The sequence below is a fragment of the Ovis aries genome, chromosome 7, assembly GCF_016772045.2.
Source record: "Ovis aries strain OAR_USU_Benz2616 breed Rambouillet chromosome 7, ARS-UI_Ramb_v3.0, whole genome shotgun sequence".
Taxonomy (NCBI): Eukaryota; Metazoa; Chordata; class Mammalia; order Artiodactyla; family Bovidae; genus Ovis; species Ovis aries.
Genome location: NC_056060.1, coordinates 70,642,517 through 70,764,412, shown reverse-complemented (window position 1 = coordinate 70,764,412; position 121,896 = coordinate 70,642,517). Strand labels below are relative to the sequence as shown.

At 37.5% G+C, this 121,896-nt stretch overlaps 2 protein-coding genes and 1 non-coding gene across 5 annotated transcripts; 1 reads left to right on the top strand and 2 right to left on the bottom strand.

Annotated features, from left to right (window-relative positions):
- Window positions 1-1,197: 1,197 nt before the first annotated feature.
- SIX6 (SIX homeobox 6) lies at window positions 1,198-3,033 on the bottom strand. The gene is given in 2 exon segments (NM_001161858.1): window positions 1,198-1,366; window positions 2,462-3,033. Coding segments are annotated over 2 exon segments (741 nt in total).
- On the top strand, window positions 1,943-77,932 carry C7H14orf39 (chromosome 7 C14orf39 homolog). Of its 3 annotated transcripts, none has more exons than XM_060418132.1 (14): window positions 1,943-2,388; window positions 45,725-45,912; window positions 46,028-46,070; window positions 47,833-47,953; window positions 48,902-48,993; window positions 49,391-49,524; window positions 50,319-50,395; window positions 56,723-56,808; window positions 56,895-56,953; window positions 60,061-60,122; window positions 61,301-61,473; window positions 63,151-63,289; window positions 67,414-67,471; window positions 77,006-77,932. In XM_060418132.1, exons 2-14 carry the CDS (start codon window positions 45,729-45,731, stop codon window positions 77,203-77,205), a joined length of 1,428 nt encoding a protein of 475 aa, XP_060274115.1. In that variant the 5' UTR covers window positions 1,943-2,388; window positions 45,725-45,728; the 3' UTR covers window positions 77,206-77,932. The 3 variants fall into 3 exon arrangements, with proteins under 3 accessions (XP_060274115.1, XP_060274116.1, XP_060274117.1); XM_060418133.1 differs by lacking the exon at window positions 1,943-2,388 and adding an exon at window positions 3,795-3,869; XM_060418134.1 differs by lacking the exon at window positions 1,943-2,388 and adding an exon at window positions 3,795-5,943.
- A 2,685-nt stretch (window positions 77,933-80,617) lies between these two features.
- LOC114115973 (U6 spliceosomal RNA) lies at window positions 80,618-80,724 on the bottom strand. Its single transcript, XR_003590073.1, has one exon. It is a non-coding gene; the product is annotated as a U6 spliceosomal RNA (small nuclear RNA).
- Window positions 80,725-121,896: the final 41,172 nt, after the last annotated feature.

The window sequence follows — 121,896 nt, the reverse complement described above, 5'->3', positions numbered from 1 at the left end:
CATCTCAGTATGCCTTTTGTTGAAAATAATGCATTTGATTAAACCTGCTTCTGTGTTGAGAAGATGCTAGTCTAGTTATTACAACCTCTCCTGTCTTCTTTTTTTCCTGTCTTCTTTTGTCTTTATTTTAATGCAAGTTCAATCCCAAATACAGTAAATGCTCACTTGTATGATTATGGGTACCTACCATTTTTTGTATGGGTGGGGCCTCAAAGGAGATGGAAAACCTTTCTCATTGCAGAGCCTTTGCTGGAATAATCTTACTTCATAAAATAGAATTCACTTTTAAGCTGAGTTTGGCTTTCGAAATTGTTCCTGAAAGCTGAATGACTGTCAAGTGGACAAGCTATAGTTAGTTACTTGTTCTGGGAACATAGGGAGTTGCCTTACAGGAGGTAATTATGTTGCCAATTTCTAGGTTTAAATATATCACACATACATGCATATTTACATACATACATACACACATGCGTACAATTTGACAAGGAAGTGGTTATGGACCTACCTTGGACTGTTTTAAAAATAATATAGCAGGAAACATCAGAAAAGGCAAAAGACATAGAGAAGACTCTCCTGAGACCATTGCGCAAGGACCCCTGCCTGGTGAAGAGAACAGATCTCTCAGTTTTCTTTTTAGGAATCTGAGAGCAGCTCCCTTAAGGTTGCTCACCAGGCTTTTATTGTTTGGCTTTTTCACACAACCGATTGGCTCCACCCTGCACCCTTTGAAACAGCAAATTCTCTCCATACAGAGAAACCTACCACGCAGTCTCTTAAATAAGTAAATAAACAACATATATATGTTTTGTTTAAAAAAAAAAACTTTAAAGCAAAAGTTATACATATATAATAGCGTCCTTTCGAGGTGAAATACCCATGGGAGATTCAGGGGAGGCGCTCAGCGTGCAGTTCGGGTTCTGGAGGCATCTTTGCAGCAAAATCCTTGGGAAAAAGCAAAGCAAGGAGAACGTGTAACTGGGTCGGGCCTCACCGCGGGCCCCTGTGGTAGCGGCCGGATGGCGCCGGTGGAGCAGGTCAGGTGTAGGGCGGACATGGCAACCAAGCCCGCGGGTCCCTGGCCACCTGGATTCGCTGGGTTGCTTGGTCTCTCATTCTCTCTCTTTCATTTTATTTGTCTCGTTTTTTTTTTTTTTTTTAAACGCCGAATTCTGTTTCTTAGTGTAATTGGTGGGCAACTCAGATGTCGCACTCGCTGTCGCTGGAAGTGATGGAGATGGCCGAAGTGGCTGCCTTGCTGGACAGGCTGGCGGCTGGACTGGCAGCGGCACCCAGCACCTCGGGTGTGCCGTCTTCCTCAGCCCTTAGCGTCCTGCCGGACCCCTGCGACAGGACCTGCTGCTGAAGTCTACCGGGAAGGAAAAGAAACTGGTCACTGTGCAAAACTAGCCACCGACCTCCCGCCCACTCCCACCCCTTGGTGCACATCCTTTAAGCCTAGCAGTCAGCCCCTCTTTCTCTGACCGGGGCAGTTAAAGTGGGTAAGAGGATGCAACAGAGGCTGGGCAGGGGGCCTTTGGCCACGGCTCCGGGAGCCTTGTGGATGGAGCCTTGCTCCATCATCCTTCTTAGTCCTTTCTTGGCTCCTTGTCTCCCACTCTTTGGGATGCTGTGCTCACAAGGTCATTCCTGGTTGTTGGTCACCTTTGGGAGATTTGCAATACTGTCAGGATAAATGAGACGTCAGTGACAAGGACAGATGAGATTCTGGGCCAGGAGACCCCTTTCCCAGCTTGTGTCTGCCTTGGGCCCACCTCTATGCCAGTACCCTGGAGGCCAAGTCTGCCCCAAACTAGAGGCGGAAAGGGCAGCCTGAAGGTTCCCAGGAGGGTTTGGGCCTGAGAGAAGGTTGGGTTCTTGGCCAAAATATTTGAGATCCACACACCGGGGAATGAAAAACCTCTGCCAAGTACTTTGCTGTTTCAGACAGGGCTGCCCACCCATAGGAAGAGCAGAACTCGACTTTCCACTTCTTAAAACGTAAGTTAGAAATTTCAAAGCGTTAGAGAAGGATGCCTTTGGACTTTAAAATGACAACACTAAACTGCCTCACTGCTAACAAGCCAGGCTTCACCTAATAAATAACAGGAGCTTCGGCCCGGACTGACAAGAATTAACCTTGGGCCTTGCGGTCTTTAGTTGTTTCTGGGGTCTTAATTTTTATTTCTTTCTCTCTCTCATTGTAGCCTTGGTATGGTGACTGGAACCAGCTGCAGGAGTGACCCCCAGGCGGCGAAAACCAGACAGAAAGGGTGGGGAATCCAGAGCCCGGAAGGAAACCCCCACCCAGGATCCCAGAACGCAGTGAGCTCACACCGAAGACCTCCATCCCATCCCAATTCCTGCGGAATCCAAGTCTCCAGGCCTTCGGTAAGGGCGCCGGGGGTGCGGTCACCGGCTCCCTCCCCGGTGAGTTAGGGCTCGGAGGTCTATAGGTACCGACCTGTTTTTGGCTGCAGCTGCCCGATCCCTTTGCCGGCGGTTTTTGAACCAGTTGCCCACCTGCGTAGGGGTCAGTCCGGTTGCCTGGGCGAGCTCACGCTTTTTGCTTGGGTTGGGGTAGGGGTCCTGCAGGTACCATTCCCGCAGCAGGTGCCGCGTGCGCTCCTTGAAGCAGTGTGTCTTCTGTTCGCCGTCCCAGATGGTGCGCGGCAGCGGGAACTTCTTCCGCACGCGGTACTTATCCACCGGCCCCAAGGGCCGTCCACGCAGCTTCTCAGCCTCCTGGTAATGAGCTTCGAGCCACAGCGCCTGCAGTTTGGCGTGCGACTCCTTGGTGAACTTGTGGTTTTCCAGGATATGGTAGAGCTCGCGGTAGTTGCCACCGTGAAAGGCCACGATGGCTCGAGCGCGCAGCACAGATTCATTCTTGTTGAGCGCCTCGCAGGCCGCAGGGGCCACAGGCAGCGACCAGAGGAAGCGACCCAGGCGCTCCACGTCGCCGCTCTCCTCTAGAGTCTCGCATACCCCGGCCACTTGCTGGGGACTGAAATTCAAGATAGGCAGCTGGAACATCGAGGCAGCGCCGGCGACAGCGGAGGCGCTGAGTCCGGAGTGGGACACGCAGCAGATGCCCGCCGACCCGGCCGGATGCGCCAGGCTCTCCTTGGTGAAAGCGGCTCGGGGCAACCGGGATGCACGGCCAGGGCAGAGGCGCAACCGCCGGGAGCAAGCGAGCGGGAGGGATTGGAGGAGGTGCCGACTCCGGAGCTCGGGTTCGGCTCGGCTTCGTTGGGGCACGCAGGCCAGCTAGCCGGCGCCGCTACTGGGGTGGGCGGATTGGAGGCGCGGGCGCCATGGAGACCCCCTGTCAGTCACTGGCCGGCTCTGCCAATCAAGACTGCGACCGGAGTGCCCAGGCCATTTCAGCACCTCCCCGCTCTCGACAGCGCCCGCCGTTCTCCGGTGGACTTCTCAGTATTTTGCAGAATTTGGAGGAGGAAAAGACGTGCCAGTGGATGGGAGAGAAAGACAGGCTAGAGTCGAGCCGCAGCCTTTCGCTACCACCCCCAGCCCTGTTCCTCCTTCTTCCCTGCAACCCCCCACCCCCACCCCCCGCAAGAGGCGGCGATGTTGCAGAAATCCACTTTAGGGAGAGGCGCTGCCTGGGTCAAGAGGCCTCCAGAGGACAAAGACGACTGGGCCAAAACGAAATCCTCTGAGAGAACTCACTAAATTTAGTTGTAACGAAACAGAAAACCTTGAAGGGGAACACGAAAGGGGAGGGTGGGGAAGTGGATCATCCCTTTTTCTTGCCTGCACCCATCTCGGCATGCCTTTCCAGCTGCCAAAGCAGTCGAGTGGGAACCTAATCTGAAGCAGAACGAACCGACCTGGGACCTGTAGAAGAGGTCAGTTTGGACTTTACCCCCCATTACCTTCAAAAGCCTCCTAAAATCATGTAAAATCCGAGCTAGGACACTCTTCTGATAACCCAGGCGCTGACCATGAAGTGAAGCACTCGCAACAAAAGGGGCGCTGCACACCCCAAGTTTATACTTTTCAGTTTTTCTCCCCAGTTTAATGGACTTGAACAAATGTGGAGCATAGCCACATCTAGAGTGAGAAGTCACTGGTAGGTCAGGACAGCAACTTAAAAGCTTATTTCAAAGACCTTTTTAAAAAGTATTGATTTGCGCTTCTTGCAGGCTAATTTTGCCATACCCTCTGTTAGAATATTTAACTCTTGAGCTGGGGATAGAAAATCTAACCTTGGCCTTTGGGCCCAACAGTAACTCAGTAAAAGTAAAATAGAGAAGAGGGAACCACACTGATCGAGAAGGGGGTGCAGAAAGTGCTTCTTAAGCCGCTGAGCACTGATCCCTCCTCAAGAGAGGAAGGGCCTTCTTGGCGGCTTGGGACCAGCAGTTGAATTGATAACTTTATTGATTCCCAGTGGACATCTTCATCATACCGTTTTCTGAGAAGTAGGTCAAAAGTAACTACCATCTCACCTGGCTTTTAACAGGGGTTTGTTTAGTTTGAAGAAAATAATTGGGAGAGGGGAATCTGACAAAAACGCCAGGAAAAACCATCTTTGGAGGGCCATCCTTAGAAAGGTATCAGATGGGAATGTTCACTGCCGAACTGGACTGGGCCCGGCTGTCTTTTCTTTAGTATCAAGTACAATTTGTATGCGGCTTGTACAGCTTTGGTAAATCAGAAGGCAGATAGATAGCACAGATGGTTGGAGGTGTCGGGTCAGATCATGCTACGCCTGAGTGCAGGGCAAAGCTCATTCTGACGGAAAACCCTGATATTATTTTCACAGATCTTCACAGTTCACTCAAAAAAAAAAAAAAATTGCAAAGGGGAAGGAAAAAAGCCCTGCAACCATTTACATCATTTCTGTGAGATTGCCAGCCGCCTCAATGGAGAGACTTTCTTTTCTAAGAGCTTATTTTCATGGAATACGACAGGGCAGGGGCAAAATAGAGAGGGTGATGAGGATAATGTCAAAGCACAAATCTTCTCTAGCTTGAGGAGACTTCCGAATCCGCCGCAAGGACAGCTTTTAGTGAGAAATATTGTAAACAAGGGCCAACAGTGTGCCATGTAGAAAACCCGGCAGGCGGGGTAGCGGTGAAGCGGAACCCCAGGAGGGCTATTTTCCGGTACTCCTGGACTGGGAAGAAAAGCACTCCCTCGCTCCGATTTGCAGAGGTTTCCTAATTTTCGCTCTCGGGGTGTCTCCCCTCGAGGCTCTCCTTAGCCGATCGCTTTTAGATCGCCCTCGGCGTGCAGAAGCAGCAGAAGATGCGCGGGACCTTACACCTCTGGAGCCCAGAGGGGAGCCCCAACCTCTATACCTAGCCGCTGAAGGCGAGCAGAAGTTGTGGGTGCCCCAGGGGACCGCGCGTCCGCAAGCATTTTTGCTGCGTAATTTGAAAGTGGTGAATTCCGGCTTCTTACCCTAAGTCTTTGTGAGCAAGTCTTGTAATTTTCGGAGCCTGGGTGCCCTATCCAGAAAATGGGAACGTTTATTTCCAGATGTCCCCTCTGGCTTCTGCGCGTCTGGGGCTCTCTTGAGAATGGGACCGAAAGCCTAGGTTGGCCACGGTGGAGGGTCGGGAAAAGGGCGCTGGCTGCAGCCGCGGAGTCGGAACCCCGCCTGACGCGGCGTCTGGGCGCCGGGGCGCGCGAGTTCTCAGAAGTGTCTGGAGGTCCGGGTCTACGGTCTGGACATCCTATCTTCACCATCGCAGGGGACATCCCGCTTAATTTTATTAACTAAAGGGAAATAAACTTCTTTAGGGCACACTGCGATCGCGTATTCGTGCATCAGCTTCATTCTGGGAAGGGACAAACGGAAGGAATTTGTGAGCTCTCATCCCTGAAAATGAGAGAAGCTGCAAGGATTCCCTTAGAAATAACTCCGCTGTGAGGAGGATGACCCCACTCCACGTTTGAAGCGCACTTTCCCAGGTTTGTTAGGTGAAGACTGGATCTTAATTTTGCGGAGGGAAAGAGTTTTACCAATTTTGGGACTTAGCGCCAACCTTGCAGGCAACTTACTACCCATTTTTATTATGTGCTTGACCAGGAAACTTGGAAGGCGTAGCAGCAGCCTTTGGGCCCATCTGGGCAGGTTTGGAATTTTCTGTGGTTGGTTTGCAGTTAGTAGTAGATTCGAGAGGCCTTGGATTCTCCCCGGAAATCCCTAGATGGCTATTCTTTCTGCAAACTCAAGACTTACTTTATAGAGAAAAATTTGGAAAAAGCATGTAGAAGACAATGCCCTGCTCCCACCCGCGGGGAAAATTCTGTGTCTAATTGTTCAGTGCGGAGGCAATTGGGCAAAGCGACTGTAGGGAGCTGTGAGGTTCATACCAGAAATCTCCAGAATTCAGTCTGGGACTTTTTGCACATACCCGTCTCCCCTTGTTTTGCCTCTTCTATGACTTTGCTCTCTAGAGTAGAGGGACACTTGGAGTCCAGGTTACACTCTGCTGAAAGATTTACCAGTGGAGACCAGTGTGTAGAGGTCAATACATTCTTATGTCTAGTTTCTAGTCTCTTGTCTTGTTTTGTCTTTCTTTTTTTATTTTTGACTTTTCATAAATCAAGCTGTAAAATAAATGATGTCTTTGTTTTCTTTCCTATACAATTCACATAGTCAGGGATTTTACAGATATAGTAACTGAATGCATCTGGATTCCTTGATAAAGACTTTTGCGCTGCATGTTAGCCACAGAGTGGCTAACAATGAGGTCCCAGCCTTTTGTGTATGTCCATTTTGACTTTGGGGGGAGAGGTCTTTGTTTCTCTTTCCTGAGCCTCAAAGCCATGTGTTGCAGATAGATGAGAATAATGTAAAAAAAAAAAAAAATCTAAGAATAAAAAGGCAGTTTACTGTCTTTGAAGTTACAGTATTAAAATTTCACACATCTATTCATACACTTAGTATACTGATTTTCAGATGATACCATATACATAAATATGGATACATGTTTTTTTATGTATTTGGTGGTCCAGATCTCCAGATTATGAAATTAATTTAGTATCCTAGTTCTAAAGTACCAACTATCCTAATAAGTTCCCAAGAAAGATAGCAATCTATCTTTTATGCATTCCTATCCTTCCTGTTTACACCTGTAACAAAGAACAGAGATGCCTCTTTTTATTCCTAAGAAAAAACACCATTTGAGAAATGTTTTGTCGATTTCCTGGAGCTGTAAAATTAACTGACAAAAAAGTATTACAATAAAAAATGTTGATCTAATTTTAAGAGATTGAGATATTTTTGTTATTTGCATAATTATCCACCATCTATTTTTTAAATGATGTAAAATTTCTTGTGTTGTTAAGTGAAGGAAATGTTTATAAGTTTAAATGTGGGAAAATGCACCATTTAAAAGTATTGATTAATTATCAGTAATGGTTTTTTAAAATGTTAAGCTGACAGTGCAACTCTGTGTTGACCTCCAGTTTGTGATTGCTCCTAGGTGTTTGGATGGTAATTTGTATCTAAGACAGAGAGTATATTAGAAGCTATACCACTTATTTAAGCTATGGTTTTAAATTCACTTTTCTCACTTTTCTGCTCCTGTGAGGGTAAGTCTAAATCTTGGGGTTAACCACACCACAGCATAGCTTACTTAGGGCTATGTATCAATGGATTCTTATGTGAAGGACTGATTCTTAAAAATGTAACTAGCATGTCATTTATAAATACTTTATTATCAGTAATGGAACATTAGTTGAACGACTGAAAGAATAATTAATTTGTAATTCTCTACTAGAGCTTTCTATTTTATTTTTTTTACCAGCAGGTTATTTTTGGCCATTTTTGAATCCAAGATCAAAATACCTTTTTAAAATATGCATAGATACTTTACAATTCAATGAAGTGAAAGAGTGTAAATCAGTTTATGTCTTCTGGCATGAGTCAAACATTATTCACATTAAATTGTGTGTATTATATGTTATGTATATGTATTAATTACATGTATTATATGTGTGATAAATAATAATTTCCCTTTCAAACAGTGTAAAATCAAATAGGAGCATTAGCCTCCAATAAATACTTTGAATTCTCTGAGTTAATCCAGCTCATTAGCAGAAAATACTTTGAAAGAATTACATTAAAAATATAATTTTTATGGTATATAACTTGCATATTTTACTGCCCTTCAATGTAGCAAATCTCAGGAGGGCAATTATACTCCCTCCTTCCAGGGAACATTTGGCAATGTCTGAAGACATTTTCAGTTGTCACAAGTGGAATCTAATGTGTGGAGGCCAGAGATATTGTTAAACATCTTACAATGAATAGCATGGCCCTCTCCCACCAACAAAAAAATAGTGTCACTGTTAAGAAACCCTGCTTCAAAGGAACTCAAAATAATCAAGGCACTGACAAACAAAACCTGCTAAAATTCTGTTTATTCTGGAGTTGAAGCACTTTTAAAGGTGTTAGTGCCCTTTTTATTTCACCTTAAGTTTAAGCCACACCAATAAAATCTATTCCTAAAGACTTACTGTAACTTTGTTTCTTTTAAACATTTATAATAAATGATACGTATGGTGACTGAATACTTATAAATTTAGAAATATTTCTGGAGAAAGTGGGATTTTGTTTCTATCATGTTGGAATCTGTGTTCTTTTAGTAATTGGTGGGACAGACAGCAATGATTGAAGCTTTTGCTCAGTCCCTCTGCATTTTACAAGTGAATAAAATATGAAGTCGAAAGAGTTTAAATGATTACTTTCATTATACAGCTAGACAGTGACAGAAGTATGTTTAAAACACAGATTTAATCCTCTATTTATCACATACTTTGTTCTCCCTACCCAAGGAAGGTGGTCTAATTCCTGTTGAGTTTGAGGATGAGGACCTGAATCACATGAATATTTACTGGTGGCTGCCATGTGTCCGGTTCTATGCTATTTCCTCGTGCTGTGACTCTCAAAGTTTGATGCACTCTAGTTCATGGATCTCAGAGAGATTGAAACAATTCTGGGTCTTGTCAAATAGTGTACCCTTGCAAACCCTAAAAAGGCCTTGAATCTCAAATGTGATTCTGGGATTTCAATTATATTCCTTGTGGGACAGGAATGTTGGAGTCTGGGTTTATTGAAGACCTTTCTCTGAGTCATCACACTGTATACTAACAGGAAAATGGAACTGAATCCTGCCTCTTGGGGAGTAGAGATTGGACTTGAGGTGCTATAAGGCTTGGTTTAAGTAAAAAAAAAAAAAAAACCTCCAAACTCTTTTGTCAGGTCTTTCAAAAGAATAACAGTGATGCGCACTAGCATTTCTATAATTAACAAGCTGTCAACATTTCTATTACGACCACAGAAGTCTATTACAGACCACAGAATTGTGATAAATGTTTCTTTAGGTCTGAAATGTTAGCCTTCATCTTCTTTTCAGCCTAAGGCAATTTTTGAAACCAATTTTGTTTCAATCATTTTGGATCAGTTGTGTGGTAATTTTGGAAGTGCAGATGCTCTAGGCCCACCTATTGAAATAAAGATTTTTAAATGGAAACACAGAGAGGAGTCTGCTTAAGCCCCAGTGGGGACCAGCTGCAAAGCTCTGGCAGGGAATTATATGGGCAGATAGTGAGAGTAGATTTGGAAAAAATTAAGAGACAGAGAAATGTGTGCATATGTCCTTTAACAGTAGATTTAGTTCCTTCAAACTATGGAATTTTAGTCTTCTCTTTTTTTGTTTTGTATTTTATCTGTTTTTACTTTCCCTATTATTCCTAGGTTTTGGTGAAATTAATATAAGAGAATCTGTCTTTACAGCAATTAAAATTTGAGGCTGAACTGATTTTTTTGAATTTTAATATTTAATTTTAATCTTCATTTAGTTAAATTTTCTTTCTACCCATCTCCTTTCTGCTTGACCATCTTTTTATCCTTGTCTGTCCTTTTATGGACTCAGAAGGTTCATATTTCCCAATGATTATCATTCTCTGTATTTAATAATTCATGTTTATTTTCTCTTTTTCTGTTTGTTCTGACTCCACAACTCCTTCCTTCCATTCCCCAAGTCTCCATTGCCAAATACCTTTTCACTAAACTAAGCCTTGTTAAATTGTGAGGTTGACAAAGACAAAGTGTTCATTTCTAAAAGTTGATAGGGGATAGGAGTGGTTTTCTAAGAGAAAAGGGGCATAGTGTTACTATAATGATGTTTTAGGGAAGTGATGCTTCTTAAGCTAAACTTTATGAAAGATAAAATAGTAGAAACAACAAGGACTCTTGAAAATTTAAATCATTGAACTAACCACATGGTTTTAAGCCCCAGTTTCCTTACTGGATAAACTGTATAATACTTATCATAGAGAATAGTTGTAGGGATTAAATGAGATTATGAATAGCCATTCCTTGCATAGTGCTTGGCTCATAGTAAATTTCCACATGTTTCCCACTTGTGGAAAACCATCCATTTAATCTATTAGTTTGACCCTCTATATTGGTGATGTCTCATTTTCCATCTTGTCTTTGGTCTCTGCTTTGGTCATCCTTTGGTGTTCTGCTTAGGTCTCTTAAAACTTTCCAAACAATAGATTCCTTTGAAATATACCTTCCTGTTCTGTAGACCATTCACTGTTTCTTGCAGTAAATTAATCTAATGAAGTCAATAGATAGCTTACATGAAATTGCCCTGATATTAACCTTAACAGTTTCCTGTGGATGCCATAACAAGTTACCACAAACTGAGTGGCTTAAAACAACAGAAATTTATTCTCTCACAGTTCTGGAGGCCCCAAGTCTAAATCAAGTACAGTGCTTATTTCAGAGACTCTAGGGGAGAATCCATGTCTTGCCTCTTTCAGCTGCTGGTGGCTTCTGGCATTCCTCGGTTTGTGGCTGCATCTCTTTGATCTCTGCCTTTTGCACATCCTCTTCTCTTCCCATCCTTTCCCTTACCTCTCCTTTGCCCTTGTTCTCTCTGTAAAAATTCCCTCTGCTTATATTTTATATGTGCATGTGGCTGCATTTAGGGCCTACCTTATAATCCAGGATTATAAACTCCTCTGAAGATTCTCAACTTAATCACATATTTTGCCATAAAAGGTGATATTCACATATTCTAGGCATTAGGAGGTAAATATATCTTTGAGGGACTTTTTTTTTTCAGCCCACCACATCCCCTTATATGGCAAATATGCTAGTCTCAAATGTTTCTTGAAACTAAATTAAGAGAAGGGAACAAGTTTTAAGTAGTCAATCTGCAAGTAGAAAAATAAACCTTTTTGCCTTAAAAAAAATTATAGACTTTCACCTCAACATTATACAATGTCAAGATTGACAAAATAGTAAGCAAAGAATTTTTATTAATTTCATTTTTATATTGAACTTTGCTTTTAAACCTTCCCTTAAGCCATTAATTGAAATGAGCAACAGAAATAGTAGATTTATCTCATGGGATAAGATAAAAGAGAAGAGTCTAACCCTCTCTGCATGTGTTTAGTATAGCGTTAAAACATGTTATGGTACTACACTGAAGTATTATTCATAGATATAAGAAAAACTGCAGTTTAGTTTTCTTCGTTTCAGTGAGTTGAAATAATAATTTAGAAGTTCTACAGTATTTCCTGGCTCATCAGTTGTTATCTTTCCTTTTTCTTGCTCTCTTAATTGTTATGTATGACTCTATTATTGCCTATAAACAGGACACTTAATATCTTCTGCATCAAGGTGCACTGTTCTTCCTACCATGGCATTACTTTCCCCATCGTTCTCGCCATCCAGATAGGATTAGATTTTGAGAGTATTTTAACTTCCTTACTTTCTTTTTTCCCTGTTACCCCAACCTGAAAGTTTTTTTGAAATGGTATAGTACTTAAGAGTTTTCCTTGTAGTATGTCCCTTATATTTTAAGAATACTTATTTACCAATTATTACACACACATACAGACACATGTATTCCTCTTCACTCTATCCCTCTGTTATGGTTCATTTGTTGATATTTAGATGTTTTTCTCATGTATTTTCCTCATCTGGAGTGCTAATTTTTTCCCCTACTAGAAGTACCTTTTGTGTTTTTTTCCTCTTTATAAATCGGTATATGCTCATTGCAATAAATATCCATATACTTATACAGTCAAAAGTGAAAGATTTTTGTAATATCTTTATTCCATAGATAAATCTCTATTAGTGCTCAGTGCATATCCTTATAGACTTTTTTTTCCTATACATAGAGATACAGATTTTTTTCTTTTGATAGAAATACTGTCATATTATTCATTTGTTTTATAGCCTTCTTTTTTCATGATAACATTTTATGAATATTTTTCCTGATAATAAATATGTTATCATTTTGAATGGCTATATTGTATTCCACAGCATACATACTGTAACTTATTTAACCAGTTCTTAATGTTATTTGTTTAAATTGATTCTAGTTTTTCACCATTATAAACAGTGAAGCAATGACCATCTTTATGTATTGTCCATTTTTTCCTTCAAATTCTTGGAAGTAAGATGAATGAATTGAAGGTTTTACATATTTAAAAATTGTTGTTTCCAAATTGTCATGCAAAAGGATTTTTATCATTTTTTTTCTTCTATCCATATGGTGTGAGTACCATTTTCCCCTATACTCTGGCCATTAATCTTTTAAATCTTTGGCAGATTGATAGGTGAAAAATGGTTTCTCACTTTTTCAAAATAGCTGTTTCTTTTATTATTAATAAGATTATGCAGTTTTACATATTTATTGGTCATTTATATTTCTTCTTTTGAGAATTTCCCAATTATATCCTTGATTTGGGATGTTTGTTCTTTTTACTCATTTGTATAGTTCTTCCAACATTAAGGATACATTTTTTCCTGTCATATATATAAATATTTATTCCTGCTTTTTCATTTATTTTTTAACTTTATGGTGTTATTTGCCCTATAGTTTTTATAATTTTCACATAGTCAGATCTATTAAATCTGGTTCTGTCCCAGGTGTTATACTTAGTACAGTCTCCCTTCCAAGTTATAGAGATAACCTGTATTTTCTTCTCTACTCTTTCTAGATTAAAAAATTAAAAAAATTTAATCCATCTGGATTTGTTTTGTGATCTCATGTCAGTTTGGACTCTAACAGGATTTTCCCTCCCCCTTTCAAATCATTTTTTAATTCTTCCTTCTTCCTCCCTCCTTCCCTCCCTTCTTCCCTCCTTTCCTCCCTTTTTTCCATCCATCCATGCTCCCTTTCTTCCTTCCCTAGACCAAAAAAAGTAGAAATGCAACCCCTTTTATACCTGGCCCCATTATCTTTCTAGAATTTTCTTTCTTCAGTAAGAGTATAAATTTTTCTCTGTGACTTTTCTTTCTCCTTCTCTTGCTTCTCAGCTAATTCACTTCAGGCCTCAGAATGTCCTGGTAACCTCCTTCCATTCCAGACCTGAGTTTGTCTTTTGATAGCCAGGGTTCTCTTCTTTCTCTGGCAGTCTAGCTTGGCCTGGGTGTATCTAGACTATGCTTGTTTTCAGAATATTACAGGTGGGGTTGCCTAAGGTACCAAGAAGATTTGCAAGACTGGAAGAAGTTAGGAATGAATATATCATCATACAGGAAAGGAAGGCTCTTGACTTGGGCCTTAAAGAATGAGTAGAGATTTGAGTTGGAGATAATACAGTGATCTGGAGACTTTCTAGAGATTAAACCAGTGCTCTAAGAGAGTTCTTGGATTGAAAAGTGCCTCTGTTGTATATTTCCCAGAGTTTAGTTTTACCACCTCTGAATCCTGCTGTTATTTATCGATTGATAATTCTTTTCCCACAGATTTGAAATGCCACTTTTATCATGTATTAAATTTCTATATATACAGAAGTATTCTTTTGGGCTTTCTGTTCTCTTTCACTGATATGTCTATTTATTCTTGTGGTTCCACTATTATAGTTCAGATACATTTTAATATTTGATAAGGCAAGTTATTCTTCAGTATTTTTAAAGAAAAACTCTTAGGCCATTTGTGAATGTAAGGTCAGTTTTTTCAAGTCTTTATCACAACCTCAGCTTCCAGTGGAGTTTTCATGGAATTGTGTTGTTTTGCTAACTGGCCCCATATTTGGAGGCAGGGAGAGACTGAAGAAAGAGGTAGAGCACTGCAGACTGGTAGGTGGCAGGTTTAATAAGCAGGGAACTTGCTTATGTAAGACTTGTCTTGGTTGACCACAGGATGGGTAGATCTATGCATCTGCCTGCCAAATCTTAAAGTTTATATAGAGGTCTTAACTGGGTTCAGTCACATATTCAGTCCAGATGGTCTCAACAACACCTTACTCTCTTAAGGCTACATCCATGAAAACAGCTTCCACTGTGGAAATGGTGGGCAGAGCATTCATTCCAAAGACAGAAAGGAGGTGAGGAGCCTCTGATTGCCTGGATTTAGCTCCTGGGTCAGCTGATAGTCATGTCCTCTCAATGACCTCCTCCAACACTCCACCCCTGTGACTGGCTTTATGATCTTACACAGCTACTCTTTTCCAAAGAAAGAGTTCCCTGAGTGGCCAGCAAGGGGGTTCACTAGCATGGAGGTGGCTTGTTTGGTAACTATCTGGCCATCCAGGTGAGACATACCATTGCAAATTATAGTAGATGATGTCTTTCCCAGGCAAGAGAGGGGCTTTGGTATTTTCAGCAGGACAGTAGATTGATCCATGGTGAAAGTCAACCAATGTCTGTTTCCTGGAACTTCCATATCTTTATACTATTGAGTATCTCTGCAGGAGTACCTGGGACAACAGACCCTATTGGTTGATCATTCAAAAGTATTAAATTCAAGGTGGTTTTACCTGATACTGTTTTAATTTGCTTCTTTGATATCCTATCTTTCCATTCTATGAACCCAGCTGTTTGCTGGTTATAGGGGAGATTAAACTTCCATTCGATATCATGTTCTTTTGCCCAGTCTTGTATATCATAACCTTTGAAATGTGACCTCCAACTACTGTATATTTAGTGAAGGTATCTGTACATGGCACTCTGCTTCTCTAATCCCCTAATGGTAGCAGCCTGGTTTGAGCCATAGCAGGGGAAACCTTCAGTTAGGCCAGATGCAGTGTTCACACAAACCAAGTCATATTTAGAACCCTCACTTGGAGGGAGGGGGCAAATATAATCAATTGCCAATTCCTCACTGGTTGGGAACTTCAGTACATGGCCCTAGAGTCCTTTGGTAATTGCCTTGGGTGGTGTTTAGAACACAAAAGACATGTTACTGCATTAACCAAGTCACTGTATTTCAAGAGCTATCCAGCACACTTGACAGTATGCCATGCCACCCATATGCTATGGAAGGTGGTCACTCTTTCTGTGCAACCAATCTGCCATATATATTGAAGGGTCAGTTGCTAGGGCTTGTGCCTGAGCTAGGGCATCTTCTTGGTTGCCTGGATGTGTCAGTGTCTTGTGAACCAGCATGTGGAAGACAGAAATTATTGCCTGGAGCTTTTCCAGCTTAACCCAAAAGTCTTTCCATGTATCCTGACCCTACAAGGACTTTTACACGATCATCCACTCCTTAGCTTTCCATTGTCCAAGTCATAGGGATTAATGCTTTTATAACAGCCCAACTGTCGGTGCAAAGGATTAGTGATCAGAGTTGGTGAGTGATCACCAGCCAAACTGCTCTGAGTTTGTCTCACTGGCTGCTATGGTTTGTTTCTGTTTCCAGCCATCTGTATTTCAGATATCATCAGGAATTTCCTCCACTCCCTCTCTACAGACTGCAGGGGCTGCCACAGGAATAGGACTGGAGGCATTCAGAGCATCTTCATATTCTACAAGACTTAGTAGCACCTGTATTTCTAGAAATAGTGGGCTGGCAGACAGGGTGCTCTTCAGTTACATATAGGCATGCCACTTAGTCAAAGTGGGAGTCTGAGCCATAACAGAAGATAGTTGATGGAACATACTCTCCTTCTACCCTTTGATAGGGAGGGAAGTTCTTATCACAATATGCTGTTCTTTCATGGAAGATTCTACACTGAGGATAACTGTATACACTATCAGGAGCTGTTGCGCTATGTGTGTGTTGGGGGTGAGTGAGTGAGTGAGTGTTGGGGATGGGGTGGGTATATTGGGTTTCTGCCCACTTTCAGAGCTGCGGCCAAAATCCTAGGGATACTTTCTCATTCTGTTGTATCTGCTGCAGCACCCAACCCAAAGCTTCCGGGGTCGCAGATACATCTGACTCAAATGGCAACTCTGCATCGGAGATGCCCAGAGCTTTAATCTGCTTCACTAGTATTTTTGTCTTTTCAAAGGTAGATTGTTGCTCTCATTCCCAATCCCATACATGCCCTTTCTTACCAGACAGTACAAAGGATGGAGGCACTTTGCCAGGTAAGGAATAAAACCCAGACCTCCAAATTTCTATAAAGGCTTGTGCCTTTCATATTCTTAGGGGTTGGATAGGTTTTGACTTTATCAGTCACAGCTACTAGGATAATGCACATCTTACCCAAACAAATGACTCCCCCAAATGTTATGGCAGTGCCTGGGCTTGAATTTTCTATGGGTTCACCACCCATCTTCTACCTCACAGATATTCTAGCAAAGCCTACAAAGTCTCCTGCAGCAGTAGCAACTCTTCACACATTAACATAATATCACTAATGTAATGGGCCCATCTTACTGTAGTGGAAAGGAGAACAGAGACATATCTTGGGCTGGCATCCTGTAACATATTGTGGGGCTGAGTAGGTAGCCTTAAGGAAGCATTTGGAAGGCCTATTTTTATCCCTTCCTTCTGAACACAAATTGATCTTAATTATCAGAAACCTGTACTTGTCAGTCTTTTCCTTAAAACTCTTTGAAGATGAAGCACTTTTGCAGGGACCAATAACATATATTTATTAAAAATATATAAAAAATACAAAAAGTTTAGCATCACTTCTTATTTGGCAGTGTTTCCCATGTAATTTGATATATCCAATAAGCCTAATTAATTTAATTCTCTTTAAGATGAGATAACATATCTTTGAGATGTTCCAGGGCCCTCTAGAAAATGCCAGTTAATTCAAGGTCAGCAGGACATTGTTTAGAATTTGATTTGGGTAAGTTTGTCCAGAGTATCAAAAGTTTTAAAACACTTGATTGAGTAGGACCATAGGTCACCATGAAACAATACTTACTTATCTGGTTAACCAAATGATAATTAAAGACCTCAAAGGCAAATACATAAAATTACATAGCTGTAAAAAAAAAATAGCCCTTTTAATAGAGGAGACTAAGTTTTCCTAAGTAATTAAATCCTGATAAAAACAATATGAAGCACAGGAAATTGTTCTGATAAAACACAGAATCTCTTTTTCTAGGCAAATTATTTAAAAGGTAAAAAATCTTTTCGTAGTCCCACTAAGAACAGACCAATAGCCCAAAACAACTTTGTCCTTTTCAGTTCAGTTCAGTTCAGTCGCTCAGTCATGTCTGACTCTTTGCAACCCCATGAATTGCAGCATGCCAGGCCTCCCTGTCCATCACCAACTCCTGGAGTTCACTCAAACTCACGTCCATCAAGTCAGTGATGCCATCCAGCCATCTCATCCTCTGTTGTCCCCTTTTCCTACTGCCCCCAATCCCTCCCAGCTTCAGAGTCTTTTCCAATGAGTCAACTCTTCACATGAGGTGGCCAAAGTACTGGAGTTTCAGCTTTAGCTTCATTTCTTCCAAAGAATACCCAGGGCTGATCTCCTTTGGAATGGACTCCATGCAGTCCATTGGAGACTCCAATTGGACTTTGGATCTCCATGCAGTCCAAGGGACTCTCAAGAGTCTTCTCCAACAACACAGTTCAAAAGCATCAATTCTTCGGCGCTCAGCTTTCTTCACAGTCCAACTCTCACATCCATACATGACTACTGGAAATACCATAGCCTTGACTAGACGGACCTTTGTTGGCAAAGTAATGTCTCTGCTTTTTAATGTACTATCTAGGTTGGTCATAACTTTCCTTCCAAGGGGTAAGCATCTTTTAATTTCATGGCTGTAATCACCATCTGCAGTGATTTTGGTCTCAGGCAATTATGGGCAGTGTTTTATTAATATTATAGTTATCTCCTGAGGTGTTTACATTTTAGATAAAATTTACAACTTCAAGGGACAGAAGATGAATGCACATTTTCCCCTAGGAATTTTGGGGTATATTTTTCTATTTTTAAAGTCTAGGGTAATTACTCTTAACAATATTCCATTGTATTAAAGTTTGGATGCCATGGGTCTATTCTGCCCATTTCGTTGTCAATTAGTACAACATCCTCCTCTTTACTCTCCTCACTTTCCCAGAGATTCTACCTCATAGTGTCCTAATTAGGCTTTATGACAAGTGCATGGACCTTCATCCATGGCAGTTTGTGATCTCCTAGCTTTCCAAAATAGCATTCTAAGGTCTCCAACTTACTATTCTGCTCTTCCAAAATTGTCTGCCACCTCTGAAACTAGCAGAGTAGTAGACAGTTATTCTAACTTCAGCTCTTCATCCAACTTTCCAGCTCAAGTTAAATCTCTAGTTGGGTATTGGTGGTCAGCTAAACTGCCCACGATAGAGGCCAGCCTGCTATGGCAACCATTTGTTTCTCTTAAGTTCTTTATGTGTACTTTCTCAAACAAGCTCATTAAAGCAGCCATGTTTTGGGGGTGTTCTCATACTCATGGGGTGGTCCACATGCATCTGACATATGGGCCACCTCTTCTCACATGGAGGTCATGGCCAACTCAGGCTTTCTCTCCCAGATGATTCTTTTTCAAGGCCCATTTATTCCATCTCCTGGCTGGCTCACCAGTTGTTGGTTTGCAAACTGGTTCTCTGAACACAGAGAACAAAGAGAGAACAAAGAAACAGGTAGACTACTCCAGATTGGGAGCTGGTAGGTTTAATAAGCAAGGGAACTTGGTTATAAGTCTTGTCTGGGGTGACTGCAAGTTGAGTAGGTCTCTGAACCAACTGACCAGATCTTAAAAGTTTATAATAGAGGCATTAACTGGGGAGAAGGAAATGGCAATCCACTCCAGCACTCTTGCCTGGAAAATCCCATGGGAGGAGGAGCCTGATAGGCTATAGTCCATGGGGTCAAAAAGAGTCGGACACGACTGAGCGACTTCACTTCACTAACTGGGTTTAGTTACCTATATAGTCCAGATGAGCTCAACAACACCTAACTCCCTTAAGGCTACATCCTTGAAAATGACTCCCACTCTGGGACTGGGAAGCAGCGTCCATTCCAAGGACATAGGAGGAGTGAGGAGCTTCATTTGCCTGGGTCTAGCTCATGGGTCAACTGGCGGTCATGTCCTCTTGATGACCTTCTCCAACAAGTTGCCTTACATAAATAGATTAATTTGGGATAAATTGCATCTTTACAGTGTTCAGTGTTCCCATTCAAGTACATAGACTGGCTCTCATTTATTCAATTGTTCTCTTATGTCCTTCAATAAAATTTTAAACTTTCCTCATGTAGGAAAAACAGACATGAGAATTGAAAGAGCATCGTGGCTTGATGTTATTATTATAAAGGTCTTAAGTCCTATACAACTCTATATAGATTTTAAAGGCATCATTGTACTACAGCATAGTACAATAATTACCATTTACTATTGTTTAAAATGAATGAAAAAGTTTTTCCGTTGAGTCCCCCTGAATTGGTAGATATAGATAATTGGAAGGGGAAGAGGAGCAGAAAATGAAGTTAGAGCTTGAGGAATTGTCTAGGACAGGGTCATGATAATTGGCCTTTCCTGTCTTCCCCCTACTCCTGTGAATGCACCCAGACTAAAGTCTAAGAAAAAGTCTTCAATGAAATTGAGTAATTAGCCTGGGAAGGTATAGATCTTTCAAAGTGGAGAATTTATGCTTACTCAGGTCTTAAAAATTACGCTAGTACATTAAAAAAATGAGTAAGGAGCCTGTGGGATTTAGTGATATGGTAAAGAAGACATATGATTCTTCTGTGTACAGGGGATAAAAAGTACGCTTAGAAACTGGGGAAAGCAAAATCTATATAAGAAATCATGGATCAAATGTGAAACAAACTAAATATGGTATGATTATAATCAATTGTTGAAGACTAAACAAAAAATTTAATTGATTTTGATGCTTGGAAATTTGATGCAAGTAAATTTTCAAATAGGATGTTTAGTGACACAAAATTCCATTGTCTCCACTTCTCTGCTTTCTTTAAAAAAACTATATAGGTGCAGGTGGTATAAACCCAACTTAGGCTGTCTTGAATTAAAAGAGAATTTCTTGACTTACAAACTGATTAGCTCCCTCTTCTCTATCTTGTTTCTGTGTTCACCTGTGTTGCCTTCATTTAGGGCAGGTTTTTCCATATGGTAAGAAAGAAAGTTATCAGCTGCTCACCCTTACAAGGTTTCTGGAGTTCACCAGCTGAGAGAGACAATTTCGTTCTGTTATTCTACACATACCAGTTAAGGAATGACTGGCCTCAGAGATGGAGTGCTGTGATGGGCCAGGCGATTCGTGACCTTGTCACATGTCCATTCCTGAGATCAGAGTCCTGTGGAAGCGAGATACGTAATGTTACTGATTCCTGTTATAAAAGAGGAGTTCTGTTGTCTGAGGACGGAGGCTTGGATATCCTGAGAAGCAAATCTTTCTTGCAAGATTCTGCCCTACTGGATACCAGGGGCAGTCAGGGGGACAACTTTAAACTTCTGATAAATATCTTAGTTACTGCCAGTTTAAAAGTTTCTCTTAGATAATTCTGTCTGTTTCAGAGATATGCTAAATCTTTTAGAGTTCCTCTGTCTTCCTCTCTAAAATGACATTTTAATATATGGGTAATGGAGTAAATATGACTTCATTTTGGGGTAGATGGGGCTTCGGATACATGTGGTTTCCTTTGGATCCTTTTTAGTCTCTGCTTTGGGATGGATGGTTTTACAGTATGGATTGGCCCCCGACTATTTGGAATGTTGTGCAGCCACCTGTTGCTAGAATCTGGGCTTCTAGACGTTTACCTTTGTAAGTGAAAGATCATACACTTTGCCCTCTGCCCATACATCTATAAGTAGTCTCTTCACTAAAGTCTTATCACACGAATCATCTGGGGTGATTTTGTTCTAACTGTATTCTGACTGGTACAGAGTTGCTGACTGACTTTGAATTAGTTCACTGAAACCAGTGATTTAATATCCTTAAACTATTATCCAATCACATATGTGTATCTCTGATAGTAGTCATAGCTATCATTATCTGTTTCCATTGTCAAGTGGAGAGGTTTCTGAGAGCCAGGATTTTCTTCATCTTTATAAAGCCAGTGTTTAGCATACTGTGCAATTAAGTAGTACACAAAGTGCCATATAGTTCAGAGAAAATGCCATAGACTTCAGAGAAAAGGAATATCTAGAATAGTCAGGGAAGGCTTTCTTGGGACTTGAACTCTGAAGAACGGGTAGATCTTGATTGGATCATAGAGAAGAAACTTTCCAGTTGGGAGGGACATTGACTACAAACACATGGAGACGTAAACAGACATAGTGTCTTTATGTGGGCTTCCCTCGTAGCTCAGCCGGTAAAGAATCTGCCTGCAATGCAGGAGACCTGGGTTCAATCCCTGGGTTGGGAAGAAACCCTGGAGAAGGCAAAGGGCTGCCCACTCCAGTATTCTGGCCTGGAGAACTCCAAGGCCTGTATAGTCCATGGGGTCGCAAATAGTCGGACACAACTGAATGGCTTTCACTTCACTTCACTTCACTTCTTCATGAATCAGTGAGGGAACTACTTAAAATAGCGATTTTGTTGAGAAATAAAGTTGAGGTCAAATTATAGAAGATTTTCAAATAGTGCAAAGGCATTCCAATTTGAAGCGGAGGAATATATGGTCACTCTTTTCTTTTAAATTACATGAGAATCATGATGAAATAGATGTAAGAAAATCAGTATTGTTATAGGATGGAATAGGAAGAGTATGCAGTAAATCAAAGTGAAAAGGTGGTCCCCAGCCTGTTATAGTAATCCAGATGTGAAATGATGTAACCATTTTTTGAACATTTACCATTCATTCATTTATTCATTTAAGTATCTGTTGAATTTCCATCAGGTATCACGCATTATGCCAAGTGCTGGGGATAAAATAGTGAGCAAAAAAGAAATACAGTTAAAGAATTATGTGACATAAAGAATTATGTGACATAAAATTAAAGAGTACATTAAAATTTAAAATCCCACTTAATCAGATTTTAGAAGTAAGTAGACATATTTGGGGGAAATAGGCTTGCACCAAAAATAAAATCAAAGGTACATGAACAGTAAAACAATGAATGAGTCAGAGTAATATTTATTTATTTTTGGCTGCACTGGGTCTTTGTTGTGGCACAAGGGCTTTCTTTAGTTGCAGCAAGTGGGGGCTACTCTCTAGTTGGGTGCACAGGCTTCTCATTGTAGTGACTTCTTGTGAAACACAGGCTCTAGGGAATACAGGTTTCAGTAGTTGCGGCACCTGGTACGTAGTTGTAGCACATGGACTTAGTTGCCCTGCAGAATGTGGGATTTAGTTTCCAGATCAGGAATTGTACCCGTGTCCCCCTGCATTGGAAGGCAGATTCTTAACCACTGGACCACCAGGGAAGTCCCTAGTCAGATTAACATTAAATGGCATCTACAAGAAACAAAAAGGCTGATTTTTTTTTTTCATTTGCCTAATATGGTTTGCACATATTTGGAAACCCACTGGCATTAGAATAAATATCAATAAAGGTCAGCAGAGTTGTCAAACAAATACCTATATTTTATTGACTTGGTAAATCAAGGAGTTGATGAAAGTATAGATCTAACTTGGTCACGGAAGTCAACTAGTTTCAACACAGGGAGTCAACTGAGAAAACAAAGGAGATATTTTTATATATCAGAGACATTTTTATGTTATAACAGAGATGTTTTAATATTAAAATATAAATTTCATCATACATATTTGAAAATCCTGGCACACTTTAATCCTGTTGTTTTCTCCACTGACCTGACTGCCATTCATGTAAATGAATCTGTGTTAGCAGATTCACATTGTTTCACTCCCTTTTTTATGACTATTTTCCCTATAAGAACTGTTCTTAGAATGAAGTGGCTTTATTTCCTTGGAATTGCTTGTGAATTGAATTGGGATTATAGCCATGATAACAAAACACTACTGTAACCTATTCATTGTGGCTGTCAAGGTGTTTGTGTTGAGGGGAGGGGAAAAGTGGGGGGCCTATTTTCGTGGAGTCTACAGTATGGTGGGTGAGATAGATATTTATACAATAATTGCACAAATAATTTAGAAGTATAAGCATGTTAAAGGCTATTAAGGATAAATATATGAAATTTGACAATCGATAATTGGTGTTGCTGAGGCTGTGATGCTTTTTAGCTGAAATCTGAAAAATGAGTAGGAGGTTAGGAGCCAGCTAGTGCATTGTCCTTGTGATGGAAAGGAACATGTTAAGAACTGAAAAAAGGATGTGAAGTCTGGATTTCAGGAGGAAGATAAAGTTGGAATTATATGAAGAAGCAGAGATAGATAGGGACAGGATCATAAAGGGCCTTGTAAGCCATAAGAAGAATCTTGCCGTTTATTATTAGAAGACTAGAAAGCCACTGATGCGTTTTAAGGCGTGTGTATGAGAGACAGAGACAGAGTCAGAGAGAGTATAAAATTTGCAATCAAGAATTACTGTGTTGAAGGATGTATGATTAATGGACAAGAAAGCTAGAGTAGATATGCAGCAAAACCAGTTTGGAAGTTATTACAAAAACCTAAATGAGAGAATGATGGTGACTTAGCCTAAGATGGTAGCAGTTGAGATGGAGAGAAATGGATGGATTTGAAAGATATTTAAAAGGATTTGTGGTGGATTATCACTGCAGATGGTGACTGCAGCCATGAAATTAAAAGATGCTTATTCCTTCGAAGGAAAGTTATGACCAACCTAGATAGCATATTCAAAAGCAGAGACATTATTTTGCCAACAAAGGTCCGTATAGTCAAGGCTATGGTTTTCCAGTAGTCATGTATGGATGTGAAAGTTGGACTGTGAAGAAAGCTGAGCACCGAAGAATTGATGCTTTTGAACTGTGTTGTTGGAGAAGACTCTTGAGAGTCCCTTGGACTGCAAGGAGATCCAATCAGTCCATCCTAAAGGAGACCAGTCCTGGGTGTTCATTGGAAGGACTGATGCTAAGGCTGAAACTCCAATACTTTGGCCACCTCATGTGAAGAGTTTACTCACTGGAAAAGACCCTGATGCTGGGAGGGATTGGGGGCAGGAGGAGAAGGGGACGACAGAGGATGAGATGGCTGGATGGCATCACTGACTCGATGGACATGAGTTTGGGTGAACTCCAGGAGCTTGTAATGGACAGGGAGGCCTAGCATGCTGTGCGTGATTCATGGGGTTGCAAAGAGTCGGACATGACTGAGCGACTGAACTGAACTGAACTAATATGGGAAATGATAGGAGAGGAAGACTGTCTAGGATAATGTCTAGGTTTCTGTTATATACTGCTGAATACTGGCCCCGTTCATGAAAAGAGAGAGAATTTTAAAGGTTCAGGATTAGTTAGGAGAAACATGAGTTGTGTTTTGACTTATGTAGGCAGTTAGATTGATGGATCTGGAACTCAGAGGTTAAGTGTTATGGAAAGCTCCTATTATTTTTGATTTCCCAGCATTTGAATCCATTTCTTATGCTTGGAGAAGTTCTCACCTTAACAGTCTGAAAGGACAAAAAGTGAACCATGAACCTAGGTTTCTCTCATCAAATGTACTCATTCAAAATTCTGGATTGGGAAAAAGTGATACAAAGAATTATGCCCTAGGAAGAATCCCCTCCTGGAAATGGTGGCAGTTGAAATAAGATCAAATTTATAGGATGGCTGTGGTACTAAACCATCTTGTGCTGGTAGTAATGATGTCAGTTGTAGCCCTTGATGTTTGATTGTGGTTGTGGTTTCTGGACCACTCATTCTAAAGAGTTAATTTGGGCATTGTTTCTTGCTAGAGCTTGGTTCTTTAGCTATTATGGAGATTTTGTGTTACACAATATCCTTTTTAACAAATTTGATTTTTACTTAAATCAGCCAGAATCAACTTCTGTTTTTTTTTTTTTTTTGCCACTAAATACTTGAATTAATACTAGAAGTCTATGCCGGAGATACATGTTTGTGAGTCATATATATAGTGGTAAGCTATAGACGGCTTCCCTGGTGGCTCTGATGATAAAGAATCTGCCTGCAATTCAGGAGGTGTGGGTTCGATTCCTGGGTCAGGAAGATCCTCTGGAGAAGGAAATGGCAACCCACTCCAATATTCTTGCCTGGGAAGTCCCATGGACAGAGGGGCCTAGTGGGCTATATAGTACATGGGGTTGCAGAAAAGTTGAACATGACTTAGTGACTAAACAACAAACTATAGACAGAGATGAGAGTACTTAAACATAAGAGAACAGGATGAGAGGAAAGGGCTAGGATTGAGCCTCAAGAATTTATAAGATTTAGTGACTGAGTAGAAGAGGATGAATCTGAAAGAGGAGATAGAGAAATTATTAGACATAGGAGAAAAAAGCAAGTAAATACTGTATTCTAGAAGCCAAGATGTAGAATTATTAATTCTCACTTTACATTTGAGGAAGCTGAAGCTTTGGTTAGAAACTTGCCCAAAGGTTTGACTTCACAAATGACAGAACCAGAAGTTGAATCTCTATCTGTCTAACTACAAAGACTATTTACAGAGTTGATTGGATGTATACAAGAAGTGGGCTAGTGATAAAGAACCCTTCTGCCAATGCAGGAGATGTAAGAGATACAGGTTGGATCCCTGGGTTGGGAAGATCCCCTTCGAGAAGGGCATGGCAACCCACTCTAGGATTCTTGCCTGGAGAATTTCAAGGACAGAGGAGCCTGGTGGGCTACAGTCCATGGGGTCGCAGAGAGTCAGACATGACTGAATTGACTTCGCAGGCATGCACACACGCACAGATAATAGGATACAGCTGGAAATACAGATTTGGGTGTTTTAAGCACATTTTGAATGAATAATCCAACAAACATATAGAAGGGGGGTAGAGTTAAAGAAAAAGCTAAGATAAAAGTCTGTAGTTGGGAAGTGATAGTGAGAGGGAGAAAAGTAGAAGCCAAAATCAGAGGGGCAGCTAAGAGAAATGCGAAAGTAGTTCTTTTAAGAAAATAGTGTCTTAGAAGTCAGGGTTAGGGTTACAGAAAATTTTAATGGGACCAAGTACAAGAAAGAGGAAAGAAGAAGGGAAGGGTAAGACTGAGAACATACCGTTATATTTGGACTAAATTTTTTTATTATCTGAAAAAGCAGTTAAATGTGTTAGGGTATAGTGGTTGGGTTGAAAATCAATGAGGAAAGGAGTGGAAAGGAATTGTAGGCAAGAGACATGTTTTTAACTGATAAATTTAGCAGTGAAAGTAAGAGTAGTACAGTGTAATTTTAATAGGCAGCAGTTTTAAATTAAGAATTTCTTTAGATTCTGATTTACATATGTGGAGCAAGAGGGGAAGGTGCTAATAACAGGTAGGGAGAATTTTAATGATTTGTCAGGGAAAATGTTTACGTGAGTCAACATTCTATAATTTTCCAAACAGAACATTATATTTCATTGAGATTTAGAGGGGAGAATAAAATTTATTATTTAAAACTCTCCAGTAGATGGAACATCTTCATCTTTAATGCTTTTCCAGAAGGAATTTCTGGAATGGAATAAGGGGTAGTGGAGTTGGTAGAACTCAAGTGTATTTTTATGAGAGTATATTTTATAAAGATATACATAGATGTAAGTAAATTGATTTCCAGATCTCAATAAGGTGGTTTTTCTAGGTCTCCACAATTTTACATAAGAAAATCTACTATTAAGTTGAAGTGGATCAGCTTTTTTGATCTGTCAAGTTTTCTTAGCAGTCATAGCAATGCAGCGCCAGCAAGACTAATGATAATTTAGCCTTCATGTCTATTGTCTCATACCTTCCTAAAAAAGGATAACTAATAAATATAAATAAGTATAAGAACAAACCTTATAAATCTCTTATGTCATCAATTTACATTAAATTAGCTTTGATGACTCACTATTTTGATACTAATAAGCAGCATTATATCACATTATAATAAAACTGGTTATTGCATATATGATCTGAAGCACTTAAGAAAACTCGCTGAAAGTATCTTTTTCATATTAATAATCTGTGAAACAATTTAGGTATAGGGAATTGAGGCAATTATTTACATCATTTTCACTGGGAATTAATCCCATGGGCAAAGGAGCCTGGCAGGCTACAGTCTATGGGATCGCAAAGGAGAACTTAGTGGCTAAACAACAATACAAATAATGAAGGCAGTTTGGGGGGACTATTTGTCTAAATCATTGTGAACAAGTTATAAACCATAAATTAAAAGTTATAAAGTGAATTCTTTATTTCACCTTAGATATGCAAGGTCTAAGAGTATAAATTACAAAGACAGCATTTTGGAAAGAAAATATTAATGTACATTTTATTTGAAACTGAATAAATACCACTCTCAAAATGTTTGTTAAATGAAAATGTATTTGAATTCTTAGACTTGCTTTTCAGCGAGTTTTGAATGCTGAATGCGAAATTGAATTTTGACGATTGATTCGAGTGGTTTTTGTTGTCATGTTAAGGTTAATGTCAATTTTATTGCTGTTCTCCGAAATGCATTTTAAACTGTTATTTTACGAGAGGACTGGCTAGTCTTAGGGAAAGAAAACAATAGCTCCCGACGGGTTCCCTAGCCTGGGTCTTGGGCTTCTGATCCCAGCAGGTCTTCTCGGGCGGCGGGATGCTTGATTCTCGCTTCGCGGGGGAGGGAGGCGTGAGCGCCGCCGCGCCGGTCTCGCGTGGAGTCAGACCTCGCTTTTCAGCGCGATCTTGGAGCTCCTGCGGTGGGCTTCGCGGGGCTGGGTGGGGCTGAGCGAGGTAGAGGCGGGGCTCGGACGTGTCTGTGTGGCGATCTGCTGTCGCGTCCTCGGCTCTCGCCACCCTGAGTAGAGTGTGGGATCCGGGAAAGAAGGGTGGGCGTTCGGGTCCCAGAGGGGGTCACTGTGAGGTGGATGGGGAAGAACTGTGTATGGCGGTTATTCCGAGGGCAGGCGGCCATGAAGGGTTTGCGGGGCTGGAGGGCCCTGTCCCCGGAGTATGACTGGAGGTTGCGTTCTGGGGGCTTTCCTGGCCCGTGGCCTCGCTTTCGGCCGCACTGCAGCCCGAGGCTTCGGGGGTCGCCGCGAGGCTGGAGTGTCGGGGACGGTCTCGGGTGAAAAGAAGCGAGTAGTCTCTGAAGGGAGTCGGCGAGCAAACTCCCCGCTTCAGAACGCGCGGGAAGAGTAGCTCTTCGACTCTGTGGTGAAGAGTGGTCCAAACTCCGCCTCAGGCGTGTTTTTTTTTTTTTTATTTTTTTAACGCGACTTGGTAGTCCAGTAAATAGCTCCACTTTTAGATTCTTGGTGGTAAATTCGCCAGTGTCAAATTGCACGGTTCCTGTAGGTTTTACCTAGCTGTCGGTGAAGGAATTTCACAATTTTGCTACACGTAATACGCCGAGAAAGGACATTCAGAGATACTGTATATTGTAAAGAGCATGCCCTTTTGAGAAATCTGGGTGTCTGTGGACTCCAGATTATTCAGTGATTTATGGCACTACCATGTATAAACAATTGTGAAGTTTTAGTAATGCAACGACATTCAATTTACTATGTATAATTGTATATATTTATTTTAATATATATAACGACATTAATTTTTAAAATACCTGCCCAGTACCGAGATGAAGGGGTCTTTCTTTCCATCCACATTTTAATGTAATAATACTGTGTCAAAAGGTTTTTAGAAAATCCTTCCTTATTTTTTTTTTTAGCAAGTGTCGAAGATGAATGACAGCCTATTTGTCAGTCTGGACAGACTTTTGCTAGAATTTGGTAGGTATAAAGTGAAAATAAAGAAGTAGGTAACTATTTGTATTATCATTTGACATTTTAACAATGAAATGAAGTTACAAAAGAGTTATTTTATTTTAGTTTTCCAGTATGAACAAGATATAAGTACTAAAGAAGATATAGTTCAGCGAATTAATAGTAAGTAGTTATGCATGACAAAGATGTTTTAATTTTTTATAGAATATAAGATGTTATGCAGTTGCTTTGTTTAGGGTAATTTATAGTTGGCATTAGAGCTCCCCCTTCTATCTAGTGACTAATAATAAGCTGTTTACCCTAGCTAGTTTTTCAGTAGTACATGTCAGTATTCTGTATTCAGCATTTAATTATTTTGTGTTTGGGAATTTTAAGTAGAAATCACTCATATTACATAAAAATATTTTTTCCTCAACACAGGTTATTTGAAACATTTGAGTAAAAAATTTTAAATATTTTTAGAAATCATCAAAAGTCAGTGGCCAGATTTAATGGATGCCACATTTTCAGGAATGCTAATTATCAAAATTAATATTATGAGTAGAATGACAAAGCAAATTATATAAATGTAGTGTTTTAAGATCCTACATAAAAACTATCCAAAGAAGCTACAATCATTATTTCTAATAGTTCTGAAAAGTTTAATAAATTTGTTTATCTTTTCTGCAACAAAAGAGAATAGGGTATTAAGAATTTGTTTTAATTTTTTAAAGAAATTACATTTGATTTTTATCTTGTGTTTACTCACTAGTGACAAAGAAATAAGTGAATTGAAGATATATTGAATAATGACTTGGAATTGATTAATAGAAATTTCACATTTGTCAAAAACAAAACTCTTACACTAGTATCATGTGAATAAATGTTTACATGAACTCATAACATCATAAAATACCATTGATCTTAGACATTTCTTAATCTAGCCCTCTTACATTAGAGATGGAACAGGGGACATTTCTCTTCAATCTCAAATACGACTTCTTAGCTTCTGGGTCTAAGACCAAGCCTGACTGTCCTGTGCTCTTTAGGGCCCTTCCCATCTCAAGCTTCACTTCCTGTCCATTCTTTGGTTCTCCTTTTTTAGGTCAGTTGCCATACCTTTTCTCCTACTGTATTTATTTTGAATTTATGATTTCTCCTTAAGAAAATAAATATTTCTGTTTTCTAGAATGCTTTGAAGATATTAAAGAATACAAAGCTACTGTTTGTAAGATACATGAAACTATAAATACGACAGATGAGGAAATTGGTCATTACTGTAAACATAGTAAAGAGATCAAAGACAACTGTAGTAAGTGAGTATTTTAAAGAAACTTTCAATAATTGTTATTAGATTATCTTATTCAGGGATATTGAGTTTATAGTTGAAGACACTGTTGCTTGAAAGTAGTATTTTATATTAGGAAAATGATGAATCAGGTCTTCAATTTCCTTGTTATAAGACACTGTAAAAGGGATAACAGAAGGTTCAAAAGAAAGAAGTAAGTGTTCTAAGTGAAGTGAAAGTCACTCAGTCATGTCTGACTGTGACTTCATGGACTATACAGTCTGTGAAATTCTCCAGACCAGAATACTGGAGTGGGTAGCCATTCCTTTCTCCAGGGGATCTTCCCAGCCCAGAGATTGAACTCAGGTTTCCTGCATTGCAGGCAGATTCTTTACCAGCTGAGCCACAAAGGAAGCCCAAGAATACTCGAGTGGGTAGCCTATCCCTTTTCCAGGGGATCTTTCTCACCCAGGAATTGAACCAGGGTCTGCTGCAATGTAGGTGAATTCTTTACCAACTGAGCTATCAGGGAAGCCCTAAGATCTCTCTAGTTCAAATCCAGTTAGTATAAATATAATATTTTGAGTAGACTCAGAAAATTCCTATTAGATAAATAGATCTAAAATAATGTTCACCTTTGAATTTTCAAGATCTTTTTGTCTAAGGGAACTAGCCTAAAATTAGTAGCTTTTCAAAATAAAACGATTTAGTATCTTAATTCTTTCAGTATAGTCTCACATCCTACTCTAATAGTTATTATATCTATTAATATTATTTAAGACAAACATTTTGAAGCAAAGACTTTTTTTTTTTACAAAGACTTGTTAATGGAACCTAACTGTATGATCAAGTACTTATAAAAAGAAAGTGTGTTAGCTTTCTGTATTTAATTTTATGTGGGCCACTGTCTTTGTATTAAGTACTATACTGAATCATACCTGTTTTAAAATGTTTTGTTATTTAAAAATTTCATAAGCTTTTGATTTCCCTTATTACTTTTTTTATAGTTGTTTTAAATAAAAGTGACACATGCCTAGTATAAAAATTCAAAGCATATACAAATATATGGAGTAAAAAGTCTCTCCCTGTCTGCAGTCCCCACCCCCACCCTGTCCTCTTTCTTATAGGTAATCACTCTTAACAGTGAGTATCCTTTCAGACCTTTTAAAATATACATTCAACACCATTACTACATATGCTTATTTATATGTCTACCTGTATTTCTGACTTTCCATGTCTCAAAAATACAATCATACCATACTGATTTTTCAACTTGTTTTTAAAATTTAACAATATGTAATGTAAATGGTACTATACATGTGATGATTGTGTATAGATTTCATTCTTTTTTTAACAGCTCCATAGTATTTTATAGTACTGATGCATCCTAAGTTACTTAATTCTCCTATTAATATACATTTTGGTTATTTACAGTTATTTCCTATTATAAGCAATATATATAGGTCTCCTTCCATATTTCTAGAACTGCTGCTATAGAATGAACTCCTGGAAATGGCATTGCTAGATCAGAGAGTATGCATGTTTAAATATTTGATAAGTAATTCTAAACTTCTTTCCAAAAAAATTATACTAACTTATACTTTCACCAGCAATATATGAGAGTTTCTATTCCTCACAACCTTGCTGACACTGAAATCAATGTTTAAATTTTTTTGGAAGTATCATTAATGAAACACTATGTACTGTTTAAGTTTTTCTTTGAGGTATACTGCAGTAGGTTTTACCAGTGGTTTCCCTCAATTAGCTGCAATGGGTTCTGGAAAATTACTGGTAGTTTCTCCTTAGAACCTACTGTGTTCAAGATGTACTTTATACAAGATTATTCTCTGCTGGGTGCTGAGGACAGTTAGGATCTGTTGATTTTAATGCGCAAATACCTCTAGTTCATGATTTCAGCTTGTGGCTAAGCGATTTAAATGTGACATATGAATTCATGAAAGTATGAGAAAAAAATATAGGTGACTATAATCTTTGAGAGAAGAAGATCTATGTCATCAAAGGTAGAAATCACATTGGAAACAGTGGTAAGTATACATAGAAATTAAAAAGGAAAACACCTCAAATTGATACAAAAAGCAAAAAGATTAAGTAGAAAAACATCAAAGAAGGGTCAATTTAAAAAATATAAAGTGCTTGTAGAAATTAGTAATAAAGAGCCAAAGCCCCGTTAGAAAAAAATGGGCAAAGCTGGTAAATAAGTAAATACCAAAATGAAGAAACGTGTGTCTAATGAACATGTGAACAAATGCTCAATCTTACTAATAATCAAAGACATCCAAATTAAAGCAATAATATTATACATTATTGTACATTATTTTGTCTTTAAGTTTTACAGAAATTTAAAGAAGGTTCATACCCAGTATTGGCCAGCAAATAAGAAAATCACCTTGCTCACACAATGTAGGAGTATGTTGTTGTTGTTGTTCAGTCACTCAGTCGTGTCTGACTCTTTGCAACCCCATGGACTGCAGCACTCCAGGCTTCCCAGTCCTTCACCGTCTCCTGGAGCTTGCTCAAACTTATGTCCATTGAATTAGTGATGCCGTCAACCATCTTGTCCTTTGTTATCCCCTTCTCCTGCCTTCAGTCTTTCCCAGCATCCCAAGAGTCAGCTCTTCACATCAGGTGGCCAAAGTATTGGAGCTTCAGCCTCAGTTCTTCCAGTGAATATTCTGGATTGATTTGTTTTAGGATTGACTGGTTGATCTCCTTTCTGTCCAAGGGACTTTCAAGAGTCTTCTCCAACACCACAGTTGAGGCATCAGTTCTTCAACGCTCAGCCTTCTTAGTGGTTCAACTCTCACATCCATACATGACTACTGCAAAAACCATAGCCTTGACTAGACAGACCTTTGCTGGCAAAGTAATGTCTCTGCTTTTTAATATGCTGTCTAGGTTGGTCATAGTTTTTCTTCCAAGAAGCAAGTGTCTTAATTTCAGGGCTGCAGTCACCATCTGCAGTGATTTTTGGAGCCCAAGAAAATAAAGTCTGTCATTGTTTTCATTGTTTCCCTATCTATTTGCCATGAAGTAATAGGATCAGATGCCATGATCTTCATTTTTTGGATGTTGAGTTTTAAGCCAGCTTTTTCACTCTCCTCTTTCACTTTCATCAAGATGCTCTTTAGTTCTTCGCTTTCTGTCATAAGGGTGGTGTCATCTACATATCTGAGGTTATTGATATTTCTCCTTGCAATCTCGATTCCAACTTGTGTTTCTTCCAGCTCGGCATTCCCAGTGAGGTAATCTGCATATAAGTTAAATAAACATGGTGATGATATACAGCCTTGATGTACTGCATTCCCAATTTTAAACCAGTCCATTGTTCCATGTCCAGTTCTAACTGTTTCTTCTTGACTTGCATACAGGTTTTGCAGGAGGTAGGTAAGGTAACCTGGTATTCCCATCTCTTTAAGAATTTTCCACAGTTTGTTGTGATCTACACAACAAAGAATTTTAGTATAGTCAATGAAGCAGAAGTAGATGATTTTCTGGAACTCTTGCTTTTTAGATAATCCAACAGATGTTGGCAGTTTGATCTCTGGTTCCTCTGCCTTTTCTAAATCCAGTTTGAGTATCTGGAAGTTCCCGGTTCATGTACTATTGAAGCCTCGCTTGGAGAATTTTGAGCATTACTTTGCTAGTGTGTGAGATGAGTGCAATTATGCAGTAGTTTGAACATTTTTGTCATTGCCTTTCTTTGGGATTGGAATGAAAACTGACCTTTTCCAGTCCTGTGGCCACTGCTGAGTTTTCCAAATTTGCTGGCATATTGAATGCAACATTCACAGCATCATCTTTAAGGATCATCTTTGAGGAATTCAACTGGAATTTCCAATACCTCCACTAGCTTTGTTTGTAGTGATGCTTCCTAAGTCCCACTTGACTTCACATTCCAGGATGTCTAGCTCTAGGTGAGTGATCACACCATCATGGTTATCTGGGTCATTAAGGCATTTTTTTGAATAGTTCTGTGTATTCTTGCCAGGTCTTAATATCTTCTGCTTCTGTTAGGTCCATCCCATCGCTGTCCTTTATTGTGCCCATCTTTGCATGAAGTATTCCCTTGGTATCTCTAATTTTCTTGAAGAGATCTCTAGTCTTTCCCATTCTATTGTTTTCTTCTTTCTTTGCATTGATCACTTAGGAAAGCTTTCTTATCTCTCCTTGCTTGGATATATCTTTTCCTTTCTCCTTTGCCTTTCACTTTTCTTCTTTTCTCAGCTATTTGTAGGGCCTCCTCAGACAACCATTTTGCCTTTTTGCATTTCTTTTTCTTGGAGATGGTCTTGATCATCACCTCCTGTACAATGTTATGAACCTCCATCCATAGTTCTTCAGGCATTCTGTCTATCAAATGTAATCCCTTGAATCTATTTTTCACTTCCACTGTGTAATTGTAAGGGATTTGATTTAGGCCATACCTGAATTGTGCCTAGTGGTTTTTCCCACTTTCTTCAATTTAAGTCTGAATTTGGCAATAAGGAGTTCATGATCTGAGCCATAGTCAACTCCCGGTCTTGTTTTTGCTGAGTGTATAGAGCTTCTCCATCTTTACCTGCAAAGAATATAACCAATCTGATTTCAGTATCGATCATCTGGTGATGTCCATGTGTAGTCATCTCTTATGTTGTTAGAAGAGTGTGTTTGCTATGACCAGTGCATTCTCTTGGCAAAACTCTGTTAGCTTTTGCTCTGCTTCATTTTGTACTCCAAGGCCAAACTTGCCTGTTACTTCTTGACTTCCTACTTTTGTATTCCAGTACCCTATGATGAAAAGGACATCTTTTTTTGCTGTTAGTTCTAGAAGTTCTTGCAGGCCATCATCGAACTGTTCAACTTCAGCTTCTTCAGCGTTACTGGTTGGGGCATAGACTTGGATTACTGTGATATTGAATGATTTGCCTTGGAAATGAACAGAGATTATTCTGTCATTTTTGATACTGCACCCAAGAACTGCATTTCGGACTCTCTTGTTAACTGTGAGGGCTACTCCATTTCTCCTAAGGGATTCTTGCCCACAGTAGTAGATGTAATGGTCATCTGAGTTAAATTCACCCATTCCAGTTCATTTTAGTTCACTGATTCCTAGAATGTTGATGTTCATTCTTGCCATCTCTTGCTTGACCACTTCCAATTTAACTTGATTCATGGTCCTAACATTCCAGGTTCCTTTGCAGTATTATTCTTTATAGCTTCAGACTTTATTTTCACCACCAGACACATCCATAACTGGGCATTGTTTCCACTCTGGCTGAATCTCTTCATTCCTTTTGGAGCTATTTCTTCACTCTTCTCCAGTAGCATATTGGGCACCTATTGACCTGGGAAGTTCATCTTTCAGTGTCATGTCTTTTTGACTTTTCATACTGTTCATAGGGTTCTCAAGGTAAGAATCCTGAAGTGGTTTGCCATTTCCTTCTCCAGTGGACTGAACTCTCCACCATGACTAGTCTGTCTTGGGTGGCCCTACATGGCATGGCTCATAGTTTCATTGAGTTAGACAAGGATGTGACCCATGTGATTGGTTTGATTAGTTTTCTGTGATTGTGGTTTTCATTCTGTCTGCCCTCTCGTGGTAGACTTCCCTGGCGGCTCAGACGGTAAAGCGTCTGTCTACAATGCAGGAGACCTGGGTTCAATCCCTGGGTGGGGAAGATCCCCTGGAGAAGGAAACGGCAACCCACTCCAGTACTCTTGCCTGGAAAATCCCATGGGTGGAGGAGCCTGGTAGGCTGCAGTCCACAGGGTCGTGAAGAGTCAGATATGACTGAGCAACCTCACTTCACTTCACTCTGGTGGATAAGGATAAAAGGCTTGTAGAAGCTCCCTGAGTGGCTCTGGGGCAAACAGGTCTTGCTCTGATGGGCAAGGCCATGCTCAGTAGATTTTTAATCCAATTTTCTGCTGATGGATGGGGCTATGTTCCCTCCCTGTAGTTTGGCCAAACTATGGTAGGGTAATGTAGGAATATACACTGGTTTATACCTTTTGGATGACATATCTGCATACTTTAAAGACTTTAAAAATAAGCATGACTTTTGATTAAATGGTATCATTTCTGATAAATTCTTGTAAGGAAATAGGTATTTTCTATGATATAATGTACAACAATGTATTTATATCAACCTTTTATGATAGGATAACATTGGAAGCAGCTCAGTGTTCAATATTAGGTGATAGTTTAAATGAATTTTGGTTCATCCATATGAATGAACAGTAAACAGTCTATTAATTTATGCTATATGTCAATATTTATTGACATGAAACATGTTAACAGTATATTACAAATTGAACAAAACGTTGAAACAGCATTCATAGAATAAACTCAATGTAGTAATTGTGTATTTATATATGTATAATTAGAACAAGTCTAGACATATGTATGGAGAAGGTAATGGCACCCCACTCCAGTACTCTTGCCTGGAAAATCCCATGGATGGAGGAGCCTGGTGGGCTTCAGTCCATGGGGTTGCTAAGAGTCGGACATGACTGAGCAACTTCACTTTCACTTTTCACTTGCATGCATTGGAGAAGGAAATGGCAACCCACTCCAGTGTTCTTGCCTGGAGAATCCCAGGGAAGTGGAAGCCTAGTGGGCTGCCATCTATGGGGTCACACAGAGTCAGACATGACTGACGTGGCTTAGCAGACATATGTACATCAAAATGCTTATAATGAGTATCTTTTCAGTGAAAATATAGTTCTTACAGAATTTTAAAAATATTTAGAATGTATGTATATATAACCTTTGATCTTATAATTCCATTTTGGGAAATATTGTTGAAGGAAATGATTGAAAACTCAGGCAAACATTTAAGTGCAAGTTCTTAAGAGAAACTTAGAGTAACTAAAATGGCTAACAATATTGGAATGAGTAATATGTTGTATTTATTAAAATCTTTACAGTGAATTTTTAGTAACAAAGAAAATGTATATAGTTTAAAACTAAGTGATAAAGGTGAATACTTTGGCCACCTGATGTGAAGAGCTGACTCATTGGAAAAGACCCTGATGCTGGGAGCGATTGGGGGCAGGAGGAGAAGGGGACTACAGAGGATGAGATGGTTGGATGGATCGACTCAATGGACATGGGTTTGGGTGGACTCTGGGAGGTGGTGATGGACAGGGAGGCCTGGTGTGCTGCGGTTCATGGGGTCACAAAGAGTCAGACATGACTGAGTGACTGAACTGAACTGAAAGGTGAATATGTTGTATATGTGAATATGATCTCAAATATGTTAAACTATATGTGTCTGCTTGTGAATGCTAAATCTCTTCACTCATGTCTGACTCTAGGTGACCCTATGGACTGTAGTTCTTCAGGCTCCTCTGTCCATGGGGATTCTCTAGGCAAGAATACTAGAGGGGGTTACTATGCCCTCCTCCATGGTATCTTTCCAACCCAGGGATCAAACCCACATCTCTTATGTCTCCTGCATAAGCAGGTTGGTTCTTTACCACTAGCACCACCTGGGAAACTGTTTATAGTAAAATATGGAAGTAAATTATTGAAATATTCAGTTCAGTTCAGTCACTCAGTCATGTCCGACTCTATGCGATCCCATGAATTGCAGCTGAGCACCACAGAATTGATGCTTTTGAACTGTGGTGTTGGAGAAGACTCTTGAGAGTCCCATGGACTGCAAGGAGATCCAACCAGTCCATTCTAAAGGAGATCAGTCCTGGGTGTTCTTTGGAAGGAATGATGCTAAAGCTGAAACTCCAGTACTTTGGCCATCTCATGCGAAGAGTTGACTCATTGGAAAAGACTCTGATGCTGGGAAGGATTGGGGGCAGGAGGAGAAGGGGATGACCGAGGATGAGATGGCTGGATGGCATCACTGACTCAATGTACATGAGTTTGAGTGAACTCTGGGAGTAAGAGGAGAGTGAAAAAGTTGGCTTAAAACTCAACATTCAAAAAAAAAAAAAAACATTCAGAAAACTAAGATCATGGCATCTGGTCCCATCACTGCATGGGAAATAGATGGGGAAACAGTGGAAACAGGGTCAAACTTTATTTTGGGGGGCTCCAAAATCATTGCAGATGGTGATTGTAGCCATGAAATTGAAATATTAGTGGTTATTATTCAGTGTTGAGAATATGGATGATAATTATTTTCTTATGTATACATTTGTGCTTCAAAGGTGGATATGAGTACTTTTTGAATCTGAAAAATAAAAAAATATTAGAAAAGATCTGGAGGAAATATTTGAACAATACTTAGAATGTAAGCTGCAGTGGCATATGCTTAATTTTAGATTTTTCGCATTGGCGACATCTTTCCAGTCATGTAATAAAAACAAATGTGTAAGCAGAATATTCATTTTATACTTACTGTCTGATTTTATAATTCATTTTGGTCTAGTTTCTTTCAAATTCAGGAGGGTATAAATTTCTAAATTTGAAAGGAGAAAAAATCCCTTTATCCCTTATGCTAGCCCTGCTTATTTAACTTATGTTCAGAGTACATCATGCATGCAAAATGCTTGGTTAGATGAATCACATGCTGGAATCACAATTTCCAGGAGAAATATAAACAACCTCAGATATGCAGATGATACCACTCTAATGGCAGAAAGTGAAGAGTCAGGCTCCTCTGTCCATGGGGATTTAACAGGAACTCCCAGGGACGGGAAAGCCTGGTGGGCTGCCGTCTATGAGGTCGCACAGAGTTGGACATGACTGAAGTGACTTAGCAGCAGCAGCAGCAGCAGCAGCAAAGAATCTCTTTTAAAATCATGGCATCTGGTCCCATCACTTCATGGGAAATAGATGGGGAAACAGCGAAACAGTGTCAGACTTTATTTTTTTGAGCTCCAAGATCACTGCAGATGGTGATTACAGCCATGAAATTAAAAGACGCTTACTCCTTGGAAGGAAAGTTATGACCAACCTAGATAACATATTGAAAAGCAGACATTACTTTGCCAACAAAGGTCCATCTAGTCAAGGCTATGGTTTTTCCAGTGGTCATGTATGGATGTGAGAGTTGGACTGTGAAGAAAGCTGAGCGCCGAAGAATTGATGCTTTTGAACTGTGGTGTTGGAGAAGACTCTTGAGAGTCCATTGGACTGCAAGGAGATCCAACCAGTCCATTCTAAAGGAGTTCAGCCCTGGGTGTTCATTGGGAGGATTGATGCTAAAGCTGAAACTCGAATACTTTGGCCACCTCATATGAAGAGTTGACTCATTTGAAAAGACCCTGATGCTAGGAGGGATTGGGGGCAGGAGGAGAAGGGGACGACAGAGGATGAGATGGCTGGATGGCATCACCGACTCGACGGACATGAGTTTGAGTGAACTCCGAGAGTTGGTGATGGACAGGGAGGTTTGGCGTGCTGCGATTCATGGGGTCTCAAAGAGTTGGACATGACTGAGCGACTGAACTGAACTGAACTAATAGAATCTCCTGAAGAGGGTGAAAGAGGAGAGTGAAAAAGCTGGCTTAAAACTCAACATTCAAAAAGCTAAGATCAGGGCACCTCGTCCCATCTCTTCATGGCAAATACAAGGGGAAAAAGTGGAAGCAGTGACAAATTTTCTTTTCCTGGGCTCCAAAGTCACTGCAGACAGTTGACAGGTGCTGCCATGAAATTATAAGACACTTGCTCGTTGAAAGGAAAGCTATGAAAAACAGAAACAGTATAGTAAAAAACAGAGACATCACTTTGTCTACAAAGATCTGTAGAGTCCGTTTTTCAGTAGTCATGTACGGATGTGAGAGTTGGTCCATGAAGAAGACTGAGCACCAAAGAATTGATGGTTTTGAATTGTGCTGGAGAAGACTCTTGAAAGTTGCATGGATTGCAAGGAGATCAAACCCATCAATCGCAAAGGAAATCAACCCTGAATATTCATCGGAGGGACTGATGTTGAAGCTGAAGATCCAATACTTTGACCACCTGGTTCGAAGAGCCAACTCATTGGAAAAGACTTTGATGCTGGGAAAGATTGAAGACAAAAGGAGAAGGGAGTGGCATAGAATGAGATAGTTAGTTAGCATCAATGACTTGGCATGAATTTGAGCAAACTCTGGGAGATAGTAAAATAAGGGGAGCCTGCAATGCTGCAGTTCATGGGGTCGCAAAGAGTTGGTTATGATTTGGTGACTGAACAGCAACAACTCTATAAATATTTATTCCAATAGAATTTCTTAACTAAGATCTTACGAGTGAGATGAGTGAGTGAAGTCACTCAGTCGTGTCCGACTCTTTGCGACCCCATGGACTGTAGCCCACCAGGCTCCTCTGTCCATGGGATTCTCCCGGCAAGAATACTGGAGTGGGTTGCCATTTCCTTCTGCAGAGGATCTTCCCAACCCAGGGATCGAACCCAGGTCTCCCGCATTGCAGGCAGACACTTTAACCTCTGAGCCACCAGGGAAGCCCTTATAAGTATGATGAGATCTTATATATCTTACATATCTTATAAGTATGGAAGATCTTATAAGTATGATGAGAAAGATAGCCTGATGCCAACACTCAACACAACACAGAGTGTTGCAGAGTATATCCCAGAGATGTCATAGCAGTATACAATCCAGGCATGTCAAATTTGTTCCTTCCCTAGTCATGGTTCCCAAACAAATTTTTTTGTGAAAAATTAGTGGATGTTGATATTCGAACATGGATACAATTATGGTCATGGTGGTGATGATGGGAAATGGGAATGTTTTTCTTAATGTAAGCTTACTTTCTCCAAGAAAGGAAAGATTGTTTAAGTGGTTAAATTCATTTCTATTATTTCTTCAATTTATTATTCTGAGATGCTAATTACAGTATTTTTTATCCATAGCTGGAAGCCAACATGTGATGTATTTCATAAACATGAAGACTACATGCAGGAGCAATTTGTTATTTATCAAGAAACTATTGAAAAAGACAAGTATAGTATAAATATTAATTTAAGCTTATCAATTCTATGTTAGTTTTAATAAAACATTATTTGTAAAAATATTAATTGAAAAACGTACACAAAATTTTTTTAAAGTAAATCCAGTGTTTTGGACTCTTTGGTTGTCATTGTTGGCCTACCTATTTGTTATAAAGCTCTTTCCAACCTTAGATATATTTAAACATATCCTTAACATAGTAACTATCAGTAGCAATATAAAGCAGAGTGCTTCAGTTAATGTTTTTTATGACTGAGTTGCTATGGTCAAACACCTTAGGGAGTAGCCAGTTATAAAGTTAGCTTATAAGAAAATTGGAATATTGGCTTTAAAAGGGTATTTTTATATAAAATTTGTGTTTTTCAGTTTTTTAGTGGGATATTATATTCTGATGGAAAAACACTAATATTTGTGTGGGTTTATTATGTGTTAAATCACTTGGTTTGGGGGATTAAATGTAGTTAGTGAATATAATGAAACAAAGTGAGGAACTTGGAACACAATATATAATAATTTCACTTAATTTAAAAAAATTGAAATGTTTGGGCATAGACTTGGATTACTGTGATGTTGAATGGTTTGCCATGGACATGAATGGAGATCATTCTGTTGTTTTTGAGATTGCACCCAAGTACTGCATTTCTTTACCCAAGTACTGGCCCAAGTATTACCCCAACCACTAATGCTGAAGAAGCTGAAGTTGACTAGTTCTGTGAAGACATACAGCACCTTCCAGTTTTGCCAATAGAAGGCACTTGTCATAGCAAACACCCTCTCCCAACAACACAAGAGGAGATTCTACACATGGACATCACCAGATAGTCAATACTGAAATCAGATTGATTATATTCTTTGAAGCCAAAGATGGAAAAGCTCTATACAGTCAGCAAAAACAAGACTGGGAGCTGACTGTGGCTCAGATCATGAACTCCTTATTGCCAAATTCAGACTTAAATTGAAGACAGTAGGGAAAATCACTAGACCATTTAGGTATGACCTAAATCAAATCCCTTACAATTATACAGTAGAAGTGAGAAATAGATTCAAGGGGTTAGATGTGACAGAGTGCCTGAATAACTATGGATGGAGGTCCATAACATTGTACAGGAGACAGGGATCAATACCATTTCCAAGAAAAAGAAACGCAAAAAGAAAAATGGCTGTCTGACGAGGCCTTACAAATAGCTGTGAAAAGAAGAGAAGTGAAAAGCAAAAGAGAAAAGGAAAGATATACCCATTTGAATGCAGAGTTCCAAATAATAGTAAGGAAAGATAAGAAAGCCTTTCTCAGTGATCAGTGCAAAGATACAGAGGAAAACAACAGAATGGGAAAGACTAGAGATCTCTTCAAGAAAATTAGAGATACCAAGGGAACATTTCATGCAAAGATGGGCACAATAAAGGGCAGAAATGGTATAGACCTAACAGAAGCAGAAGATGTTAAGAAGACTTGGCAAGAATACACAGAAGAACTATTCAAAAAAGATCTTCACGATCCAGATAATTGTGATGGTATGATCACTCACCTAGAGCTAGACGTCCTGGAATGCGAAGTCAAATGGGCCTTAGGAAGCATCACTACAAACAAAGCTAGTGAAGGTGATGGAATTCCAGTGGAGCTATTTCAAATCCTGAAAGATGATGCTGTGAAAGTGCTGCACTCAATATGCCAGCAAATTTGGAAAACTCAGCAGTGGCCACAGGACTGGAAAAGGTCCGTTTTCATTCCAATCCCAAAGAAAGGCAATGCCAAAGAATGCTCAAACTACCACACAATTGCACTCATCTCACACGCTAGTAAAGTAATGCTCAAAATTCTCCAAGCCAGGCTTCAACAGTACATGAACCGTGAACTTCCAGATGTTCAAGCTGGATTTAGAAAAGGCAGAGGAACCAGAGATCAAATTCCAACATCCATTGGATTATTGAAAAAGCAAGAGAGTTCCAGGAAAACATCTACTTCTGCTCTGTTGACTATGCCAGAGCCTTTGACTGTGTGGATCACCACAAACTGTGGGAAATTCTTCAAGAGATGGGCATACTAGACCACCTGACCTGCCTCTTGAGACATCTGTATGCAGGTCAGGAAGCAACAGTTAGAGCTGGACATGGAACAACAGACTGGTTCCAAATAGGGAAAGGAGTACATCAAGACTGTATATTGTCACCCTGCTTATTTAACTTACATGCAGAGTACATCACGAGAAACACTGGGCTGGATGAAGCACAAGCTGGAATCAAGATTACTGGGAGAAATATCAATAACCTCAGATATGCAGAAGACGCCATATGACAGAAAGTGAAGAAGAACTAAAGAGCCTCATGATGAAAGTGAAAGAGGAGAGGGGAAAAGTTGGCTTAAAACTCAACATTCAGAAAACTAAGATCATGGCATCTGGTCCCATCACTTCATGGCAAATAGATGGGGAAACAGTGACAGACTTTATTTTTGAGGCTCCAAAATCACTGCAGAAGGTGACTACAGCCATGAAATTAAAGGATGCTTGCTCCTTGGAAGAAAATTTATGACCAATCTAGCCAGCATGTTAAAAAGCAGAGACATTCCTTTGCCAACAAAGGTCCATCTAGTCAAAGTTCTGTTTTTTCCAGTAGTCATGTATGGATGTGAGAGTTGGACTGTGAAGAAAGCTGAGCACTGAAGAATTGATGCTTTTGAACTGTGGTGTTGGAGAAGACTCTTGAGAGTCCCTTGGACTGCAAGGAGATTCAACCAGTCCATCCTAAAGGAGTTCATTTCAGCCGAATTAAATTCACCCATTCCAGTCCATTTTAGTTTGCTGACTCCTAAAATGTTGATGTTCACTCCTGCCATCTCCTGTTTGACCACAGCCTATTTACCTTAATTTGTGGAGCTAACATTCCAGCTTCCTGTACAATATTGTTCTTTACAGTGTCGAGATTTACTTTTACTACCAGTCACATCCACAACTGAGTGCTAATTCTGCTTTGGTCCAACCACTTCATTATTTCTGGAGCTATTAGTAATTGTTCATTGCTCTTCCCCAGTTGCATATTGGACATTTCCCAACCTGGGGGACTCAGCTTCCAATGTCATATCTTTTTGTCTCTTCATACTGATCATGGGGTTCTCGCAGGAGGAATACTAGAGGGGTTTGCCATTTCCTGTGGACCATATTTTGTCAGAACTCTTCACTGTGACGCGTCTATCTTGGGTGGCCCTAAACAGCATGGCTGATAGCTCCATTGAGTTATGCCAGCCCTTTGCCACAACAGGCTATGATCTATGAAGGGATAAGGAATATAAGTGTGCTCACAAATCCACCTGCATGAGAATCTGCCCAGGCCTCACCCCCATGCCAAAGTGGGAGTGCAGATAATTTTCTCAGATTTCAGTCCTCCTTCAGGAGCAGTGGTTACATGGTAATCTTCCTTGTACCTTTGATTGAGATCTTCTGCAAGCTTTAAGTAGGTATTCTATAAGAATCATTCTACCTATAGATGTAGTTTTGTTGTGTTTGTGGGAAGAGATGAGCTCCCTGTCCCTCTACTCTTCCATCTTTTTCTTCTCTCAAGAATATGGTTTTGCAGTGAACTGGATTGAACATGTTCAGTGTTGGAGGTGAGGAATGGCAAACTTTTTTTGCTAAAGGTCCCGATAGTAAATGTTCTAGGCTTTTTAAATGTTAAAGTGTTTGTCATAGCCACTCCAGTCTGGTATTTTGGTATAAGAGCAACTTTAGGCAATATGTAAGTATTGTGTTCTAATAAAACTTTCTTTATGGACATTTGCAGCTTGATTTTCATTAATTCTGATCCGTCATGAAGTAGTATTATTATTATTTTGATTTTAAAAAATAATTTAAAAATGTAAAAATGGTTCTTAGCTCGTAGACTGTACAAAAACAGGTAGCAGGTTAGATTTGGCCCATAGATCATAGTAACTGACTCGTCTTGTAGATCATGCAAAGTTCAGGTAAGAAGGGAGAGTTAATATCTTTTTTTGCAAGAATTGACCATCTCACTCAAGACTGGTTCTTGAAGAGATGACCATTCACCTCTACCCGAGTGGTACTGGAGGAGTTCCTCCAAACAGTGCTGAAATTTTCTTACAAAACAGTTGTGGAGTATGCAAGAATGATTGTGAACCCAAAGTTCTGTCACATAGAATGTGATAATTTTAGCATAGAAAACTTAAGGAGATTTAAAGGCATAGTTATAAAGGTAGCTGAACTGGGAAGAATAGAGATTTAGAGGATAGAGATTCAAGAAGTAATCAAAAGAACCAGGTTCTGCATTGTCATGTAGGATGAGAAGTGAAAAGAGATCACTAAGTTGGACAAATTAGATCATTGGTAACCTTGGGAAGGGTGGATTCAGTAGAATGGTGGAAGTAGAATTTTAATTGAAGAGGATTAAGGAGTGAGGAACTCAGGTAGTGAAGAAAAAGTGTAGAGAATTGAAAAGTTTTACAGAGTTAAAAAAAGTTTAAAGGGCAGACAGTATTGAGTGAAGCAAAAATAAGTAGATTTTTAACTTGTCTTTAATGCTTAATTTAGTAGTTTTTAACAAGTGATTTTAGAAAGTTTTTAGATACACTTTTGTTACATTGATATCATTTCTTTTAATTTTAACAGAAAAATGTACCATGGTTATATATGTCAGTATAAAGATGTTTTAAAGCAATACCAACTAAAATACTCAGAAACACCCCTCTCACATGAATATTATGAGAAGAAAAGAGAATATGAAGAAATTAAAAACAGAGTGTTGACAAGTACTGAACAACTGAAAATGAATGAAACTATTTTTATGGAATTTTTAGGTAATAATTTCTATACATACTATTTGATACATACATATTTTTGATACATACTGTTTAAATAACATTACCCTTTAGTGAAAAGAATATAATAAATCAATATGGTTTTGTTTTTCAGTGCCTGCTCCCTTTCCATCACTTACCAGTTGGACACTACATATGTATCCACAGTAGTATTTCTACTTAGAATTTTTATTTGATAAGTATTGTTTCTGTATTCTAGCTGTTACTGTGTTTTCCTGTGACTGTTACATTGATTTGGTTTTTTTGTTTAATTAAAAAATTAAGAGATTACTTTAAAAGTCATCTGGAATTAGTTTTCATATATGTGCATGTCATCGGAAGCAAGAAATTTTAATGCAAATAAAGTGGTATATGTACTTGTCTTTAAGTGGCGTAACTTAGCAACCAAACCAATAAAAAAGTTATTTTGCTTTGTCTTACCAAAGAGTTTCAATTAAATCAGTTGATTATTTCTATTAGGATGGAAGGTGGTAAGGACGTGAGTCACAATTCATTGGGTATCTACTTTGTGCGAGGAAGTACTCAAGAAGATACAGAGCTTTCTCATAAGGAGCTCACAGTTTGGTAGAGGAAACAAACATATAAACAAGTAATTCTAATGCAGTGGCATTGTTTTAGATGCTTAAGTAATTTTTAATTGGTCTAAGTCTCATCTCTTTGTCAAGGAGATCTTCTCCCATGATGGACTTGGAACTTTAATCCTCTTCCAACCTCCACAATCCTTCATATGCTTTCCTATCAGATTATAACTCCACTGTTTATACTAAGTCTTCTTTATCCCTGCATTCTACCTTGCTTCATGCTGCTTCATCCTAAATCATCCTTTTAACTCCTTTGCTGTTTGCTCTCTTCATGTTTGGGTTTAGCTTATTCTGTACTTTGTTGTTCATTTGCTGCTGATCTAATACATTGCCACTGCATTAGAATTACTTGTTTGCATGTCCATTTCTTCTATTAAACTGTGAGTGTTTTAACTTTCAGTGGGAAGAGGCAGAGGTTGGTGGTAGATGCAGAAGGCACAGCAGGGGTTTAGGGACTTGGATTGTAGAAACGGATGAGACATTGTTTGACAGACATGAAGAGGTGATGAAGGTGGGGAAAGTTGAAGATTAGGAGTTAACTGTCTATATCTAAAAATTTTAAATTGATACTATGATAATAGCATAGTGTTATAAATAATGTTCATTTGAAATTTTATACTCTAGCATATAAATCCTAAATTTTAGTGAAATAGGAAAGGTCTGGCAAAGATTTTCTCTGGAGTTCTTGCTCATTAGCACTGTTCTATATATTTAAAAAATTTTCCTAATGGATTGCAGAGTAACTTAGGAAATTGTAGAAACTAGTAATCATGCAGAAGTTTTGTTAGCAGCTGAGAGATTCTCTGCTTCAAATTGAGTGTAAATCTAGTTCAAGCAGAAAGTTCAAAGAGAAGATATAGCTCTCTTTTGAGTTCTCCTGGTGCACAGATGGACCATAAAGAGCAAGAAAAGGAAGACTGAGTGGATTTATAATGTTGATCTTAGAACAAATAAATTATAGAAACTAAAGCAGTTTAGTTTGGACTTGATTATGTTTATCATGCCAAATGACATGATAAACTTGGGTTAAAAATAAAAGTAAAAAACTGCCCTGTGAAAAAATTTAACTGAAAGAAAAAATCCTAACATGCATTTGATGAGATATTATTTTTAAGCTAAGTATATAATGTAGACAAACAGTAAATTGACAGTTTGCCAGATGTTTGTATTAGTCTTTCTGCTGTTTTCAGATACTGTTATTCATATTGCATATATGATACATATATAATTAATTTTATGTAATACTAATTATTTTTATATAGTACTTATATTATAAGTGTGAAAGTTATTTATATAACGTAGTTCCTTAACATAAAAGGGTTAATTTGAGATATAAAACACAAGATATTCTTAAACATGCTAACCAGTTTTCCAAAAGATCATGTGACTTGAAGAAAGAAGTAGATGACATGGAAATAGAAATTAATTATTTAAACCAGGTATTAATTTTGTTATATGTTTCTACTATGTGTGTTAATGTATAAGTGTAATGGTATGTTAGATGATGGTCTAAGAAGAGCTGTTTCTAAAGCAGCTCAATAATTTATTTGCCTCATATTACCTTTGGAGCCAAAATGTTTTTAGGTATTGAGTATATTCAACTCTGAGTTTTGGAAATAGTTTAACTTTCTTTGAGTGCTAAGGAAAGAAGATAAAGAAAGAACAAGTTGGAGCTTAATAATAGATATTTAAAGGCATTGACAGAGCTTACAGCAGTGCTGTCAAAAAGCAAAACAAGTTATTAAATGATTTAAAAAACTTAATCTAGAAAATTTATGACTGCAGTCTTTATAAAGCTAGGCCAGAACTAGTTTTTAGCCTTTAAGATTAATGATACATGATGTTTTCTTGAATATATTTTTAGTGTCATCTATTGAAATGTGGCTTTAATTGATGAGTATGAGAGCCACCAAAGTCACTTCCAAATTTTGAGAAAAAGTTGAATGGCTAATTTTTTAAATTTTATTAAAATTGTGTTAAAGATGGTATATTTATCATCTGTAAGCATGAAGTTCCACATAACAGTAATATCACTTTAGTAAGAAGAAAATGAGTGTCACTTTCTTTAAAATATATAGTAACTATTGGACATCTCTATGTAGGGAATCAACATCTACATTGCTTCTGACTGTCCTTTTTAAAAAGAATGAAAGTTGATTGAAATCTAGGTTTCCTAATGGAGTTGTAAGGAAGAATAAAAGGAGTATAATTTATTGTTAATTTTGACTGTTTTATTAACTTTCACTAAAAGATTGTTAGTACTACCAAAAATATAAATCTTGTGATTATGTAGAAAAAAAATCATATTCATTAGGTAAGATAACCAAATGTTTCTTAATGCTTTGCAGGTATTTATTTTGTTTTGCTATGTCATTTTTCTTTTTTAGCAGATTGCAAGACATTATGAAAAGAAGAATCTTACAGAAACTCTAGAAGAAAAAAGTAAAAAAGTAGAAAAGAGAAAGGAATTGAAAGAAAGGTATGGGGGGGTGGTTTAGCCACTAAGTTATGTTGGGCTCTTTGAGACACCATGGACTGGAGCCCACCAGGCTCTTTTGTCTATGGGATTCTCTAGGCAAGAATACCAGAGAGAGTAGCCATTCCTTTCTCCAGGGCATCTTCCCAAGCAGGGTCTCCTGCATTGCAGGCAGATTCTTTACCATTTTAGCCACCAGGGAAGCCTCAAGAGAAAGGTATAGGTAAACTTTAAAATAGCACTTTGTTTATGTGAACAGATATTCTACATTTAAAATTTATTACATATTCTATACAACTTGAGGAGTTTTAGCTATATAATATCTAAATATCTCTTCTAACTTTAAAATATGCTAATTTTTACTTAGCTAATATTTAATATTATTCACTCTTCTCTTTAGAATTTTTGAAAAAGATCCACAACCTGTACTTATGTTGAACAAAACTGCTCAAAACAGTCAATTATTTCTTCCATATGAATCTCAGAAATTAGTAAAACCAATAAAGATGCATTCTTCAGAACCAAGAGTTATAGGTACAGTATCTGTTTATTATTCAAAAACTTAGTTTTGTTTGAGAACATATAAAAGAAGGAATAGAAAGGAGCAATTTTAGTTATCACTTGGTGTAAACAAGAGCTAACAATACTGGCAACTTATAGACTCATTAAGTGTCACTTTGGTTCTTTCTGAGAGCAAGCAATATGTGCCTTCTATACATAACATTTTTCTTTTTGAGAGAGAAATCACTCATGATTTTTTAAAAAAAAGAGTTTTAGTCTGGTTTCCAGCTATCATAAGAGGATGAATAATTATATATTTTTCATTTGAGAGGTTGTATTATCAATATGTATGATTAAAGTCACTCAGTTGTGTCCGACTCTTTGCGACCCCATGGTGGTGAGACTTGTGGTAATGATATTGTGAGTTAGTCACTGAGACATTTAAATCATGTTTTATTCGATGGATAGATTAACTACATTGTGCTAGGTTAACTACACTAGCTGTTTTATTCCCCAGTCATTTACATCACCACTCTTTGTTCTTTGGTTCCCTATTATAAAGATGTAGTTTTGTCAGCTACTTTCTAAAATTTAATTTTAAGAATTTACTTATTTATTTTTAATCAGCTGTTTTTCATTTTACATACATGGTTATTATAGTAGCTGCTATATATTGAAGAATTAAGATTATGTAATAATTTCATAATTCTTTACTTTAAATATTTTGTAACTTGATTTTTTAAATTACAAGGTTAGGTTAAATGTTGGACATGACATTTGATTCTATTTCTGGCATTGATTTAAAGTTGTACAATTTAATAATCTAGATAAAAAAGAAGAAAGTTCTGTGAGTCAGTCAAAGCTTGCCAATATTGACTTCAAGCAAAAAGAAAATGATGCACATGTAGGTATTTCTTTTTTAATAGTACAAATGAAATGCTTGCATTAAATGATATAATGAATGTACTGCATTTAGGGTGTGTGTGTGTGTGTGTATGTGTGTGTGTGTTATAAATACATTAAACTAGCCATTAGTACAATCTCAGGATATGAAAAACTTAAGAGTTTTGTATGGTAGCCTGAGCATATACTGTAGCCTTTTCCTTTGCTTCTAAAAATAAAAGATATTTGAAAATATCAATCCCTGTACCCAATAGACCAAAATATAAGAGACATTTCTGAAGGAATTAGATTGAAGAGGGAAATTGTGGCACCATCTCCATAATGTCATCATTTCCTGACTTCCATTGGTGTTTTCTTTTCCTGCTATCCTTATGCTAAGCTTTTACCTCAAGGTTATTTCATGATCAGAATAACCTTGTAACTTGCTATCATATCTTCCTTCTAGGGAGGAAAGAAGGGGAAAAAACTCTTGTTGAGTCAGCCTCATTTTTAGGGATCTTTCATGGAAGCTCCTTAAACAATTTGTTAATGTTTCATTGACAAGAACTTTAAAACATGGTTACCTCTATCTGCAGAGAGGTTGACAAACATGATGGGGTTTTTGTTTGTTTACTTTTTAAATCAGAACATAAAGGAAATGTCAATTTTGAAGAAGATAGAAAAACTAGCAGTTTCTGCCAACAAGAATGAATCAAGTAGATGAAAAATAAGTAAGGATGTAGAGGATCTAACACAAATAGTAAGCTTTGTGCCCAACATACACATAATTCAGTTAAATTTTGTTCGCAGTATTCACCAAAATTGACTTATTAGAACAAAAAGGATATCTCCTCCATTCTAAAAAGCTGCTATCTTCACTAACCACAACATCAAAAAAGTTAAACAAGTTAAACAAAAAGATAACCTTCTCCTCAAAAAACTATTTGGTTGAGTAAAAAGAAATTCAGTTCAGTTCAGTCACTCAGTCATGTCTGACTCTTTGTGACCCCATGAACCACAGCATGCCAAGCCTCCCTGTTCATCACCAACTCCTGGAGTCCACCCAAACCCATGTCCATTGAGTCAGTGATGCCATCTAACCATCTCATCCTCTGTCATCCCCTTCTCCTGCCCTCAATCTTTCCCCGCATCAGGGTCTTTTCCAATGAGTCAGCTCTTTGTATCAGGTGGCCAAAGTATTGGAGTTTCAGCTTCAACATCAGTCCTTCCAATGAACACCCAGGACTGATCTCCTTTAGGATGGACTGGTTGGATCTCCTTGCAGTCCAAGGGACTCTCAAGAGTCTTCTCCAACACCACAGTTCAAAAGCATCAATTCTGTGCTCAGCTTTCTTTATAGTCCAACTCTCACATCCATACATGACTACTGGAAAAACCAGAGCCTTGACTAGATGGACCTTTGTTGACAAAGTAATGTCTCTGCTTTTGAATATGCTGTCTAGGTTGGTCATAACTTTCCTTCCAAGGAGTAAGCGTCTTTTAATTTCATGGCTGCAATCACCATCTGCAGTGATTTTGGAGCCCCCAAAAATAAAGTCAGCCACTGTTTCCACTGTTTCCCCATCTGTTTCCCATGAAGTGTTGGGACCGGATGCCATGATCTTAGTTTTCTGAATGTTGAGCTTTAAGCCAACTTTTTTACTCTCTTCTTTCACTTTCATCAAGAGGATCTTTAGTTCTTCACTTTCTGCCATAATTCACATGCTTTCAAATTACTTTTGGGCTATAGAAGAAATCAAAATAGAATTTTAAAACTATTTAAAAGCATACTATAACCTGTGAAATGTAGCCAAACTGGTCTTCAGAGAGAAGTTTATGTTTGAAAACAAATATATTAGAAAATAAGGAAGATTAAAATCAGCCAAACATTAAGTATTAATCTGAAATGTTGAACTTAAAATATGAAAAGCTTAACTTAAAATACAAAAATAAAATAATAATGCAAAAAGGTAGGAATTAACAGAGAAAAGCAGAAATTTATGAAATTTAAAAATTGAGTTAATTAATATAGCCAAGCACTAGTAAGTTTCAGCAAGTGTACAGAAAAAAAGAGAAGTCCCCCATCAAAAAAGAAAAGTATAAAGTGGGGAAACAGTGTGTATCACTACACCTATGAAAGAAATATTTTTGAAGTCCTAAGATGATACTGTGTAAAATTATATACCAACAAACTTGAAAATTTAGGTGAGATGGAAAATTTTTTGGACAATATAAATTGCTAGACTGAAAAAGAAAAACATGAATAGATCAATAACTTAGAAGAAACAGAAATGTAAATGAAACTGAAATATAAATAAATGCCTATTTCCCTCTTTTCTCCCTTATTTCCCTCCCTTTTCCCTCTATCACACATGCCCTTCAGAACACTTCAGACTCAATTTTTCAGGTGAATTCTGTCAAACCTTAGATCACAGTTTCTCAATAGTGACACTGTTGACATTTTGGATCAGATAATTAATTCTTTATTGTGGGGTTGTCCACAGAAAAAATTAATTACTCTAGTGATCCACTAGAGTCCAGTAGCACCTCATCTGCAATTTATGACAATCAAAAGTATCTCCAGATATTGTCAAATGTCTTCTGAGAGGCAAACAAAGATCATGGCATCTGGTCCCATCAATTCATGGCAAATAGATAGGGAAACAGTGGAAACAGTGACAGACTTTATTTTCTTAGGCTCCAAAATCACTGCAGGTGGTGACTGCACCCACAAAATTAAAAGACACTTGCTTCTTAGAATAAAAGCTATGACAAACATAGACAGTGTATTAAAAAGCAGAGACATTACTTTGCCTACAGAGGTCCGTGTAGTCAAAGCTATGGTTTTTCCAGTAGTCATTATGGATGTGAGAGTTGGACCATAAAGAAGGCTGAACGCCAAAGAATTGGTGCCTTTGAACTGTGGTGTTGGAGAAGACTCTTGAGAGTCCCTTGGACAGTAAGGAGATCAAACCAGTCAGTCCTACAGGGTATCAACTCTGAATATTCATTAGAAGGGCTGATGCTGAAGCTGAAGCTCCAATACTTTGACCACCTGATGTGAAGAGCCAACTCATTTTAAATCAGACTCTCATCCTGGAAAAGATTGAAGGCAGGAGGAGAAGGGGATGGCAGAAGATGAGATGGTTAGATGGCATCACTGACTCAATAGGCATGAGTCTGAGCAAGCTCTAGGAAATGGTGAAGGACAGAGAAGCCTGGCCTGCTGCAGTTCATGGAGTCGCAGAGAGTTGGACACGACTGAGCAACTGAACGACAAAAGCAAAATTTAAAAATGGCCGTTATAACAAAAATAAATGGATACACTTTCCTATTAAAGATATTTTAATTACAGGTAAAATAAGAAAAATCAATAACTCTTCAAAATGAGTGACTCGGAGAAAATGAAAGACTTGAAACAGACAGTATAAACATTAGTAAAGCAGTGATTTAAGCATTACATAAAATTTAAAGTTAAAAATAATATATTAGTTCTGCCATATGTGTCATACATGTTTTAAAAAAAAGGTTTCAGGATTTACTCTTAACTTGTTTTCCTTTCCTGTATTCAATTTTAGAGGGTATAGGGGATTTAGAGACACAGACATAAGTAAAGTTCAGTTCAGTTCAGTTCAGTTGCTCAGTTGTGTCCGACTCTTTGCGACCCCATGAATTGTAGCATGCCAGGCCTCGCTGTCCATCACCAACTCCCGGAGTTCACCCAAACTCATGCCCATCAAATCGGTGATGCCATCCAGCCATCTCATCCTCTGTCGTCCCCTTCTCCTCCTGCCCTCAATCTTTCCCAGCATCAGGGTCTTTTCCAATGAGTCAACTCTTCGCATGAGGTGGCCAAAGTATTGGAGTTTCAGCCTCAGCATCAGTCCTTCCAAAGAACACCCAGGACTGATCTCCTTTAGAATGGACTGGTTGGATCTCCTTGCAGTCCAAGGGACTCTCAAGAGCCTTCTCTAACACCACGGTTCAAAAGCATCAATTAATTACATCCAAAGAATACATCCAAGTACTGCAACAGTACTTAGATGCAATCTAAATAATGACAGAATGATCTCTGTTCATTTACAAGGCAAACCATTCAATATCACAGTAATCCAAGCCTATGCCCCAACCAGTAACGCTGAGGAAGCTGAAGTTGAACAGTTCTATGAAGACCTACAAGACCTTCTAAAACTATACCCATTTGAATGCAGAGATCCAAACAATAGCAAGGAGAGATAAGAAAGCCTTCCTCAGTGATCAGTGCAAAGATATAGAGGAAAACAATAGAATGGGAAAGACTAGAGATCTCTTTGAGAAAATTAGAGATACCAAGGGAACATTTCATGCAAAGATGGGCACAATAAAGGGCAGAAATGGTATAGACCTAACAGAAGCAGAAGATATTAAGAAGACTTGGCAAGAATACACAGAACTATTCAAAAAAGATCTTCACGATCCAGATAATTGTGATGGTATGATCACTCACCTAGAGCTAGATGTCCTGGAATGCGAAGTCAAATGGGCCTTAGGAAGCATCACTACAAACAAAGCTAGTGAAGGTGATGGAATTCCAGTGGAGCTATTTCAAATCCTGAAAGATGATGCTGTGAAAGTGCTGCACTCAATATGCCAGCAAATTTGGAAAACTCAGCAGTGGCCACAGGACTGGAAAAGGTCCGTTTTCATTCCAATCCCAAAGAAAGGCAATGCCAAAGAATGCTCAAACTACCACACAATTGCACTCATCTCACACGCTAGTAAAGTAATGCTCAAAATTCTCCAAGCCAGGCTTCAACAGTACATGAACCGTGAACTTCCAGATGTTCAAGCTGGATTTAGAAAAGGCAGAGGAACCAGAGATCAAATTCCAACATCCGTTGGATTATTGAAAAAGCAAGAGAGTTCCAGGAAAACATCTACTTCTGCTCTGTTGACTATGCCAGAGCCTTTGACTGTGTGGATCACCACAAACTGTGGGAAATTCTTCAAGAGATGGGCATACTAGACCACCTGACCTGCCTCTTGAGACATCTGTATGCAGGTCAGGAAGCAACAGTTAGAGCTGGACATGGAACAACAGACTGGTTCCAAATAGGGAAAGGAGTACATCAAGACTGTATATTGTCACCCTGCTTATTTAACTTACATGCAGAGTACATCACGAGAAACACTGGGCTGGATGAAGCACAAGCTGGAATCAAGATTACTGGGAGAAATATCAATAACCTCAGATATGCAGAAGACGCCATATGACAGAAAGTGAAGAAGAACTAAAGAGCCTCATGATGAAAGTGAAAGAGGAGAGGGGAAAAGTTGGCTTAAAACTCAACATTCAGAAAACTAAGATCATGGCATCTGGTCCCATCACTTCATGGCAAATAGATGGGGAAACAGTGGAAACAGTGACAGACTTTATTTTTTGAGGCTCCAAAATCACTGCAGAAGGTGACTACAGCCATGAAATTAAAGGATGCTTGCTCCTTGGAAGAAAATTTATGACCAATCTAGCCAGCATGTTAAAAAGCAGAGACATTCCTTTGCCAACAAAGGTCCATCTAGTCAAAGTTCTGTTTTTTCCAGTAGTCATGTATGGATGTGAGAGTTGGACTGTGAAGAAAGCTGAGCACTGAAGAACTGATGCTTTTGAACTGTGGTGTTGGAGAAGACTCTTGAGAGTCCCTTGGACTGCAAGGAGATCCAACCAGTCTATTTTAAAGGAGATCAGTCCTGAATATTCATTGGAAGGACTAATGCTGAAGCTGAAACTCCAATACTTTGGCCACCTGATGTGAAGAGCTGACTCATTGGAAAAGACCCTGATGCTGGGAAAGATTGAAGGCAGGAGTAGAAGGGGATGACAGAGGATGAGATGGTTGAATGGCATCACTGACTCAATGGACATGAGTTTGAGTAAACTCCGGGAGTTGATTATGGACATTGAGACCTGGTGTGCTGCAGTCCATGGGGTTGCAAGGAGTCAAGACATGACTAAGTGACTGAACTGAACATAGATTAATTAGATTAAGAATTAAGATTCACTTGAGTAATGAAGAATAAGGAAGACAAAATTTTAAGTTTACCTTAAATGTGTGTATACTATTAGGCATAGTAATTATACTTCTCAAAAACATCAAATTCCTTGAGACTCTTAAACCTTTCTGTTTCCCAGTGTTTGACTTAATGTTTTGTATGCAGTGGTTTCATTTAATGTTTGTACTTGTCAGTGTTGATAATAATAGTGATGAAGAGGTGGATGACAATGTTCTTTGAGAGCCTTGAGTAGCCATGGCAAGCAAAACATTTTATTGTTTTGTATAGTCAATTCTAATGCTTAATTTCTTTTGTTCAGGTATTGAATGACTCTGCTGTGAATAACCATCCAAAATGTACACATGTTACAGCTTTTAAAAATTCACAAAATATTATGCAGTTCAGGTAACCTTGAAAAATAAGAAATTGACTTATTTTCTGAAATGCTCAACTCAGTAAATAATATAAAAATGTTGTTTATTGTATTTTAGATTGGTAACTCCACAGAAACAATCAGATTGCAATCAATGGTTGGAAAAGAGAGATACAGGTATTTGCCATTTATATTATTCCTAAGAAATGGGAGTAACAAGTTATATCAGATTTTTATACTAGTCAAATAAATTATTTGGATGGTTTGCGTCTCTGGCTAACTCACCCTGCATGTCTGGTTTTAAAATATGTTTTTCTTAAATATAAAAGAAATACACTTATTGTAGAAAATTTGGAAAATGGAGAAAAATATAAAAGAAGCAAAAATACCAACCACCCAGATATAACTGATACTATATATACTATTGTATATTTTTTTTCCCTATGCATATGTGGGTTTTTTTTTTTTCTTTTTGTTTGTTCCTTCAAATTTGAAACATACTATGTATATTACTTTGGGTCTTTTTCTTTCCATTTGATTTGCCCTTGAGGATATTTTTCCATGCCATTAAATAGATTTTATTTGTGATGACTTATGACCCCATGGACTGTAGCCTACCAGGCTTCCCCATCCATGGGATTTTCCAGGCAAGAATACTGGAGTGGGTTACCATTTCCTTCTCCAGAAGATCTTCCTGACTCAGGGACTGAACCCCGATCTCCCACATTGTAGATAGACGCTTTACCGTCTGAGCCACCAGGGAAGTCCATAATATGTCTTTGCATGGGTATGCTTTAATTTATTTAGCAGTCTCTCACACTGAATATTTTGTTATTTCCAGATTTTTTTCTGTTATAAATGATGCTACTATATTCTTTTATATAAATATTTTGCTATCTTAGATTATTTTCTTTGTCTAAATCATAGAACGGTCACAGGATATATATGTATAAATTTATTATCCTAGAGTCAAGTAGCTCTTAGAACTTTGATGCACCCTTGACACAGATTCATTCTCTATGTGTGTGTATCTCTCTCTCTATATATATATATATTTATATATATACTGTATGTATACATATATATAAAAAATATATAATATATCATAGAGACACACACATACAAATATATATATGTAGTTGCGCCTGATGTGAAGAACTGACTCATTGGAAAAGACCCTGATGCTGGGAAAGATTGAAGGCAGGAGAAGGAAGAGACGACAGAGGATAAGATCGTTAAATGGCATCACCAACTTGATGGACATGAGTCTGAGCACACTCCGGGAGTTGGTGATGGACAGTGAAGCCTGGCATGCTGCAGTCCATGGAGTCATAATGAGTCAGATACAACTTAGTGACTGAACTGACTGACTGATAGTTGCCCAGTAATAAGTAGCAATTAGGCTATATAAAAGTCTTTCTCTCTTCTTGACTTATTTTGAAATTTAAAAAAATGACTCTTTCTGGTGGTAAATATATGCATATTCTGAATGGTCATATGATATACTATAAGCCTGTTCCTCTCACTCTCAGTATAGGATTCAACCAAGATAATATGCTTAGATGGATACTCCTCCTACTTTCTTTTGGAAAAAAGGATTATGACTTTTCTATCCAGGTGATATATTTCACCTGTTTATAATCCTCTGTATATGCTAAGCTGACAGAGTGTTAGACAGGGAGGAATGGATAATCTCTAGAAACAATATACCCCCTAATACAGATATATGGGGAAATGTATGTATCTGGCATAGTCCTAGCTGCCATTGAGCCTATGTGGTGAGGCTCTACACTCAAGAAGATATATAATTATCTTAGAAGAAGAAAGATTCTCTTCAACGTCTCCAAGCCTATCTTTTGAAGAAGTTAATATATGTGAAAGTAGTAGTGTGATTAATGCAAGACGCAAACCTATAAAGCTTTCAGATGACCAACTTGGGAAACTTCTGTTCAAGATAGGAAAGAATTTCTTTAAAAAAATGAAAAACCCCATCATAAAAGAAGTATTGATAAATTTGGTTATATTAAAATTAAGAATTTCTATTCATCAAAAAACACTATAAAAAGAATGGGAGGCAAGAGAATATATTTTTAATAAAACTGTCAAAGGAGTAGTTTCCAAAAATGTGTAAAAACCTTCTACAAACCAAGAAGAAAACTACAGACAACCCAATTAGAAATGTGCAAAATAATTACGAACAGGCACTTCAAATAGAAAAACCTTTGTGGCAGATAAACATATTAAAAAAAATGTTCAGCAAATCAGGAAACTGAAAAATAAACCCACAATGAGATATCATTATACCCCCATCAGATTAGCAAAATTTGGAAGGTCTGACAAAGTTCAGTGTTGATGAGAATGTAGGACAATTAAAACTCACATAATTATTGGTAGAAACTTTGAATATGTCATTTATAAATAACTTACTGACATATAACTAAGTTATAATTGGAGCTCATAATTTTGTCCTGTGAAATTGAATAATTCCCTAGGGTAGCTCAGGATGGCCAGTTGCCACAACAAAAATTGGTGAATAGTTTCAAAACTAAAATTGGAGAATAGTTTAACATCTGGTAAAATGGAAGATACACATACCCTATATTTTGTAATTCCACTCCTAGGTATGTACCTAGAGAAATACAAGTACATACATACAAATATATATATAGAAGAGTGTTAAAATCATTGTTTGTAATAGCCTCAAAACAGAAACACCCCAAATATCCATCTGTAGTTGAATGGATAGTATTGTGTTACATTGTGCTGTGTTTGTATAATGGAATACTTTACACCTATAAAAGTAAGCAAACTATGTCTATATGCAACAATATAGATGAATCTCATGAGTGTACTAAACCAAAAAAGCATGACAAAGAGCACATACATTATTATTTCATCATATAATATTTAAAACAGGAAAAAGTATATTGCTTAAGCGATAAACTGATAAAGCAAATCAGGGTAATGATTATCACAGAAGTCAGAATAATGTTTACCACTGAGAAGGAGGCTATGGGGAATATGGGGCCTTTTGGAGAACTCATAATGTTCTATTTCTTTATCAAGGTAACAGTTACATGGGGTGTTCTCTTTATAATTTTGTTTGTTAAACTGTTCATGTAGGTTTTATTCTATTATTTTTACATATTAGATGGAAGTATCTAAAATTTCCATTTTTATTGACCAAGAACAGTTAAATATTGGCAGTTTCATATGGTTTAATTTGTTTTATTTACAATTAAATTTCAAAAAGAAAAAGTAGTTTGTTCTCATATAACAAACAGATGCTGAGTGTGGAGATAAAAAGACAATAAGACAATTGCCAGAATCAAATTGTGCTTCACAAGTAAGTCAAATGTTTTGTTTTGAATTCCTAAGCAGAATATTCTAATTTAAATATTGTTTTCATTTTAATTTCAGATTTGGGATAATGAAGCTTATTTATGTGAGGTCTGGATGTTATTAGCTTAGTAAGCAAGTTGCTGTGATGTTACAGATTCTATTCCTTGGAGGAGTTATAGATTTAAAAGTGAAACCACAAAAAGTTTACATGAAATATTTAAAAAATTGTCATTAATAATTGACTATATATATTGATACCACAACAACTAAATTATAACTGAAGAAAGAAATTTTGTTTGGTAAGATTGAATTATTAGCCAAGGCTGCCACAAAAATATCTTCAAAGTATTTTTTAATAGTAGATAGCTTTAGTGATTATAGGTATAGGCAATGTACTATAGCTACTAAGGGATAAAACAAGAGAAACAACAGTAGTATTCTACTATAAAGAAATACAGGTAAAAAGCACACTTAAATTATTTTTTGCTGGAGTGACCCAAATAAATTGTTTCCAAATGGAATTTGGTAACAAACATTTGAGAAATCATATTCCTAGCTTACCAAATGATATAAAGGGGAGTTAGTATTCAAGTCCTTAATTTTGTAGGGAAACTAGTATAATGAATTTATAAGGGCAAAAATTGTAAAGAACATAATCACTGAGAAAAAAGATTGCCCTTTTCTTTCAAAGTGAAAGTGAAAGTGAAGTTGCTCAGTTGTGTCCGACTCTTTGCGACCCCATGGACTGTAGTCTACCAGACTCCTCTGTCCATGGGATTTTCCAGGCAATAGTACTGGAGTGGATTGCCATTTCCTTCAAAGGAGTATATAAATCTTGACCCAGAGCACAATGTAGAAATTTTGAAAAGAAAATTATTTCTAACCATTTTTCTTCATCAATCTGAGTATATCCTGGTTGTGAGTTAATTTTGCAGGTAGGGATAGGTGAGATAGAGCTGGGAAGAAAAAAATGAGAAAATTGAAAATAATTATTCTCCTGTTTGCTGACAGATATATTTTGGTATCACTTTCACTAGTTATTCTTATTTCACTTATTTTGTTTATGAATTGAAAACATCATATGTTAATATTGATGTTTTTAACCTCACATATTTTTACATATGTGAGTTTATTAATGCAATAATATTCCTTTTATAGCTTTCTGTTACTTTGAATTTGCAGATTACATATGCAGAACATTTTGGGAAGCAAATAGAAAGTAATAGTGATGAAGTAGAAGAAAGGGCTGGGATTTTTCCACGAACTTCTGAAATTCCTTTATTTTTACAAACTCCTGAAGATGTGAGAACACCTGACTCTGTGGAGAAATTACCTAAAACGCCCTCATTTGAAATGTAAGGTTTTAATTAATTATTATAATGAAAGAATCTATATATTTTGAATTATGTAAATAATTGATAGGAATAGTAAAATGCTTAATACCTCTAACTTTAAAAAGTTTTCTATTATGGAATATTTCAAATATACAAAGGAGAGAGATTAGTATAATGAACTCTCATATACCTACCATTCTGCCATCTCATTTTATAGACCCTTTTCCCCATTTTACCCTGAAATGTTTAGCTGAAGGTAACATGGATCCTGAGTACCTATCAAATTTAATATTACAAGATTTAAGATTTTCAGAAGAATAAAAGATGTATGGAAAATATTAAATTGTCAAGCTAAAAAGTTACTATCACATTTGGTAGATTGTAGACATCATTGAATAATATTCCAGCAGTCATTTTGCCTTAATGTTGTAGTGTCTTAAACAAAAACTGCCATTATTTAAGTAACTTTGATTGACATAAATATCTCTAACATCGTTATTTAACTTTGGAAACCACAGATTTGTAGTTTACAGCCAAAAAACTAATGCTATATTTAAGCTTTTTGTTTAGTTCAGTCTTTTCTTTAATGTTGAATCCTGGGATTCTTCTAAAATATGTGTCAAATAGATTTCACTTCATCAGGAATCTCTCTCCTGTGTTCTACTCTGTATTTTGAATTGCTAGTAAGATTTTTATGTATAAATGTCATGCTGTTGACTCAAACACAGGATGTTCCAAATGGAATTTATCTTCAAATCTGGGAACTGTTAAAGGGTGTTGCAATCGTATACTAAAACCTCTCCTTATGGATGAGAAAACCAATCTGTAAAGTGACTCATTAACAGTCATGGAGATAGTTATGGAGGTATCTTCAGACTTCTATTATTTAACACTTAATAGCAATATTAAGTGAATTTGAGTGTAAGCATTTTAAAAGTATTGTTCCTTTCATATTCACAACAGTTTTGTGAGATGTAAGCACATTATTATCCTTATTTTATAGATGAAGAAACAGAATCACAGATGCTGCAACTCATCAGTGATAGAGTTGAAATTTAAACCCAGGCAGTTCTGCCTCCAGAATTCATGGTTTTAACCACTGTGTTATATACTGACTTGTCTAACTATTTTTCCCAAATCATTTTATAACTTAACTCCCTTATGAAACAATCTGTCATGGCTGGCTTTTCATTAAGACTAAAATTTTGTGACTGCTTTCAAGATCTTGGGAACAGTTTAACATCAAGTTTAAGAACTTGGACTTTGAGTCTGTGTTGCTACATTCAGATCCCAACTCTGGCACTTATATTCTTTCAAGCAAATCATTTAATCGTTCTATGCCACAGAATCCTCTTCTATGAAATGGAGGTGATAGTAATGGTAGCTATCTCAGAGGGTTGTTTAAGGAATAAGTAAATTAATGATAATGGAAATACATAGAATAGAGCCTGACAGTATATGCTTAGAAAGAATTCATTATCATTTCATAATTGATTATTATACTTTATTTAATATTAGTCTCCACCCAAACCATGGGTTTTCTTCTCCATAGGTTTGACACTTCAGTAACTACTTCCTCCTTTTTCCTGCTATGCTAATTCTTACCTTTATAACATAGTACCTATGGTGCTTACCAGTCTGCAATATTTGATAATATGTATTTTACAATTTGATGATTTTCTTATTTCTCTGTATCAGAAATAGAAATACGGCTACTGAGAGTCAAACACAAAAGGACTCCCCTGGATTTTCTTTTTTAATGAGTTATACTTCTCGATCCCCTGGATTGAATTTATTTGATTCTTCTGTATTTGATTCAGAAATCTCATCACATCAGGTAATATGAGAAGCTCGTTTTATTTCTAAAAAATTGTTCACTAGGACCTCAAAAAGTTTAATTCTTTAATATCAAACTTTCTTGAAGCAGAGTACAAAACAATTTCTTTTTAAAAAAATTTTATTGAAGTATAACTGATTTACAATGTTATATTAATTTCTGCTGTTAATTTTTGCTATACAAAGTGATTCAGTTATACGTATATATTCTTTTTCATATTATTTTCCATTATGTTTTGTCCCAGGATATTGAATATAGTTCCCTATGCTATACAGTCAGACCTTGTTTATCCATACTATATATAAAAGTTTGCTTCTGCTAATCCCAAACTCCCAATCCTTTCCTCCCCTTCCAGTCTACCCTTGGCAACTGCAAGTCTGTCTATATCTGTGTCTGTTTTTATTTTGTAGATACATTGATTTATATTGTATTTTTAGATACCACATATAAGTGATATCATATGGTATTTATATTTTTCTTTCTGACTTACTTCGCTTAGTATGATAATCTCTAGGTCCATCCATGTTGCTGCAAATGGGATCGTTTCATTCTTTTTAATGGCTGAGTAATATTCTATTGTATATATAATATATAACACACCTTTATCCATTCATCTGTGAGTGGAAATTTAAGCTATTTTCATGTCTCGACTATTGTAAGTTGTGCTACCATGAACAACTTACAGGGGTATATATATCTTTTTGAATTACAGTTTTGTCTGGGTATATGCCCAGGAGTGAGACTGCTAGATTGTATGGCAACTTTATATTTAGTTTTTTGTGAAACCTTTGTAGTGTTTTCCATTGTGGCTACTTACCTCAGTCCCACCAGCAGTATAAGAGGTTCCCTTTTCTCCACAGCCTCTCTAGCATTTGTTATTTGTAGACTTTTTAATGATGACCCTTCTGACTGGTGTGAGATAATTGCTCATTATAGTTTTGATTTGCATTTCCCTAATAATTAATGATATTAAGCATCTTTTTGCATGTGCCTGTTGGCCAACTGTGTGTCTTCTTAGGAGAAATGTCTGTTTAGGTCTTCTGCCCATTTTTTTGGTTGGGTTGCTTTTTTGTTGTTGTTGAGCTATATGAGCTGTATGTTTTAGAAATTAAGCCTTGTTGGTTGTATCATTTGCACATATTTTCTCCCAGTATGTAAGTTGTCTTTTCATTTTGTTTATGGTTTTCTTTGCTATGCAAAAGCTTGTAAGTTTGATTAGCTCCCATTTGTTTATTTTTGTTTTTATTTCCTTTGCCTTGGGAGACAAGAAAACATAGGTGCAATTTATGTCAGAGACTGTTTTGCCTGTGTTCTCTTCTGGGAGTTTTATGATGTTTTGTTTCATATTTAAGTCTTTAAGTCATTTTGAGTTTATTTTTGTGTATGGTGTGAAGATGTGTTCTAAGTTTGTTGATTTATGCAGCTGTCTAACTTTTCCACCACCACTTGCAGAGGTGGTTTTTAAAAGATTCTGAGTATTGATAGTTTAAAAAAGTTCCCCCATTGTCTTTCTGCTTTTAACTTCAAGTGTCTCACATTGATTCTATTTGTAAAAACAGAATCTCAGAATTTGAAGTGCAGTTAAAGGCAGTTTAAAAATTAGTTTGGCTTTATAGTTCTAAACAAGCTTCACGTATTGTCAGTGTGAAAAATTTTTCAGGTAATTAGTTGGTTTTTTCCTCTCCATGTATACGTAGAAACAAAAACTGACAGAATTAAAGAAATAGATGAAAACAAGTTTAGTCAGAGATTTTTAACACCCCTTTCTCAGCAATTGATAGAATTAGACAACACAATCAAGAAATATCTTACATAAAATCCAAACAACCCCATCAACCCCCTTGACCTAATTGACATTTGTAGAACTCCACATCCAACAGCTGCAACATATTTATTCTTTTCAAGTGGTGATGGTACATTCACCATGATAGATCGTATTCTGGGCTATTAAATGGGTCTTAATAAATTGAAAAGGATATAAATCACGTAGAATATTTTCTCTGATCTCAGTGAAATTAAATTAGAAATAAATAACATATTAGGAAATTCCTGAATATTTATGCCATGGATCGAAGAATAAATTAGAAAAGATTTTAAAATGAATTATGAACATTCAGCATATAAAAATCTGTGGGTTCCTGCCAAAACCAGAACAAAATAACTTTAAATAATTAATAGAAAAGAAAGGTCCGTCATCAATGACCTAAAGTTCTACCTTGAAAAGCTAAAAAAAGACAGTAAACCCAAAGTAAGTACAATTAAAAATAAGAAAGATAAGAAGTCACTGAATTAGAAAACAAACAATAGAGAATATTAGCAAAGCTAAAGTTGGTTCTTTGAAAAAAACTAATACAATTTATAAACTTACTAGATTGATAAAGGAAAAGATTAGACAATTTACCTATATTAGGAACGAAAGAGAGGATATTATTATAGCTCCTACTTATTTTAATGATAAGACAGTATTCTGAAATAGAAGACTGGTAAGAGGAAACTTCAGTTTCTACATATTGAAATATCCTATAAACCTCTGAGCAATCAAAATAGTGTGATAATGGTACAAGGATTGATTGATCCATGGCATGGACAGTGTCTTGAAACAAAAGAATTTAGACTGTGGTAGGAATAGGGCCACAAATTAGGAGGGATAAATTAGGCGTTTGTTGTACACGTACACAAGTAGATTCTATGTGCTTAGTCACTCAGTTGTGTCCGACTCTTGGCGACCCCATGGACTGTACCCCCCAAGGCTCCTCTGTCCATGGCATTCTCCAGGCAAGAATACTGGAGTGGGTTGCCATTTCCTTCTCCAAGATGCTATAGATGCATTAAATTTTAAAATGTTAACTATAAAATATTTCAGAAGAAATATAGGTGAATATTTACCAGAGCTTAGGAAGAAGAAGGATTCTCTAAGCATGAAACAGTGGGAGAAGAGGCAAAAGAAAATAAAAATGGTTTTGGTTTGGTTACATACAAAATTTTTATATGTCAAAAAGTTTTAAAGGCAAAGCAATAATGTGATATAAAATATTTGCAATAATATGACAAAGAATTAAGATCTTTATTATGTAAAGAGCTTAGGGCTTCCCTGGTGGCTCAGAGGTTAAAGTGTCTGCCTCCGATGCGGGAGACCTGGGTTCAATCCCTGGGTCGGGAAGATTCCCTGGAGAAGGAAATGGCAACCCACTCCAGTATTCTTGCCTGGAGGATCCCATGGACGGAGGAGCCTGGTAGGCTACAGTCCACAGGGTCGCAAAGAGTCGGACATGACTGAGCGACTTCACCTTTCACCTTTCACCTTATATGTACCAGCAAGAAAATTACTGCCTCAATAGAGATATAGACAAAGTCCATTTGGTGACTAGTTAATTCACTGACAAAGAAATTCAAGTGACTTAAAAAAATCTCTGGGAAAAACAGCTTTCCTTATTAATTGTCAAAGTATATAAATCTGTGCATAGTAATATTTATTCAAGTGTGATTTATATTAGAAAAAGAAATAGGAACACTCTAAATGTTTAAACAGAAGAATGATTGAAGCTATATGTTATGTCCATATAGAGGAATATTAAAATGATATAAAAGGATTAAAGTTTTAGAAGAATAGTTACATGGAAAAATGCTCATAATGTAATGCTAAGAGGGGAAAAAAGAGAACAGAAAACTATATTTAATTATCATAGTTTTTGAAAAGCCCGTTTTATAAAGGAAACAGATTCTTTTGGCAGCAAAAGTTTATTTGAACTGGCATGATGCTATCAAACTGTATTATTTTATTATATAATACAACCTGATTTGTAAAAGGCCTTTAGAATAAAACAAAGTTAATTAGAATTTTAGGTTATATTAACATTCCAAAGTAGGAACTATCCTTGATACAATATGTATTGCCTATTAATATATTATATATTGCCAGAGTCAAATCAATAAGCCTTATTTTAATACGTCAATGATAGTTTTAAAGATAGACCTCTTTTTAATTGCAATCATATTCTGTATAGAATGTTGCCATTTTTTCTGCTCTAACTATGCTTAGAACTAGGCTTTGGAGTCTAATATAAATGCTATGCATACTGTTCTACTGATTTCATGAATAATATTTAATGGAAATTATTTTTCAGTTTAGTGAACATTATTCTTCAGGAAATTTAAATCCTCTCTCATCACAACAAGAAATTGGTAAGTAATTTGAAGTTTTCTATATATAAAACTTTCACCATTTGTGTTTAGCTTGTCTGAGTTTCTTAGGCACTTAGTTAATATTCTTTAAAAATTACTGGTACTTCTGCACCACTCACTAATTATTATTTTTAGCAATTTATCTTCTTCTCTCACTTCTCTCACTCTACCAAAACTTGCTTTTTCCAATATTATTGATGACTTCAGTTCAGTCAGCTCAGTCGCTCAGTTGTGTCCAACTCTTTGTGACCCCATGGACTGCAGCATGTCAGGCTTCCCTGTCCATCACCAACTCCCAGAGCTTGCTCAAACTCATGTCCATCGAGTTGGTGATGCCATCCAACCGTCTCATCCTCTGTCATCTCATTCTTCTCCTGCTTTCAATCTTTCCCAGCATCAGGGTCTTTTCCAGTGAGTCAGTTCTTCATATCAGGTGACCAAAGTATTGGAGCTTCAGTTTTAGCATCAGTCCTTCCAATGAATATTCAGGACTGATTTCCTTTAGGAGTGACTGAGTTGATCTCCTTGCAGTCCAGGGGCCTCTCAAGCATCTTCTCCAACACCACGTACAAAAGCATCAATTCTTTGGTGCTCAGCTTTCTTTATGGTCCAACTCTCACATTAATTGGTATTAATGACCTACCAATAACCAAATATTATGAGTATTTTATATTTATTATCATATTCAGTCTCTTCACAGCATTTGATATAGCTGAATATTCTTGTCTTCCTTTTGGAGTTTCTGTATTTCTTCTTTTTAAAAACATTTTTGGCTGTAGCCTGAAGCATGTGGGACCTTAGTTTCCCCAGCAGAGATCAAACCCAAGCTCCCTGCATTGGAAGACAGAATCTTAACCACTGGATTGCCGGGGAAGTTCGTGGATTTCTTCTTATCTTGCTGGGGCTTACTTTTTATTGCATTTTCTTTCTTCTTTTATCTCTTTATTAATTCATTTATTCAACATATAAATATATATATGTATATTACATATATAGTATAGTTGATATCCCTGGAAGAGGGCATGGCAACCCACTCCAGTATTCTTGCCTGGAGAGTTCCCATGGACAAAGGAGCCTGGAGGGCTACAGTCCATGGGGTTGCAAGGAGTTGGACATGACTGAATGACTAAGCATAGCACAGCACAGCAGCATACTTGATATCAGATACTGCTTCTGGTTGCAACGATAGAATAGTGGACAAAAATGCAAAGTTCTCATAGGGTTTATTTATGTTCTATCGGGAGAAGCTGAAAATAGACAACCTTTATATGTCAGGTAATACACTAAAAACAGTTGGTATGGGTTTGAATTGGCAGCCAGACTCATGTGTCACAAATTTTAGTCTTAGGTTTAATTAGCTTTATAGAAAGATATGGGATAGATGATAACAGCATGTACAGCACCTTTGTCTCATTGAGCTACCGAAATAATAAACTAGCTACCAAAATAATAATAAACTTTCTTTTGCTACCTCATCCACAAGGGACATGTAAAGCCACTATGAATAAGAGGAATGGCACAGGTAAGTCATCTTGACACACAAAAGCAGCAGGCAATTTCCCACCAGTCTTTTAATACTATTCTAGTCATAATGCCCAGAGAAGGCAATGGCAATCCACTCCAGTACTCTTGCCTGGAAAATCCCATGGATGGAGGAGCCTGGTGGGCTGTAGTCCATGGGGTCACTGAGAGTCGGGCATGACTGAGAGACTTCACTTTCACTTTTCATTTTCATGCATTGGAGAAGGAAATGGCAACCCACTCCAGTGTTCTTGCCTGGAGAATCCCAGGGACGGGGGAGCCTGGTGGGCTGCAGTCTCTGGGGTCACACAGTCGAACACGACTGAAGCAACTTAGCAGCAGCAGCAGCAGTCATAAGGCCCAAAGACTTTGTATCAACTCACAGCTCCTCTAATTCAGATGTCATCCCACCCAGTAGACTAGGCAGACACATCATTCTACATTTACCATAATTCTGTATTTTCTAACAAAACAGTGCTATGAGGAGTCAGACTCCCAAATTCATTCTTCCAGGTGGGCCTGGATCAGCATGGGCTTGATGTTAACTCTAATCACTTGTAGGGATAAGTATTATGAAGAAAAGTTAAGCAGAGTAAGGGAAATAGGGAGAATTTGGATTGGGAAGATAGTTGCTGTGTTACAAGAGAATCAGAGAAGGCATCACTAAAACGCAGCATTTGAACAGAGACCTGAAGGAGGTGCAGGTTCTAGGCACAGAGTGCAGAGATCTTGAGACAGGACTGTGCTCAGCATGTTCATTGAACAGCAGCTAAATTTATATGATTCGGATAAAATAAAGAAGGAAAAACCAGTAGGAAATTGAATCAGAGAGATTGGAGGGAGAACACACCATACTAGGCCCTTAGACCATTTAAGGACTTTGGGGGGCAGGGTTTCTGTTTGAGATGGGAAGCTATTAAAGAGTTCAGCAAGGAATGAAATGATCTGACAGGTTTTTTTTCTTTTAATTGGAGGCTAATTACTTTACAATATTGTGGTGGTTTTTGCCATACATTCACATGAATCAGCCATGGGTGTACATGTGTTCCCCATCCTGACCCTCCCTTCCACCTCCCTCCCCATCCCATCCCCCAGGGTCATCCCAGTGCACCAGCCCTGAGCACCCTGTCTTGTGCATCAAACCTGGACTGGCAGGTTTCATTTCACATATGGTAATATACATGTTTCAATGCTACTCTCTCAAATCATCCCACAGGCAAGGTGCCTTCTCCCACAGAGTCCAAAAGTGCGTTCTTTACATCTTTGTCTCTTTTGCTGTCTCGCATATAGGGTCATCGTTACCACCTTTCTAAATTCCATATATATGCGTTAATATACTGTATTGGTGTTTTTCTTTCTGACTTACTTTGCTCTGTATGATAGGCTCCAGTGTCATCCACCTCTTTAGAACTGATTCAAATGCATTCTTTTTAAGAGCTGAGTGATATTCCATTGTGTATATGTACCATAGCTTTCTTATCCATTCGTCTGCCAATGGACATCTAGGTTGCTTCCATGTCCTGGCTATTGTAAACAGTGCTACAGTGAACATTGGGGTACATGTGTCTCTTTCAGTGTATATGCTCAGCAGTGGGATTGCTGGGCCGTATGGCAGTTCTATTTCCAGTTTTTAAGGAATCTCCACACTGTTCTCCATAGTGGCTGTACTAGTTTGCATTCCCACCAACAGTGTAAGAGGTTTCCTTTTTCTCCGTACTCTCTCCAGCATTTATTGTTTGTAGACATTTTGATAGCAACCATTCTGACCAGCGTAAGATGGTACCTCATTGTGGTTTTGATTTGCATTTCCCTGATAATGAGTGATGTTGAGCATCTTTTCATGTGTTTGTTAGCCATCTGTATGTCTTCTTTGGAGAAATGTCTGTGTAGTTCTTTGGCCCATTTTTTTATTAGGTCGCTTATTTTTCTGGAATTGAGCTGCAGGAGTTGCTTGAATATTTTTGAGATTAATTCTTTGTCAGTTGCTTCGTTTGCTATTACTTTCTCTCATTCTGAAAGCTGTCTTTTCACCTTGCTTATAGTTTCTTTCATTGTGCAAAAGCTTTTAAGTTTAATTAGGTCTTAAATAATTGCTTGGCTGCTTTTTGGAGAAACAGACCTTATGGAAGCGTGGGGGAAATCAGGGGGATTTATTAGGAAGCTATTGAAATAATACAGGTGAAAACTGATAATGGTGAGGTTGAAGTCAGTGAAATTGGTAAGAAGAGGACAGATTTTTAGTTATTAAAACTTTATAGTTATTTAGTTTTTAGTTTAGTTTTAGTTTAGTTATATAGTTATAGAGATTTTAGTTATATAGTTTTCTGAAGAGTTGTTAAGGATTTACTTATGGACTGGATGTAAAGATTAAGAGGAAGATGGATGATGCCAAGATTTTGATATGAATAATTGTAAGAATAGAATTAACATCTATTGAAATATGGAAAGCTATAAAAGTTAATTTGAGATTGCCACTGTCTTATACAGTGTTAGCTGCTCAGTCATGTCTAACTCTTTGTGACCCCATGGACTATAGCCCGCCAGGCTCCTCCATTCATGGAATTCTCCAGGTAAGAATACTGGAGTGGGTTGCCGTTTCTTCTCCAGGGGATCTTCCCAACCTAGGGATCAAACCTGGGTCTCCTGCATTGCAGGCAGACTCTTTGCTGTCTGAGCCACTAGGGAAGCCCTTGAGATTGACAGGAGTTAATTTTAGAAGTGTTATCATTGAAAAGTCTATAGTAGATATTAAGTGAAAGTAAATGGGAATTTTATATTTGAATCTGAAATTCAGTGGGGTGAGATGTATGTTTTGGAATTGTCATAAATGGTTATTAAATACCACAATACCAGAATGAATCTACCAATTGTAGACATGCTTTGAATGCCTACTATCTAAAATATTAAATCTATTTACATTCTCCCCTTTGACTTTTTCATTCACTTGACACTCATTCATTTTAGCATTTTCAATTATTTTAATACAGGTGATGACCAAATTCATATCTTCCCTCCTGACTTCTCCCAATTCTCTTAAACTCCCCTACGTTACTGTTATAGCCTCCCCCTAAGTTTTATTGAGATAAAATTGTCATACACCACTTAAATAAAAATTTAAGATGTGTGACATAATGATTTGATGTACATATATTGTGAAATGGTATCCCACAGTAAGTTTAGTTAGCATCCATCATCAAATTAGATACAATAAAAATAAAATTGTTTTCTTCACCATGAGAACTTTTAGGATTTAATCCCTTAAGAATTTTCATATATATAGCACGACAGTGTTGACTATGGCATCATGTCATTCTATCCCTAGTACTTATTTACCTTATATCTGAAAGTTTGTACTTTTTGACATCTTCATCGCTGGTAACCATTAATCTGATCTCTTTTTCTGTGAGTCTGGTTTTCTTTCTTTTCCAATTTTTTAGATTCCACTTATAAATGAAATTATATAGCGTCTGACTTATTTCACTTGGCATAATGCCCTCAAGGTCCATCCATGTTGTTGTAAATATCAGGATTTTTTCCTTTTTTGTGGCTGAATAATATTCATATGTCTGTATGCATTTTTAGATATCTGACGACTTCTTTATCCATTCATTCATCAAAGTACACTTAGGTTATTTCCATGTCCTGGCTATTGTAAATAATGCTGCTATGAACATGGGGGTGCAGAAATTTTTCCAAGTTAGTGCTTTGTTTCTTTTGGATATATTCCCAGAAGTAGAATTGCTGGATCATATAGTAGTTCTATTTTTATTTTTATATTTTAGGAACTTCCATACTGTTTTCCATAGTAGCTTTAGCAGTATATAAACCGAACAACAGTGCACAAGGGTTCCCTTTTCGGTGCATCCTCACCAACATTTATTTCTTGGCCATTCTATCAAGTATGAGAAGATATTTCATTGCATTTTTAACTTGCATTTCCGTAGTGACTAGTGACATTGAACATCTTTTCATGTTCTTGCTGGCCATTTGTATATCTTCTTAGGAAAAATACCCATTCAGACTGTCCATTTTTAATTGAATTACTTGTTTGCTGTTGAGTTGTATGAGTTCTTTATATATTTTGGATGTTAACCCTGTATTGGCTATATAGTTTACAAATATATTTTACAATTTTGTAAGTTGTCTCTTCACACTGTTGATTGTTTTGTTGTGCAGAAGTTTTTTCTTTTGCTTGTGCTTTTAGGTGTTATATCCAAATATTATTGCCAAGACGCAAATCAGGGATCTTTTTTCTTATATTTTCTTCTAGGAGTTTCATAGTACCCAGTGTTAAATTTTAAGTCTTTACACTGTTTTGAGTTAATATTTGTGAGTAGTATAAGTCGTCTATTTAATTCTTTTCCATATGAATATCCTATTTTCCCAGCACTGTTTATTGAAGAGGCTATCTTTTCTCCACTGAGTATTCTTGGCTTCTTTATCAAATATTAGATTTGTATGTTTGGGTTTATTTCTGGGCTCTCAGTTCTGTTCTACTGAGACAGTTTTGCCTCTTCATTTCCAATTTCGAGGCCTTTATTTCTTTTTCTTGCCTGAATGCTCTGACAAGGACTCTCAATACTATGTTGAATGGGAGTGTTGAGAGTAAACACCCTACCTGATTGTAGAGGAAAAGCTTTCAGTCTTTTATTATTCTGTATGATGTTAGTGGTGGGTTTATTGTATAATGGCCTTTATTATGTTTATTATGTTAATGTGCATTTCTTCTATACCTAATGTTTGTCAAATGATACCTCTGCAACTACTGAGATGATCATTTGGTTTTTTCTTTCATTCTATTAATGTGATATATCACAATGATTGATTTGCATACATCAAACCATCCTTGCATCCTAGGTATAAATCTTACTTGAGCATGATGAGTGATCCTTTTAACATGATGCTAAATTTGGTTTGCAAGTATTTTGGTGAGAATTTTTGCATCTGTATTCATCAGAGGTATTAGTCTATAGTTTTTTTTTTTTATGGTAGTATCCTTTTCTGGCTTCAGTATGAAGGTAAGCTAGCCTTGTAAAGTGTGTTGAAATGTTCCATCTTCTTTGATTTTTTTTTAAGAGCTTGAAAAAGATTAATATTAATTCTTCTTTAAGTATTTGGTAAAGTTCACAAGTGAAGTTATCTGATAGGACTTTATTTATAATTATATAATCGATATCTCTTTATATCTAAAACGTCTGTTGACATTTAAAACTCAGCATATCTGAAATCAAACTGGTTCTCTTTCTGATGTACCTGATGGTATCTCCATTTTCTAGTTGCTAAGACTGAGAACATCAGTCATAATTGTAAATTTTTTCTGTGCCTATGACTACATTCAACAAGTCATCAAGTTGTGTCAGTTCTCTCTTTGAAATACTTTTCTTTTCTATTTTCATTATATGGAAATAATTAAATTTAAGACTCTTATTATCATTCACTTGTGCTATTTCAGTAACATTGTAATTGGTCTTTTTATCCTTTTAACTTACTTATAGATCATACCCCAGTTATTCTTCCTTATGCACAGTATTGACCATCTCATTGCCCTGGTTAAATACTTTTAATGTATCCCCTAGAATAGCAAATTATGCTCCCAGTTTTCTAACCTAGCTCCTAAGCCTTTTCTCCTATTAAAATAATTTATGCTTTGGCTATACTGAAGAACTCACTGCATCCCTAATCTGCCCACACTTTCTTATCTACTTTTTCTTCCTGAAATCCTCAACTTCCATCTCTTTCTAACCATCTTTTCAAGACCAAGACTCTTCCATAAAACCTTTTATTTTCCCCTTTGACATTCCATTCCAAAAAAAGTATCTCCCTAAAAGGAACTAGATAAAGAATATTCTCTAAACTATAAAACTTCGGGCCCCGGTTGTCTAACAGTAAGTAAAGAAGATATTATCTGAAGACTGAGTTACTTAGTTTAAGAAAACTTCCCAGATCGACAAGATGGGCAGCAGTTGGAATTGACTTTCCATTAGTCGTTTTTAAAACATGGTAAAAGCAGAGTTTTGTTGTTTAGTTGCTAAATCGGGTCCAACTTTTTTGCACCCATGGACTGTTGCCCGCCAGGTGCCTCTGCCCATGAGATTTCTCAGGCAAGAATACTGGAGTGGGTTGCCATTTCCTTCTCCAGAGAAAAGCAAAGTAGCCATATTTAATTAGATTATTTCTAGATATGAGACTGCTGTGCATCCTATTACAAATTATAAATTTTTAAGACATTTTAATGAATTTTTAGTTGTTATATAGAAATAAAAGTTATTTTCTATTTTGAAAAAGCTCTCTACTTTTCTGATTCTCTTTTTTAAATACATTTTCATACCTGTACTATTATTATGCTGTAATTACTTATGAATATATACAAAATCTTTTCTAATCATAGGTTCTTTGAGGGCAGGACTCTGTTTTATTCACCTTTGAATTATCCCCAGCACCTGGACTACACAGTAATCTTGAATAGTAATCTATTATTTTATTTATAGTGATCATAGTTTTATGAATATTTCATATGAACTTCTTTTCTTCTGAAATTAAAATAATGTCAGACTCATTTTTTTTAAAGGGAGATTTAAGATTTTCAGTTCTTCCTGGATCTTTAGCTATGTTATAGCTATTTTCTTTTGTTTAAGTCTTACATATGTATACTAAAGTCAGTGGAAAAATGAAGTGAGAAAGGGAAAGAGGAAGAATTCAAGATCAGTCTAGCCATCTGTCCATCCCTTTGTTCATCCATCCACCCACCCAACCTATTGCTGGTTGGTAAAGTAACCGAGATATTTGAAAATATATGAAATTTCAAAATGGCACAAAGTGAATTGTTTTGCTTAATGTATTAATTGAACTGGTTCTCTGTGGAAAAAATATAGTTGCGTTAAAAGACTTACTTCAAATAAGTCTTTGGATTGCTATACATTTTAACTTGTTAAATATTAATTAAAATTATAATTAAGATATTGAAATTTTATTTTACAATTATAGTCTTAATATAATGAATGAAAAACAATATTTTTCTTTAATGGCAGTTCTTGGAATCATTAACCAAATAATTCTTTATGAGGTTGATTTCAAAAGTTCCTTTTAAATCTATAAAACTCTTTTCATTGTTCTGTCAATTTCCTTAAACAATGCCATGAAAAGTATATTGTAGTTACTCAATAAATAATAGTTGAATAAACCTGACTTATATAGTATGTTTCGGATCACCAGATCTTTCTCCATTCTTTTTCGATCATTTTAGGTAATGCCAAGCATTTATCATCTCTTTCCTGTTTAGCCCTATTTCTAAACATTTTCCTATTCCAGTCTTTCTTATTATCTTTTGAGAAATTCTTATAAAGGAGTTCAAGTCTTGTCATATCTTTGCTTGAAAACTTTTAATGGTTTCATCTTATCTACCAAGTAAAGTACAGATTCTGTAGTTGGATAGTCATTCATTTTCAAGCTAATAATTCTGTTATTTCTCAATGCCTCTGATAAATTGAATTGACTTCTGTTTCCCTTATATTTCTTATGAACATCTATTTCTGTTCCTCTGTGCTATTCTCTCCATCTGAGATTTTTTATTCCTTTTTCTACCTTATACACTAGCTTTCATGGTGGCTCAGATGGGAAAGAATTCAATTCAGGAGACCCAAGTTCAATCCTTGGATTGGGAAGATTCCCCTAGAGAAGGAAATGGCAACCCACTCTAGTATTCTTGCCTGGAGAATCCCAGGGACAGAGGAACCTAGCGGGCTACAGTCCATGGGGTCGCAAAGAGTCAGATACAACTGAGTGACTAACACAACACTCTTTATATACTTGAATTAAAACTACATCAAATAGGGTTTGTTTGAAGTTGTTTAACCTTCCATAGTACAAAAGACAAAGCTTTGCACATAAGAGGAAGACAATTAAATATCTGATTTAATGTTACCCTATTTATTGTATGCTGTGTACTGTAATTTGGTAGGTTGTACAAGTTATGCAACATAAATTGCATGACATTGTAATATTTCTCTTCCTCAGGAAACTTATTTGGGAAACCAGAAAGAGAAGATGCCTTTACTTTTTCTTTTCCATCAGACTCTTCAACTCATACATTTGGAGCTGGAAGAGATGATTTTAGTTTTCCGTTTTCATTTGAGCAGGATCAAAACTCAGCACTTTCTTCTGTAAAAGGGTTTTCATCTACCTCACAAAATACCACACAATTTACTTTTTTTTGAACTAGTTACTGATTTATTGAATTATTTTACTGGTCTGCAATTATCTAGGGCATAAATTTGTGTTGTTACTTAAACTATGAAGACCACTTTCTTTTGTTGATTAAATAAATAATGGGTTACCATAGTAACATTATTTGATTATATTGATTTAATATTGAAGGAAATTAAGCCTAGGTCATCTACATTTATTTTTATTTGCAGCAATAGCTATCATTATTTATTTTGGTTTTGATTTTGCAAGCTATATTCTTTGAAAACCTATGCTTCACTGCTACAGTAAAGAGAGTGATACTTTATAATGATCTTGAAGAATTTATGCTGTTGATATTGAATAAAATGTTATGTTTTATAATACAACAAAATTTAAATATTACTCATTATTTTAAGATGGTATCTTTAATAGAAGAAAATTAAATGTGAATGGCTAGAGTAATTTATGAAAGTTGAGTGGTTGCATTAATGGTGATACTGTTAATATTTATTTTTGCTTAAACCTTTTTGAAGAACATTTAAAACTTTGATTCCTGTCTTCAACAAAAAATTCACCTTTATGTTTTTTATGTATTAATAGTATTTGCTTGTCAATCATTTATATAGCTTAAATGAAGAACAATTAAATTTTGATGAAATTGTATAAATATAACTACTCAATATCTTTGTACCTGTGCTTTTAAAAATTAATTATATTGAGTTATGAAGTAATAAAGAGTCTGACTTCATAATTTGATCTATGACTGTTGAAAGATTTTGAGCCTCACGTGTTTTCTTCCCCTCCTGCCCCACATCTGGTCAAGCTGGTAAGAAAGCCGAGGAGTTTCCTCCTTTGGCATCAATGGAATGTTCAAAACCATGTATAGGAACTTTTGTCATGGCCTATCCCTAACTGCCATAAAAACCCAAAGCTAGTATCTCCTTTCTCTGCCATTTTCAGACTAGGTTTTTAGATCGGGTCTGTTCTCCCCAGAAAATGTTATTCTGTAAGTAATAAGCTTTGTCATACCTATTTGGAGTATGTGGTGTCACCAGTCTCAATATCCAAACCAAATTTTGGGTGAAAATCAATCTTGCTTCTTCAGGATGTCTATATATATCACAATTGTAGTAACTAAACCTTCCCAAACTTTTTAGATGTCAAAAGGATGGTATTACTAAGGGTAGAAAGAATTTAAGGAAACTTTGGACTGTTTTAAAAATCTTTAACAGCTGGTTGAATGATGAAAATTTCAGTTAAAAAGCTGGAATTTTTCTTTTTATATCAACTATTAATTTTATTGTTTATGATTTAATTAATTGGTGGTTTTGACATAATAAAGACCCTAACTATATATGAGAAAGGATAAAAATGTTGTAACTGGCTTGTTACTTAGTAAGAGGTTCAAAACTAGTTTTAGCTTTGAGCAGCACACTGATGGCATGGTTTATTTTTGCTCTTATATAGAGAAATGTCTAGCAAACAAGTATGGTTAGATTTACCATGTAAAGGTAAAATAAATGTTTTTAAAGTACCTACACTGTGTGTGACATTTTGAGGACACATAAAGTTGCTAAAGATATAGCATTATTTATTTATTTATTTTTATTTTTATTTCTTTTCTATTTATTTTTTTAATTTTAAAATCTTTAATTCTTACATGCATTCCCAAACATGATATAGTATTTAAATTTTTAAAAATATTTATTTATTTGGCTTAGTTGAGCATGTGGGATCTTTGTTACAGCTCTTGTACTTCACTCTAGTGCTGCTTGGGCTCCAGAGTGCACAGGCTGTCTCCCTGCCGTATGTGGGATCGTAGTTCCCTGACCAGGGATTGGACTGTGTCCCCTGCATTGGAAAGCAGATTCTTAACCACTGGACCACCAGGAAAGTTCCTAAGTTTTTATACTTAAGGAACTTAAAATTTAGTTGAGGAGACAAGTGTAGGAATCAATATAGCATGTTAAAATAAAATAGTTAATAATCACATTCTATAGCTTATAACTTGGTCTCTGCAAGGGAAGAGATTGAGGGCTCAAGAAACCTTTCTTTTCTAATTCTGTCATCATGGACTGGAAAGCCTGGGAAGAATTCATTGAAGAGGTAGGATGTGAATTAGGATTTTAAAGGTATGTAGATTATAAAATTCTTTCATAGAAGGTTGCCTATTTCTAGTTTCACATTTTTTATTGCATAATTTTACTGGCTAGTATTTAGTACGATTTCATTAAATGCTTGTTGGATTTATAGGATTGATCTGAATTTGTAAAGGAGGCAGTGAGGACTTTATATCCAGAGGGATGGTATGGGGAGGGGAGGTGGGAGGGGGGTTCAAGATGGGGAACACATATACACCCATGGGGGATTCATGTTGATGTATGGAAAACCAATACAATATTGTAAAGTAATTAGCTTCCAATTAAAATAAAAAATTAAAAACAAACAAAAGATAAAACTACCACTTAATAGAAAAACCTGTAATCACTTTTTAAAATCCAGATGCATTAAAAAAACAAAAAATAAATAAAAATGTTCAAACCCTTAAAAAATGAAAATAAAAAATTTCTTGGAGTCTAAAAAAAAGAAAAATGGAATCATAAATTGTGTGGAGGAAATTAAAGAGTAAGCATATACAAAGTGTAAAAACTTTTTTTGGTTTATGTGAAAAATGCCATTGGTAATTTGATAGGGATTGCATCGAATCTGTAGATTGCTGTGGGTAGTATAATCATTTTCCCAAACTATTTGTTAAATATATCTTTCAACTTCTTTGACCTATGAATTATTTAGAAGTGCATTTAATTTCAAAATATTTAAAGTTATGTAAATATTTTATTTTTACTGGTACCTTAATATGATTGCATTGGGATTATTTAACATATGATATCTATTCTTTTAAATTTGAGTCTTCTGTAGCCCCATGTATATGTGCTTGGTCGCTCAGACTGTTTGACTTTTTGCAACCCCATGGACTGTAGCCCGCCAGGCTCCTCTATCCATGGGGATTCTCCAGGCAAGAATAATGGAGTGAGTTGCCATGCCCTCCTCCAGGGGATCTCCCCAACTCAGGGATCAAACTCAGGTCTCCTGCATTGCAGGTGGATTCTTTACCGTCTGAGCCATCATATAGTTTCTTTGTAAACAAATTATGTGTATTTGAAAAAAGTGTGTATTTGGCAGTTGTTGGGTATAATGTAGTAGTCTTATTGGTTAGATCAAGGTGTTTTGGTGGTGTTTAGATCATCTTTATATTTGCTCTTTTTTTAAATTTTTATTTTTACTTTATTTTACTTTACAATACTGTATTGGTTTTGCCATACATTGACATGAATCCACCACGGGTGTACGTATGATCCCAAACATGAACCCTCCTCCCACCTCCCTCCCCACAACATCCCTCTGGGTCATCCCCATGCACCAGCCCCAAGCATGCCATATAAAAATATGGAACGCTTCATGAATTTGCGTGTCATCCTTGCGCAGGGGCCATGCTAATCTTCTCTGTATCGTTCCAATTTTAGTATATGTGCTGCTGAAGCGAGCACTATATTTGCTCTTAATTGCTAAGAAAAGGCTAATAAAAACTATGACTGGGTCTGCCCTGGCAGTCCAGTTGTTAAGACTTCGTCTTCCAGTGCAAGGGGTGCGAGTTCAATCCCTGGTCGGGAACAAAGATCTCACATATATGGCCATAAAAATCCAAAACATAAAACAGAAGCAATGTTGTAACAAATTCAATCTCTGCACATACTCCCTCTAATAGTCTCATATGATATTGTGACTTTTGTCTCTTTGGTCAGAATTAAGTTGAGGAATGTGTGCTTTTAGGTGAGCACATTACCTGGGGTTTTATTACTAAGAAAGAAGAGGAAACTAGATATTGAGAAGTAATTAGTCCCATATTATGTGGTTTTTGTTTTGCTTCTTTATTTATATAATAGCAAATTTTAGGACTTAATGACATGTATTCTCCTTTACTCACCATATTTCATAGTATATTCCTGGGTACATTTATTTTTATGCTCAAATATGTCTTCCAAGGGTGTTTCCCAAGATGATTCTTGAAAAGTAAACCTTCTGAGGCCTTTTATGTCTGGGAACATCTTTATTTTTCTCTTTTATTTTTAAAACTCAAATTTCTTTTTTTAAAATATTGAAGTATAATTGACCTACAATATTATATGCATCTCAGGTATACAACATAGTTTTGATGTCTATGTACATTATGAATTGATCACCATGATAAGTCTAGTAACCACTAGTCATCATTCAAAGTTATTACAGTATTATGAATTATATTCCTATGTTGTATGTTAAATCTCATCTCTGTGACTTATTTTATAACTGTAAATTTATACCCTTTGATCCCCTTCACCCATTTTGCCCACTCATTCTCCTTTCTGGCAATCACCAGTTTGTTTTCTTTATCTATATCTGTTTCTATATTGTTTTGTTTTTTAGATTCCACATACAAGTGAAATCATACAGTATTGTCATTCTATGTCTGACATCTTTCACTTAACATATTGTCCCCTAGGTTCACTCATGTTGTTGCAAAGGGCAAGATTTAATTCTCTGGAGTTATGCTCCATTGTGTATACACACACACACACACACACACACACACACACACACAGAGGAACATTGTGTGTTCCACATCTTTCTTATCAATGGTACTTTAGGTTGCTTTCATATCTTAACTATTACAAATGGTGCTGCAAAGAATATTGGGGTGTTTTCATTATCTTTGGATGTATACCTAAAGGTAGCATTGCTGGATTATATGGTAGTTCTATTTCAATCTTTTCAGTAACCTCCTTATTGTTTTCCATGCAGGCTATACAAATGTGCAGTTTCACCAATACACAAGAGTTCCTTTCTCTCCACATCCTTGCCAACACTTGTTATTTCTTGTCTTTCTGATAATACCCATTGCAAAGTGTGTAACATAATGTCTCATTGTGGTTTTGATTTGCCTTTCTGTGATGGCTTTAATGATATTGAGCATATTTTTATGTGTCTCTTGATGATCTTTATATCTTCCTTGGGGAAAAAAGATCCTCTGTCCATTTTTAAATTGGATTTTTTTTATACTGAGATGTATGAGTTCTTTATATATATTTGATACTAACCCCAGGTCAGAGGTATCATTCTGTTCAGTTCAGTTCAATTGCTCAGTTGTGTCTGACTCTTTGTGACCTCATGGACTGTGGCACGTCAGGTTTCCCTGTCCATTACCAACTCCTGGAGCTTGCTCAAACTCTTGTCCATCAATTTAGTGATGCCATCCAACCATCTCATCCTCTGTCATCCCGTTCTCCTCTAGCCTTCAATCTTTCCCAGCATCAGGGTCTTTTCCAATGAGTCAGTTCATTGCATCAGGTGGCCAAAGTATTGGAGCTTCAGTATCAGTCCTTCCAATAAATATTCAGTGTTGATTTCCTTTAGGACTAACTGGTTTAATCTCCTTGCAGTCCAAGGGACTCTCAAGAGTATTCTCCAACACCACAGTTCAAAAGCATTAATTCTTTGGCACTCAGCTTTCTTTATGGTCCAACTCTCACATCCATACATGACTACTGGAAAAGCCATAGCTGTGACTAGATGGACCTTTGTCCACAGAGTAGTGTCTCCACCTTTTAATAAGCTGTCTAGGTTGGGCTTCCTTGGTAGTTCAGGTAAAGAATCTGCCCGTAATGTAGGAGGCCCAGATTCAATTCCTGGAACAGAAAGATCTCCTGGAAAAGGAAATGGCAACCCACTCCAGTATTCTTGCCTGGAGAATCCCATGGACAGACAAGCTACAGTCCATGGGATTGCGAATAGTTGGACATGACTGTGCGACTAACTCAACTCATGTTGGTCATAGCTTTTCTTAAAAAGAGCAAGTGTCTTTTAATTTCATGGCTGCAATCACCACCTGCAGTGATTTTGGAGCCCAAGAAAATAAAATCTGTCACTGTTTCCATTATTTCCCCATCTATTTGCCATGAAGTGATGGGACCAGATGCTATGGTCTTAGTTTTATGAATGTTGCATTTTAAGCCAACTTTTTCACTCTCCTCTTTCACTTTCATCAAGAAGTTCTGTAGTTCCTCTTTGTTTTCTGCCATAAGGGTGGTGTCATCTGCATATCTGAGGTTATTTATATTCTCCTGGCAATCTTGATTCCAGCTTGTGCTTCATCCAGCCTGGCATTTCGCATGATGTAATCTGCTTAAAAGTTAAATAAGCAGAGTGACAGTATACAGCCTTGATGTTTTCCTTTCCCAATTTGGAACTAGTCTGTTGTTCCATGGCCAGTTTTTAATGTTGCTTCTTGACCTGCATACAAATTTGTCAAGAGGCAGGTTAAGGAGGTTTGGTATTCCCATTTCTTGAAGAATTTTCCAGTTTGTTGTGAACCACACAAAGGCTTTAACATAGTCAGTGAAGCAGAAATAGATGTTTTTCCAGAATTCTCTTGTTTTTTCCATTTTCCAATGAATGCTGGCAATTTGATCTCTGGCTCCTCTGTCTTTTCTAAATCTAACTTGAACATCTGGAAGTTCTCGGTTCATATACTGTTGAAGCCTAGCTTGGAGAATTTCAAGCATTACTTTGTTAGCATCCAAATGGTGCAATTATGGGGTAGTTTGAATATTCTTTGGCATTGCCTTACTTTGGGATTGGAATGAAAATATCTTGTCCAGTCTTGTGGTCACTGCCGGGTTTTCCAAATTTGCTGACATATTAAGTGCAGCCCATTCACAGCATCATCTTTTAGGACTTGGAATAACTCAGCTGGAATTCCATCACCTGCACTAGCTTCATTTGTAGTGATGCTTCCTAAGGCCTATTTGACTTCAGACTCCAGGATGTCTGGCTCTAGGTGAGTGATCACACCATCGTGGTTATCTGGGTCATGAAGATCTTTTTTGTATAGTTCTTCTGTGTATTCTTGCCACCTCTTCTTAATATTTTCTGCTTCTGTTAGGTCCATACCATTTCTGTCCTTTATTGTGCCCATCTTTGTATGAAATGTTCCCTTGGTATCATAATTTTCTTGAAGAGATCTCTGGTCTTTCCCATTCTATCGTTTTCCTCTATTTCTTTGCATTGACCAGTTAGGAAAGTTTTCTTCTCTATCCTTGCTATTGTTGGGAACTCTGCATTCAGATGGATATATCTTTTCCTTTCTCATTTGCCTTTCACTTCTCTTCTTTTCTCAGCTATTTGTAAAGCCTCCTCGGACAACTATTTTGCCTTTTTGCATTTCTTTTTCTTTGGGATGATTTTGATCATGGCCTCCTGTACAATATTATGAACCTCTGTCCATAGTTTTTCAGGCACTCTATCTATCAGATCTAATCCCTTGAATCTATTTGTCATGTCCACTGTATAATCGTAAGGGATTCGATTTAGGTCATACCTAAATGGTCTAGTGATTTTCCCTACTTTCTTCAATTTAAGTCTGAATTGGCAATAAGAAGTTCATGATCTGAGCCATAGTCAGCTCCCAGTCTTGTTTTTTCTAACTGTATAGAGCTTCTCCATCTTCAGCCACAAAGAATAAAATCAATCTGATTTTGATATTGACCATCTGGTGATATTCTTGTTTGGAGTTGTCTCTTATGTTGTTCGAAGAGGGTGTTTGCTATGACCAGTGTGTTCTCTTGGCAAAACTGTTAGCCTTTGCTCTGCTTCATTTTGTACTCCAAGGCCAAACTTGACTGTTACTGCAGGTATCTCTTGACTTCCTACTTTTGCATTTCAGTCCTGTATGATGAAAAGGACATCTTTTTTAGGTGTTAGTTCTAGAAGTTCTTATAAGTCATCATAGAACTGTTCAACTTCAGTTCTTCAGCATTAGTGGTTGGGGCATAGACTTGGATTACTGTGATACTGAATGGTTTGCCTTGGAAATGAATAGAAATCATTCTGTCATTTTGAGACTGCACCCAAGTACAGCGCTTTGGACTCTTTTGTTGACACTGAGGGCTACTCCATTTCTTCTAATGGATTCTTGCCCACAGTAGTGGATGTAATGGTCATCTGAATTAAATTTACCCATTCCAGTCCATTTTAATTCACTGATTCCTAAAATGTTGATGTTCACTCTTGCCATCACCTGTTTGATTATTCCCAATTTACCTTGATTCATGGACCTAACATTCCAGGTTCCTTTGTAATGTTGTTCTTTACAGCTTTGAACTTTACATCCATCACCAGTCACATCCACACCTGGGCACTGTTTTTGGTTTGGCTTAGCCTCTTCTTTCTGGAGCTATATCCCCATTCTTCTCCAGTAGCATATTGGGCACCTACCAACCTGGGGAGTTCGCTTTCAGTGTCATATCTTTTTGCCTTTTTATAGTGTTTATGGGGTTCTCAAGTCAAGAATACTGAAGTGGTTTGCCTTTCCCTTCTCCAGTGGACCACATTTTGTCAGAACTCTCCACCATGACCCATCCATCTTCAGTGGCTCTACATGGCATGGCTCATGGTTTCATTGAGTTAGACAAGGCTGTGATCCATGTGATCTTGGTTAGTTTTCTGTGATTGTGATTTTCATTCTGTCTGTCCTCTGATGGATAAGGATAAGAAGCTTGTGGAAGCTTCCTGATGTATCATTGCAAATATCAATTTTGTAGGTTGCCTTTTTTGCTTTGTTGATGGTTTTCTTCATTGTGCAAAGTTTTTTAGTAGTTCCATTTGTTTATTATTGCTTTTGTTTCTCTTGCCTGAGAGATCCTAAGTATTGCTAAGTCCAGTATCAAAGAGAGTACTGCCTATTTTTTTTTCTGGAAGTTTTATGGTTTCAGGTCTCATTTTTAAGTCTTTAATTCATTATGAGTTTATTTTTGTGTATGATGTAATGTCTAAGCTGATTCTTTTACATGTAGCTGTCCTGTCTTCCCAATACCATTTGTTGAAGAGGCTATATTTTCTCCTATTGTATCTTCTTGCCTCCTTTGTTGTAGATTAATTTGACCAGTATGGGTTTATTCCTGGCCTCTCTCTATTAAGTTCCATTGATTTATGTGACTGTTTTTGTGCCAGTATTGAATTGTCTTTATTACTGCAACTGTGTAGTATAGTTTGAAACAGGGAACATGATACCTATAGCTTTGTTCTTTCTCAAGATTACTTTGGCTATTTGGGTTTTTTTGTGTGTTTCCATGCAAAATTTGAAATTATTTATTCTAGTTCTGTGAAAAATGCCAGTGGAATTTTATAGATATTGCACTGAATTTGTGGATTGCCTTGGAAAGTATGGTCATTACAGTACTGTTTCTTCCAATTCATGAGCACAGTGTATCTTTCTATCTGTATCTTTAGTTTTCTTCACTGATATCTTATAATTTTTGAATACAGGTCTTTTATCACTTTGGTTAGACCCATTCCTAGACTTTTTGTTCTTTCCCTTGAAATTGCAAATAGAATTATTTTCTTAATTTCTCTTTCTGATAGTTTGTTGTTAGTGTATAGAGATGATTTTGGTGATATTCAGCAACATATTTCTATATATTAATTTTGTATCCTTCAGCTTTACTGACTTCATTGATGAGTTCTTTTAGTGTTTTGGTGGTGTATTTAGGATATTCTATGTACGGTATCATGTCATCGCACATAATCACAGCTTTACTTCTTTTCCAATTTTCATCCCTATTTTTCTTGTCTAATTCTGTGGCTAGAACTTCCAATGCTATGTTGAATAAAGGTGGTGAAAGCGAACATCTTTGTTTTGTTTCTGATCTTAGAGGAAATGCTTTCAGCTTTTTACCATTGAGCATGATATTGGCCAACATCTGCTGGATTATGGGAAAAGCAAGAGAGTTCCAGAAAAACATCTATTTCTGCTTTATTGACTATGCCAAAGCCTTTGACTGTGTGGATCACAATAAACTGTGGAAAATTTTGAAAGAGATGGGAATACAGACCACCTGACCTGCCTCTTGAGAAACCTATATGCAGGCCAGGAAGCAACAGTTAGAACTGGACATGGAACAACAGACTGGTTCCAAATACAAAAAGGAGTACGTTAAGGCTGTATATTGTCACCTTGCTTGTTTAACTTCTATGCAGAGTACATCATGAGAAATGCTGGGCTGGAAGAAGCACAAGCTGGAATCAAGATTGCCAGGAGAAATATCAGTCACCTCAGATATGCAGATCACACCACCCTTACGGCAAAAGTGAAGAGGAACTCAAAAGCCTCTTGATGAAAGTAAAAGAGGAGAGTGAAAAAGTTGGCTTAAAGCTCAACATTCAGAAAACTAAGATCATGGCAGCTGGTCCCATCACTTCATGGGAAATAGATGGGGAAACAATGGAAACAGTGTCAGACTTTATTTTTTTGGCTCCAAAATCACTGCAGATGATGATTGCAGCCATGAAATTAAAAGATGCTTACTCCTTGGAAGGAAAGTTATGACCAACCTAGATAGCATATTCAAAAGCAGAGACATTACTTTGCCAACAAAGTTCTGTCTGGTCAAGGCTATGGTTTTTCTAGTGGTCATGTATGGATGTAAAATTTGGACTTGTGAAGAAAGCTGAGCACCGAAGAATTGATGCTTTTGAACTGTGGTATTGGAGAAGACTCTTGAGAGTCCCTTGGACTGCAAGGAGATCCAACCAGTCCATTCTGAAGGAGATCAGTCCTAGGTGTTCTTTGAAAGGACTGATGCTAAAACTGAAGCTCCAGTACTTTGGCCACCTCATGAGAAGAGTTGACTCACTGGAAAAGACCCTGATGCTGGGAGGGATTGGGGGCAGGAGGAGAAGGGGACGACCGAGGATGAAATGGCTGGATGGAATCACCGACTGATGGACATGAGTTTGGGTGAACTCTGGGAGTTGGTGATGGACAGGGAGGCCTGGTGCGCTGCATTTCATGGGGTCTCAAAGAGTTGGACATGACTGAGCGACTGAACTGATTGAACTGAACTGATGATGTTGGCTGTAAGCTTGTCATGTATGGCTTTAATGTTGAGATATGATTCCCTGTATACCCATTTTGTTGAGAGTTTTTTTTTTAATTGTAAATGGATGTTGAATTCTTATTAAAATTTTTTTCTGTATCTACTGAGATGATTATATGATTTTGGGGATAAATCCTGCTTCATCATGGTGTATAATCTTTTAATGTATTATTTAATTTAATTTGCTAATATTCTGTGAGGAATTTTGTATCCATGTTCATAAGTAATGTTTGCCTGCAGTTTTCTCTTTTTGTGGTGTCTCTGTCTGATTTTGGTGTCAGTTTGATGCTGGCCTTGTAGAATAAGTTCCTTCCTCTTCAGTTTTTTTTAAATTGCATGAGAAGGACAGGTGATAACTATTCTTTTACTGTTTGGTAAAATTTACTACTTTGCTCAAACAAGTAGAATGTACAACACAAAAAGCAACCCTAATCTAAGTTATGGACTTTGGGTGATAAAAATGTATCAGTGTAGGTTCATTGATTAAAATAAATATACCACTCTAGTGGTGGATGTTGATAATGGGAGAAGTCATGCATGTGTTGCGGTAGGGAGTATATGGAAATCTTTCTGCCTTCTGCTCAGTTTTGCCATGAACCTAAAAGTGCTCTAAAAATGTCTTAAAAAATCAATAGAAAATTTAAACAACATATACATGTGTGTGTGCACACAGACACAGCTTTAAGCTTTCTATTATCTTACTGATTGCAGGATTATATAATCCTTTGGGGGTAATGGAAAATTTAAATATTAATTTTTTATTCATTGTGAGTGAATAGGTACTATAATTTCAGGAATCTAAATAGGTCACTGACTAGAGCTTTAATAACTGCTAGCTGAGAAGGGATTGTTAATAATTTTGAAGTGGTATTATTACTATTTAAAAATTTTTTTCTGATATTTCAAGGAATGAATGAACAAGCGATGTATAAACCTGGCTTGCATGTTGATGCTTTCCCTTTGAATTTCAACTGCTACCATATAACTTGCCTTAGAGGCTGAATGGCTCATTTAGAAACATTCCCATTGCCTTGCTTTTATATTTTACTCTTGATTTCTCCAAAGCTGACACAAGTCACATGCAATCAAATCTATATCCCTGGTGGACAGGCCTGTCCTAATATTCTCTGACTCACACCCAGGTTGTTTGCAGCTCAGCAGTTCTTCTAGATACATTACTTTGTATTCTGGTGTTAATATCCTTCTGAGAATTTGTCTCTTAAAACATTATTTAATAGTGTACCTTTTTGATTTAATATGAATATGATACTCTTTTTAGAACTTCAAACTACTCTACTTTTTAGAAGGTTATTTTGCCAAAGTATCAGTTCATGTTTTAAGATTTTTTTTTTTTTGGTATGTTTTACAAAGTGTTTTCTCACAGTATATTTGTAGCTCCAGATTGCTAAATCATAGAGAGTATAGCAGAGGAATTATGGATGGAGTATTGCATTATAGCTGAGAGTGTGGACTCTGGAGTTCCTCTCTGGATTTAAACACTGAAAGGTTCATGCCAAAGTGTGACTCTGAGCAACCATTTGTCATGTTTGCTTCAGTTTCCTCATTTTTAAAATGGGGCTGCTGATCCTGCTCAAATAGAGTTGGGAATATTAAAGTGTTTGGGTTGGTGCTTAGCTCATGGTAAGTGCTTGAGGAATAGTGGTCTAATTTGTTTAGATGTAGAAGATAAGAGATTTTCATGCAAAATGTGATAAGAAAATTTGATGTTCAGGTTTTAAAAACATGTATTAAGAAATGCTAAACACATAAAATGATAGAGACAAAAGATGTTTTAAATTAAATTTTAGAGTCTGTTTAATAGTAAGGCAAGTATTCATATTAGTTCAGTTATAACATGGTCCAAGTGGATGTGAAAAATAACAACTTGCAAAAGTCATACATGTTTTTCCTGCCAAGGAATCGATAATTCTGTACTCTAACATGTAGTAAAAGGGTGACATTAAAATATTTACTCCCTAATCTCATTTTATTCTTTTGCCCATCATAAATAATTCTAATTTTAGAATATTTGAATTATATATTGACTTTTTTATAATTAATAATAGCCTACATCTTTTGAATTTGTCTCTGAATTTGTCTCTTGCTTAAACTCTGTACTTGCTGGGTAGAAAAGAAAAAGATTTCAATAGTGAAAATGTGCAAACCTAATAATAATTAATTTAAAAAATGTTTGTTATGGTCTACTGAGTGGGAGTGATAGCCAGTACACAAAACTTGCATAAATACTTTAAATGTTCTAGGTAATGGCTTATAGGGCATAGGTCCTGAGGTAGAAACTTGGCATTTCTAGAAGGTGGAACTCAGTCTGGCCAGAGCTTGGTGAATGAGAGGAAGAGAAGAGAGGGAAAAGAGTAGTGTATTTTATCTAAGTGAAACAAAAAATACTCCTCCACAGCTACAGTAGCACCTCTTTAAGAACCTGAGTACACAAAACCAACCTGATATTAAAAGCATAGTTAAGACTGTAATACAAATGTTTTTTTATTTCAACATTACGTAAGTCATTTACTGAGATAGCTTAAAACAGAAATGTAATTAATATTCCATGCCTACAAAAACAAAATCAATACAATAGCGTACATCTTCTTCTTTGTGATCAGAAATTTATGGGGGAAATTTTCTTATTTGTTTCCATTGATTAAAATAGCACCCATATGCTACTTGGACTTCCACGATGACTTTAAAGCATCCACCTGCAATGAGGAGCCGCAGGAGACGTGGGTTCAATCCCAGGGTCAGGAAGATCCCCTGGAAGAGGGCATGGCAACCCACTCCAGTATTGTTGCCTGGAGAATCCCATGGACAGAGGAGCCTGGTAGGCTACAGTCCATAGGGTCACAACGAGTCAGGCACGACTGAAGCAGCTTAGCACTAACACATGCTATTTACTCCTACTTATTTTCTACAACTTAGCTCAAAGGCATCTCTGCAAAACATTCTCTAATTTCAGTAAGCATATCTCAGCTTGTATGCTCCAAAAATACTTTGCCCATACTGTTAAAATAACTATTAAAATATTCACTTATCATTTATCTATTTATAAATTTAGGACTTGAGTTACGCAAGGACAAGGATTAAGCTCTAGGTATCTAAGGATCCCCAAACACAGTAGTGCTTTAATTATTTTTGTAATTCTTGAGTGCTTCCTATTTCCCTCACTTGACTATATCTAATTTGTTTGCCACTGCTACCTCAGATATAATCCAGCATGCTTTGTATCCCTTGTAGGTGCTCAATGAATATTCGTTGAAGAAAGGTGAATGACATAAGCTAACTCTGCCAGTATGCTAGTTAATCACCAGTGTCTAGCACTACTGTTTTATAGAATTTAATTTTTCCTGAGAACTTTTCTCATAATCCTAGATATGAGCTCCTTGAGAACAGGACTTGGTCTTTAATCTTTACAGCCCTAAGGCCTGGTTCTTAATAAATGATCTATTGTTGTTCAGTTGCTAAGTTGTGTTTGACTCCTTGCAACCCCATGGACTGCAGCATGCTAGGCTTCCCTGTCCTTCACTATCTTCTGGAGTTTGCTTAAACTCCTCTACCAGCGGATGCAGGAGACATAAGAGTCACAGGTTCGATCCTTGGGTTGAGAAGATCCTCAAGAGGAGGGCCTAGCAATCCACTTCTGTATTCTTGCCTGGAGGACCCCATGGACAGAGAAGCCTGGCAAGCTACAGTCTATAGGATTGCAAAGAGTCAGACATGCCTGAAGCAACTTAACACACACACACATCCACTGAGTTGGTGATGCCACCCAACCATCTCATCCTCTGTCGCCTCCTTCTCCTCCTGCCCTCAGTCTTTCCCAGCATCAGAGTCTTTTACAATGAGTTGACTCTTCACATCAGGTGGCCAAAATATTGGAGCTTTGGCATCAGTCCTTCCAGTGAATTTTCAGGGTTGATTTCCTTTAGGATTGATTATGATCTATAAATGTTTACTAAATTGCTTTGTAGCATGTAGTATATACATTTGGTAACTGTACATGAAGATAATTTGAAAAGTATTCTTAGGTGTTCTTTAAAGCTATTTATAAATACTCAAAATTGAAGTATTTATATCAATGGATAATTAGCTATATCTTAAGTATACTTTTTCACTTTTTCTGTTTTGTTTTTTAAGCAAAAAAAATGTGTGGCTCTGACATATATCACCATTGAATTATTACATTTTCTTTAGGGCATGAACTTGAAACAAATTACCTGAGAGAAATGAATTGCAATCTGAAATTAACTTAGAATAGCAACCTAAACTCTAATAGCTGTGGCCTTTTCTCTAAGTATCTTGAACAAAACTGATTTTACATCTTATTTTGTATTTAAACAGCATCTTGGAATTCTAGATGTAAGCAACAGACACCCAAGTCACACTAACTTAAACACAAAATACACCATAGATTTGGCTTCAGATTTGATTAGAACAGCAGACTTTCTTACTAGCATTCTCACTGATTCATGTCTCCTCCTCGAAGATGCTTTCTCTCCTTCCTGTAAACTATTAGGATACCTCTCATAACATCTTGCATACATCCTTCATATAACATCACAATTTTAATTATATGAAGAATTATATACTTTATATAATTATATAATGTTTACTATTTGGTCAATATGTGCCACTAGACTATAGGTTCCAAAAGGTAATGGATGAAGTCTGTCTTGTTACCTGCTGTCTCCAGGACAGGATTTTTTACATAATACTCCATAAGTTTTTGTTTTGATTAAATAATTAAAATTCTTTTTGAACACAACCAAAATTTATTGGTCCATAAAACCTGGGGAAATAAACCCCAGACGTCATTATATTTTTTATTGATTAATGAAGCAGCCTCTTCTGCCCCAAATAAAAACAAAAAACTATGATCATGCAGCAAGTCTTTTCTTTATATTAGGAGAAAAGATATTTCTGGAAGGCACAGGTGGCCTGAAACAAGGGTTACAAAATTTTACCCCAGTGCGCTAGCTCTCTTGATATACACTAGTGCTATTTTACTTCTTAAGAATTTTCACCTGTCCATAAACATAGCTGAGTATTCTTTGGTTTAAATAATAAGGAGGAATACAAAAAAAAAAAAGCTGTACAAGAGAAACAATTCTTTAATTTACATAACTGAACATGTTTCATGATCAGTTTCTTCCTGATTGTAAAACTAGGACCAATCCAATTGTTTGGAATTTCATAGGACTTTATATATATTTTGCTTTAGTTCTTAAATGAAATGATATTGTTTCATGATAAATACTTTAGAATTAAGATCAAAGAATAAGCAGAGCGGCTGGATCAATTGTAAGTACTGACATAATGTAAAACTACTATTTGTATTCCTAGTTTGTCATTTATTGCTTCTTGTTAGTCATGATGATTACTTTGACAAGAGAATGCTGAAGGCTTAGCAATTTTTTCCAGGATTTCAAATAGAGTTACCTTTTCTCTAGGCTATCAATATATGAGAGATGACATCTGATGGTCAATGCTTACCACATCTTTGTAAGTTAAGATATGAAACTGGATGCAAATGCATGTATTTTTATAATAATGTTAATAAATATGGATTCATAAAAAACTAATAAGACATTCTATACTATAAGTATGTAAGAAAAATAATGCAAAATGTGTTTAGACTTACTCTTATAAGCAAGTAGTTTAGTTTAAATGTGTTAAATTTTTCTATTATGAGTCAACTATGAGAGCTGCTGTAGAGTAGGTTATTTTATAAAATAGTGGATCAGCTATTACCAAGAAATTAGAGATAAAATTTTTTATAATGCTTTTTTCATATTAACACAGTATATATTTAATAAATATTAAATTTGGTAAATATTAACCTAGCAACTTGAGAACTGCCTGATCATTGTTTACCAAAATGAGCTATTTAACTTTTTTCATGAAAAAATAGACAACGTTGTATCCTTTGCTATATCACGTCTCACTATTCTATTAAGATATACATAGTTGCTAAACTTAATATATGTAATATTTATTAGGGGCTCCCCAGGTGGCTCAGTGGTAAAGAATCTACCTGCCAATGCAGGAGACACAGGTTTGATCCCTGAATCAGGAATATCCTCTGGAGAAGGAAATGGCAACTCACTCCAGTATTCTTGCCTGGAAAATCCCATGGACAGAGGAGCCTGGTGGGCTACAGTCCAACTCCCAAAAGAGTCAGACACAATTTAACGACTGAGCAACAACAAACAACAATCTTTATTTTAATATATAATTTCACAATTATTTCAATGTTATATGTAATATAAATTTATTAATATCTGTAATATAATAATCTATTTTATATATGGATATCATATTAGTGGTAATTTTATGTGAGACGTGATTAGCTTATATATGGAAGAAAGGAGCACTTGAATTTAACAAATCATACCTTTCCTTTTTGTGAATTTCCAATCATTTTGAGAAATAAACAAACTGCATACACATATCTATATATCTTTGTTTCTATATCTGTCTATAATCAAATCCAGTGAGTTGAATTAAATAAGTTAAAAAGGAAATATAGGAAGAGAAAGGAAGGAAGAAGAAGAATAGAGAAAGAAAGAAAGAGGAGGAAGGGAGGAAGAAAGAAATAATTTGATCATAATGATTACAAAATCCATTAAATATTTAGGAATAGAAGCAAAAAATGTGTGGGCTAACATGAAGAAAAGCATAAAACTTAATAGAGACATAGAAATCTGGAATAAATAAATAAATACTATAAAGATCACAATTCTCCCTAACTAAATCTATAAAATGGATGGAATTCTAAAATTCCAACAAATTTTTCTTCAAACTAACAACATATTTTAAAGCTAATTTGAAAAAATTAATGGATGAGAAAATTAGATGCTTCTGAAAAAAAAGGAGAAAACTTACTAAAAGAATATAGTTAAAGCAATTTTTTAGTGTTATGGAAATAAATCTGGGAGACATAGTAGAATTATCATAAAAAAATACACCTAAAAATCCCTGGGCAAAGGTTTTGATATAGGTGGAAGGAAAGTGTTAAATTCAAAAGCAAGTGATCACTGAAGATTCCTATTTGAGTAGGCAAGTAATATGATAAAGTCAATATCTTAAAAGATTAATCAGTGGTGTAAAGGTTGAATTTAAAGTGATATTAAAGACAAGAAATAGGAAAGTAAGTTAGGAAACTACTGTAATAATTGATATTTCTTTTTAATTGAAGTATAGTTAACTTACAATGTTTTGTTAATTTCTGCTGTGCGACAAAGTGATTCAGTTATTCAGTTTATTTTATATACATTCAGTTTATTATATATATATATATGCATGCATGTGTGCTAAGTTGCTTCACTCATGTCCAACTCTTTGCAGCACTTTGAACTGTAGCCCACCAGGCTCCTCTGTCCATGAGATTCTGCAGGCAAGGATACTAGAGTGGGTTGCCATGCCCTTTTCCAGGGAATCTTCCCATTCCAGATATTGAACCCGTGTCTCTTATGTCTCCTGCATTGGCATGCAGGTTCTTTACCACTAGCTCCACCTGGGAAGCCTATATATATATGTATATAGGCTATATGTACATGTATATGTGTGTGTGTGTGTATTCATGTTCATATTATTTTCCATTCTGGTTTATCACAGGATATTGAACATAGTTCCATGTGCTGTATGGTAGGACCTTGTTCATCTATTCTGTATATACCAGTTTTCATCTGCTAATCCCAAATTCCCAATTCAAGCTTCTCTCACTCCTCTTCCTCTTAGCAACAACCAGTTTATTCTCCGTGTCACTGATTCCATTTCTATTTCATAGATAGGTTCATTTGTTTCATATTTTAGATTCCACATGTAAATGATATAAGGGATTTGTTTTTTCTCTTTCTGTCTTATTTCACTTAGTATGATAATCTCTAGTTGCATTCATGTGGCTGCAAATGTCATTATTTCATTCTTTTTTATGACTGAGTAGTATCCCATTGTTGGAGAAGGCAATGGCACCCCACTCCAGTACCCTTGCCTAGAAAACCCAATGGACGGAGGAGCCTGGTAGGCTACAGTCCATGGGGTTGTGAAGTGTCGGACACGACTAAGCGACTTCACTTTCACTTTCCACTTTCATGCATTGGAGAAGGAAACGGCAACCTACTCCAGTGTTCTTGCCTGGAGAATCCCAGGGATGGGGGAGCCTGGTGGGCTGCTGTCTATGGGGTCGCACAGAGTTGGACATGACTGAAGTGACTTAGCAGCAGCAGCAGCAGTGTTCCATTGTATATATGTACCACATCTTTATCCATTCGTCTGCCAATGGACATTTAGGTTGTTTCCATGTCTTGGCTATTGTGAATAGTGCTTCTGTGAACATAGGGATGCATGTATCTATTTGAATTAGTTTTGTCCAGATATATGCCCAGGAGTGGGATTGTTGGATCATATGGCAATGCTATTTTCAATGTTTTGAGGAACCTCCATACTGTTTTCTACACCAACTTAACATTCCCACCAACATTGTAGGAGGATTCCCTTTTTTCCACACCCTCTCCAGCATTTATTATTTATAGACATTTTAATGATGGCCATTCTGGCTGGTATGAGGTGATGCCTCATTGTAGTTTTGATTTGTATTTCTCTAATAATTCATGATGTTGAACATCTTTTCATGTTTCTTTTGGCCATTTGTATTTCTTCTCTAGAGAAATGTCTATGTATGTCTTCTGTACATTTTTTGTTTGGGGTGGTTTTGTTTTTGAGTTGTATGAGCTGTTTGTATGTTTTGGAAATTAAACCCTTCTTGGTCACATATTTGCAGATATTTCTCCCAGCCTGTAGACTGTCTTTTTATTTTGTTTATGGTTTTATTTGCTGTGCAAAAACTTGTAAGTTTGATTAGCTCCAATTTGTTTATTTTTGCTTTTACTTCTATTGCTTTGGGAAACTGACCTAAAAAAAGATTGGTATGACTTATGTTAGAGAATATTTTGCCTACAAGTTTTATGTTGTCATGTCTTATCTTTAAGCCATTTTGGGTTTATTTTTGTGTGTGGTGTGAGGGTGTAGTCTAACCTTGTTGATTTACATGCAGTTGTCTATCTTTCCCAGCACCACTTGCTAAAAAGACTGTCTTTTTTCCTATTGTATATTCTTGCTTCCTTTGTCAAAGATTAATTGACCGTAGGTGTGTGGGTATTTTTCTGGGCTCTCTATTCTGTTCCACTGATCTATTTTTGTGCCCAAACTACACTGTTGTGATTACTGTAGCTTTGAGTGTTGTTTGAAGTCTGGAAAGGTTATGCCTCTTGCTTCATTCTTTTTCTTCAGGATTATCTTGGCAATTCTGGGTCTTTTATGGTTCCATATAAATTTTAGAATTATTTGTCCTAGTTCTGTAAAAAATGTCATGGGTAATTTGATAAGGATAGCATTAAATCTGTAAATTGCTTTGGGTAGTATGGCCATTTTAACAATCAATTCTTCTAATCCAAGAGCATGGGATATCCTTTCATTTCTTTGAATCATCTTTAATTTCCTGTTTTATTGTTGTTCAGTCACTAATTCATGTCTGATTCTTTGCGACCTTATGGACTGCAGCACATTAGGCTTCTCTGTCCTTCACCATCTCCCAGAGTTTGCTCAGATTCATATCCATTGAGTTGATGATGCCATCCAGCCAGTTCATCTTCTGTCCCCTCCTTCTCCTCCTGCCCTCAATCTTTCCCAGCATCATGGTCTTCTCCATAGAGTCAGCTCTTTGCATCAGATGGCCAAAGTATTAGAGCTTCAGCTTCAGCCATCAGTCCTTCCAATAAATTTCAGGGTTGATTTCTTTGAGGATTGACTGGTTTGATCTCTTTGCTGTCTAGGGGACTCTTAAGAGTTTTCTTCAGCACCACAATTCAAAAGCATCAATTCTTTGGCCCACTGCCTTCTTTATTGTCCAACTCTCACACCTATACATGACTACTGGAAAAACCATAGCTTTGACTCTATGGACTTTTGTTGGCAAAGTAATGTCTCTGCTTTTTAATATCTTGTTTAGGTTTGTCATAGCCTTTCTTCCAAGGAACAAGCATCTTTTAATTTCATGGTTGCAGTCATCGTCTGCAGTGCTTTTTGGGGCATTCCCAAACATGGATGCTGCTGCATTTCAGACATAGACTTTTGGTTAGCAGAGTCATATGTCTGCCTTTTCAGTATAATCAGTTTCGAACTGATTCAAATGCTGGCTGCTCCATTGTGTATATGTACCACAGATTTCCTTCTGACCAACTGAGTTCTTTTATTGTGACATTTCTCTTTCAAGCGAGCTTTTGTCAGAATGGCTCGATCTCTTAAAATGCTCCCTCATCAAACTAGTACAGACTATTTTAGATTCCTTTTGCACTTATCTGCCATTATGATGTTCATCTGCAGTAAGCTCTGAGCCATGCTGATGATCTTCTCTCTGAGACTATTTAGTTCTTGCCATTCATCATAGCTTGATGGCAGTCTTGATTCATCATCCAGCCTGGTATCTCACATGATGTACTCTACTTAAACATTAAATAAGCAGGGTGACAATATACAGCCTGATGAACTTTTCCAATTTTGAACCAGTCTGTTGTTCCATGTCCAATTCTAACTGATACTTCTTGACTTGCATACAGGTTTCTCAGGAGACAAGTAAGGTGGTCTGGTATTTCCATCTCTTTCCTGTTTTATAGTTCTCAATATATGTCTTTCATCTCTTTGGTCAAGTTTATTCCTAAGTATTTTTTTGGTGTGATTTTAACAGTTTTTTAAAATATTTTCTTTCTGATATTTAATTGATAGTGTAAAGAAATGCAACCAATTTCTTTATGTTAATCTTATATCCTATTACCTTGATGAATTCATTTATCAGTTCTAGTAGTTTTTGTGTGGAGCCTTTAATGTTTTCTGTGTAGAATATCATGTCATCCGCATAAAATTAAATTTTACCTCTTCCCTTCCAATTGGATATATTTTATTTCTTTTTCTTTTCTGGTTTCTGTGGCCAGTACTCCCAATACTATGTTGAATAGAAGTGGTGGAAATGGGCTGCTGCTGCTGCTGCTAAGTCGCTTCAGTCGTGTCCGACTCTGTGCGACCCCATAGCCCACCAGGCTCCCTCGTCCCTGGGATTCTCCAGGCAAGGACACTGGAGTGGGTTGCCATTTCCTTTTCCAATGCAGGAAAGTGAAAGGTGAAAGTGAAGTCACTCAGTCGTGTCTGACTCTTAGTGACCCCATGGACTGCAGCCCACCAGACTCCTCCGTCCATGGGATTTTCCAGGCAAGAGTACTGGAGTGGAGTGCCATTGCCTTCTCCGGGTGGAAATGGGCATTCTTGTCTTGTTCCATGTTTTAGCAGAAAGGCTTTCAGCTTTTCACCGTTGAGTATTGTATTGCTGTGGGTTTGTCATTCAGTTCAGTCACTCAGTCGTGTCCGACTAATAAATGATCTATTGTTGTTCAGTTGCTAAGTTGTGTTTGACTCCTTGCAACCCCATGGACTGCAGCATGCCAGATTTCCTTGTCCATCACCAACTCCTGGAGCTTGTTCAAACTCATGTCCATCGAGTCAGTGATGCCATCCAACCACCTCATCCTCTGTCGTCCCCTTTTCCTCCTGCCTTCAATCTTTCCCAGCATCAGCATCTTTTCCAATGAGTTGGTTCTTTGCATCAGGTGGCCAAAGTATTGGAGCTTCAGCTTTAGCATCAGTCCCTCCAATGAATATTCAGGACTGATTTCCTTTAGGAGTGACTGGTTTGATCTCCTTGCAGTCCAAGAGACTCTCAAGGGTTGATTTCTTTGGCCGTTTCGTAACTGCGTGGAGAATTAGAACTACTAACCTGATCTCTTGATACTTGTGACCCATGCCATTACTGTGTACTTTTACTTAGACCCCAAACTTGGAATAGTCATGAAACACCCATCTTTGCTAGGAGCACATTCGGGAACGAGATGAAACTCCAGCTCCAGCAGCATGTTCAGGAACAAGGTGGAACTCTATTTCCAGCAGTGTGTTTCTCTTGGCTGCTTCCATATGGGGTGGCTGCTTCCGTATGGGGCTAGAGTCTTAAAAGTGAGTCCGTGTCCTAGCTGTGCCTCCAAACAATATGGATGGAAGTGCTGCTAGCAAGCATGAGGTTTCTAAGAACATAGGTGGGAATCCTAGATTGGAATTACAATGGGCTTCTTCCTTTGGTAGTCCTAGCTCTTAGCGGACAGAGAAAGCTCTCCAGTGGCTTCTATCTCAACTCCTTAGATATTCTTTCTGTGGAATCTGAGGGAATGAACTGGACGATGGCCCTTGTAGCTCGAGAACAAAAATCACTTTTTCCTCACTGGCCAATCCTCCACTGCCTCTTTTGCTATTACATATACTGGCATGGTGACACTCAGAAGGGACATCTTGGGTGTTTTGTTCATCCCTTTATAACTCACTGCTTCTACTGCAGTCAGGACTTTACTCAGAAATGTGCACAGGCACATGCAACACGGACGCGTCCCCTAGGAGTCCTAACTCGGAAACGTTCCGGAAAACTACTCTGTTACACTCTGGGTGGTGTCAGAAGGAAGGACAAATTAAACAAAGATCTTGGTTGTATGGAACTGAATCAATTTGGGATGCCATCAGCTCTGCCCCTGGTGCATCTCCACCCTGCCTTAATGGTAGAGTGAGGAAGGCTGAAGGCACCTGCGTTGTTAAGGGACAGACCAGGGAAGGATCAGTTCAGTTCAGTTCAGTCACTCAGTCGTGTCCGACTCTTTGTGACCCCATGAATCGCAGCACGCCAGGCCTCCCTGTTCATTACCATCTCCCGGAATTCACTCAGACTCACGTCCATCGAGTCCATAATGCCATCCAGCCATCTCATCCTCGGTCGTCCTCTTCTCCTCCTGCCCCCAATCCCTCCCAGCATCAGAGTTTTTTCCAATGAGTCAACTCTTCTCATGAGGTGGCCAAAGTACTGGAGCTTCAGCTTTAGCATCATTCCTTCCAAAGAAATCCCAGGGATGATCTCCTTCAGAATGGACTGGTTGGATCTCCTTGCAGTCCAAGAGACTCTCAAGAGTCTTCTCCAACACCACAGTTCAAAAGCATCAATTCTTCGGTGCTCAGCCTTCTTCAAAGTCCAACTCTCACATCCATACATGACCACAGGAAAAACCATAGCCTTGACTAGATGGACCTTAGTCGGCAAAGTAATGTCTCTGCTTTTGAATATGCTGTCTAGGTTGGTCATAACTTTTCTTCCAAGGAGTAAGCGACTTTTAATTTCATGGCTGCAGTCACCATCTGCAGTGATTCTGGATCCCCCAAAAATAAAGTCTGACACTGTTTCCACTAGTTCCCCATCTATTTCCCATGAAGTGATGGGACCGGATGCCATGATCTTTGTTTTCCAAATGTTGAGCTTTAGGCCAACTTTTTCGCTCTCCACTTTCACTTTCATCAAGAGGCTTTTTAGCTCCTCTTCACTTTCTGCCATAAGGGAGGTATCATCTGCATATCTGAGGTGATTGATATTTCTCCTGGCAATCTTGATCCCAGCTTGTGCTTCTTCCAGCCCAGCATTTCTCATGATGTACTCTGCATAAAAGTTAAATAAGCAGGGTGACAATATACAGCCTTGACGTACTCCTTTTCCTATTTGGAACCAGTCTGTTGTTCCATGTCCAGTTCTAACTGTTGCTTCCTGACCTGCATACAGATTTCTCAAGAGGCAGGTCAGGTGGTCTGGTGTTCCCATCTCTTTCAGAATTTTCCAGTTTATTGTGATCCACACAGTCAAAGGCTTTGGCATAGTCAATAAAGCAGAAATAGATGTTTTCTGGAACTCTCTTGCCAGGGAGGGATAGCTTTGTGGAAAGTCTGTCTCCACCCCCATCTAGAGCAGGGAGGGATGCCTTTGGTGGATTTGTCATAATAGCCTTTATATATTCACATATGTTCTCTTCCATTTTGGTAAGAGTTTCTATCATGAATGGATGTTGCATTTTGTCAAATGCTTTTTCTGCATCTATTGAGCTAATCGTGTGTTTTTTGTCTTTTCTTCTGTTGATGTGATATATCACACTGATTTGCATATGTTGAACCACCCTCTGGGATGAATCTAACTTGGTCATGGTGCATGATCTTTTTTACGTGTTGCAGATTTGGTTTGCTATTTTGTTGAGAATATTTGTATCTATATTTATCAAAGATATTGGCCTGTAATTTTCTTTTTTGATGATGTTTTTGTTTGGTTTTGGTATCAGCATAATGGTAGCTTCATAGAATGTCATTGTGAGTGTCTCTTCCTCTTCAGTCTTTTGGAAGAATTTGAGAAGGATCAGCAAAAGTTTTTCTTTTTCTGTTTGGTAGAATTCTCCTGTGAAGCCCTCCCCTGTGAAGGCCTCTCCTGTGAAGACCATGGACATTTGCTTGTTGGGAATTTTTTTTTTTTAACAGATTCTACTTGACTTCTAACGATTGGTCTGTTCAAATTGTCTATTTCTTCTTGATTCAATTTTGGTGGGCTATATTATTTCCAGAAATTTATCCATTTCTTCTAGGTTGTTGGATTTGTTGGCATATAATTTTTCACAGTATTTTCTTTTTTTTCTGCATTATTGGTTGGTATTTCTCCTTTTACATTTCTTATTTTATTTGGTTTCTCTCTTTTCTTCTTGGTAAATCTGGCCAGAGGTTTGTCAATTTTATTTACCCTTCCAAAGAACCAGCACTTGTTTTTATTGATTTTTCTCTATTGCTTTTTAATCTCTACTTTATTTATTTCCTCTCTGATCTTTATTATTCCCTTCTCTCTGTTGACTTTAAGTTTTGTTTGTTCTTCTTTTTAAAATTATTTTAGGTTGTAGTTTATTTATTTTGAAATTCTCTTATTTTTTTGAGGAAGGTCTGTATCACTGTGAACTTCCCTCTAAGGACTACTTTTAATAATCCCATAGATTACGTCTGTGTTTTCATTATCATTTGTCTCAAGGTATTTTAAGTTTCCTTTTTAATTTTCTCATTGACCCACTGGTTTTTAAATTTTTTTTAGTAGCATGTTGTTTAGTCTTCAGGTAATAGTTTTTTTTTTTTTTCTCATTTCTTTTTCTCTGGTTGATTCCTAGTTTCATGCTGTCTTGGTCAGAAAAGATGTCTGAGGTAATTTTTGATGTGTTTCTATGCGAAGTCCAATGGGACGACTGGGGATGGGAAAAAAGGACAGATAAAGTCTATTAAAAGGAAAGCACTGGAAAAAACCTTCTCACTAATTGACTCTAATAGAGTTGAAAGGCCTCAATTATGATTTCTAGATTTCAAACCAGTTTTACCAAAAAGAATGATCAGTTTAGGGGGAGGAGCTGAAGATAACAGAGGAGAAAAGATAGTAAGTTTAGATTTTCATATATTAACCTTGAGATGGTGATCGATGACTCATGAGTGGAGAAGGCATTTGGAGATATATGACTTATGCTTAGAAAAAAGGATAGGGCTGAGAATATTTTAAAATTTCTCACTCATGAATAGGATATATATATATATATATATATATATATATATATAAATCCTATACTTGGAAGATGGTTCAATTTATATTTAGATTATAAATCACTGGTTCTATGAGGTAGTAGCTGCGAGCAGAAGTCAGAGTTGAGTGCTGACTCTTCCGGCATTCTCATGGTTAGGGAGTAAACAAGCAAAGAGTCAGACTAGGCAGTAAGAGACGTTAAAGGAGAATAAAAGTCAAGTGCATAGGGAGTTTCAAAGGGGTGGTTGTAGATTGCTTCAACATCTACTGAGAGAAAATAAGGACTTAGAAATAGTAAGGAGACCACTAATGGCTGTGGATATGTGGCTTCAACAGGGTAATGGAGGTGGAATGACAAGATTATGGCTAGGTGCTGAGGAATGCTCAAAGAATTTAGAACACATTTTGGTAGTAAATGAAAGATGAGACTTTAATTCAATAAAAATTACAATAGTACTTACTATAAGACCTAAACAGTGAAAACTAAGGAATGTTTCACAGGGAAATTTTAAAAGACCAAAATAAGTAGAGAGAGATATATAATGTAAGCATGCTAGTTGCTTCAGTCATGTCCGACGCTTTGCGATGCTATGGACTGTAGACTTCCAGGCTCCTCTGTCCATGGGATTTCAATAGACCAGAACGGAAGGTCCAGAAATAGACCTCACGTGTAAGTCTCTTGGTTTTTCAATGAGGGCAAGGCTATGCAACAGGGAAAAGTCTTTTCAACAAATGGTACTATAGCAAGGGGGTAAATACATGAAAAAAAATGAACCTCAACCCCCACTTCACAAAATTAATTTGAGATATATCACTGACCTAAATATAAAAATTTAAGCAATAAACTTCTAGAAGAACCATATGAGAACATCTTTGAGAGCTTATGAGAGACAGATTTATTGGGTTGACAACACCAAATGTTGGTGAGAATGTAGAGAAACAAGAGCTCTCATACATTGATGGTAGGAGTGCAAAATGATGAGTCACTTTGGAAAACAGTTTAGCGGCTTCCCATAATGTTAATTAAGCATATGTCTACTCTATGACTCAACAGTTCCACTCAGTTCCACTCATAGCTATTTGTCCAAGGGAGACAAAAACATCTCTAAAGAAAGATTTGAACATTAATGTTCATAGCAGTTTTATTCATAAAAGCCCCAAACTAGAAGGAACTCAAATGTGAATGGACAAACAAATTATAATGTAGCCATATAGTTGACTACTACTCAGCAATGCAAAAGAATGAACTCAACAACATGACAAATCTCAAAAACGTTAGCTTCAGTGAAAGAAGCCTTACACAAAAGAGTACATACTGTATAATTCTGTTTATATAATGCTTAAGAACAAAGAAATTCAATCTGTGAGGATAAAAGTTTAGTGTTTATATGGTGGGTGGGAATTAACTGGGAAAGGAACATAAGGGAACTCTGTGGAGTAATGAAAATGTTCTTTATCTAGATTAAGGTGGTGGTTACATGGATGTATACATTTATTAGTTTATAAAATTAACTTGAGGGTTGGTGCCTTTCACTTAGTCACTCAGTCATGACACTATGGACTGTAGGTCACCTGGCTCCTCTGTCTATGGGGATTCTCCAGGCAAGAATACTGGAGTGGGTTGCTATTCACTTCTCCAGAGACTCTTCCCAACCCAGGGATCAAACCCCAGTCTCCCACATTGCAGGCAATTCTTTACTGTCCCTTTCACTATATCAGTTCAGTTCAGTTGCTTAGTCATATCTGACTCTTTGCAACCCCATGGACCACAGCATGCCAGGCTTCCCTATCCATCAACACCTCCCGGAGCTTGCCCAGACTCATGTCCATTGAGTCAGTGATGCCATCCAAGCATCTAATTCTCTGTCATCTCCTTCTCCTCCTGCCTTCTATCTTTCCCAGCATCAGGGTCTTTTCAAATGAGTCAGTATTAATTGGTTTGACCTCCTTGCAGTCCAAGGGACTCTCAAGAATCTTCTCCAACACCACTGTTCAAAAGCATCAATTCTTTGGCACTCAGCTTTCTTTATAGTCCAACTCTCACATCCATACACGACTACTGGAAAAACCATAGCTTTGACTAGACAGACCTTTGTTAGTAAAGTAATGTCTCTGCTTTTTAATATGCTGTCTAGGTTGGTCATAGCTTTTCTTCCAAGGAGCAAGTGTCTTTTAATTTCATGGCTGCAGTCACCATCTGCAGTGATTTTGGAGCCCCCAAAATAAAGTCTGTCACTGTTTTCATTGTTTCACCATCTATTTCCCATGAAGTGATGGCACCAGATGCCATGATCTCAGTTTTTTGAATGTTGAGCTTTAAGCCAGCTTTTTCACTCTCCTCTTTCAATTTCATCAAGAGGCTCTTTAGTTCCTCTTCACTTTCTGCCATAAGGGTGGTGTCATCTGCATATCTGAAGTTATTGATATTTCTCTCAGCAATCTTGATTCCAGCTGTGCTTCATCCAGCCCAGCATTTCGCATGATGTACTCTGCAGTACATCATGCTTATTAAGTTAAATAAGCAGGGTGACCATATATAGCCTTGACATACCCCTTTCCTGATTTAGAACCAGTCTGTTGTTCCATGTCCAGTTCTGACTGTTGCTTCTTGACCTGTATACAGATTTCTCAAGAGGCAGGTAAGGTGGTCTGGCATTCCCATCTCTTGAAGAATTTTCCAGTTTGTGGTGATCCACACAGTCAAAGGCCTTGGCATAGTCAATAAAGCAGAAGTAGATGTTTTTCTGGAACTCTCTTGCTTTTTCTATGATCCAACAGATGTTGGCAATTTGATCTCTGGTTCCTCTTCTTTTTCTAAATCCAGCTTGAACATCTGGAAGTTCATGGTTCACGTACTGTTGTACCCCAATCTTTTTTCTTTTTATAAAAATAATTTTATTTATTTATTTTCAGCTGTGCTGGATCTTCATTGCTGTGCAGGCTTTTCTCTAGCTGAAGAGAGCAGGGGCTACTGTCTAGTTTCGGTACATGGGTTTCTCATTGCTTGACTCCTCTTGTTTCGGAGCATGGGCTTTAGAGCACACATGGGCTCAGTCGTTGGAGTTCCTGGTCTCTAGAATACAAGCTCAATACTTGTGGTACATGGTGTAGTTGTTCCCTGGCATGTGGGATCTTCGCAGAAGAGAGATTGAACTCATGTCTTTTGCATTGGTGGACAGATTCTTCATCATTGAGCCACCAGGGAAGCCCACAAAATGATTTTTAATCCAGAAGGACCAACAACATAAAAGAATTGGAGAAATAGGTGTTTTTTACATTTCTTCATAATATAACTAATTAATATTTCCTTACCCTGCTTTGATCCCTGGGTTGGGAAGATCTCCTGGAGAAGAAAATGGCAACTCACTCCAGTATTCTTACCTAGAAAATCCCATGGATGGTATTTTATCCCTGGCAGGCTACATACCATGGGGTCACAAAGAGTTGGACATGACTGAACGACTCTTCACTTTCTTTTCACTTTCACTTCAGGACCAATAACCACTTAAATATTGTTTCCAGTTCATTATTTGCTAGTTAGATTCCTATTATACTTTGAAGAATTATGAAAAAAAGAATGGAAAACTAATCATTCTCTCCTGTCCGTCATCTTTTGTATATTTTTAAAACTCTCAGAGTACAGTTATACCTAAAACCTAGTCCAATATAATAACACATATCCTAAGGACAGGGAGGCCTGGTGTGCTACGATTCATGGGGTCGCAAAGAGTTGGACACGACTGAGCGACTGAACTGAACTGAACTGATTAAAGGTTAAAAATGAAAGTGTTAGTCACACAGTCATGTCCGACTCTTTGTGACCCCATGAACTGTAGCCCATCAGGCTCCTCTGTCCATGGAATTCTCCAGGCAAGAATCCTGGAGTGGGTAGCCATTCCCTTCTCCAGGGGATCTTCCCAACCCAGGGACTGAACCCAGGTCTCCTGCATTGCATGCAGATTCTAAGGTTAATCACTGATTTTTTTTTTCCTAAGGCATAATTTTTTCTTAAGCGTGGTTACTGGAATAGTGGATGACTCAGTAGGTTTTCAATAAATATTTGTTGACTGACTATTTTTTAATTGGAGGATAATTGCTTTACAATGTTGTGTTGGTTTCTGCCATACCACAATGTGAATCAGTCATAATTATATATATATCTCCCCTCCCTTTAGAGCCTCCCCTCCTACCATCCCGCCCCTCTAGGTTGTCACAGAGCGCCAGGCGGGGCTCCCTGTGTTCTGCAGCTGCTTGCCCATTAGTTACCTATTTTACACATGATAATGTATGTATGCCAATGCTACTCGCACAGTTCATCCTACCCTCTCCTTCCCCTGCTGAGTCCACGTGTCCCTTCTCTATGTGTTGACTGACTTTTGACTAGTGACAAAAATAAGACCCCCCCCCCAACAAAATAAGGACTTCCCTGGTAGCTCAGCTGGTAAAGAATGTGCCTGCGATGTAGGAGATCCTGGTTCAGTTCTTGTGTTGGGAAGATCCCCTGGAGAAGGGGTAGGCTACCCACTCCAGTATTCTTGGGCTTCCCTGGTGACTCAGATGGTAAAGAATCTGCCTGCAGGATCCTCTATGACCCACTTCCCAGAGTAATGGAAATAAAAGCAAAAATAAACAAATAGGACCTAATTAAACTTAAAATCTTTTGCACAATGAAGGAAACTATAAGTAAGGTGAAAAGACAGCCTTCAGAATGGGAGAAAATAATAGCAGATGAAGCAACTGACAAAGAATTAATCTCAAAAATATACAAGCAGCTCATGCAGCTCAATTCCAGAAAAATAAATGATCCAATCAAGAAATGGTACAAAGAACTAAACAGACATTTCTCCAAAGAAGACATATAGATGGCTAACAAACACATGAAAAGATGCTAAACATCGCTCATTATCAGAGAAATGCAAATCAAAACCACAGTGAGGTACCATATCATGCCAGTCAGAATGGCTACTATCAAAGAGTATACAAACAATAAATGTTGGAAAGGGTTCGGAGAAAAGGGAATCCGCTTACACTGTTGGTGGGGATGCAAACTAGTACAGCCACTATGGAGAACAGTGTGGAGATTCCTTAAAAAACTGGAAATAGAACTGCCATATGACCCAGCAATCCCACTACTGGGCATACACACCGAGGAAACTAGAATTGAAAGAGACACGTGTACCCCAATGTTAACTGCAGCACTGTTTATAATAGCTTGGACATGGAAGCAACCTAGATGCCCATTGGCAGATGAATGGATAAGAAAGCTGTTGGTACATATACACAATAGACTATTACTCAGCTATTAAAAAGAATGCATTTGAATCAGTTCTAATGAGGGGGATGAAACTGGAGCCTGTTATACAGAGTGAAGTAAGTCAGAAAGAAAAACACCAATACAGTATATTAACACATATATATGGAATTTAGAAAGATGGTAATGATGACCCTATATGTGAGACAGCAAAAGAGACACAGATGTAAAGAACAGTCTTTTGAACTCTGTGGGAGAAGGCACCTTGCCTATGGGATGATTTGAGAGAGTAGCATTGAAACATGTATATTACCATATGTGAAATAGATCGCCAGTCCAGGTTTGATGCATGAGACAGGGTGCTCAGGGCTGGTGCACTGGGATGATCCTGGGGGATGGTATGGGGAGAGAAGTGGGAGGGGGGTTCAGGGTGGGGAACACATGTACACCCATGGCTGATTCATGTGAATGTATGGCAAAACCCACTATAATACTGTAAAGTAATTAGCCTCCAATGAAAAAAAAAAAAAAAAAGAATCCGCCTGCAGTGCAGGACACCTGAGTTTGATCCCTGGGTTGGGACGATCCCTGGAGATGGGCATGGCAATCCACTCCAGTATTCTTCCCTGGAGAATCCCCATGTACAGAGAAGCCTAGCGAGCTACAGTCCATGAGCTTGAAAAGAGTTGGAAGTGACTGAGTGACGAAGTACAACACAGCACAAAATAAGCAAATAGATCGTTGAATGTCCATTAGTGTTGTAAGGGATAAAGTTAAAAAGCCACAAGCTACTTATATTTCACTCATTTAGTATGGACATCAGAAAGTGTCATATTCTATTGTTTCAAGAAAACTTTTTGAGCATTCCCTATGCCTGAGTTCTAGACATGAAATATTGGAGATAACAAAGCAGTGTCCCTCTCCTATAGATCTTACATTCAGTGGGCAAGAAAAAGTCAGTAAAAATGTGTCAGGAAGTAAGAAGTTGTATGAAGAAAACTGAGGAATTAGAGAAAGAAGCTAGAGAAGGCAAAGGTCGGAATCAGACAAGTGTTTGGTGCGTTCAAGGAGCAGCAAGAAGGATGGTGAGAAAGAAAAGGTAGGCAATGAAGTCAGTAAAGTAAGCAAAGACTATATCAAATAGACCCTATATCATATATCATATATCATATATATCATATAGACCCTAGGGAAGGTGTTTGGATTTTTCTGAGAATACAATACTATGTCATTAGAGTTTTGAATTGAGGGACTGGAATAGCGACTATCAGAGTGACGTGAACTGATTTATGTTTTGAAAAAGTTAGTCTGCTTGCTGTAAGACGAAATGCAAGGGTTCAATAGTACAGCCTTTGTAGTGCATACTTTTAATGATGACCACAGGCCACTATATAATTTTCAAGGCTCACATTTGAACTAGATAGGTAAATTTTGAAATTTAGAAGGCAAAGTTGTAACTTCTTTGAGATACATCTAAAGAAATATTTAGGTTTCCAAGTTCTTAATGACTGACATGGTGAAATATTTGAAGGTTAAAATTTGTTTCTTACTGACTCATGTAGTTCACTCATTTAAAAGTATTTATACTAACTATGCAAGGTTAGTCCTCTGCTAGACACTCAGGACATTCCATGCTCAGTAAAGGATGCTTGTTAAACACTGTACCTCTGGTATTCACATAGTGATCACACAGTTATGCTTTTGTAAAATTTGTAAAACTGAGGCATTTTAAATGTAATCAGCTAAGGCCACTTTTGTAAGGTACTGGTAGCACATTTTAGACCCAGAAAAGGGAAAAGTGAGTTGGTGGCACATTTTAGACCCAGAAAAGGGAAAAGTGAGTTGGGGGCACATTTTCTTTGAGTTTAATGGCATATATTTAGGTAGCTTGCAGTTACTTATCTGTCTATCTAAGGCATTGTTCGGAGAAGGCAATGGCAACCCACTCCAGCGCTCTTGCCTGGAGAATCCCAGGGACGGGGGAGCCTGGTGGGCTGCTGTCTATGGGGTCGCACAGAGTCGGACACAACTGAAGCGACGCAGCAGCAGTAGCAGCAAGGCATTGCTAGATGTCTGAATAGTGTTAGAAAGGCTTTCAATACGCTCGCACGGCCCACTGTGCCTGCTCAGCCAGCAATGTGACACACAAGTGTAAGTCCAGAGTCTACAGCACCAAATGAAGGCATCCTGGGCACTGTGACTGGCAGCTTGCAAGGATGCTGCCTCCTGGTATTCATGTCCTGTGTAATTGCTTTCCCCTGAGTGTAGGCAGAGCCTAGGGACTCCTTCCAACTGAATAGCGATGGGATGTCACTTCTGTGATTAAGTTGCAAAAGAGACTGTGGCTTCCTCTTGTGAGTGCATTGTCTCTAGCTGCTTTCTCTCTCATATTCTTGCTTGCACACATTTCCTCTTGCACGAAGGCAGCTGCCATGTGGTGAGATGCTTAGTGTAGAGGCACAAGTGGAAAGGAACATTTATTAAGAATAACCACTTGAACTAGAATTAATCAGATTTCTATTTGTAACCATCAACCTATAAGAAACTTACAAACAGCAAAAACATCTTTTATAGCTGATATTGGAGAAATTTGATGGGAGTTTCTTACAATTTTCCTATAAAAATACAGGGAAATGTATTCCAGAGATATTTCAGACAATCAAAAATTTACATTTTCTAGACTTAGTGATGTTTGTAGTATATGTCTGTACCTTATTGTTCAGTTCAGTTCAGTTGCTCAGTCATGTCCGACTCTTTGCAACCCCATGAATCGCAGCACGCTAGACCTCCCTGTCCATCATCAACTCCCGGAGTTCACTCAGACTCACGTCCATCGAGTCAGTGATGCCATCCAGCCATCTCATCCTCTGTTGTCCCCTTCTCCTCCTGCCCCCAATCCCTCCCAGCATCAGAGTCTTTTCCAATGAGTCAGCTCTTCGAATGAGGTGGTCAAAGTACTGGAGTTTCAGCTTTAGCATCATTCCTTCCAAAGAAATCCCAGGGCTGATCTCCTATAGAATGGACTGGTTGGGAGTAAGTGTCTTTTAATTTCATGGCTGCAATCACCATCTGCAGTGATTTTGGAGCCCCCAAAAATAAAGTCTGACACTGTTTCCCATCTATTTCCCATGAAGTGATGGGACCAGATGCCATGATCTTTGTTTTCCAAATGTTGAGCTTTAGGCCAACTTTTTCGCTCTCCACTTTCACTTTCATCAAGAGGCTTTTTAGTTCCTCTTCACTTTCTGCCATAAGGGTGGTGTCATCTGCATATCTGAGGTTATTGATATTCTCCCAGCAATCTTGATTCCAGCTTGTGTTTCTTCCAGCCCAGTGTTTCTCATGATGTACTCTGCATAGAAGTTAAATAAGCAGGGTGACAATATACAGCCTTGACGTACTCCTTTTCCTATTTGGAACCAGTCTGTTGTTCCATGTCCAGTTCTAACTGTTGCTTCTTGACTTGCATATAGGTTTCTCAAGAGGCAGATCAGGTGGTCTGGTGTTCCCATCTCTTTCAGAATTTTCCACACTTTATTGTGATCCACACAGTCAAAGGCTCTGGCATAGTCAATAAAGCAGAAATAGATGTTTTTCTGGAACTCTCTTGCTTTTTCCATGATCCAGCGGATGTTGGTCCTATGAAGACCTACAAGACCTTTTAGAACTAACACCGAAAAAAGATGTCCTTTTCACTATAGGGGACTGGAATGCAAAAGTAGGAAGTCAAGAAACACCTGGAGTAACAGGCAAATTTGGCCTTGGAATGTGGAATGAAGCAGGGCAAAGACTAATAAAATTTTGCCAAGAAAATGCACTGGTCATAGCAAACACCCTCTTCCAACAACACAAGAGAAGACTTTACACATGGACATTACCAGATGGTCTACATGGAAATCAGATTGATTATATTCTTTGCAGCCAAAGATGGAGAAGCTCTATACAGTCAACAAAAACAAGACCAGGAGCTGACTGTGGCTCAGATCATGAACTCCTTATTACCTTATTGTTACTGTTACTTATTTTCTCATTTTAAATAAATATTCATTTTCTTACTTTAAAAAAACTGTGAAACTTGACACTCTTCCAAGAAATTTCATTATTCAATGTATTATGTTCAAAAATGGAATTATCACTTTTTAAGTGTTTTAAATGTTTGGGAAGATATGTTATAAAAAAAGATAAATAAGATGCTCAGGGGAAAATATGACTAAAGAGGCCCTTTTTCTATATATAGTGATATTGCAGATCTCAGCATTTAGTATGCCTAGCACATAGAAGAGTCTCCATAAATATTTGTGAGAGAGGCAGGGAAGGGATGAATGAATTGTACAGAGTCTACACAGGACCACAATCTGCTCTAAATTATGATAGATGACTCATTATAACTATACTTTGTCTAAAACATTTAACACAGCACTCTGAGGAATAATTAAAAAATAGAAAGTTAAATTTAAAAGGTACGACTTTATTTATTTGAGTTTGATGATCAACATGCAGGGTTTTCTAAGACTTAGAAGTAATTTTTTAAAAGTTAGTATAGTCTCTTAGCTATCATACAGCATCACACAAACATAAGGAAAGTAAGTAGAATTATCTCTCTTAAAAATAACTTTTCCTGACTTCCCTGGTGGTCCAGTGGTTAAGACTCCATGTTTCCACTGCAGTGGGCACAGGTTCAAACCCTGGTTGGGAAACTAAGATTCCTCATGCCACATGGTGTGGGGCTCCCTACCACCCCAAACGAAACAAGACAAAAAATGCTTTCCCAAGGAGACATATTTAGCAAGAGCAATTGAACTTTTAATTTAATTATATGGGCTTCCGTCTATGGGGTCGCACAGAGTCGGACACGACTGAAGTGACTTAGCAGCAGCAAAGGCTATAGAACAAATAGGTATATCATTCTGTTTGTGATAAAGCTGCATGAGGCCTCTTAATGCTGCAGATATTCTTTTGAGTTGGTATACCACTTGCTTAATCCAATTTGTTCAGTGATAAACATAATTTCCAAGTAATTTTAGAATTATATTGATTTTTACCAAGATCCTAATAACTGAAGTTCATACTATAAGATGAGATGAATCAAATTGTAAGATGTATTCCTTTCTAAAGTGAAAACAATTATAAAACATCTTCCCTGTTGTTTCCAGTTTTTGTATCTAAATAATCTTTACCTGTTAGACATGGATTCATACTGAATGTAATAAAGTTAACACAAAACAGACATAAAATATGGAGAAAATATCAAAATAGAGATATTTTATTTTAAAAAATCTACAAATTTCTGGGGGAAAAACTTCAGTGGGTTATTGTATAAAAATGATTAATATTTAGTGTTAGGTTTTAACAGATGCAAAGGGAATATTAATATGATCCTATCTTAGTGCCTGCTTTCATTATGCATACTTATGTCAATTAGCAGAACTTATTAACTGGAAGGCAAATTTTTGGAACCAAATGAAAAGCAGACTCTGCTGCAAAATCAGATAATCAGCCACCAAATATCAGAGTTTATTAATGAACTTCATTTGTTGGTAATTTTCTCTTATTATATAAGCACAAAAAACTTATTTAATAATGGCTCCCCATACATAAATACTAATGCTTGTTCCATTTAAAAATTTTAAATTTGAGCTTTTTTATCCATTTTTAATTGTCACAGCCACCTAAATATTAAAGAGTAAGACTGAATATTTTTTAAAGATTTATTTATTTATATTTGGCCGTGCTGGATTTTCATCATTTGCACCGGCTTTCTCTAGTTGCAGTGAGTAGGGGCTACTCTTCATTGTGCTGCACCAACTTCTTTTTTGAGGTGGCTCCTCTTGTTGCAGAGCACAGGTTCTAGGGTGCCTGGGCTTCCATAGTTGTGGCAAGAAGGCTCAGTAGTTGTGACTTGTGGGCTCCAGAGCACTAGATCAGTAGTTGTGTTCCACAGGTTTAGTTGCTCTGCAGCACGTGGGATCGTCCCCAACCAGGAATCAAACTGAGTCCACTGCGTTGGCAGGTGGATTCTTAACTACTGGACCACCAGGAAAGTCCAAGACTAAAGTTTTCTGTTTTAAACATTTCAAGCTTTTAGCTAGCTCTCTTAAGGAAAAAGCAGTGGATATGAAGATTCTAAAAATATTTTTATTTTGTTCCATCTCATTATGGATACAGAAAAATGGACAGGTTATCATTGCTGGATTCACTTTACTCCATGATTATAACCCAAGGACCAATCAAATCTTTACGCAGTTCACTGAAAAGCTGAGGATTTATTAAAAGGAGAAGGAAATGAATGAAAATGGGAAAATTAAAAGGCAAGTTTAAAGTTAATCCTTCAAATTCACTTTAAAGAGTTAGATTTTAATCACTTTAAGAAAACTACTAGGAAAGAATGACTTCTAGGGAACTAATGGTAGACATCAGCTTCTCCTTTTAAGTATATTAATTTATTAATTCATTTGCTCACCAACCTATTGTTCAACACATACAATATGAAGACATACTGTGTACTGAGCACCGTGCTAAATGGTGGGAATATAGTGGTGAACCAAGAAGATATGACCCCTGCCCTCATGGAGCTTCAGCCTCCAAGGATGCTTAATCTGGCAAACTAAGAAATGCAATTTTTGGTTTAATTGGTAAGTTGTTTCCGATTCTGTGATTCCATGGACTGCAGCATGCCAGACTTCCCTGTCCTTTACTGTCTCCTGGAGTTTGCTCAAGCTCCTGTCCATTGAGTTGGTGATGCCATCCAACCATCTCATCCTCTGTTGTCCCCTTCTTCTCTTTCCCTCAGTCTTTTCCAGCATCAGGGTCTTTTCTAATGAGTTGGCTTCTCAGTGGAGCCTCACAAATTGATAGCAATTTTAAAGAGCATTTTATTATTTGTTTTTAGAGGAATAATCTTAAAACAGTGTCAAAATGTGAAATAAGTTCAATTAAGATCATCATTTAGCCTTTCTGAAAAATAAAAAGACAACCAACTTATTGTTCTATCTGCACCAAGCTTAAATCAGTAATAACCAGCAGACAGGTAGCATGGCGCATGGCCTATAGGAAAATATATCTGTGCTTCATTTCATTACTGCTATAGACTCACTGAATCATCTTGAATAGCTAAGTCAACAACCAGGCTTACATTTTCTCACTTATAAAATTGGATTATCTATGAAGAATTTTAAGATATGTGAGATCATAATAGGAGTGCTCAGAGGAGCCACTTACTTCACACTATTATCATACATTATCACTGATGGTCAATAGGAAAGATATGGAAACAATATCCTGAAATAAAGTCAAGTTCAGTGTGTTATGTAGGTTCAGGTGTTCTTCATAAGAGACTGAGACTTTTAGCTCACTCTCACTCAAACTCACGTCCATTGAGTTGATGATGCTATCCAACCGTCTCATCCTCTGTTACCCCCTTCTTCCTCCTGCCCTCAGTCTTTCCCAGCATCAGGGTCTTTTCCATGGAGTTGGCTCTTTGCATCAGGTGGCCAAAGTATTGGAGCTTCAACTTCAGCATCAGTCCTTCCAATGAATATTAATGGTTGATTTCTATTAGGATTGACTTGTTTGATCTCCTTGCTGTCCAAGGGGCTCTCAAGAGTCTTCTCCAGCATGTGACAGTTTAAAAGCATCAATTCTTTGGTGCTCAGCCTTCTGTCTGGTCCAGGTGTCACATCTGTACTTGACTACTAAAAAACCATAGCTTTGACTATACAGGCCTTTGTCAGAAGCCTGGCATGTTTCTGGGGCTGCAAAGTCCCAGAAGTCTGTGCAGCTGCAAAGAGTCAGACATGACTGAGCCACTTAACAATGGAATATAAGAAATAAGTTTTCTCGCTGCCCCATTGTATTTGGTGGTGATAGGGAGCACTGATCTGAGCCCACTTTCCCCAACCATAGAATCACATATCTATTATCACACATGCAGGCAGCCGTGTTTCATAGACAGGTTTTAGAAAGAGTCAAAGGCAGAGAATTAACACCTGCATAAAGGATGCAAACCAGGCCATCACATTAAAGAGCATAAATTGATCAAATGAAAATGTAGTAAATGACAGCCTAATGGTCCTCATTCTGGCTTCCTAATTCTCTGTGCGCACGATGCTTTTATGCACCACTGAAGTAGAGCCATCACGACCTTCAACTAGCCCCAGTTAGTCTAATTACAGCCTAATGCTCTCCAAATATGTCTGGCATAAAAGCCTGCATAACCTGCATTTCTTTAATTTTCATGGGTTAGATTGAACACTTTTAAAAATCTGAACTATAGTGTAACCTTATAGTACACACATATGTATTTTTATGGAAAATGTGCATTTAAACTGTCTTTAGTATGGTAACCTATCTCTGTATACAGATCAGAATTTGTGAAACTAGAGGAGTTTGAAAATTAATGAGAAAATGTGATTAAACTGCTATGAAAACTCTAAGTAAAAGATATTATTAATTTCATGTCTTAATTTTTTATTCACCATAGGCATGCATTTTTATCTTATAAAGACATGGAAAAAATTAGATAGTTTTTCAGTATATTATCAGTATAATAATAAAAATAGCCAATAAGCACTAATTACTTTACCTGAGTTAACTGGTTTAATCCTATAAGAACTCTAATCAGAAAGTACTATTATTATCACTATTTTAGAGATGAAAGCAAAGCATACTGAGTATTGTCTCAGGCCATATAACATGTAAATGGTAGACCTGGGATTTGAACCGAAGCAGTCTGTCTCTAGGTCAGATGTTTTAACTACTATACCAACTGTTTCTACAGGTGTAGAAATGCAAGTCAAGGTCTATTGTATGGGCAAGTGTTCTTAGACTGTTTCTTAGCTCACAGAACGTTCGTGAGGGTCAAAGAACCAGGTATGGGGCCATCTGGTCTGGAACAACATTGAATATCATGCCACAGACTTGGTTCCTTAAAGCCACCTTGTTCTCCCTCTGGACAGAACATCACTCTTGAACTACTGACATCAGCCAAGCTGAGTTCTGGATGCTGCTGCTAGAATCTACTATGGCACCTCCCAAGACACTGGACATAGCTGTCACCTCACCAGAATTGAGTCTGCCAAGTCCCTACTTCTTTGCACGCCTAGTCTGCATCCAAGTCTAGCCTTTGTGGCTGATAATGAGTACAGAGAACACATCCCGAAAAGACATTGCAGGCAACACATTTGTTTCAGGTGAAATAATCATGTAAATCTTTGAGAAAGAAAGCAAGTTTTGATGGTTGATTATGTGTCACCACTGAGAGGAGCTTAAAGTCACCAAGAACATCCATTAATTAGGCACAATCAAGCTGTAGAGATAATGGAAAACAGGAGTGTTTCTTCAAGGATATATTTTCCATTCAGATTAGCAAAAAATATCTCTGAAAATCCTCAGAGGAAGTGAGTAATCGCAGGCAATATCTACCGAGTCTACGTCTTTCTTTGCACTATGTTTCCCTTCATATGACGCTAATGGAGAAAAAATAGTTTGTTGTTTGAGTGTAAAGACTAAATAATGATAAATTGGTCGCCTGAAGTGCAGTAAAAAAGAAACAAATGGATGTGTGGCATTAACAGAGTTAATTATAGATGCAGATTAAAAGGCAAGATTAAGTAGTGGAAGAAAAGCAGAGAGTCACCTTCGGCCCAGACCCGCCAAGCAGCGGCGGTCAGTCACCTAGCAACAAGTTTCCTATCCCCGCTGTGCTCTTTAATTCAGCAAATCTGCTCAGGATGGCAGGCTGTTCTCCTGACAAAACGCATTATGTAGGAGACGGAGGGATACAAAAATCCACTGTACACAGCACTCTGCTCCCTATTGACCACTGATCCTTTCTCTCAATCCACAAAAGAGGCTCACATAATGCCCTGAAAGGAGAAGAGTCTCCACAGAGAAAACATTTGCTTGTAATTGAGATTGACTACATAATGAAAATGATGTTCTTTTTAAAATTCTGCTTGTTGAGGCCACACTTTTTGTCTCCTGGCACTCAAAACACATCCCCGCTGGGAAAAGGGGCAAACATTGTAAAAACTCAAAACTGTGATTTCTTTTTCTTTGCATTGAAAACACCCATTCTATAACAAAATGGCCAGGTCCCTCTCCTTAGAACTTAAACAAGTGATAAGAAGGTAAACAGGAAAACTTCTATTCAGAGTTGCTGTCACAAATGCTCCCTTTGCTGAAGGCACAGAGGCTTTGCATGTGCATTCGTTTGCGTGACTAGACAAAAATGGTAGAGAGGATTCTGATTTTTCGATTGTGCCCTCTGGAAAAAGATCATACACTGCTGGTCAAAATTCGGTCACCATTTCAAATATGTGGGTTGAAACACCTATTAAAATCTTAACCTGGCTCAGAGACAAGGAGAGGAGAGAACAGCTCATTTCCTTAATCTAGAGGACACCATTAAAGTGACCTGTGTGGGGTTTAAATTGATTTCCTATAAAAAGATTATGTTGGGATCTTTGTGAAGACTGATCCAGCACAGTCACAATTGTTTTAAAACTCGAGCATTAAATTTATTAATTTTGAAATAATACTGAAATTATTTTCAAATTATTAGCAAGCATTAAAATGTCTGGATTCAAAGACTTTTTATTATATTGAGTTGGCCAGTATATGGAAACAGTGACAACCCGATACAAAATAAATGACTTTCACAACAATTAAATGATTTCCCTACACGTTAACAAAATTCTGTTACCGCAAAATGCCTTCAACCAACATTTATAAGACACCTACATGTGCCAGGCGCTGTTCTAGATGCTGGGAATCCAAAGATGAAATGTACAGAATCCTAGCACTCAACAGAAACTGAGGACCATCACACAACTACAGCATGGTGGGAAGGGCAATGGGATGAACTTTGGCACAGGGTGTAAGGGAGCACTTAGAGTGTTATACGGCCCAGAATGTAGGGGAAGTGAAATGTAGGGGGATGTATGGTTAGATGTGCGGTCCAAGTGAAAGAAGTTCTTGGCAGAGAGAAACCTATGAAAAGAGTCTAAAATGAGAAAGAGCATGGTGCTTTGAGTGACCGAGAAGTTCACTATGGAGGAGGCTGGAAGTGGAGAGGTATGCAAGGACCGGATCTCATGCAGCCTTGTGTGCCAGGCTAAGGACTTTTCTTGAGAGCAGTGAGGAAAGACTGTTAGATCTTACTCAGGGATAATTAGATTCTCAGTGACACTTACAAGTAACTTTTTTTTGAAGTATAATTGATTTACAATATTGTATTAGTTTCAGGTATACCGAAAAGTGATTTGGATATGTGTGTATGAATATATATATATATATTCTTTTCCAGTATAGGTTATTTTTATACAGATGATTTTTATTTCCTCTTCCTGAGGCAAGCTCTCAGGTAATAAAGGAATTTTAAGTTACTATTTAAGTTAGATGACAGAGTCCAAATTTTGCTGAAAACTCTGATGGGAAAAGAGGATTGTTGGTTTTATTGAATGGTTGAAGGAGAAAAATAATAGTTCAGTTTTCAGGAAAGAGTGAGGTTGTGAGTCCTTGATATTACTGAGGCTGCACAGGTTGGCACAGAGTAACACAAAGCAGAAAATTCTTGACATTTGGGCATCATTATTATATTGATTAATACAACTGCATCAGTGACTAGATTAGAGTAACAAAACAGGTTATTTTTCCAACTTTCCATCCTTGAAAGTGAAAGTTGCTGTGCCCTATAATATATTAAAAGATAAAACCCACTGGTATTTTTTTACTGTCTTAGTAAATGGATTGAATTGATGGGGTATGCACATTGTGCATCTGGGCTGAAAAATGGAAGATAATGTACAACACAAAACAAATCCGAAGAGACCAGTTTATTATCTACACAGAGACACGATTAAAGACATGTGACTGCACAGTATAGCAAGTGTCTAACAGTTAGTTGTAGGAAGGCAGAACTGTGGTGCCTGTAGACACGAGCACCTCTCTGCACTTTTTACCCAGCCACCCCTCCAACCCATTTTCTCTTCCCACTCTGTCAGGATACAGTTCTATCTAAGCCAGGCAGAAGAGGGCAAGTCCAGTGTCCATATCAAAACCAAAGATGAACCAATTCTAAGCAATGATTTCGTCTCACTGCTGGATGTTACATCTCCGTATTTGCCACGTTGCTGATGACACCCAAAGCCGAGCACAGATCAGTCCAGGCACAGCATTTCTTGCTTGGATGGTTAACTAAATTTTTAAAAAGCATGTCAGAACTCGAGAGGTAGAAAGATCATGAAGGGTGACAAAATTGAAACAGTGCTGTAAGGACAAGAGTCACATTAACAGCAAACCCCATACCCCTCCATAAGCGAAGTTGTAACTTTTCCTTGATAGGGTATTTGGTATATTCTGTGGTAGAGCTGGCTCAGACTTTGTAATCAGCCCTTCCATCATTACATTTCAGCAGAGAGGCTTCTAAGATTAAATAGCTTTCCCATGGTACTATGTTCCATTTTTCCAGTAGAAATAAGTAGTTTGGATATATCCTCACTCATCCAAACCAGAACAAGTTTCTTGAATGGAAAGAGTTAATTTTTACCCTTTGCTACAGTGAGCAGTGGCCAAACCAATGCTGATGGGCTTAGCAAACTTCAGCATTCCCTTCTTCCTTTATCCAAAACATATCCTTGCAAAAGTTTCTTAGAGGGTATTTCAAGAGCCACTCCACCGTAGCTTTCTTCTTTACCAGGCAGAATCCACTGGGAAAAATAGCATCACAACAATGCCCATCAGTTCCCTATAAAAGGTGAATTTAAACTCTCCAATGAAAATGGGCCATATCAAGTCTACATGATGAACCACAGAGAATTTATGGAACAGAATTACGTCAGGGTCTGTGAAAATGTAAGAATTAGGAAGTCTTACTCCAATAGTTTCTTTCAGAGAGTATGCTTAATAACTGCAAATATTACCTTCTCACATTTGTGTCTAATCAGTTAAACCACATTATCCTCCCTCTTAGCTTTCTCATAGAAGATTA

Coding starts and splice junctions, on each gene's coding strand:
- C7H14orf39 (XM_060418132.1), top strand. CDS start 45,729: ATGTACCATGGTTATATATGTCAGTATAAAGATGTTTTAAAGCAATAC. Junction 50,396..56,722: donor AAAAAGAAAATGATGCACAT/GTAGGTATTTCT, acceptor TCTTTTGTTCAG/GTATTGAATGACTCTGCTGT. Junction 67,472..77,005: donor CTCATCACAACAAGAAATTG/GTAAGTAATTTG, acceptor TCTCTTCCTCAG/GAAACTTATTTGGGAAACCA.